The sequence below is a fragment of the Carassius gibelio genome, chromosome B9, assembly GCF_023724105.1.
Source record: "Carassius gibelio isolate Cgi1373 ecotype wild population from Czech Republic chromosome B9, carGib1.2-hapl.c, whole genome shotgun sequence".
Taxonomy (NCBI): domain Eukaryota; kingdom Metazoa; phylum Chordata; class Actinopteri; order Cypriniformes; family Cyprinidae; genus Carassius; species Carassius gibelio.
Window position 1 is genome coordinate 25,675,787 of NC_068404.1, and position 110,171 is coordinate 25,785,957.

Consider the following 110,171-nt stretch of genomic DNA (forward strand, 5'->3'; position numbering starts at 1 on the left):
AGAACCGGAGAAGTCCAAATATTACCTTCTATATGTTTACAGGATTTATAATATCACTTCATATGCAAATAAGATATGCACTGCTATTATCACTATACTACAAATGTTAACTGATCCAGTGGATTTGAAAATTGTGTATGTTTGGGTCTGGTGAATGAATTAAATACACTAATGTTGACTACTGTTCACGAGATGAAAGTTGAACTCATGGTGTGTATTCACAGCTATATAATGTATTTTATCTTACCAAATATGTAAATGTACAAATTACTTATTTCTCGAAAATGTTTGCATTATTATTATTATTATTTTAATATATTAAATATTTACCTCGTGAGACATGGCCTGCGATTTATCTTCAGAAGTATCCATTTCTCAATTGTACACATACATCAGTCTGTTTCATCGTTATTTTCACAACATATTTTATTATTTTACACAGTAAAAAATACATGACTAATTTTAATATCCGTTTAATCTGATAATTAATGCAAAACAATAACAATATACATAGCTGATCATAGACAGATAATGATTTGTCCTGCAGATCTTACACAACACAAATAAACAGATAAAAACACACATGAATGCAAACAGCGATCTTTTAATTATGGCAAACCTACCATAATTATATTACGTTTAATTGTACAGTTAGTTATAAATTATGTTATCAAATAAAGTTAATAAAACATGCTTTATCAGAAATCTCTGTGCGTCGTTTGACAGTCAGAAACATTTATCTTACATAACAGAACAAAACCAGCTCTTCGAAAATGAAAAGTATTGCATATTTGAGTGGTTTGTGTTTGAAAGAAGAAATCCCTGTGTACTGATTAACATGACCTGACGCTGATCCGCATAATCAACAGAAGAATAAAGCAATCTCCGCGTTGTATCTTGATGAATTTCCACACAGAGGTACGCAAAATATAGGGAGGATGTTTCCCAATGTTTTTGATATACCACTATCGGCTGTTAAATTTGAAAATCATTAATTATATACATCTAGCCGAGTTTCATATGTAAGTTTCCCTTACAGTCAATGCGAGCGTCGCAAGACCGGAAATAAGTACGCACACACTCGCGTCGCTGAAGCTCACCGGCGCCATCTTGTGCACCTAGCCCATTAAACCATGGATTTGCTGTCACCTACTGGCGGTTTTATTGTCATCGTCATTTATTAGGGTGCCATCACTAGCCTACTACCAGCACAAAATCATAGCAAAATATTTACCAAAATTAATCAGTTTCATTTAATAAGGCAAAATTTTCAATAAAACGTTTTTAAAAAATTATGATTTTGTAATTTGTCATCATTATGTAAAATTAACTACAGGACGAAGAAAAAGAAAAAGACTATCCCCCCTAAAACAATTTTAAAATTCGACCACTGTATAAATAAATTTGAATGTATAATATTAATATACATATAAATATAACTTAAGATTAAAAGCTTAATAATTTATTTTTTAAGTAACGTTTCCTGGGGTCCACAGTTTATAAAAACGTAGTACTGGGGTTTTAGCTGTTTGCTTTACACTTCGATCTAACCTGTGCCTTTTTATGTTTTTTATTGCTTAGCTCTCACTATATATTATAATAGTTTATATCATATATTTTTTAAACATTATATATTCATTAGCCTACTTATTTACGAAATTGTATGAAAATACAGATGTTTAGATTAGCTATAGTTCAGGTTTATTTTTAATTATTTTTTACAAAATATAGATTTTAAAAAATATCTCATTATAGCCTAGTGACAGCAGAAAAAAAAATGTTAACCATGCATTCACAAATTTGCAATAGGCAATTATTTCATTTTATTGAAATGTACACATTTTTGAATATTTTAATATTATATCTAAATATTCTTTGGGATGTAATATAGAAGTCACTTTAATTATAATATTCGGTCCCTACATGAAGAGAGAGTCATTTGTCTGCTGCGTGAGGAAAGTGAGTCTCCGGCTGCGGAAAGTGGGTCTCCGGCTGCGCAAATTTGTCTCCGGCTGCGGAAAGTGGGTCTCCGGCTGCGCAAAGCGAGTCGCCGGCTGCGTGGGGAAAGTGAGTCGTTCGCTGCGCGAGTCATTCGCTGAGGAAAGTGAGTCGGTTAGCTGCGTGAGTCGTTCACTGAGGAAAGTGAGTTCGCTGAGGAAAGTGAGTCGGTTTGCTGAGTGAGTCGTTCGCTGCGTGAGGAAAGTGATCCGTTCGCTGAGGAAAATTAGTCTTTCGCTGCGTTTGGAAAGTGAGTCGTTCGCTGATGAAAGTGAGGCGTTCGCGTGAGGAAAGTGAGTCGGTTCGCTGCGTGAGGTGAGTGTATATACTGATGCACCGCCGGCCTGTCAGTGGTAAACTCAGTGGCTACTGGCAACTGTACGATGAATTCCCGGGACAAATCAGTAGCCTTATTTTTGGACCGGACGGCACGCCGTTGGGGACGTCTCCCGGACGTTCCGAACGTCCGCTTAGGTCCACAGTACGTCCGCTTTATAACGTTCCCTGGCGGACGTTCAGCGGACGTCCGGATTTGGTCCGCTTTTTCGGACCAATTCCCATTCCCATTCTTCTGAGTTTGTGAACGTCCCTGTTTCGTCCCTCATCGGCCATTTCCATTCCAACACTTGAAAAATTCAGTCCTTTATCTTTTATCATCAGACCTGACCAATGTTGGGCAGTAACCAGTTACATATAACTAAATTACTTAATTGCAAAATAAATGAAGCTGTAATCTGTTAATGTAATGTAAACTGTAATTAAATTACAGTTAATCATGATATTGTTAATGATTACAAAGGGAGTTACATTTGAATATTTTCACACATAGCCTATACATATTTAAAATATGAGACACCAATGTTTCTGTTCAATGTTGAAGAAACAGAATATGACACATGCTTATTCCATAAGTGTTTTATTTCCTATTTTGGTTTATGTAAATGATTATTTATTTATTTTATTTTCAGATAAACTGCCTTTTTTCCAAGGCATTGTTAAATGCCAATGTTTCATGTCATAGCTATGCAAAGATTTGAGTGTAAAAACATTATCATAGCTATTATACTACCTTGTGATTTTATTTAACCTAAAAAATATTGCAAAGTAAAAAGAGCTGCTAAAGTCCTATTTTGAGGTGGTTGCACTTTACAATCTTAATTCAAGTGAAGAAGGATTCTGAAATCTGAGAGTGCCACTGTATCATTAACCCTGCCTGCTTTAGATGATTCAAAATAATCAAAATTTGAAAACAATAGAAATTATAAAGTGATCAAAAAGTAATCAAATGTAATCAGTTACATTACTTAAAGTCACTTGAAACAGTGACACTACATATTCCATTTTAAATAAGGTAATTTGTAATCTGTAACCTATAACATTTCCAAAGTAACCTTCCCAACACTGGACCTGACACCTTGCAACTCTGACAAAGATAGTTGACAAAATCAAACTTATATAAACTCATATGGGATCTTAAAGGGTATTTTTGCCTAAAACAAAATCCTAAAAAAAAAAAACAACAACTGTAATTCCAAAATAAATAAAAAATTGTTTTGATTTGCAGATTAATATTTTTTTTTTACCATATAGATTTGAATACATTGTAAAATAAAGTTAATGTTAAATTAATAATTTTCATTTCTGGAAAAAGAAAAAAGGAGTAACTTTTGTAATGAAAAATGTCATTAAATCAGGAGTCTGTTTTCAGCATGTAAACATCAAAATCATGATGCCTTTCAATAATATAATTGAACATAGCTACAATTAGGTTTATGCATTAATGAAGAAAATATGTTTGCATCCCAGGAGCTCTACTAGAATGTTAAAGAGTGAATGCCAAGGACAACATGAAGAAAAGAAAGTGAAAAATAACACAGGTAAGACAAATAAATTAATTATTTTAATTTACGTATTAAGCTGTTTATTTGTGCTATATAAATAAACTTGTATTGTATAAACTGTTGGTAAGTCGACAAGAAAACGTATTTAGGAAATAAATTATTTTAGTTATTGCATTTAAGACTGCTATACTACATGGAGCTCAACTAAAAAAGTAAAATAGCCACACTGGAGATAGGATCCAAGCAGCTGTCGATCAAATGAGCACATGACAGAATGACATCACTTTAGATCACGTGGCATGTATCCATGGCAACGCTCAGCCGCTAGTGAAAGTTAAAGAGCCACACAGATGGGAAATCAAAAATTACCTGTATTACAGTGTATGATGTAGCTGTCCATCAGTGTAAACAATGTGCACAGTAATTAAACCAAAAAGTACACGATTTATAAAGTTATTGGCTTCTAAAGTAAGGAGTCGACTCTGAATCGCTGAAAGGAGTCGTTATAGATTTCAAATCTTTTGCCCATCTCTATGTACGTCACTAGGAACACTTTGCATAATAATCTCCGCCTACCGTCTTGGGAGAAAGGGAACACTGAACTGCCCCACCCCCACACACAGATGCTCTGGTTGAAGTGAGAGCATCATGTCGAGGAGACGGTGTGTTTTTAATTGTAAAGGCAAGTTTGTTTTATTTTCACTGCCAAAGAATGAAAATCAGAAGAACCAATGGCTAAAATTCATTTTTACCACAATACCAGAGCAGTACAACAAATCCCTTTTGTTCGGTTCACAACATTTCACTGATGACTGCTTTTCTAATCTCTGTGAGTACAGCGGGATTTTCAAAGCGTTTGGCCATAAAAGATGGTTCATTACCAAATTTATTTAGAACAACGAGCATCTCCGAATCACAACGCGAAGTATGATTATGAAGTTATGTGTCTGTTTTCTCCCGAGCGCCTTATCGGTATGTGTGCTGTCTGCAGCCTGTCTGCACTGATCGTCATGTACAAACAAGTCATTAAAATGAAGTGTAACTCCGTGAATACTCAACTAAGAGACATGAGAGAGATATCTATAGAAAACTTGACATGTCTACTTTAAAACTAAACAAGTGCTGTCGAACAGATATTCTGTGATAAAGTAATCCATATGAAAACAACGCTATGTCTGTTTTTCATGTCTCCCTTCGTTATATGTGACCACGCCCCCGCACTGAATGCGCTATTCAGATTCAAACTGAAGCGCGCGTCTTGAATACACCCACACAGAAGAAAAAGCAGCAAGACTGTTCAAGTTTTTTTATTTTACTGTTTGCTTCGCGATGAGAGGAATAAGACATAATTCACCCCAAAAAGATGCTAATGCATTGTTTACCATGAAGTTGTGTGCGGAACAACCAATCAAAACTATGTTAACTATGACTATGTTAGTTGACCAATCAGAACACAGTATGCTACCGAAAGGTGGGGTTTAAGGAAACTGAATCTTTTGAACAGCTTTGCGCGAACCGTTTGGGGATCTCTGAGAATTGAGGTAATTTTAAAATGATATTTTGACAAAATGACAATGTTTTTTAACCTTGGATGGATTTAAACCTAATGTACAGGACTTATAAACAGTGATAGGAAGCTTAGAATTTTCATCTTACTGGCTCTTTAACTGTCTTCCAGTGATTTCCTCAGACACGCCTTGAGTTTTCGCTTTTGTTTGGTCGAAAAGGTATTTATTCTTTTATATTATTAGACATTATAGCTACCATAACTACTGTTTATCTGCTAATGCAGGCTGCTGACGTTAGGCTTTGTGAACACTTTCTAAGCTATAGTTAGCTTGTAAAGCTGAAATGATTAAACGTATATAATATTGGCAGATATTGAACTTAAATATTTAATTTCCATAAGGTAAAAATACATACTGAGATGCCTATATGCGGAAAAAAGGCATATATTATATTTCTGTCTTTACAAATCTTTTGTCAATGGATAAAGATAGTCCTAGACATATAAAGTCACAACACTAACAATACTGAATATGTTCATTTTGTTATTTTAGGTTAGAAGACAATGGGAAGAAATACCATCGACTAACCACAGCTGACAACCAGAGACACGCGGACACACCCTCCACCAAAACACACACACACACACACACAGACGAAAATAGCCCTGCAACTTTAGATCCTAAAGGGACCTTTTTTTTTGGAGCGGATTCGCAAATCATTTGAATCAATTCGAGAGTTCGGAGCAGGTTCGCGAATCATTTGAATCAATTCGAGAGTTCGGAGCGGGTTTGCGAATCATTTGAGTCAGTTCGGGAGTTCAAAGCGGGTTCGCGAATCATTTGAATCAATTTGGGGATCGCGAATCATTTGAATCAGTTCGGGAGTTCGTAGCGGGTTCGCGAATCATTTGACTCAGTTCGGGAGTTCACAGCGGGTTCGCGAATCATTTGAGTCAGTTTGGGAGTTCGGAGCGGGATCGCGAATCATTTGAATCAATTCTGGAGTTCGTAGCAGGTTCGCGAATCATTTGAGTCAGTTCGGGAGTTCAAAGCGGGTTCGCGAATCATTTGAGTCAGTTTGGGAGTTAGGAGTGTGAATCATTTGATTCAGTTCGGGAGTTTGGAGCTGGTTCACGAATCATTTGAGTCAGTTTGGAGAAGGTTCGCAAATCATTTTCAGTGCTTTATGTGGGCCGGTACGCACCGGTACTCAGTACCGCCACTTCCACATATCGCTCTTGAGTGTACTGCCACCTCTCCTTGTGCCCAGAACATGCTTTTAGCAACAGACACGCTGTATGAGGCAACAACTCAACGTGGCCGGAGAGGGTGTGTGAAACGCGTACACTCGGCTGGAGGTCAGATGCAAGCTAATGAAGTAATTCAGTAGCTCTTTCTAAGGGTATTTTTGCAAAATTATTTTGCACATTTTATTTATGTTCAGAAGTTCTTTCTAGCCCAAGCAAATCACAAACTAATAAAAGGATTTATTATTAAGGTCGCCTGTTGACTGCTTTATATTAAAGTCCTTCAATATAGTTGTTGTTACCTCAGGGGATGAGGGGAGTCATCAATTCAAAAAAAAAAAAAAAAGCCTATAATAGAGTACCGGCACATCTTTTGGGCCACTTAAAGCAATGTATGTATGTTTGTAAATATATATATTTGAGGGGCTGTGGTATCGAAAGCCCTGATGTACAGCAGCATCTAGTGGCTGACGCGAGCATCACTCGGATGAGAGAGAGAGACGGGAAGAGATAGAGCAGCTGGAACGCTTCACTATGGACCAGCACGGCCGCTGCGCGCTCTGACCGATCGTCTCCACTCTCGTTTTGCTTGGACAACTCTCCAAACACACAGGTAGGCGAGCGCGACACTGTCCGGACGCAGATCTCGAGCAGCATCACACACGTTCATGATGGCACAATGAGGAATAGCGCAGATCATCTTGGTTCGCATGGATACTGGTGCGTGGAGACGCTCCTTCTTTAAGAGCCTATGGCAGAAATGAGTCTCCCAGTGGATATGAAGAAGGCAGGGCAGGGGTGTTTGCAAATAAACAAAGCCGACAAAACACTCAATTAGAATGAGTCAAACGTGTGGCAGGTCGTTCAGGTGGATGGGATGATTCGAGTCGTTTAGGGAGGTGAAGCGTTTGCAGACACATCTTACGGATCGGATAGTATAGAGTACAATGCATCTGAGGGGATGTTTAGCCTCTGTGTGCAGAGATGTTCTTGCGATTGTCATTTATGCAAAACGTTATGGTGAAACGACATTCCGATTCAGAACAGATAAACCTGCAACAAAGCAGGGGCAGAGCGTTTTGTGCGCACCTTTTCTGAAAGGGTTAATGCTCGAAAGCTGCTGAAGTAGGTTATTTGAGCTAGTCATCCTGAACAAGCATGAAGTTATTAACGCAACCCTGTTATTGGTTTATTAATAGAAGGAAAGCCTTATGACACACTGTTGAAATGAAGAAATATGGGTCAATAGACACCATAAGATCTATCAAGGTGAAAATCGAATTAAAATTTCAAAACAAAGTATTGTTATTATTATTATTATTTACAAAAAACGACACACAATGAATAAAATAAAATGGCTTTAAAATAGAATTTTATTTGTAAAAAAAAGAAAAAAAAGTGGCTTATTAAGACAATTTGTGACCATTTTCACATATAATAATTATTTTAAAACAATTTTCTGAAGAATTATTTTTATTTTATCATACCTCTTTGCAGTTGACCCATATATCAACAAAGCATATATTATATATTTTTGTCTTGGATTTTGTGCACTTATAATTAAGAAATCGTTATTGTTGAAGTCTTGTAAGGTTTAAGATGTCTTTTACCTATTTAGTTGTTTATTTGTGTAGGTCATAAATTATCTTCTAATTAATATTTGCATTGACAGATAGAAAGATTCAGTTCATTCATTTCTTGACTGATAACAGTGCATGTTGTCACAAGCCATTTAAAAAACATATTATAGATTGGTCATAGACTGGCCTAACAGAATAGCCTTGTTGAAGAGAAACTATTCAAACCTTTGGTTAAAATTTACCGCAACCCCAAACCAATGCACTTTATTTTATAAACTAATATTTTATGTTTGCATTTCTCCTTATCTTGCTTTTTTATAAATGTGTCATTATATGCTAAAATTATACTGGCTCTGTGATGAATTGCTTTATGTCCCTATATTGTAAGTTACTTTGGATAAAAGTGTGTACTAATGTAAATGTGAATGTACCTTCAACTAGTTTTGTCAAAACCATTGTTAGACAAAACAAGCATTTGTGCAGATTGATTCAGGTTAGAGATATGAGGTAGCCCTGGTCTCTTCCCCTATATCTGGATGAGAATTTTTTTATGACATTGCAGAATTGGTTTGTTGCAGGGCAAGAACTGGTTTGAAAATGCATTTTTATGATTTTTAGGTCCTTGGATTCTTAATACCACAGCCCTATTTTTTTACAATTCAAATTTGAGTTAATCAAATTACACATGTCCTCATCTTCTGCATGCATTTGGACTATACTTCCCTCAAACAATACTAAGGTTGGCAGTGTAGCTGAAGCATGTTGGTGACTTCAAGTGGTTTTTTTTCCAGTCTTCATGTAAGTATTAGGATCTTTGTAGATGTGTCCTCTACATTGTTTCTTATGCCCACGCACATATCCAAATATAGATCCATACATCAACAGATAGGACTTTGTGGATCATGCTAAGTAGGCTGAAAATTATAGTTACTTCCAGAAGAGGTGGAGCCTGGCAGAGGCTTTGTAAATGTCTACATCTTTGCTGCTCTAGTATTATAGATTCATAAGCTGCAGTGTGTACACCAGAGATTCTCAAGTGGTGGGTTGCGACACAAAAATGGGTCACAGATCATTATTGATATGGTGGTTAAAGGAATAGTTCACCCAAAATTTGCTGATGAATTTTGGAGAAATTGAAAAAGCTGGGTCCTGAAGTAAAACTAGATGAGAACCACTGGTGTAGCCATTTGAACCTTATAATCGATAGGTTTAATAACCACTAATTGATAAATGTGACTTAGTTAGACAGTGATAATAAAGAAATAAACTGAGAATGCTTTGTTTTTCGACTAGTGTTGTCTTGAGTCATGGGTGCATCACAGAACTAACTGTCTACTTCTAACACAGCTGCAGACGACCACGCATATTTATACTGTCTGGATTGCACTGAAACATCTTCAGCATCTTCTGCTGGAGTCCTTTAAATTATCAAAGCTTTTTTTGTAATTAGGTCTCATCTGTTACAAAGATAAATGCTCCTCGGATTGAAGTAGGCCAGAAATACCTGCAGATGTATTTGCTTTCAAACAAGCACAATGCAGTAATAATGAAATACAAGAAACAGTAAAGGTTTAAAAAGCTTAAATACAATGCAGGAAACATACTAATTCTGTGACTATCAGTTGGGCTGACATATCCACTGAACTGTGTGACGTTAGAAATGTGTTAGCTGTGTGCTGATATTATACTGCAGTGAATATGTTTGTGAAGCATTTGGCAGGACTGATTTATATTAATGGTTAATTTTATTTACATGTGAAAGTAACAAAGAAATCTGAAGGCAAATTAAAATACAGAACTGGATGTGCCACAAAAGCTGTGTCCCAAAGAACACAGGTTGAAATTAAGAGTTTGTTTTAGTGCTGTCAAATGATTAATTGTGATTATTCGCATCCAAAACAAACGTTTTGTTTACATTATATATATATATATATATATATATATATATATATATATATATATATATATATATATATATATATATATATATATATATATATATATGTGTGTGTGTGTGTGTGTGTGAGTGTGTGCTGTGTGTGTTTATTATGTATATAAATACATGTATATACACAAATTAATATATTTATATATTGTATGTGCCTGCATTTATATATACATAATAAATATACACAGTACAAACATATATAAATATATATATATATATATATATATATATATATATATATATATATATATATATATATATTATGTAAACAAAAATGTTTGTTTTGGATGGGAATTATCACAATTAATCGTTTGACAGCACTATATTATTTGCAAAAAAAGATAACTCTGTTTTTTAAAATGTTCAAAAATATTTTATGTATAATTTTTTAATGTTTTTATTGTGTTAGCTAGCTATATATTTTGTTATTTTCTTTAACATAATCAAGATAACCCAACTGTAGTTTCACTGAGATAAATTGGAATGCACAATTAAAAAAAAAAAAGTTTGAAAATTGTTATCTGTTTTTGCAAGTGAGCTTTTCAAATAATTAAATTGCTAAAACTAAAAAAAAAAAAATTAAAATTAAAATAAAGCTATAGAAATATTAAACATAATAAAGTATATAAATATATTTACAAATAATACAAAAATAACACTGAATCTGAACTTTTCCTTCGCATACAGCATCCAAAATAAAAAAGTTAATATTTAAAAAAAGGTTAATATTTAACTGAGAGTAAGTACTTCATGTATATAAATATAACAATAGGCAGATAGACAGCCGAACTTGAGTATCTGTGTATATTGTGCTGTTAATGGTGGATCAGTTATACTGACAGTACTTACAGGAACATTTACAGTGCATTGTGTCTGTTTTAGCTGAAACACATTACACACAAAACTCTTATCTGCAGTAGTTTCCCGGCAGGCATTTGTTTGAGGTTGTTTGGTCTAATGTTTCTCTTTCTTCAGCTGTCAGCAGCCTGTTTACATCTGTAAAAACGGGCATGCAAACAGTGTTCCCTCGGCTTCTTATTTGTTTGTTCATCCTTTGTTCTTGTTGAATCTCGAATCTTGATGCTTAATAAGTTAATTGTTATATTGAGACAATAAACTGTTTCTGAATCAACATGCAATAGGTTTAAAATAAACCCTGTCAAAGCATTATCTTAACATTTAATTCCCCCCTAAATCATGTCAAACAAAAACAAGCAAACACAAACTAGAATAATTGTAGTAGAATAATTGTTTTTATTGTTATTGAGCAGAAGCCAAGACTGCAGGCATGAGACTTAAAGGAATAGTTCACCCAAAAATGAATATGTCATATCTTAAATAGCAATATTAATTACCACATTTGCCTTTTCACTCTCTCTGCACTGCGCATGTAAACTGTTCCTTTTGCATTTGAATTTCCGACATCTACACAGAAACCTGTCAATCAAGTGACAGGAGTGGGGCCATTTTATTGGGCGTGTTTGCATTGGGATGACGTGACATCCCATATTACCGTCAACTTTGAGTGACGTCACTCAAATTTGACGGTAATAAACAATTATTAATAGACAGTTTTGCGGAATGATTTGAAAAATGGAAGTGATTTGTGAAATTGTGGAGGACATTTTGACACTCGCGCAGCAAGTTGACGACAGATCATACGGTACAGATTTCCTTTTACTCAGAAGCCATTTGGTTTTGGACAGGTTAAATGTGTTTGTGGCCTTGACGAACAGCATCATCAGTAAAATCACCTTGTTTTAAAACCAAATTGAAAAACGAAAATACTGAATGCTGATTCTGAATGAATGTTGATTGTGGTGTTTGGACTGTAAAACTATGCAGTTATTGCCTTTAATTTCACATGGTTACAGTTAATCTTTTAATTTAAGGCTAGTTCTATGTAGTTTCAACCCAATTCAAAAACAAAAGCTAAATGCTGATGTTTTTACCATCTATGTTTGTATTGAATGTAGACTACTTACTGTGCAGATACTGCCGTTAATTTCAGATGGTTATGGTTATTGTTTTCAATAGCCAAAAGCCAGTTTTGCCTATTAAATACCAAATAAACACTTTGCTTGTAAAAAAAAAAATCAGTATAGGAATCGGGCATGAAAAATCATGATCGTGTATCCCTAAATAGTATCTCGATACTAAAATAACACTGTTCAAAAGTGCTGAAAGAATCATTATGGAAGCATAATCATGAAATGGAATCTAATTCAAAACAAGAATCGATAAAGATGCCTCCATCTCGGCTGGGTTCAGTGAAGACGTGTTGTTAATGTGACGGCTGTCAGGCGGAGACGGGCCGCAGGAGTCTGTGATGTGAGGGTGCTGTGCTGTGATCACACCTGTTAGCACAATAGCAGAGGCTCAGACAGGCTGAGAACAATACACTTTAATAAAACGGCCTCTTTAACTGATTGAGCCTCTCACAAGGGATGCGCATCGCCTATGTGTTGCTTCACACATATCGAGGTGCATGCTGTAATTTCCTTTCGTGAGAAGTTTAATTGAGTTTAATCAGAAGACCAGTGAGCAAGAAGATTTAGTGGATCGTTATCTGCTGGTTTTGAACTTCCAAAATAGTCAAGGTAGGGCTCCAAAGAGTCTATGAGCCATGTGCATTGGGGATTTCTTTATTTAGAGCACGTTGAGGCTGGGGGATCAGACATGCCTGCGATTAGCCTTTGGAGGAGCTCTATTTAGACAGCTAAAGCTCTCTGTGGAACCATGCTGTAGTGAAATCCAGGAGCCGGAGACAGCTGGAAGACAAGCTAACAAGCGGAATCGCCTTTGCATTGAGTGTGTCTGAACTCCCCACACTTTTCTACATTGAGCTGAATGCGTGCAGCTGTAACTAAGCCCCTGCTCTGCATGTAAGCCGACTGCTCATGTCCAAATTCAGACTGGAGCTTAAGGGCACCTAAAGGTGGAGGCATTTTTGGTTACAAAGCTGAGAGCTGTTGGTTTCTATAGAGCCCATGGGCCATTAGCTAAATCTTCTGTGCTTTGCATGCTTAATTGTTTGTGATAAGAGGCTATTAGTGTTAATAATTCACCTAGAGCTCCGACAGAAACAAACATCTGGCCCTGATGTACAATCATTTGCGCAGACCTTAATGTGACCCACACGTCCTCTGGTGTACAAGGAGCATGTGGATGTTTGTGAATCCATTAATGGGTGCGTGTGTCAACTTTGATGGGCCCTTAAAGACTAGAAACCAGATTTAAACACTAGTGCAAACTGACTTTAGTCCTGCTAGAGTCTTTACTCCGGCCGGATGCCACGAGATCACTAGTTACTAACTTTTGTCAACTGCTTTTTAAAAATTATTTTGACTGAACTGTACCATAAATTTATCCTCTGGTGTGAAATAGCAAAAGTTCTAAAAAGAAAATAAATAAATCATAATAATACATAAATATCATGAGAGATATTTAACATCATTGTTAGACATTTATTTTCCTATAGGGCTATTAATATGAAATTATATTTAACAAACTTTTGACATCAAGACAAACTTAGCTGGCATCCGTTCAAAACTTTTTATTTTATTTTATCCATACTATAAAAATCTGTAAAAGCAGGGCACAATGTAATTTGTTAATATGAATTAATTTTCAATTACATTTTTAATAGGTGTTTATTTTTGGATTTTGTACATCATTGCATTGTGTTTTAGTTTGTTGCAGTTATACAATATTGTTTGTCATTATCATTTTCTTCTAATTCTTATCCTTATGCACTCATATAACAGACAGTCCTAGCTGCATGGAACATCAAGTGACCATTTCTTTCGCTGATCTCCGTTTACAAAGGCGACTCTGTGTGCCAGTACAGCTCATAAATCATTTGTGGTCCTTTGATGGCTGAGGAAGTGCATGAAGAGGAAGTGCATGATGAGTGCTGGTCAGACACACAGACAGGGTCACTTATCAAAATGATGCATGCATCTGTTAGTTTCATCTTCACATGAGCTTGAGCGTTAATGTGATTGAGCTTGCTGGACTGGATTCTGGTTCAGAAATTCTAGAAGTGTTGACAAGCATGAGGGGAACCTGCTGCTCTCCCAGATGAGCTCGACTCACCTATTCTGGCTACGTGTGGGACTATTCATTTTTCCCATGATGCCCTGAGCATGCTTTTCTTTATTAATAGCAGTTTTCCACTTGGGTTATTTTGCGGATGGCAAGTGAACCATTTGATGAAATAATTTACTGCTGTTCTATAAATATTTCAGATAGGCCATGTCCCGCTGTGTGTATGTTGATGGCAGAGAGAGGGAGAGAGAGAGGGGTGAAGACCCCGAAACATTGTTATGCTCCTCATTTAAAGTTGTAGCCAAATACGGCATCCTATAAACAAGAAATAAGTTGTTTTGAAACATTAATTTGAATGATTCCCATAAATCATCTGGATCTTGATGTATTTAAACCAAAAAAAGAAAAAAAAAAAAGACTTCTGTTTTACTTTCCAGTGATAAACTTTCTTAAATGAAGATACATTTACTTAAGTAGAACAATTACAAAAGATAATAAATCTTGCTAACAGATGTTGCCTGTCCCTGTACTAGAGGGTCCAACAGGGTCACAGAATGACTTCGAAGTCTTTGAAATAAGCTATTAATTTTTATTTTATTTAAAATAATAAAACAATGAGAGATTTAGGCCAACAACATCATATTTGTGCAGCTCTGAGCTCTCACTCTGACACTTTTCTGGTGCAGTGCAGAGTTCTGCGTGAACTGATTTTCCCATCCCACTACTGCGAGTTTCATTCCACACCCACCCACTCCTGCCAAATTTTATTTTGAGTAGGTGAATTCGCTCCCTGTTTATAGCGAATGTGTTCTTCTCACACAGTCCATCATACAGCCCAACCCCTTAACTGTCACTCACATTTTTGAACATTGACTTTGTAGTGCACGATTCAAACTTACATTTTTTATATTCATGAATGAAAATATTTTGTAACATGATATTGATGTACCATTTACATGGTAATGCAATGTCTGATTTTAAAATGGGGTTTAAAGGATGAATTTTGAGATTAAGTTTTCAGTTGATATATAACTTCTGATGATTTCTAAAATGTGATAGAGAAAAAGGCAATGAAGAAGTCTTTTTTTTTAAACAAAGGTCAAAACTGCAGTTATAATTTAGAATTTTGAGGGTGCACTCTTGTCATAAATTAATCAATTACTTTTCCTACAAAATTTTTAACAGAAAACATTAATAAGATATATATTTGGGAGTCTTAGACCTTTCCAATGATATATATAGTTTGTCAAGATTAGATTAGATTTAATTGTAATATAGTGAAGTAAATGTAGGCGTCCTCTATACGGGACGGGGTGACAATTAAAGTAATGTGGTCCTGCATTTTTCTTTTTAACCAAAAATAACCCAAAAAATGTTGTAACGTAAAAGCCCAGGGGTTTTATTCTTTCAAATATAATGTTAAAAAAAGAGAAGCATGGTATAGTAATCCTTATTGTAGGCGACTTTTGTCTTTAATGCCCATTACACCTGTCAGGGAACCATATTTTATTTTTATTATTATTATTATTTCTTTTAATCTTGTCTTGTCTTAGGCTATTCTTTGCCTATGTACATTATACTCTAATGATGCAGACCTCTAACAGTGCAGAAGTTTTGATCATAAAATATTTTTAAATATCATCAGAATTATTGACACTCCTAGTTTCTTCGGTGTTGGAGAAGGGAGACTTTTTTTTCCAAATAGTGGTCCGATTTGCCAGATTATCACAGACTGCAATCCAAGATCAGAGATCTCATTATGAGGTCTCCCATTTCCCAAAATCCACATGACCTCAGGGCACACTGTCCACATTTATTAGTGCATGTCAACTATTGTCATTTGGTCCTGTTTTTTATTTTTCCCAGTTAGGAGACAAAGTATATTTGCTGTTATTTTCCAGGAAAACCCTTAAAAGAGAAATGAGAAATAAAATTAAAGGTTCCCAAAAGTGATGCCATAGAAGTTTTGATTTTGATTCCCCAAAGTACCTTTCAGGGTACAGCACTCTTAAAAATAAAGGTTCCAAAAGGTAGTTTTCACCACAATGACTTAGAAGAACCAAGTTTGGTTCCCCAAAGAACATTTCAGTAAACATTTTTTTTCTTAGTGTTTTTCAGAACATTTTAATAATCCAAATAACCCTTTTCCACTGTGAAGAATGTTTTAAGGAATGAAAAGTTTCCATGGATGGTAAAGTTTCTTTTTGGAGCCATTGATGCCAATAAAGAACATTTTAATAATCTAAAGAACATTTTTAAACTATAGAGAACTTTTGTGAAGTGGAAAGGGTCTATGGCTGTTAAACTTTCATGGAAACATAAATGCCACGTAGAATTTTGGCTTATATATTTTTCTGGTTTTAAGCGTAACACTAACAGAATTGTCATGGTCAAATCCAGTAAATGACTAAATATAAATGTAAATGTTTATGAAAGCACATGAATTGTGTTTATTTATTTACTGCAGCGTGACAACTCAAAGAGCAATGTCTGAGCAGTAAAATATTCCCATGGGAGATGGTACTGGCTCAGTGATGAAAAGATTTACCAGTTCTTTTCATTTCAGTCTGATTGGCATCACAGTTCTGTGTGGATTCACTTATAATGTTTCCAAGGCAGCAACAGTGTGACGTTTCAGGCCAGAGATGAGGTGTTTTGATGAGAGATCCTGGTACATGGCGATACCGCTGTCGTTTAGCAGTCCATCATGAAGCTGCATTCCAGCAGGATGATGCTGAAATGATATCCAGCTGGGTGCGGTTTGGCATAAATGAGACGTTTGCTGGAGCTGCCTGCAGTGACGCAAACTCAAGACATGAGTCATCAGCGCCGGCTTCCCATAAGAGCTGTTTATCATACAGCAGACACTGGACTTCCAGATGCAGAGTGCACATTGTCACGATTGCACAACCACACAACACACTCACAAATGTTGTATGGTTCGGTACTGATGCCATGAGCTTTTTGTAATAATTAAAAAAAAAATTCTTTAAAGATGGTAGGAGAACAGCATTTTACTTCACTGTTGTTTTAGAGTAGGCATCAGCTTTCATTTTAGGAATAGCTCAACTAGAAAAAGGAAAAACAGCTAAAAATGTACTCATTCGCAGGATATATACAACTTGTGAACAATATTTGAGACATATAGGCCTTTTGTGTACATAGAAAAACGTCTTAGATATTTGAGTTCAGCTCATGAAAAATGGGGGCAAAAACAAAAGTGTTTCGTTTATAATTTTGTTAAGTGTATACATCCTGGGTTTCCCATGAATTCATGGGTTAATATATAATAAATGTATGGGTTTTTTTTTTTATACATAACATTTAAAAATTGGGTTCAGCAAGATTGGTTTCCTATCAGTACTTTTATGTAGTGAGGATACATTAAATTTATCAAAAGTTGCAATAAAGACTTTAACATCATCACCTGAAAAGCTTAGAATCACAGGAATAAATTACATAATTACATAAATTACATATATATATATACATATATTACATATATATATGTTATTTTAAATTGTAAGAATATTTGTCAATATTACAAATTTTTTGCAGCCTTGTTTAACATAAGAGATATTCAAAAAGAAAAAAAGAATGATTTTTTAATGTTACAATGGATAGTAATAAATAGTAAAATAATCACATTCATATATTTATACTAAAACATATCAAATTGCAGCTCATGTAGAACATTTTGGTTGAAGGGATTCAATTAAAAAAAGACATTTTGAACTGATTAATGGAAATGATCTGAACCTGCCAACAAAGTGTAGTTTTCTCATTATCAAGATACTTGTTTTGTCGCTTAATAACTTAATGCGATCAATATTATGTCTCTCGATGAGAGCAGTGGTTATTGATGAGCCCCTGGGTTGTTACACAAGACCTAGACACAGGTTTTTATGTCTTCCTTATGTATCCTGAAAACCGACCATGTTCCCATGTTCCTTTGTTCCTTTGATTGTTTTGGGGTCTCAGTGATATGATACTTTATGGCCTAACATGGTCTCGCTCTTACAGGTTATGTCACCCCACAGACCGACTGGAAATCCAGCCGTGAAAGAGAAGGGCTGATTCCGGACCCCTCCGTGTTTCCGCAGCTGCGCCCCTCCCTGTCCCCATGGCGACAGGAGGTCATGCCCCCGAGACAGATGTGTTGATCAACCTGCATCAGGTGAGAGATATTGAGATCATGTCTGCTGTTTTCAGGCTCTGTGTCTTTTAGTCATACTGCTTCATGCCTGTTACACAAACCTCACATCTACAGCCGTGTTGGTTTTGTGGAGCTGTGTAGCAGAAGCACAGCTGCAGGAGGAGTTTCAGCACTGAGTCTATTTTTGCATTGCATGCTCAGCAAAAAAAAAAAAAAAAAAAAAAAAAAAAAAAGGGTGAAAATGCACTGTAAATTACTATTTATCAACAACATTTCACAATATTTGCTTTAACAAAACAATATAGAATAAATGTGTGAACTACTCACCGACTTTAAAAAGAAAAAAGAAGTTGCTAGACTTCATGTTACAGTGTTATATGTTACATCTTCACACACAGCGACAGTTCTACTCTTACAATTCAGTAAACATGAATTAATCCAGATGATTCAAGCAACATATAACTATAGTTTGGGTTATGTTTAGATTAATTACCATTTGGATGTAAATGTGACCCTCTTTAAACTGTATTTCATGATGCTGAAGTCTGTAATGGTTCTTAATTGCTAATTTCCTGATCACTTTTTTTTATATAGTGATTATTAAAGGAAATAATGTGAAGAAAAAAAAATTAAATTTACATTATTTTCTCAAAATTCTTTTTTCTCTAGCAGTTTTGAGTGTGTCTCAAAATTCTGATATTTTTTCTCAGCATTGCGAGTTTATGCAAGAGGGTCTTGGCTGCAGATTTCCATTTGCATTGTCAGATACTTGCGCTTCCGCTAGTGACAGAACTTGCAGTCTTTTTTTTTTTTTTTTGTTCTATGCATTGGTCACTTTTTGATTGAATCTCTCAACATTTTACAACAGTAGCCAGGAGGTGGAGACAAGAAAAAAGAAACTAAATTACAAAGACACTTGCAATCCCTACTTGCACTCTCCGCTACCTGCGATGTCACTTGCAATCGACACAAAAACCGTGCATGTTGCCAAGAAAAGACCCTGTCGTGCTTAAACAATTAAAAATAATTTAGTACTATAAACTACAGGGTCCTGCAAGTCATCTGTAGAAGAAAAAGATAAGATCCGCAAATCTGTGGCCACAGAACAGCAGAATATGAACGCAATGCACACAGATTGTGGAGTGGAATCTGGGTCGGGGCAGACTATAGATTCTTACAGTCAGTGTCACATGATCCTCAGAAATCATTCTAATATGCTGATTTGCTACTCTGGAAACTAGGGGTGCTCCGATCACGATCGGCCGATCGTTAATGTTCATCTCGTCAGTAAACCCGGTTCTCTAATCAGTGGTTAATTCCATCAGGTGTGATTTCACATAGAGCACCTGTTACTACACAGAGCCATTGTTAACTGAGAAGATGCTCCAAAAAACGCTGAAAATGAAGTGGATTTGCGTATCTTCTCTATTAACAACGGCTCTGTGTAGTAACAGCTGCTCTATGTGAAATCACGCACCTGATGGAATTAACCGCTGATTAGAGAACCGGCTTTACTGACGAGATGCGCATTAACGATCGGCCGATCGTGATCGGAGCACCCCTACTGGAAACAATTATTATTATCAATGTTAAAGACAGTTGTGTTGGTTAATATTTTGGTGGAAAATGTATGGTAGAAACACTTAGAAAGGTAGAAAGGTTGCTGAGTGATGGCAGGCTTGGGGTCTGGTGGTGCAATGCCAAGCAGGGAGGCGCAGGTGTTGGGTTACATGTGATGGCTGGGCACAGGGGCCGTACACAGGACAATAGCATCAGTCTGACCTCCGTTTCGTTTGACACTTGGGATGCACTGATCTCAGCCAGAACTTATTTTCCTTTTGTGTGACACCTGTTGCTTACAATTCTGCAACCCAAATAAAATCTAAAGGCCAACTGTAACTGAGGAAATCTGCTATGTTGACAGAAGGGTCAAAGAAATTCATATTTGTATCATAGTAAGGGCTCAATAATAAGGAGAATTTTTGCTGTTATTCAGTTTCTCCTTACCCTATCCTCATGTTATTTTACCAATATTGTGACAATATTGTGATATGGTTTTTAATTAAATATTTTATTTTTAAGTTATAAATATTTATATTTAATTTATTTGCACAGAAAAATCTGTTTTTACTTCCTTGTTTTCAGTAGGTTTCCCGACTGGTATTAATCAAAATAGAACCTTGTGGTTTACATAGCCACATTACATTACATTTATTTATTTTTTATTTTTTTCTCTTCCCTTTAATCCAACTGATGACATTCATATCCACATATAAACAGATGAGCAAATGAGAGCTTTAAGACCACCTGCAGTACAACTAGAGCCATTACTGATAGTTTACATGTTTTCAGATGTAAGCATAAACAATCAAGGCCGGTATTTTAAAAGATCTTCCTAGTTTTGAGGTGTGCTAATTGGTTGATTTTCAGCGTCGTCCTGTGGTGCCGGTGGATCCTCTCTTATTGATGTCAGGCTTTTAAAGGGCAGCTTGGCTTTCAAAGGGTGGAGGCACATGACAATGTTTGACACAAAGCTCTCCTATATAGAAGAACAACCTATAATTATTATTGATTAAATATGAATTAAACTAGTATTTTAAATAAATGAAATTAATTAATGTTATTTTAGTTTTTCATGACCACTTTCCACTAATTCCACTTTCCACATCCTTAAAATAAGATGGGTCATTATTTGATTCTGTTCTTTAAGGTATTTATGTAAATTGCTTTTTCACACATTAAATGGTTATTTATTATTTTCATAGAAATCTTATTTCTGCCATGGAATAAAATATATATATAACACAATTGGGAATTTTCATCTCACAATTCTGACTTTTTCATAACTTACTATTTATAAGTTTATATCTCACAGTTCAGGCATTTTTTTTTTCTCTTACAATTCTGAGCTTACATCAGAATTCTTGGTTTCATCTCATAATTCAGATTCTTGTCCCTAAGAAATACATTTGTGATTGAACAGGACCTTCTTCGTGATCGCTATTATTTGCGCGAACCATTTACTTAATTCATAAATGTTAAATGCCAACGCGTTCTGTGTCATAAAATAATTGCTTATCAAAACCAAGGTTGACGTCACTGTATTCTGTTTGCGCCTATATCTTTATTTGTGCTTCTTTGAGGTACATGATTGTTAGTTAATAAGCGGGGATGTTCTGTTTATCTACAGTAGGATGGGCTTCAATGATGTAGGCTATTTGTAATGTGCCTGTTTTCCTTATTATTAATCTTTATTGTTAAACATGTTGATAAGAAATGTGATTTATTTGTGAAGTGTATACACTGTAAAAAATTTCTTGTTGTTTTTACAAAAACTTTTTGGCAGCTGTGGTTGCCAGAATAATTTTGTAAAAATACAGAAAACTGTAAACACATTTACGTCAAAAACTGTTAATTTTACAATATAAAGCTGTAATTTACAAACAAGAAAATGTGAATATAAACCAGTAAATTCAACAACACACAAAATTAAATCTGTTTTGTACCTTGAAAATACTGACAACCACCATAATAATAAAGATGGTACTGTATAAGAGAAAGCCACATGAAGTATCAAAGCTCATCACAAGTAGCTTCACCACAAGCAGAAGTATATATTAACATATAGAAGGTGCACATTTATGGAAACACAAAACACCATCATGGTAACACACGTGATACTTAAATAATGCAAAAAACTTTCATTAAGCAACAGAAGATGTAACATAAAGCTCAAATGTACATAACTGATAACAAGAACTATTTAAAAACATGATTATTTAAACAAAATACTTTCAAACGTGGAGTGTCACGCAGGGAATTCTGGGAATATCAGTTTACAGTTTTAGACTGTAAATTATACATTGATTTGTTCTTTTTTTACTTCTAAAAGCTGTATAATTAACAGAATTTTACTGTAAATTTACATTAAATGCTTTGTTAGATCTTTTACAGTTTTTCCCTGTATATAGTACGGGAACTTACTGTTAACCTATTATCAGTTTTTTTCCGTAGCGTTTTTACAAAATTTTACAGTTAAAATTACACATATTTTTTACAGTGTAGGCTAATTTAATTCCCTCACAGCAAACTTTGTGCATTTTTACTTTCTCAAAAAAACTCATTCTTTATGATTTATTAGCGTTTTGAAAAATGGGGACATGGGTTATGTCCTCATAAGTCACCCTCTCCTTGTAATCCCGGTGTCATACCCATGTCATTATACAGAGTTGTGTCCTGATATGCCACAAAAACAAGAACACACAAACACTACACATTAATGCTCTTTTCAAACAGAAGCTTGTAACGCACATGATATCTGTCACAGTATATAATGACTACTAAAATGACGAATTATATATAATTTTATTTGATAAAGGGAAAATTAAAAGTGAGTTTAATCCAAGCAGCTCTAAAAGATCTTCGAATAGTTCTGCATACTTCTGAAGGCGCTCTGCCTGTGTTTGCGGTGTTGCTTTGATCATTTAAACATGTTAATTACAAAAACAAAAAGTTTAGTGTACTGTCTCTGGAAATATCAACAGTGATTGATCAGCCTTTATTAATGTAATGTAGATGTTATTACTAGGCGAAGCAAAATTTGCTGAAATATACAGTAAGTTCATACTATAGGAACAGTAGATCAAACAATCATTGTAAAAAACAAAACACTTTCACTATGTCGAGATAACAAGAAAATTAAGCCATTATAATGAGAAAACCACTTTTGTTATGTTGAGATAAGCTCAGATTTTTTCCCCTCAAAATTCTGTTTGCATCTCACAATTCAGATTTTTTCCCCTCAGAATTCCGTTTGCATCTCACATTTCAAACCCCCCCCCTCAAAATTCTGTTTGCATCTCACAATTCAGATCCCCCCCCCCTCAAAATTCTGTTTGTATCTCACAATTCAGACCCCCCCCCCCCCCTCAGAATTCCGTTTGTATCTAATTTTTCTCTCTCTCAAAATTCTGAATTTACATCTCACAATTCAGAATTCTGATTTTGATCTTGCAATGCTGTTTTTTTCCCCTCGAGTAATTCTCAGTTTACATCTAACAATTCAGATATTTTCCCCCAGAATTCTCCGTTTAAATCTCACATTTATTGTTTTATTTTTAGAATTCTGAGTTTAAATCTTACAGTTCAGATTTCAGCAATTTTCTGATTTTGCATCATACAAAGTCAGTTCTGAGGACAAAAGTATGAATTTAAGTTTTTAAGTTTTAGTTACCTTTTTTTTTACCTACATTGTGTAAACAAACTTATACTATACAGGCCAAGTTTCATAATTATCAATAAATGTTGCTGTATTTGAACGTATTCATCTTTATTTATTTTTATGGTTTTAGTTACGTTATGTATTGTTCGGGAAAATTTGATTCCTTATGATTTTTTTTTTTAATGCATCATAGTAAGTGGTATAAAGTAATTATTAGTACCCACACATGAAGCATTTAGGGCCTGTTTTCATGAACTCAGCTGACATATTGTGAGTAAGTGTGGCTGGATCGTTTCAGGCAGCAATCTGCTCACCATGGCATCAGATAGCAGATTAATTGCCTGGTGTTGACCTGCATGTGGATGGCCATTTGGGATGCTGTGTCTGTGCTGAAGAGATCCTCATATCATGTTTCAGCAGAGAGAATGTTTAGTGATAAAATAGTGTGCAGGAGTCGTAGTATTACAACCAAGACAAAATCAACATGTTAATGCTGTACATTTGTGACTTTATTGTTTTCTAAAGAAATAATTAGCATTCCGTATGTTGATGCAGACTCCCCACAAACAGTGCCTCCTCTTTCAATTGGCAAAAATCAACATGGAATGAAGAAATCAATAGCAGTAAGTGAGAGGATTTGGCCAGATGGAGTAAACAGAAAGTGTTCAATGATTGATGCACTGATGTTTCAGTCCAGCCCAGAACTGCGCACTGATTTCCCACACAGAAATATTTGACCAAATGGTATTTATACTTCCCATAAAATTCAGTGGCAGCAGGACATACAGCTCATGTTTCTGAACATGTTTTTTTCTGGAAATGATGTTCCACGGCAATTACATTTTCAGACTAAATTTTTTTCTGTATGACTTCAGTGTGAACAGTCAAAAGTAATGTGTTTTTCATTCAGTTTTCATTATACATCATTTCATATTTCATTATACATCATTTATATTATAAGGACATATTTATCCCCCAGTATTTTGGAATTAGTTTTCTTCTTTTTTTTCAATCTATTTTTTTCTTTGAGTTAATAAAACCTAGCACCAAAGCTTAAAAAACACAGACACAAATAAAGATAATAAATAAGCAATAAGTAAATAAATGTTTTATTTATTTATAAAGATAAAATGTATTTATATTAATATTAAATATATGAAATAGTATTCATCCAACATATATTCATCATATTCAATCATAAAAATATTGGCTTGGTTACCCAACATATGCACTACTAGTCTAAAGTTGCATAATTGTGATTTTTCTATTTCTACATTTTTGTTTTTTAATAAATCTCTTTAAGTTCACCAGACGGCATGCATTTGATCAATAATATAGCAAAACAGTAATAAAATGGCATATAAGTACAGTTTTACAAAATAAAATAAAGATATTTTGTTATATTAATATAAGAATCGTTTAATTTATATTATTTTGCATATATATATATATATATATATATATATATATATATATATATATATATATATATATATATATGTCTGTCAGACATACACACACACACACACACACACACACACATTTTTTGTAAGATTTTAATTAAATTTCATATTTTATATATCATATATTCTCAATCAATCACTTTTTTGTAGAATTTTGTATTCATAATTAAAATGTTAAAATTAATCTTATTTCCAGTGCTTATTACTTTTTTTTAATTTTTTTTACAATATTTCAATCTGAATATGGAAGTGAAATTTGTTGCGTTTCATGTTGACTTCGAAGTACTAAATGCTACATATGCATTACACAGAGGTAGATTTATACAACAATTCTCTTATCTCACATTCAACACAGACTTTATGCTTCCCAAATGCAAAAGAAATGCAGGACATGTAATGTGGTATAAAGCTGTTTAAAACCAGTCAGGCTGAATTTACACCTCTGCATTGCGGTCCAGAAGGGTGACTCAGAAACGCTCCTTCACCTTATACAGACGGATGTGTGAAGCTCTGCTGTGAATGGAGGACTGAGAGCCAGTGAGTCCCTATACCAAACTGTTGAACTCACTTGAAAAAGGACAGGACATTTTATAAATAGAGTATGATTGTTGCACAGTGTTTCCGCACGCATGTGAACTGGCCACAACATACACACAATGCTTGTTTTCTATCATATTTCAGCTACACGTTGTCAAAAAGTGAGTTGGGTTAATTTAGTCATTTTTTTGATTGTGTGTAATTTAATCAGATTAAATCTGACTCATCTAATCTGTGTGTAATCTGACTCAAAAGAGTCATTTGTTCATGGATCAGAATACACTCACTTAGTTATGTCGTTTTATTTGCTTAATTGTTCTAATCTAATCACATTCAATCCAGAAGGCAAATTCACAACAAAATATAATTTACTTTTAGTAGCAGTGCTGTGAACATTGTTGTATCATAATGAGTATTACAGCAGTGGGAGATGCTACAGTTAAAACTGCAAAGTAAATGTCTCTAACCAATAGGAAATCAAAGTCTTTTTCATATCAGATCAATCCTGAGGTTATTAGTTTATGCCTTCTGAACATAAATGAACATTTCCCCAAGCCTTAGCATGTTTATGAGAGAAATAAGAGATGAGATCTTAGTATAGGATGGACTGTCCCTGGAATAGATGTCAGGTCCTAATCGGTCCCCTGAGGTCTCCGCTAGACGCTGTGTTATCAGTGTTTACACTGCACGGGGTCGAGGATCTCTCTGTTCTCAGTGGTCTGAGCTCATGTTGTCATGGCGATGATGATCTCATACTGCTGTGTGCAGCTGGGGTAACTGCCCTCCTCAATCCTGATGCCACCTGTTCAGGTTGGGAGGGCCAACATTGATCTTCTACTTAAAAAAGTTACAGCATGTGTTTTACTGTACAGAAACAGACCATGTTATTATGATTCAAGTTAGATGACTTGTAAACAGACTTGCATGCTCGAATAGACTGATGCATACTGGGAAAGTACTGGGTTTGATTCTTATACATATCTTGATAACTAAAATATCTATTCTTGATAATCATCTCCTGGTCAGTTGAAGATGAGAATCCCTGAGAATATTTCAATGCTTTTAGCGAAACAACTTAACAATTCTGGTTCCTTAATAATTCTTGTAGTAATAATTTATATTATGGATATAGTTAAAAAAATAATAATAATGTTTTTTTTTTTTTAATTGTAACATTTATATATAAATGTATAGTACATATTTATGAATTTGAGTCTCATGAACCTTACATGCAAAATTATATGAGTTTGAGACTAATTTGCAGTGTTGTTTTTATATTATGTACTACTATAATATGTATTCATATTTTTAATTAGCTTTTATTTTTAAATTGTCTTTTTTTAATTTATTTAAGTGTTAGTCATTTGTCATGATTTTTATATTTTTTTACATATTTATATTTAGCTTTAAATTATTTTATTGTTTTTTTTCACTTTTCTTTTAGCACTATCTTGTTTTTAGTTGTCTAGTTATGCTATCAATTTTAAATGTTTCATTAAATGTATTAAATCCAACTTCATTATTTACTTAAAAATGTATTTTAGTGCATCAACATAAGCTTATCAGTCAGTTTTAGACAAAATTTTAAGTTTACAATTTTTATTTAAATTTATGTAAATTTTCATAATTTGTAGTTTTATAATTTTAGTAAATTTTTTTATTTTTATTATTGTTAACAATATTATTATGACTGCTAATTTGTGAGTCTTTCTGGCTGTTTTATTAAAACATACTTCACTGGTTGTGTTAAATGTTGCTGCATGCAACCAGTAAGGAAGGAAAATAAAAGTGTCACTAATGAAAGGTTCATATTTTGGTTTTGGGAGTCCCCAACAACAGGATGACATGCATTCAAGGTAAACAAAAACAAAACACTTTCATTGTTTTATAATATGCATTTATTTTTACTTTATTTGCTCAATGACGAACAAACAATTTGTTCAACGATTAATTTTTTACAAATCCCTCCTTTGCATGATGCTAGTCTGCAGTGATTGGTCCGATTGGTCTCATTTTCATTTCATCATTCATCTGTCATTAATTAAAAGAGAGTTTGTGAGCACAGTGCTGCTTTGTGTACAGCGTTACCAGGGAAACAGCTATTCTTACCACTCCAAAAGCGGCACCTAGTGGCAAAGAATATGTAACAATTTTTGTAAGTCGGGAAGAAGGAGGTGGAAACCGGCGGACATTAATAAATCTTTAGTAATAAAATAAGCATAAACAAAACTAAAACACAGAATAAAACCCAGGTCTGGTCCTCTCTTGTCTTGCATTGCTGTCACTCCTCCTTTTGTCCTTCCGGAGCTCCTCCGTGGGACTCGAGACTGGTGAGTGGTGCTGGTGTGGCTCATTATTACTCTCACTCCACCAGCCTCGCTCTGTTCCCACGGCTCCAGGCCCCGCCCCTCTCATCACAGAATGAATTTGCATTTTCATTCAGACCAAGGTGAAAAGACAAATAAGTGAGTGGCAATAAGCTAATGTTTCATGTTGACGTCAACATGAAACGGCTTGGGATTCATTATTCGATAAATAATGAAATAAATATAAATTAATTTAAAGTTAAATTAAGTCCAGCTCCATTGCTTCAGGAACGCACATTTGACCTGCTTTTGACATACGTGTGAAATCCTGGAGAAAAGGAAGCAGACCTTTTCTGCCTGAAATCTCTCTTTTCAAAACCGTGTGATGAAATATTTTTCAATAGTGACGGTGAGTCATGGCTGGTACTGTGTGAAAGGGCAGATGCTGTGAATCTAGCCGTAGTGTGCTAGTGAAATGCCAGCAGTGAGCAGGGTGATCTGGTGTTTTTAAGGAGAAGAAGGTGTCTCTGCTTGCAGGTCTTTAATGATGCTAATGAAGTTGTTTATAAGGCAATGACTCACGATTACAGGCAAAAGCAAAACATCTCTTTTACATCATTCTCATCTCCCATCACTTCTTGGCAGCATCTTTGAGCTGCAATGTTGTCAAGAGCCACATGTGTAGAGCAGCTTGTCTGTTCTCTCTGCCGAGGTCATTGAGCTGTAAGGCAAGTCTAGTTTATTGATATAGCATGCTTCTTACACAATAAATGAATGAATGATGTATTTATATAGCACTTTATTGTGTGTTGTTGTACACCCAAAGTGCTTTACAATCAAGGGGGGGTATAGATAAAATCATTTCTCCAGACATGGTTTTATGTTTACGCAGCATGGCACAATGCAACGCAACATGTAAAAAGACAGTATTATAATATTATAATTAAGTAATTATAATCAGTAATTATGTCCCCACTGGATGCAACAAATAACTTGTTTGTAATGTGTTTTAACGTTTTTTTCTTGTTGCATCAGTGTTCTGAACGGAACATGGCATCACAGTATGGTAAGGCGCGAAACATTTTCGTCACACACTTGAGGTATTCGGCCAATCACGATGCACTGGAAAAAAAACATGTTTCAGAAAGGCGGGGCATATAGGAGAACCAATAATGTACAGTATGTGGAAATAATGTTTTTTTTTTTTTTTTTTTTTTTTTTTTACTTTAAACCGCATAAACACATTGCATTACAGAAAATAATGTTTTTTTTTAAGCAACATCATATGACCCCTTTAACATATGTGTTGTGATATTTGTATTCAGTGATTTATACTACAGCCAATAAATTTCTTTTTACAAATAATTTATAATAATAATAATACAAAATTTTACATCTAAAATAATATTTTTTTTCTATTTAAATTTGCAGCCTTGGTCTAAGTGTCAGACAGGGATTGACTCTCTGTCCTTGGCTTCGTGGAAAGGTCAGTACTTAATAGTGACTGTGAGAATGAATGAGTATTCTGTACTTACACAAAGGGCTCTGGTGGGCCTCCACAGTCACTTGATATGCAGGCCAGTCTTAGCAGACATACCTGCACTTTCAGTGGAATGTCAGTAGTACGGGTACTTTGATTTCTAGTGGATTTTAACATAATAATTAAACAATTTAATAAAATAAGTTTTCTGCAGTATCAGAAGTACTAGATGCGATACCTTAGGGCTGTCAGACTGAAAAACAACTGCTTTCCAACACCCTCATGAATATTTGCATGCTTTCTCTGTGAAAAGTGATTGGGCCTTTAGTAAAAACAGAAATCTATGTGCTGTGATCTTTATTACTTAATCTTTACTTGATTAATTACTTGAATAGCTATGTTATTTGAGGCTGTGTGCCACTGTTTCACACAGTATTCTGTTTAGCTTCTGCTGAAAAACATTCACAAATCTTGACAAAGTCATGGATTTGACCAAAACTACTACATGTTATACAAATTATCTGATGCTGATAATTACGGACATTATTGCTAACACTTTGTAATACTGTCAAAGACGACACTTTTTGAAACATGATTTGTAATTCAACATATTTTGTGGCCTTGTTGCCACTGTTGTTGTGACTTCAACCAGCAGATGTCCTCAGCGTATGGAGTTTTGAAAAAAAAAAAAAAATTATAAAAACAAGTCTCTGCTTTTCAATCTTATTTTTAAAAAGTAATGAACCTTCTTAATTTTCTGTTTGTTTTCTGTTTAACTAGTGTTAAACTGATCAAATGAGATGTGTTCATGATCAAGACACATTATAGATAATGTTCATGTGCTGGAGAAACGTTTAATGAGGTTTTTATTATTAGAATTTCTTTATTTATTTTTGTTTTAACTCAAGTAGTAGGCCTTTAAATGGAGTTTTAAAGGCTGCACATCTATTTGACATGTTTAAGTTTTGACTTTTGCTATTTGCCTTTTAATATTTTAGAGCTGTTAACAACCGTAGACTATGTAACATTATGTTGTAGTCTTTAGGTCCTCTAAATGCGACTAGGACCAAGGGCTCTGTCAAGATGGTAAATCTCTACATAAATACATAAAATATAGTTTTGGTTGCTACCTTGTCAAACTGCATTAAATTGCTTTTTTCCACATCAATCTAGACTCCATGCACCATGCTGACAAAGCAAAAACAGAACTGTCACAACCGGGATTCTTTAAGGTTGGGAGTTGGGACCGCTCCATCTTTCAGTATCAAGTGATGAGAAAATCCAGCGTCAAACTAGGCCTTGTTTATAAAATATTAATCACCGAAATGACAGAAACAAAAAAAAGTTTTATTAGGTGGTCAGCAGTATAGGTGTAGGGAGGGTTTTTGTCCCTATAAAGTTGCATTCATTTAATAATATTTTTAAGAATGATAATTTAAGCACACTGTTATTGCATACTGTTTTATAATGTACTACAGCACTGAAATATAAATATCTACCACCTAACTGCTATTTACACAATTATTATTAGTTCTGTTCAGTGTAAAGTTCATTCATTATGAAATGAGTTCGATAGGACAATAAAGCATCGTTCACTAGTATGAATCCTTAATTACCAAGCCTTTGTAAAAATAATTTTTAGTACATTTATTTGTGAGGTAACAACCTCAGCAGCTGTGCTGAATTAATGTTTTGTCATGTAATAACACTTTAGCATACTACTAAATACTGTCATATACTGTTTCCCAAACTATTCTTTAAAAAAAATAGTAGGCAGTATTCACTGTGTACTGGGCAGTAAGGAGTATGCAGTAAGCAAGTAAGCCATTTCGAACATAGCCATAGTTTTCCTGAGTTGCCCTAAATCATTAATTTGGTTTACCTGTGTCTTGTTTATTAAGTGAATAGGCTCTCCTTTGCTTTTGTATAAGTTCTACCCATTTCTGATCTTTCCTTGCCGATTATTGTTGAATTGTATTATGTTGTGTTACCTCAGCTCCTGGCTCTATTGTGCTCTTTGTGGCTGTAGTATTGAAAGGCTATTCTTGGGACTTACTTCTTTGTCGTGCACTCAATATCAGCAACAGCACAATATGGTTGTAAATGATGGTACTGCTGTAACCATGCCTGAATCTATTATGAATACTATGTGGAAAATGAAGAGTCATGTCACATCAAGAGTCAAAAACAAACAAACAAAAAAACATACCAGTTTGTAGCTGTTTGCACACCTTTCTAGGAAAAATTCTGCAACAAAGTTGACATTAGGTAGAGGAATGTAATGAGTCTAAATGAAAGCAAAGATGGCTTTGTCAGAAGATACAGAAGTAAGCAGTTTGGGTGTGTAGCAGCAGTATTATCATCTAATACACAATCACTGGCAACAACGTTTCATTGTTAAACATTCATAATTGTAGTTTTGTGTTGATTAGCAAATGCTCAAATTTGTAATTTTAAGATCAGGCCCTACAGAAATACTAACTAAATAATATTTTTTTACTTTCATAGTTGATTAATCAGTACAAGACAATTGTTTTGTATTACAAGAATGTTATGTTTGTATATGCAGGTGAGAAATTACAGTATCTAATTAAATGTATACTAACTGAATACATTTTCATTGTTCAAAGCCATATTCAAAATGATAATTTGTTGACATTTGTCAAGAGATTTTACAGATTTTCATCAGAAAATACTGCTTTCTTTTCTCTAGCCTTAAGGTTTTTAATTACTCCTGCTTGCATCAGAAAGACTTGATGAGACTGTGCATGTGGGTACAAGGTTAAGATGATGATGAAATAATTTTTTGCGTATCCATTTCAGAACACAAAATGCAGCAGGCAAGCACAGAGGTGACAGGAGACCTTCCTAAGATTGCTGGTAAATGACTTAATGATTTGCTTCAGGTTTTTTTTGTCTGGAGACAACTATTTCTAATTAGACTAGGGGAAATAAAGGATTTCCTGATTTGTTACATCACATTACATGTAGTTTTCTTCCTCTTGAAGGAAATAAATACTTTGTCCCTGAACATAAATTCAAGTCTGAGGAGAAATGATCAATTTCCTTCAGCAAATTCCAGGCCTACAGGAGGCATCCACCATGGAGGAGTGTAGTGTCATTTAAGTTTTCTGCACTATTGTTTCAAGAGTAGGAACTAATATTGATACTGTATTGAATGAACTTAATATCCTCTCAGGTTTATATACAACCACAAAATAAAAAAAAAAATTAAGCTAGTTCACGGAGTATGATTTTCTTTCTTTGCTATTAGTCATTTGTTAAAATTGCATTCATAAATCCAGAATAGTGAGTAAAATGGCTGAAATACTAAATCCAAATTTGCTTGCAATATTTGTAATTGCAGTACAGCATTGGCTTCAATTGCATAGGCTTGCAAAAACATTAAAATGCAAAGACCCTTACATTGTCATCGCATCCTGTACGCAACTGATAAAGTTGCCTGAATTAAAGGGATAATTCACCCAAAAATGAAAATTAGATGTTTATCTGCTTACCCCCAGGGCATCCTAAATGTAGGCAACTTTGTTTCTTCAGTAGAACCCAAATTATGAACTGTTAGAACTCTTGTGAACGCGCTTCACAGCAGCAAGCACGTGAGGGTTTCTTCTTGCATTATGGAGGATTGCAGACTTGTAAGTGCATTACTGTCACCTATCTCTCAAGTGAAAAAATTGACATTCCTAATTGAGATTGTAGATAGTGTGTCAATGGTCCATTTGAGAGACAGGTGCCTGTATACTTGGCATACATACTTGGCTGTATATAGAATATAGCATATAGAAATAAATGTAATTATATAGATTTGTCAAGTTCACAATTATGTTGCTTTAGAGGTATTTCTGCAATATTTTGTTACCGCTATGTATATATTTTCTGATCCAACAGGATATACAATCACAAAAAGAGAACAAAGCTAATTTACAGTGAGGGAAAATCATTCATGGATGCATTTGTGAATTAAAATGAAACCTGATTATGGATGTGTTGGTCTGTTATTGTCTTCAGTCTTAAACTATGAAGAGTTGGTGCCTGGGTAGCATGCAGCGCTATGGGCATCTCAAGTTCGAATCCTGACTTGAGGATGTTTCCCGATTCTGCCCCTATCTTCTATCACTGAAATGTTGGCACTGTGATGCCTTCTCACCAGAGCAGGCAGCCGCCTGTGACGTATGTAACTCTATCTACCGTTTACCCAGAGTGCTTTGCTTGCAGCAGGCAAACACATTTGTCAGCCTTCACTGAATCCCATTGTCATTCTGTTCACCTCACGGTTGAAATAAAGAGAGCTGCAATCCGTAACCTTTATTAGGAGCACTTGCACTCAGTCTCGCTCATTTGCACAATTAGAGAACTGCAAGAGCAAATGCTGTTTGGGCCCCTAGATTTCAATGAGTACAGAAATGGTGGGAAATGCTGTTGAAAAAGTAATATTCTAAAAAGCCCCTCATTGTTTGTTTGTTTTGTTCTTTTGTTACATTATGGTAATTAAGAAGGGGCAATTATTTGAGAGAAACAAAGAATGAATGACCAAACAGAGAGGTAGAGAAAAGGAACAATGTTACACAGCTGCTCATAAAAACATTTTACACTTATATTGTACATATATAATACAATTTATTTTTCAATATAGTAGTTGTCTGTGAATGTGTAAGACTTCCGGTTCATTAGCGGCTACCGGAAAACACTGAGAAGAATAACAGTGCAGCAAATGTTAAGGCTACAAACCACTGTGTTCATAATTAAGATAATTAATATAATATGGTAAGACACACTAGTTTGCAGAATCAAGCAGCAAAACCATCTGTTTTGTACAGCTAAAATTACCTGGAAGCAGATGAGACCAGAAGCCTTGCACATAAAATTTACGAATGGCCACGTAGCACGCTCTTACAGGAAAAATAAGGTGGATATATCTTAATCCACAGTGTTAAGATCATTCAGATTTTTGCATTGGGAGCTTCATTTTCTGCCACAATTAACCACCAATTGATCGTTACTGTAATTCATCCAGATGTCTTTGAGTTAAGTGGGCCAATCAGAAGACACCGGAGGCGTGGCAAGTGTTGCAAGCTTTTGTTCATAGTAATGGCGATTAGGCGAAGTTGGCATTCTGTGTTTTTTAAAACCATTCCTGAATAAAATGTATTTTGTGTGCATGACACCCAGTATAGTTTTTTTACAGCATGACAGTAAAAATACTATAATTGCTTTATTTTTTTAACAGCACATAGCAAAGGCAACAAAAGTAGTGATGATGTATAAATACATTTTACATTTGAAATAATGTTTTATTTTTGCATTTGCTTTCTAAAAAATGTAATGGTCCCACTATTACATCAAAACATAATTTTAAATTTCTTCCTATTGAATTTGGTGCAAAACATTAGGCCTTCCATAAATATATTTGTAGATGTTTTGACCGGTTTTGTGACACACATAGACAAGAAAGAGATTCTCAACCAAGCTCTGCTCGAAAGACATTTGAGAGGTTGGAAAAGTGGACATGAAAGAGCAGAAATGGTGTGATACAGCAGAGTGGCCTTTCCCAGCATCCTCTCTGTCTGTTTCCCACATTGGCTCATTTCCAAGTCTCCTGTTATTGCGAGAGCAAGCCATTTATCATTTGACTTCACAGGTCAGTGTCTTCATCAAAGTCAGCACTTCTGCGGTGATAAAAGAACAGCACACAGCATGCAGACACCGAGAGTTTAATGAAATGTTGTCCTCATTAATTTACGCAAAGCCGAGGGACACAATCAACAAAAAAGACTTTGTTTTCTTTAATTAGTACCTCGTTCATCCATCTCTTTACAGTTTTGCTGAATTTTCCCCATCTGCTTTGGTTAATTATGCAGATGGCTGACAATTGCCAATACGCCATTAGAATATGTTGCTGAAGAATCAAAGCAAATGTGGCTATTAAAAAAAAATAAAAAAAATAAAAATCATGTTTGTTTTAATGCCTCAGGGTAAATGATTTGTAGGCTTTTATGCTTGCTGTGTTCAGTTGGCTGTTTTGCATCTTGTTGCTCGTTTGACATGACAGAAATGGTGTTGAATGCAGTTGTGGTTGTTGATGGGGGTGCTGCAGGGCTGCTGTCGGCTTCCTGCTGACATACTGACATTTACTCTAACTGATCTGCGAGCCTTGTATCCCATCAGCATGCTTTATCCCACCCTCGCTCTTTAAAGCCTGCTGCTCACCAGCCAAATGTTAGGTGACTTCCATTAGTATTAGCAGTAGCAGCAGCAGCAGTAAAAGTTTAGTATTAATGTTTTATTAAAAAGAATATAATAGTATATAATAGTATTCATTTATTAGTAGTAATGCCTAATTTAAAACAATTTAGATTATGATTATAATCCTATTTAATAAATATGCATTTGTCAACAAATCTGATATTTAAATTGTTTAGAAATTCATGGTTAATGTATCATGGTTGCAAAAATAAATTAGAAACAACAAGTTATAAAGGTTAGGCACTTCATGTCACTGACCTTTGCTAAAAGACAAAATGAATGAATGAATAATTGTATTCTTTTTATTTTTATGAACTTAATAACAATATTCTTATTAATGTACATTAATAATGAAGATTATTACTAATATGCATATTTGAATGAATGAATATGTATTATTAATATTAGCATTATTATTAGTAGTTATATAATAATAATATTATTATATAACAATATTTTCAAGTGAGTGTCTGTATAATGCCCCTAAATTAACCGTAGTGATGTCTAAACTTCTTTTTTCTATATTTTAGAAAGCAATTTGGTCTGGTGCCTGTTACCCCTCACTTTTTAACACAAAATGTATTTTATTTTTTATCAAAATTCTCTCTGGTGATGTCTGAACTTCTTCAGTCTATATTCTAGAAAGCATATTTCTCTGATGGCAAACAACAGGGTCACCAAATCTGACCAGGCTCAAGGGGCCAAGGGGTTGTATGAAGGGGCCAAGTTAGCATGACGTAATGAAAAAAACCCCCACCTAGAATCTGCATGGTGCTTCTTAGTCACATTAATGCCCTGTTCTTCAGTGGGCTCCAAATAATGACACATGGTTGATAACCCATCCACAACTGCGGTGCACTGGGTAAGCGCTAATGGACGTGTGGTTGTGGTTCAAGCTGAGAGAACATGAAACATCTGGCTGTTACAGAGCATGCCAAAAGAAATCATTTGGCCTCACGTTTATTTCCCTTACTTCCTCCAATGTGTTATAGCACGTGGAACATCTGTCTGGCACTTACTGTGTGGTTTCAAATGATCTCGTCTGCAGGTTTTGTCGGAAGAAGAGAAGGGCTCCACAGCAGGACAAGAAGATGAGGAATGGGAGAAGGCCTTGTCTGTGGAGAGGTTTGGGGACATCATCACTGAGTCTGCCATCAACGGAGCAGACAAAATGGGCCGCAGCTACAATGAGAAAGACTTTGAGTGTAAGTACTGTCTGATGTGTAACTCATCACAATTCTATGTGACCCTGGACCACAAAAACAGTCATAAGGGTACATTTTATTTTTTATTTTTTTACTGAGATTTATGCATCATCCAAAAGCAGAATAAATATGCTTTCATTGATGTATGGTTTGTTAGGAAAGGACAATATTTGTCTGAGATACAACTATTTGAAAATCTGGAATCTGAGGGTGCAAAACATGTTAAATACGCACTAAAAAAATCGCCTTTAAAGTTGTCTAAATCAGCGGTTCTCAATTTTCAGTCCTCGTGGCCCAACGGAGTTGTGCAAGTGTTTGTGTTTGTTCCCTGCATTTCGAAGATGCTTGTTTTACAAACATGGCCCAGTTTGACGCCGGATTTGGGTATCGTTTATGTCTTAAGGATAATGCAGTCCCAACGAAAAAGGGTCACGATCGTGTGTTGGAACCGCAGGCGGTGAGTAAAACTGCTTCAAATATCTCTGCCTTCTTGTTAGTGCGTCCCCTCCCATGCGGAGACCCGGGTTCGAGTCCCGCTCGGAGCGAGTCGTTGCTGATGCTGCTCTCGTTCAGTTTCAGCCTCGGAATCTGATTCTGGATCATAAATAAACGGCTGAATCTGACTGTTAGCCATGGTTTGTTTTGGTTGTTTTTTTCCTCACGGTGTCACAGCTTCCAAACGCTCTCAACGCAAAAGCCTACTCGCGCTCGTGATTCTTTAGCTCCGCCCACACGTCACGCCTCCAGTCGGTCATGTTTTTTCGGGAAAAATCGGTACAGACTATCTTTCTCTTATGAATATAATAAAACTAAAGACTTTTTGGAGTTATGAAGGATGCAGTACTACTCTATAGGTACTCAATATTAACAGGATATTGAGTGAAAACGAGCATTTGACCCCCCCTTTAACACACCTGATTCAGATAATCAGCTTGTTAGAAGTGAGCTCCATGCATTAACTGTTCTCATTGTTCATTGCTCCCTACTCCCTGAGCAGGTGAAATCTGTTGAAGTTTACCTCACTTCGGAACATTCATTCACTGATTTGTGCTGCACAGCGTCTTTACACACTGACAACTGTGACATCATTTACCTCTGTAAATAAATACAATTTAAATTAAACGTCTTGCACACTTCAATGCCACTTCGCAGGGCACTTTACGTTCGAATAGAACAAACGTCTGAAGTGCTAAGAGAAACGTACAAAATGTGCAGAGCAGTGGGGCACGAGGACTGGAATTGAGAACCGCTGGTCTAAATGAAGTTCTTAGCATATTATGAACCAAAAAATACTTGAACCACTAAAGAGACATCATAGCCAGCAGCAAATGTCAGAAGGTATAGTCGAGGTAAGGCTGCTCTCGGCGGATACATGAACTCTGAGCTCCCGCTGATCGCATGGAGCTCATCTCCAAAATTGCCGAAACACATTTGTTTTTTAATAAATAAACCGCATATTTGAGTTTAAAACAACTACATTCTCGCCTGAAATACTTTTAAAACTACATTTCATGACACGATAACAGTAATATTTTGAAAATTATCCGAATAAAATGGCGGCTGAACTCAGCTGGAAGAAGCCCCCCCATGACGCGAATTTGCGTCTGTTGTGAAGTTAATTTCACGTGCGAATGAAGCAAATTTCACGCGCGACTGATCTCAAAATGTTCAAGTGGCAAACTAGACACGGTAGATGCAAATTTGGCGCTCTATTCGCGTTTGGTGTTGAACACAGCATAAAGTGACGTCATATTAGTACCAGTGATGAAAATAGATAGCTGGGAGACACTGCTTATGATTTATGGGAATTAAAAAAAGGAGTGGGTGGATTTTTATCATTATAGGGTGGTTGTGAACACACACTGCCAACACCCATTTATGTCCAAACATAATAGGTTCCCTCTAACATCCCAATGATATTTGGCAAAATAGAAAAATCATTTATTTTGACCCATAAAGTGTATTTTTGGCTATTGCTACAAATATACCTGTATTACTTATGGTTTTGTGGTTCAGGATCAAATATGTGCACTCAATTTTCAATCATCATTCATTATAATTTTAATGGTCAGAAAAGGCAACTAACTGAAATAGATAAGTTTAGGTTAACGTGTTAAAATTACTGAAATGAAAACTGGTGTAAAGGTTAAAGGTAAATAATTTTTTTATTTTTGTTATTTATTTAAGTGTTATTTTAGTATTATAATATATAATACTAAAAAAACACTTTACCACCAACATTTCAAGTATTTTGCTGGTCCTTTTTCCTATAAGATGGTTGTTTTTCACTCATGAATATGGCAAAGTTTAAAACTTGTTTTAAAATAACTGATTGTTGACCTGTACAGTGGGTGGTATAGGATATATTAGCATTCATAATTTAAATGTAATCAGTGCATTTCTGACTTCCTTCAAATCTGGATTGATTGATCAAATCTGTTCTACCATGAAAACACGCAGTAGCTGTGCCGATGCTGTAACCGATGTAAAATGGCCTCAGAGTATTTTGATTGAATTTGTATTGATCTCATATCAATTTTCACGCTCCATTTTCTTTGAATCTGAGCATAGTTGAGCCAAAACTGTTTGTCACATGGCAGTTAGCACTCTTAGAGTCCTGTTCAGTTTCGACAAAATGCATGGAAATATTTTTGCACATAAGTATTTGTGCTGACTGCTTGTGACTGGATTCCTGGAGATGAATGTTAATAAATGTGTAAATTAGGTCAAAGATGCAGTCATTTCAAAGCATACCTTGTTAAAAGCTATTGAGCTTTAAATGTTTTCAAAGCATCAGGTTGCTAGAAAAATCCATGTTTAGATTTGAATTCTTCAGAAGGTGCCTCAGAAGTACAGACAACACTTTAAATGGCTCTCTCACATTCCCTGGCCTCCTGTGGGGCTGCGTCAGTGCCAGTCACTTTTCGGACACTGATAAATCAAGGCCCACATTTCCATCTACATGTGGCGACAGGAGTGGGAGGTGTAAACTAGCCTGTGATTCATTCACAGCGGAGCCGAGAGGCAGCTGCAGGACAAATCACACATTAACGTCTCTGTTGCTAGAACTACTCATACAGTCAGCATGAAATTCACAGTCTTAGACAAACTCTGTTATATTATATTTCCTTTACTTCACATTCCCCATCTTTTTGTGCATAGTTCATCAGTGTTACTTCAAAGAAAAAAAAGGTTGTCTTTGTGATTTTTTAGCAAATCAGTCATACTTTTCAACCCTACACCCTCGGTTTTCCTGTGTAAATTCCCCATTTTTAAATTCCAATCAGTTCTCATATTAATTTTGTATTGTTAGCATTATTTTTGTGGTCAGAATTGCACACAATGGAATTTTGTTTTGGTCAACAAACAGATATACTTTTACACCACCATTAAACTTTTTTTTTTTTTTTTTTGATGGTTTTTAAATAAGTCATTTATGTTCATCCAGGCTGCATTTATCTGATCCAAAATGCAGAAAAAAATTTGAAATATTGTTACAATTTAAAATAACTATTTTCTGTTTTAATATGTTTTAAAATTGTATTAATTTCTGTGATACAAACCTGAATTTTCAGCATCATTACTCCAGTGTCACATGATGCTTTAGAAATCTGCTGATTTAGTACTCATGGAACGCTTCTTATTATTTTAAATGTTGAAAACGTTTTTTCCGGATTATTTGATGAATAGAAAGTTAGAAAAGGATTGCATTTATTTGAAAAAATCTTTAATTTCACTTTACTGTCAAAATACTGTTACTTCTGATCATTTGCATCCTTACTGAATAAAAGTATTCATTTATTTTTTTCATTGCAAACTCAAACTGTTAAACGGTAGTGTATAAAATATATGAATATTGAAAAGTAATCATATTTATTGATCAGTGTAGTGCTTGTTTATTTTATGCACATTTTGAAAACAACATGCAAGACTTAAGCCTGTGAAATAGGAGATATCTGACAACAGAGATGTTTGAGTGAGAGGAATTCACTAATGCTAGCACTAGAGGGGATGTTTCTATGGCAGCCTTGTTATCTGTGACCTTTTAAAAGACTTTATCATTGCTTATTATTACACAGCTCTCTGGAATACCTGATTCTTATTGATGGTCTGATCAATGGTGCCCATTCTGCATCAGATATGTTTGCATAATGGTGCTAAATTGTATAATTGACCATTGTCCCAGGCAGCTATATGATTTCATACATAGCTATTATTCTCAAATTAGTCCGCAGTCATCCTTTATGAGGATTCCGATTGGCTGTCAATGTTTTTATCATTCATCAGCCAGAAAAAAACGTGTCATAATCTGTATAGTTGTAAAAAGAGGACTTCCCTATTCTAATGACTGGTTATTAAAACTTTATAGGTTGTATTGCTATAGATGTAGTTGGTTAAGTGAACAGGATTTTAATCTCTATGTCTCTGTGTTTACTCATAGATCACCGGCATACATTTCACCACACCCACCACCCCCTGTCCACCCATCTCCCCCCGCAGCGTTTCCGCAAGAGGGTGCTCAGTATGGACCGCCGGCGAAAGAAAAAGAGGAAAAAAAAGAAGACTTCTATGCCCCCGTCAGATGTCACGCCCACTATTCATGAAGTGGATGAGGAGGGGGCGGAGTCTGAGATTGAGGGACAGTTCCAAGCAGCCACGCCCACTGAACCATCTGAAGAGCCACCACAGGTAACTTGAAGTGTTTACCATATTACTCATTTTGCAGAATGCATTATGTATATGTGACTTTTTAGTACTGATTTCCCTGAATGACTTACTGCTGCATGGTATATTGTATCCCATGATGTCTCGCTTCCATTTCAAGTGTGAAAAAAGAAATATGGGATGGTGTAATGGAGAGGTGCTGACAGGTGTTGTGATCTCACAGCTCAGTTTGGGGAGTGAGGAGGATCTGGCGGCCGATCTCCCTCTCACCAGCTTCAATATGGAGAGCGAAAGACCCCCGAGCAGTGAGGAGACCCCATCCAGCACCGCCGGAATGGAGGAGCAGGAGGAAACACCAGAACGACTGGATGGAGGAGAGGAGGAGGAGGTTTCCAACAGGTAAAGGTTTCAACTAATAATTGAGTATGGATCTAAACCATAAAGAGCTAAAAATACTTATACATGTTAAATTGGTTGATTGAAGAATACATTATAATTCCATCATTACTTACTCACCATCATATCATTATTTTGTGGAGATATTGAAAAGATATTTTACTTGCAATCATATTTATTCTATCTGGATCAGATATAATAATTATAAACAAGCTAATACCTATGTTTTTAGATCATGCTTGAAAAAATATATATATATATATATATATATATATATATCAAACATAAAATCAAAAAAATGCTTTTTTCTATTTTTGAACAGTGACCATAGGCATTTAATGCAACAAAGATAGCTAAAGTCAATTACTTTTACTAATAGACCTATCAGTCCTATTAATTTCCCCTCTTGTAATTTGGCTCCAAACTGAAAACTGTAAAGGTGACCTCCCTCTACAAAATAATGCATTCCTCAGTAAATATTCATCCATGACACTGAAAAAAAGAAAAGAAAAGAAAAGCGTGAACCTGAAAAGTTGTATTTGATTGCCCTCTGCTGGCTAACTGGCTTCTTGCAACATATATAAAAATAGGCACATTTGGTAAATGTATATGTACTGTACAAATAAACCATCATTATGCATGTATTTATAGCATTTAACTTTTGATTATTTTTTGCAGGACTGTTGCTTTGAATTATGGGTCCCCTGACTGTATATTTGTCTGGGTCTCTGATATTAACTGAATACAAATGCACCAACGTGATGTGCAGTGGTTTAGAGTTTAATCTAACTTAATAAAAAAATTAATAAATAATAATAATAATAATTTCTTACATTAATATATTCATAATTTCTACTCTATATGAACTGAATAACAATTATCTGCAGATGAAATTTAGCTATGTAGCTAATTAATTGTAATTACACTATTAAATGAAATAAATATTAATTGGGTAATTGGGTACTATGGCGAGCATTAAGCTGAATTTCAAATGCATTTTAAGCTCAGTTTGAAAATTGTATAGTTGAGAAGATGTAGCTAGTTTAATAAATGATTATAAGTTCTTTTTTAAAAGTTGTAAATAAAGTCCACTGGAGTTTCAAAATTAATTAAATGTGTTACTTGCTGTATATTTGGATTATTTGTTGAATTTAATACCAACTTCTATGTGAAAAATGTTATTATTTTTTTTACAGGTTTAGCCCACTTCCAGAACCTGCCAGTATTGCAACGCGAAGCTGGTTTCGCAGGAAGCCTGTTCACCGGCTGGCTGGAGCCCAGCGGACCAGCTATGACCTACGAGAACGCATCTGTATAGGCAGCATGACAGCCATAGAGACTGCGGTGTACCAGAAAGTACCTACAGACGAGGCGGAGGCTCAGATGCTAGCCAGCGCTGATCTGGATGACATGAAAAGTAAGCAAAGTAAATTCTGGAAGGGATGTAAAAATAACAGGACACTAATATTGACTGATATTTGAGATTTGAGACAAAACATCTCCTCAGTTTTACCTGCTTTTCCTTTTGACGTTTTACATTAGATACGATCACTGGAATATTCCTATGCACAATTTCATATATATATTCCTCAAATCCGATACATTTACTTGAGTAGCTACACTGCATGCAATTTAAGATTTGTTATTAAAGAGTATCATTTTAATACATCTGTCATTTTTCTCACTGCACTGGGAGTTTTTTTTTTTTTTAAGTGCAAAGTAATATATAATATACACATACATATATAATGTACACACACACACACACACACACACACACACACACACACACATATATATATATATATATATATATATATATATATATATATATATATATATATATACATATGTGTATATATAAATAGTGCAGTGAAAAGGTTTTTGCCCCTTTCCTGTTTTGTTTTTTGGCATATTTGTCACACTAAAAAGATTCAGATCATCAAACAAATGTTAACATTACACAAGGATAATGCAAGTAAATACAAGATTTGGTGTTTTAATTATGATTTCATTTATTAAGGGTAAAAAGCTGTCCAAACTTACCTGGCCCTACATGAAAAATTAATTGTCCCCTCCTGTTAATTCATGCAAGAACTGTGATTAACCAGATTATTTTAGAAAGTGGAGTTAAATTTCACTAGCCACACACAGGCCTGATTACTGTCAGACCTGTTGAATCAAGAAATCACTTAAATAGAATCTGTCTGACGAAGTGAAGCCATTTCTAAGGCTATGGGACGCCAGCGGACCACGGTCAGAGCCATTATCCACAAATGAAGAAAACTTGGAACAATGGTGAACCTTCCCAGGAGTGGACGGCCTACCAAAATGACTCCAAGAGTGCAACGACGACTCATCCAGGAGGTCATAGAAGAACCCAGAACAACTTCCAAAGAACTGCAGACCTCACTTGCCTCAATTAATGTCAGTGTTCATGATTCAACATTAAGAAAGAGACTGGGCAAAAACAGCATCCATGGGAGAGATCCAAGGCAAAAGCCACTGCTGAACAAAGAGAGCACAAATGATCGTCTTTTATTTGCCAAAAAAATATCTTGATCATCCCAAAGACTTTTGGGCAAATATTCTGTGGACTGATGAGACAAAAGTTGAACTTTTTGGATGGTGTGTGTCCCGTTACATCTGGCATAAAAACCAACACAGCATTTCATAATAAGAACATCATAGCAACAGTCAAGTATGGTGGTGGTAGGGTGATGGTGTGCGGCTGCTTTGAAGCTTCAGGACCTAGACGACTTATTATAATTGATGGGTCCATGAATTCTGCACTCTATCTGAAGATCCTGAAGGAGAATGTCCGGCCTTGAGTTTGTGAGCTCAAGCGCACTTGGGTTATGCAGCAGGACAATGATCCCAAACACACCAGTAGGTCCGAACGGCTCAAGAAAAACTAAATTAAGATTTTGGAGTGGCCAAGTCAAAGTCCGGATTTAAATCAGATTGAGATGCTGTGGCATGACCTTAAACAGTCCATTCATGCTCGAAAACCCTCTAATGTGGCTGAATTAAAACAATTCTGCAAAGTTGGCCAAAATTCCTCACAGCGAAGTGAAAGATTCATTTCCAGTTATCGCAAACACTTGATTGCAGTTGTTGCTGCAAAGGGTGGCACGACCAGTTATTAGATTTGGACAATTTTTTTCTCTTTAATAAATGAAATAATTATTTCCAAACTGCATTTTGTATTTATTCGGGTTATCTTTTTGTAGTACTATTTTTTTTAAATCTGAATAATGCAAACATTTTTTACAGTACAGTATATATATATATATATATATATATAAACAATGGAAAGCACCGTGCTAGATATTTTATGGATCTTTATCTAATGGACTTTAAATATAAAGTTAAAAACAAATGGGGAAAAAAAAGCATTGCAATATGAAAAATAGCATATACTGTAATAGATCGAACTTCTTTGGAAATAGGTCTTAATATCTTGTACAGTTAAAAAAGTAAACAAAGTAAAATTTAGTTTTAGACATTTTACTGGAAAACAATAAATACACAATATATATATAATTGTAATATAATTATAATATATATATATATATATATATATATATATATATATATGTCTGTGTGTGTGTGTGTGTGTGTGTTTATAAATAAAATACAAAATCTTATTTTGTGTGTGTTTTTTCTTTCAGTGCGGTTAGCGTAAAACTTTCACAGATGGCTGATTAAATGAAGAAAGCTTTATTTCAGGGTCCTGATCTGTTTTTTGTTCTTTAATGATAATCATGCATCTTCTTTAAGACAGTACTTGATTAAGAAAGTACATTTCTATTTATCTAACATTTCCCCCTGGATTCTGGAAATTTTCCTCTTGTTTTTTTAAGCCCTGTGGCCTTTTGTCCTGTCTCAAAAATCAGTGCACTTACTGATTTGAGTTTTCAGTGTGTGTAGCCATTGATGAGTAAAATAATGATTAAAGCAGACAACTTGCATGTTGTTGCGGCTATTCGATCTTAATTGAAATCAGTGCTGTAACTCAAACAAAATTAGATAGGCATGTTTGATTTTGTGTCATTGGAGCCACACCAAGAAACAAGTCTCAGGCCGACGGTTTAACTTGGTCTTGACAAGCCAAAGCTCATGCCCCCTCCAAATGCTCATTAAACACTCACTCCAGAGGAGGGGAGTGATGACAGGGAGTGTTTGTTTAGTGGACTTAGAGGTCTGCATTGGCAAGCTCTCCAGTAAGTTTGGAGGCGCTGGGGTATTCGTGTCCATACTCATAAATGTGTTTTGGTGGAGAGCAGAGCATCAGAATCATTGGCTGGCCGTGGTCAGCACTCGGCCTGCCCTCTCCTCCCTTTCCCGCGGTTGTAAACAAGCCTTCAAGATGTTCAGATGTGGTCAGGATCACTGGATCTGCGCCATGAACCAAAATGCTTCCCAATGTTTTTTTTATGCATTTATTTTATTTATTTATTTTTAACATGAATTATTATCCTTAATAAAGTAAGCTCAACTGATTACAGGGTATGACAGCCCAAGAACACTGTTACTCCATTAAAAACCCTTGCAGGAGTGTAATTGGCACTTTCCATGAATAGACTACACTCTGGTGTGCCATTACTTTGTTTTTAAGTATTATAAACACAAATCTCAGGAGAAATGTAAGTAAAACTGTTAAAAACAACATAACATCAAAAATAGGTACAGTAGGTAAAATCACATGTCTGTCCATATCAGCAGTGGCCGCTATTGTTAAGCTAAACTTTTCCATCCATTTACCAAAGTTGTGAGGGAAAAATATACTGTGCATTCATTCATGACTTTAGGACAAAGAAGGGTGGTCTAAACCTGTTCCTGGAGGGTCACTGACCTGCAGGGTTTAGCTCCAGCCCTAATTAAACACATCTGAACCAGCTAATCAAGGTTTTTAAGACTCAGTAGAAACTTCCAAGCAACTTGTGGGAGCTAAACTCTGCAGTATGTTGCCCCTCCAGGAACAGGATTAAACACCCCTGTTACAGATAACTAAGGTTGCATTTACATTGCATGGTTCAAGTGACCCATTTCCATTTTTTCCTCCCATGTGGCACAGGTAGGAGATGCCCCAAAAACATGTGTAAGCAGGAAGAACGCGCATGGATTCTGATATTGTCAGATCAGTTTCAGCCTCATTCATGTGTAAAAATTTCATCTGGTGTGAATCAGATAAGTGCATTTGCGTCTGCCGTGTAAGTGGACAGATTGGGTATTCCCCTGTCAATGTGACTCGTACATCAGTGAAAAAGCGACGGTGGTGATTGCCAAGTCTGTGGTTTTCTAGTGGAATTGGTTTGCTTATATGATAAAAAGCATACTATTCTCTGTGCATAAATAATTTTAAGTTATCATAATTAGTTAAATTATTCTGTATTTTTTTATAATAATATTTTCATCTTAATAATAACATCTGGTTGGATTTTGAAGGCAGCATAGATATTTCCATCTGGCGCATCGATGCAGGCTCATTTCATGAATGATCCTGCTGTTTACTCTACGTGAAGTACAGTGCATATAATATGGCTAAATAGTCCATACTCGAACCATGAATGAAGTCTAGCAGAGTCCAGCAGAGTGTTTTTAGGTGAGGGCTGCAGCGGCCCTGTGGATGCGATCCCTCTGGCTATAATTAACTTCACTGTTGCAATTGATTATCCTTCCCAAAGACCCGCCCGCAGCTCTTCCTGCTTTTAGAAAAGAGGAAGCATTGACTGTTGTACCGCAGCAAATTACAAATGAGGCCGCCACAGTGGAACAGGCCATTGAATTTAAGCCCTGGATCACACTAGCTTGCTATAAACCTCTCATATCTGAGTCTGTCCCACTCCATGCCAGTGATTTCATACGGGTGACACCTTTGTAGGGCATTTAGACAGGGCAGACAAAATGCATTAATAATAATAATTATTATTATTATAATATATATATATATATATATATATATATATATATATATATATATATATATATAAAATACATTTTAGTGTATTAATTGTTGAATAACCACAAATGAGGTCTCTTTTAGTGTCAGTCCCCTCGTCTTTTTATTTATTTTTCTTTTGTTTTAATGAAAAGTGATTGATTTCAAAATGAGCTCAACATTTGCGACCCTAGACCACAAAACCAGTCATAAGTAGCATATGTACACTTGTAGCAAGAGCCAAAAATACATTGTATGGGCCAAAATTATTGATTTTTAATATATCAAGACTTAATTTTTGATGAGTAATACACTGATAAGAACTTCATTTAGACAACTTTAAGGGTGATTTTCCTAAATATTTTAATTTATTTTAATTTATTTTTTATTACACAGTTCTTATTACCCCCCCCCCCCCCCAAATCAAATTATCTGAGCTCTTTATCATATCTACATAATAGGTTCATTTGAGTCCATATTTGTTTTTCCTAATGAATTTTATTGTAAACATTGAAAATAAAGTTCTTATCTAAATTAAACATAAATGAGTTATCTTTATGTCTCTATATGATATGCATAATATCTGATATGCATAATATGTAAATAAACCTTGCAAATGTCTTACTACGTAGGCTTTTGGACGCATCTGGACGGTGATTGGCTCATCACCAGGCAGGTAACAGCTTGAAAACAAGACAGGGTCGAGTTCTAGAAGCAGCCGTGGTTTCCATGGAGATCAGTCATGTGGAGTGCTGTGTGATGTGTGACACTGTGTTGTGCACTTGATCGGCACCGACTGTTGTTTCGGATGGAGGATTTCACCTGTGCTGTTCCGATAGGGTGGTGTAACCAGCTTTGGACCCGATGAGGGAAAACCGGAGAGAGGATGGCATCTCTGTCCCTCATACAGCCACGAAATCAATCGACAACGTCATGGAAATCACAGAGGCAGCCAATGGATTAGTGCGAGACCTCAAAAGTAGTCCAGTTGTATCAACATTTCCTCTGGATTGTCAGCCAGTTTCAGCGTTCCCTGTTGTTTGCTTGCGTACAAGCGGACACGTCTCACAGAAGCACTGCTCATCTGTTTGGAAACCCTGAGGCCAGAAACTATTTTCTCATCAGGCTTCCAGGTGGATATTACAAGCTGTCTATGGATTTGGGGCCTAGCTGCGAGATCATCTTTTTTCCTTCTTTCTTCTTGGAAAAAATTTATTGCAAACAAGATTAATTGCACGATTCATGGTCATTCCATAGTTCTTGCTTCAAGAACCTGTTTCTAAAACCCTGAAGATTGGACTGTGTTGCATAAAAGCTAATTTTGCATCAGTTTTTTGAGTTCTACATTATTGACGGGAGAAGGTACAAAATAGCGGCACGAAAGAAGGTTGCATCCTGGATGATCCGGAGGTACAAGGTGTGGAGATGACAGACGTGGGGAAGGAGAAGGACACGAGCGGTGGCTCCGATGCGGATGCTGGAAAAGGGCGTTATGGGGATCAGGAATACCCTCTGGGGAGCTTCGCAATGGATAGCTTTGAGGACTTTGAGGAGTTTGTTCTGGATTTTGATGATTATGACCTTCTGGAGTCCATCCACTCGCACCTTGGCTCCCCAGTCGAACCGATCCGTAAGTGTGCTTACTGTTAAAAAGTTGGCAGCTTGGTGAAGGGTAATATTTTCCAGCCACTTTCGTTTTTTGCAAATGTCACAGCGACCTCCACTTTGCTTCACACTTACATCATTTTTCGACTGAATTTTGCCATTGTCTGTCTTTGACAATAGTTTAGGTTCATAAATGGCAAAAAGCCTCAAAGAATGTCTAACAGGCGACTTTTGATGAAACCCAATAGGATTTTCCATTCACATGACTGTGGTTGTGACATTGTAAAAATGCACTCCACCCTCTATAGATCTTGCTCGCATTGGAAATTGATTGCTGGGAATTTGTTTTATTGATCCTGTTGGGAAATACAAGCTAATTAATGTCAAGCCGAGTCCTTGCAAACAGATTGCTGATATGAAACATATCATGGCCTCCAGTGATGTGGCATGTTTGAGAGAATGGATTATGAAGTTCCACATCCCCTCCTGTTGACACATACATGTGCTGCCAAACCTCCACACGCATACACACATCTCAGGCCAGAGTCATAATACACAATAACTTGATTCAGACAGTGATTTTTATTGATATTTCTCATGTATTATGGTTAGAGGTTTGCTCTTCTGCAATTAATTGGGCCTAAAGCACTTGTGGCAAAGCAATTTTTGTGTTAGAATTTTTTTTTTTATGTTTGAAAACTTTCTTTGATTTACACTGTGGACTAAAAGCAGATTTAAAAAGTAAGATCAAAAGAACTTTTATTCAGCAAGGATGCATTAAAAGATCAAAAGTGTCAGAAAGGACTCTTACGTTGTTAAAAAATCTATTGTTTTCATCACTGATGATAAAAGTTTATTGAACACCAAATTAGCATATTAGAATAGTTTATGAAAGATCATGTAACTCTAAAGACTGGAGTAATGATGCTGAACATTCAACTTTGTCACCATCACAGGATTAAACTGCATTTTAAAATGTATTGAAATTCAACCTTGGTGATCAGAACAGACTTCTTTCAATAATCTTAACTAATCTCACTGGCTGCATACTTTTGAATGTGCATTTGAGTTTATGTTGATAGTCAACTGTGGCTTCATTGCAATATTTAAATATTTGGAATGGCTTCCTTTCTTATATATATTTGGATACTGAATGGTCTTATCATTACACTGCACCGTATCTGTCGACAAGAAGATAATGTCATTGTAATATTTGCATATTAATTAGTCATCTTTTTTACATCAGCCACAGACTGAAGTTAAAATTGACTAACTCCATATTTTAGACGCAATATAACTAGTTCCAAAGGTATCCAAATTAATATCTTTTTTTTTTTTCAAGCATTCATTGTAATTCCCTGAAAAAAAAAAGCAGCCAGTACATTATCCATTCTCTTTTTGTGTTCTGCAGAAGAAACAAAGTCATACCAGTTTTCAACCTTAGTAAATAACCAACAGATTTGGAGAAACTTTTCCTTATATAAAACATGATGGGCCCGAACTATTCCAGTTTAAACACTGCTTTTCACTAAGAAGCATACTTATATTTTGATGAACCCTCTGCCCCTTTTGCTTTTGCCTTTGTGCTGTCTGTTTACTAGTGAGTTTCCCTCGAGGTCTTTGTCTGTCTGTGATTCTCTCTGCAGTACCTCTGGTAAAGATCTGTGTGAAGAGCAGACAGTCAGTCTAGCAGAGATCCATTTCCATCTTATCTCTCAGTCTTGCTGCATTTGTTTCAGCTACACACACACACACACACACACACACACACAGACACACACACACACACATACTGTCATAAAACTTTAATTTGAACTTGAATTTGTTAGTATTTGGGTCAATAGCAAAGGGGGACTCTTAAATAAAGGTTTAAAATGAATGAGGCAAGTTTTTAGTATATTAAAGTATATCGGTATATTAATATTTAAAATGTATAAAACGTAATATATTTTAATTTATATTTTTATTTTAAATAAAGTAATATATAATTTTTTTATTATATCTAATATTTTTTAATATAATTAATTTTTATTCTGTAGACAGAATTTTTTTAATATCGATATTTTAACACTTTTTTTAATGTAAACAGTGAATTCTTCTGTCATTTAACCATTTTGTCAGTATGTTTGGAGGTATCCCAATGTTCTATAGCTAACACTAACAAAATAAGGGAGGACAGATTGAATGCTTGAATTGAGATTTAAAATCAGCACTTTTGTGCGTCAAACACACGTTTGCAGCCTGAGTTGGTTTTGTCCTGTGATGTTTTGATGAAAACTTGGCTGTTTTGGTCTCCTCTAGGATTTTTGCTCTCTTGCCATGAAAAGCACAACCAGAGTACAGCCAAAAGGCACAGCTGCCATATTGTTAGAGGCATGAGCAACTCTAGGAGAGAAAGAATAAAAATGTAAGTTTGTTTACCGAACATCCCCGGGCTACTGGGACAACACAAACCAGCTGAGGCCTTGGGCGTCCTGGCAGGCCTCAACCCTTGGAGAGCCCCGGCCTTTTACTTGGCACTCTGAACAGCTGGAGAGAGAGGGTTTCTCATAATACACCCCTTCAATTATCCCAAACTCAATAAAAACCTTGGTTTGTGGGCTAAAATGATACAATATTAAATCACAGCAATTTTTTTGTATAGGACTAGCATCCAAAATACGCCTCTTAGTTGTGCTCAGCTGAGAAGGCCTCTGATTCTCTTGTTTTTCTAGGCCCACTTTTATTCTCAATCATACAAATGTATGCAATTTCATTGCTACAGTTGAGTAAAAGCTATGTGAACCCTTGGATGTACCATGTACTTCTGTATAAATTGGTCATATGGCTATTTATTTTGTTGTCGACTGATGAATATCGAGGCTTGTGCCGGTGCGTTTTGTAAATTTTTATTAAAAAGCCCCTAAACAACTTAAATTACTTAGTCAGTTTTGATCGTGCAGATAAGTGCAATACATCAATCAAATCTGAAAAGGGTCTACTTGTATTATTATACATACTTAAAAACAAAATTTTGTGCTTTTGTAAAATAAAGAAAACAAACATGGTGCGCTGTCTGCTGCCTTGGTCTCTTCGTCTTTATGCAAGTTCAGTAATGTTTAACAATTCTTAATGTTATGTCTTCTAAAATCTCTTTTTCCAGACATGGATCAGGCAAAGCTTTTTGCGAATAGAATTTTATCCAAATCTGTGAGTTTTTTTTTGTATTGCAGTACAGCTCTGACCAACACCTCCAATCTGGTCATTTTGTCCCTGTCAACTCTCACACTTCTTGGTTTTGCTCCTGAAAACAGGTCTACATGCATGTTGCATTTCCTCCAAGTGTTCAAGTGTGTAGAACTTTATGTTACCTGATGGGAGACAACATAGCATTGATTGTAATGCAAGTCAATTATAAATATTATTTTTATATTTTCAGTTTTTATTTTAGTTTAATTTATAGTCATTTTGTTATGCAATTTTGCCTTTTTCATTACTATTGTATATATGATTCATTTTGTTTTAGTTGGGTTAAAGTTTTTATTATCATCTAATTAGCATTTTGTTTCAAGGCAACATTACTAATTTTTATTTAGTTTACGTTTTATTTTATTTCAGCTAAACAAAAATGTTTTAATAGAAGTTTTAAAGTTTTTAATAGTTGTAGTTCATGATAATAGTCTTGCTATGTATGTTTAAACAGTGTGTTCAGTAAAGACTCACAAATGTATGTTTGTGTATTATTTGTTAAAGTAAACTGTGTTTTTTGACCAGTTTATGCACAAAAGCCATGATAAATTCAAAGGTTCACTTATTTTGTTCCCCACATCTGTAGCTGCCTTTACAAACCTCACAGTTCTATTTATTGTATTTACCTAACCCTTTCTCTTTACTTTTGCTTTAAGGTCACCGTTTTGAGGACAATCCTGGGGTTAGACGTCACCTCGTCAAGAAATCATCACGTTGTCAAGTCGCACGAACCAGCAATAGCTCACCTCCTCTGTCCAGTCTGAAGAGGAGGAAGAGGATGGACAAGAAAACTCACGAGGTGAGTGCTGAGCTTCCTAACCGCACAGAGAAAAGACAAATGAGACCTAGTTTCACACAGCCAGACGCACAGTTTGCTCCACATTATAACTTATTTTTGTTCACTTATACTAAACTAAATTGACCAAACACAATTTGTTTTGTTTTAATATGGCAGTTATGAGATGATTTATCAACAATAGAACAGTGTGAAAAAATAAATAAATCAAAAAATAGCATGGCAGACTGTCACAATTATATGGTAAACACTGAAAACTAGCCAAAAACGTGTATGATTTTGAGATACTGTTTGGCTCCTCAAGAGAAAGCTGATAGAAAAGCCTTTGTTTTCTCCAGACTGACATCGATACTGATAATGAGGTGGTGTTAATAGAGATAATCAATGTGGAGGAGCAGAAGAGGCCACAAATTCAGTGATTTTCTTTGCTGATATCTATTGATCCATTTCATCCAGTGGGCTTCAGTAAACTGGTGAAAACAGTGTCTCTAAATCAGCTGGATTAATTACACAAGGCTCTTAGTCATTCAGCACATGTGTCTGCCTCTGCTGATCTAAGCTCTGAATAACCAGCGGAGGAGAATCAGTTGACTCGCTGGAGTTTAGGATTCATGCAGATGTATAAGACAGGGTCTGAAAAGTCCTCCATAGAGCAAACTCTTTAAGCACTTTGGTGAATTAAATTTTGAATTTGTAATTTTTTTATTTTAACAGTTCCTTCAGTAAATTTTTCTTCAGTGGTCAGCAGAGATGAATCAACATGCAACTTTGGATTCAAAGCAAAAAATAATAAATAAATAAATAAATTAAAAAAACTTAACCTACTCCTCCATTGCAAATGACATTAGAATTTTCAGTAAGATAAAAAATTATTTACACCAGTAGTCATTTAATTCAGTGTTATTTAAATGGTTTAATATTATCTTTTAATATTTGGAATTAGCTTTTATTTTTGTATTGTCCACTGTAAGTTTAATTTTCCTTGTTACTTGTTTTAGTAATCTTATGTGATTTTGTGTTTTTAAATATGAACAAATTTAACCTTAATTTGCTTTAATCTGTTTTATAAAAAAAAATTGTTTCATTTATTTCATTTTTATTTAATTCAATTTTATTTATTTATAAATTTTTCTTATTAGTTGCTAAGGTAACATTTATAATTATTTCTTAAGATAGTACTGTCAAATGATTAATCGTGATTAATCACATCCAAAATAAAAGTTTTTTTTTAAATAATATATGAGAGTGTACTGTGTATATTAATTATGAATATATAAATACAAACATACATGTATATATATATATATATATATATATATATATATATATATATATATATATATATATATATATATATATATAAATATATAAAATGCAGTTTATTTATGAAATATGTTTATATATAATATGAAATATGATGATATAAATATATGAATGTATATACATTTAAATATTTAAAATATATATATATATATATATATATATATATATATACATAATAAATAAATAAAATATATATAAATACATAATAAACAGTACACATGTAAACAAAAACCTTTAATTTTGATGTGATTATTCACAATTAATCGTTTGACAGCACTAGTTAAGCATAACCTGCAGTTTTTAATAACATTTATATTTTGGTTTCAGCTGTATTTAAATAAATGAAAATGATTTTAAAAATTTAGCTTGCGGTAACAAAATTGATTTACTTAGTCATGACTGGAAAATACCCACATTTCTGAATGTATTTCTAGTTTTTATTACTAAATGTTTAACCATGTCTGTAGATATAAGTAGTTTGAGTGTAAAGGTAGACTTATTTGGGTTTGTCATTTGCAGTGCTTCATGGGAGTGAAAGATTAATTCTGGCTTCCATTGTAACAACTTCTCTGATTGGTTGTCATCTTTTTGTTGGTAGCAAAGCTCTCAGCACTGAGAATTCGGCAATGAAACCCTCATAAAACTTTTGGTTTATGACACTGAAATTGACTGAAATTGTGACTTCAGCAGTAGCATAAATCATCACATAACAACCTCGGAGCTCACGGTAGGTCTGTCTTGAAAGGTTTTTAGTCATTTTGATAGAACCATCACCTGTGTTTTTACTTTCAAATGAAAAATACTAGAACGAAAGAAGATTTATGATATCACTGTCATATTTTGATGGCAAAATATTTCAGTCTTGCTCCCCTTCCAACCAGAGATCTACTTGTTTGACTATTTCCTAGAAATTAGCTCCCGGGGAGCATTTCCAAGATGGCTGCCAAGTGAACTGAACTGCCTTGAAGTAACTTTGGTTAGGATTCATTAAAAGTGCTTTATGATGTGCGTTTGACACCGTGTTCTCTGTAGGTGTTTGTGGAGCTCAATGAGCTGATAGTGGATAAGAACCAGGAGATGCGCTGGAAAGAGACGGCACGTTGGATCAAGTTTGAGGAAGACGTGGAGGAGGAGACGGATCGCTGGGGTAAACCGCATGTGGCCTCGCTGTCCTTCCGTAGCCTGCTGGAGCTCCGCAGGACCATCACACATGGTAAGAGTCAGCTGCTCTGCCAGCCCACTCAGAGCCTGTGATCCTGCTCCAATCCTAACATCCACGCGCTTGACAAACCAGTGCCGTATAACTGACAGAATTCAACTGGACACTTAAATTAGATAAATGGATTAAACCCTCTTGGGCATATCCACTTTTTGACCATGGAAAACGGATGGTTTTCAGTGTGGGTGTAGCATTAGTTTAAAAAAAGCATGACAAAAAAATTCAGTCAAAACATGTCAGTGAGAAGGTTTTGGTAAGTTTCAGTTCCTGTGGTTGTGGAAACAAAATGACAACCCTGACAAAAGGCATCTTTCACGGACGACAGTGATAGACTGACATGAGGTTTTTCAAAAACAAGAAAAAAAGTACAGCGGTCATGTACTGTACTAGGTGGTATGATCAGAATATGAGTAATTTGAAATCATGGCAACAGTATGTCATGATATAGTGGTTTTTGTTGAGCATTTGTTTGAAAATGATGCAATGCTTATCTAATAATCCGCTGAATTAAATACTTAAAAAAATGCATGCTACTTTGATTATTTTCTTTTATTTGCAACTTGAAAAACCAAACCTTTATTTATATAAGCAGAAGATTATTCATTAAAAAAATGGCATTAGTGTAAAAACAGCTTCAAATCTTTAGCACTTGAGTTAAAAATAAGAAAACACACACACACACGCACACACACACACACGCACACACACACACACTCACACACACACACACACACACACACACACATATATATTACTTTTCCCTCCTATTTATTGATTGAAAGCTCTCCAGTCCACATGTTGAGAGAAATTGGGAGTAAGATGTTACTTTACTTCTATAATAAATGTGAGCATACCTAAATATATCTTACAAATCAAAAAACAAAACAAAACAAAAAAACAAACAGATGAAGTATTCCTCAAAATGAGTAAAAACAGTGAAACGAAACTCAGATTATGACGCAAACCTGCAATAATTAACACAAATAACCTTCATGTATTTAATCCCATTTTATTAACCAGTGTCTTTGCTGCTGACCTTCGATGATCCAGTTCAAAGCAAAAATTACTCAAGATAAACTAAGATTTGTTCTTCTTTTCTTTTTTATATCGCTGAAGAGTGTTGAACTTTCTTCTTCTGTGTTCCACTGTACAGATGTGAATTTACTTTTCCTTCAGCCTGACTCTTTTGATGTAAAAAGGCTTTTACATTTGCCAAAAATACAACTTTTCATATTAAAAACAAAGAAGCAAGTCCTGCCCAGATTTATATATAAAAAGTAATGTAACCCTGTAAAAAGTAACGTAATTAGTATTAGTACTTTTCAAATTACTTATATAAACATTGCTTTATAATTGAATGCCTAAAAAGCTAATTTATACTCTGTCAGAAGATTATTTGAATTGTGGCATTTGAAGTGAGAATATTTAGAGATATGTAAGAATATATGATCCCACAATTTGGCTTCTTTTGCATTGTTCTTTTATATAAGCTTTAATGCATATATGCCAATATCATAAACATGGGGTTCTGTTACCCAGGTGCCATAATGCTCGATCTGGATCAAACCACACTCCCTGGCATCGCCCACTTGCTGGTGGAAACCATGATAATCTCAGACCAGATCAGAGCAGAAGACCGAGCCAATGTGCTGCGGGCCCTGCTGCTCAAACACAGGTTAGTGGAGGTCAGAAATCAATACTCCAAACAAAGCCCATATTGATCTTCTTTGATGTGGGCCTTGATGTCAATGTCATTTGTCACAGCTGCCTGTATTGGTTTCCTGCTAAATGAAGTGGTGTGATTACATAACAAATAGACTTCATATGACAGCGCACCAGGAACATGCCACTGGAGGTTTTAATGACATGTTGCTATTGCAGCTGCAGAGACATCAGATGCTGCTTACATCAAAGAGTGTTTAAAGGAATACTTCACAAGAGCATTGTTTACTCATTCCTATTAAACTCTATTAAGCACAAAAGGAGAATATGTGAGCAGAATAGTTAAGCAGAATAGGTGAGCTGCTCTTTTATTTAAAAAGATATTAAAAAAAGAAACGGTCTTATTATGGTCCGTATAGAGCTTATGATTTCAGAAGACTTGGAGGAGAGTTCATAAGTTACATGGCCTATTTTTGTGGTGCTTTTAAGGTGCTTTTTTTTTTTTTTGGAAGAAATGCAGAAACGTACTCCAACTGAGTACTAACAAAATTAATATTGCATGGCATCTGCTACAGAAATCTGGGCTGCATTAATAATTTGAAGCAATGTACCTTTTCTAACCCCATTTATTATTAATATTACAAAAGATATTCATACAGTAGCTCCAAAAAAGTTTTGGGCACTCAAGCCACACTTTAAAATGTGTGAATGTCTTTGCATTATATACATACTGTACTATTAAAGTAAGTGGAATCAAAAAACAAATTAAGCTTTTCTCTGAACTATCTAGTTTCCTAATCTATTTTTACAGTGATTTTAATTAACTGATTATACTGTGATTTGTAGTGGTTGAAACTTATTTTGTGAATATTGATATATACATTTTAGAGATGTACAGAATTTTCTTAATTATTCGGCCAAAAATTGAATATTATAGGCCTGCGTGTCCCATATTTCTGTTAACTGAACCAGCCATGCCATTAATTATGAATTTATCAGTCTTTTGCATGAAAAAGTCAGTTTTTTGCATATAAATATTATGCCAAAAAGAAACAGAAAATCGAGCTATATGCCTTTCATGAGATTTGGTTAGCCTACAACAATTAATTTGTAGGCTATTTTACAGGTGGGAATACAACAAATGCATGATAATGTTTTATGTTCAAGCTACCCATCAAAATTATGGTGAAAAGTTCTTTAAATCTGTTTTAAAGCATTTGCTCCATGTATAAAAAAAAGGCTAATAAATAATAGACATAAAATTGCGTTGCAGCAAATCCTTTAAATTTTAATGTATTCAGAACAAAACAACATAAAAATCTGAAAATATAAGCAGCTATACAAATATAGGACAAAGTTTTATATGTTTGCCATTATAATTAGTGTTTTAATTGTATAGAATTATAAAATAAAACACAAATTATAATCAGACCTGTTTAAGTCTTTTCCATATCTTTATATTTTAGACATCTATCAATTATGGTAATGAAAAATTCACAATTAGCTGAGTTTCGGTTCAACGTTGTGAATCGCTCCTGTTCAAGACCGAGATGGTAGAAAGGTGTAGTTTTCTTTATTTTATAAAAACACAACGTTTTGTTGATATTGTGAGTGCACACAAATAAAAATAGACCCTTTACAGTTTAGAATGATGTATTACTCTTACCTTTATGAGCAAAAATGATGGCATATTTAAAGTTATTTCCACTGTTAGAAAAAAATGCAAGTGATTGTACTGGCTCCTCCATGTCCTGCAGAGCACACTTTAGCTTCTCCTCTCCACACAAATGATTATATATGCATCTAACAGTGCACATTTATATAGAATTAACATTTAAACTAACATTGTGATATGCTTTAACTGTTTTATATTTATAGATTTTATTTTAGGCAAGTTGTGATGATTTGATAAGGCTAAATTGATCAAACATAGGCTATGACCAACTCTGCCGCTGGCTGCTTGGACGTTACAGTGAAAAAAACAACAACTCAGGTCTCAAAATAAAATAAATAAATTCCTCTAAACGTTTTTCTAAATTAACTTTATACAAAAATGTTTTGTTGAGTTTATAACATGTGACACGTTCGTTCTGCTCTCACTGATCATTCGGTCAAATTTAGGCATCTCTTTTCTTCAGTGAGTGCAACAAAAGTTTAAAAACCAGTTGTGCTTTTGTATCATTTAAGGGATGTTGGAACTGATCAGAGATGCGTATTTGTGGTCAGCTAGAGGGATTCACTTTGCCATGCTATAAAACATACGCACAGTTAAACGTGATGAAAAAAAAAAAAAAAAGATTAAACCTCTCTACAGCGTTTCCCATCATCTCATATGCAGTTTTTCATGGGAAAACCTGTCAAATTAGTCACAAATATGTCTTTGTAATGTGAAAAAAAAAACATCAAGGTGCTTTAAGTTAGGTCATTAGTTACTAAAGTTTTTGGAAATGTTTTCAAACACAATTCAATGTCACACCTTGTCTCTTTGTTTTCTTTGTGTGTTTGGTTTGGCTGGAGCATAACCTGATCTCAAATAAGGCTTAATGATTGTGCCGATGTTGAGCGCTGGACACGCTTGCGGTGACGTGTCTAACAAAGCTGGGCAGCCACTCTTTATTCTTCACTTTTTTCAGAACGCATAGAAGCACCCAGAGCAAACCAAAATTAGTATTTTGTGAAAAACAATAAAAGCATTTATTAAGGCATTGGACTGCCTCTGCGGTCAATTTTTAGAGTTCGTATTCTGTTTAAATGTTCCCTGATGTTATCTAGCCGCATGTTGCTTTTTTTTTGTTGTCTTTAGCATTTTTTTACTGATTGCTTTGGTACGTGTTTCTTCGAGCAAACAGGGAATGTGGTTTGGTTTTGCAGTTTGGATTCTGATATCCTGACATGTTGGGTTTTGTGTTTGCTTTGCAAATTTTGCAAGCGAAGATGGAAAATTGCCTTTTTGGACATTGATAAGCAAGGAAATTGCTGTACCCGTGGAGCTAAATAAACACAAGAGCAGGGATATTTGTCTCACAGAGGAGAACAAATGGACTCAAAGTCATAACATTTTCACTATTAAAGGCATAGTTCTCCCAAAAAGAAAATGAAAATACTGTCATTTATTCACCCTGTTGTCATATGACCAATATAAACTTACATCCTTCTGTTTAAAACAAAAAGTAAATGTTTTTAAAGAATGTCCTGGCTGCTATTTTTTTGTTTAATGAAGGTGATTGACAACATTGTGGAAAAAAAACAAAACACTATAAAAGTATGATAATACATAAATGATGAGAATTTTAATGTCGGCTAAACTATCCCTTTAATGCCTCGTATTTATAGAATAGAGAGTTTGTGTTGTGCAAAAAAAAAAGAAAAAAAAAAAGAATTTACTTAATCAAGATTTACATATTTCATCCAAAAAGATGTTAACATTCAATAAACAAGCTAAATTTACTTAAGAAGTAAAATATGGTAATAAGATTTGTTTTCAGAGAATATATATTGGATTTTCTGAACCCATTACCCATTAGCAAACTTTTTTTCATATTTCATGCATAAACCACTCTATTTATATAATTTTTGTTGTATGTTTTTCTTATACAGTTAATAAATATAAAAACCACTTATTCAATCTTCTTCATTATTGTGTGTGTGTGTGTGTGTGTGTGTGTGTGTGTGTGTGTGTGTGTGTATATATATATATATATATATATATATATATATATATATATATATATATATATATATATATATATATATATATGGAGAGAGAGAGAGAGATAGAGAGAGAGAGAGAGAGAGAGAGAGAATATGCTTTTACATTTATCTTATTTGCATGACTTTCTGTGCATTTAACTTTCTGACATGAACAAAGTCTCACTAGATTTATCAACACTTTCTCTCGTCCAGTCACCCCAATGATGAGAAAGAAGGCCTTTTCCATCGGAACCACTCTGTCACCAGTCTGGGGGGATTCCGTCACAACCACAATCACGTGCACGACACCAGCCTGCCCCTGGTGTCCCAGGACCACGAGGAGATGCATGACAGCAAAGCGGCAGAACATGACAAAGAGGTGTTTGTGACATTATTTGTGAGTTGCTTGCTTCTTGAGTGCATGTTGTAGATAATTGCCATCAATCAAACTGGGCCAGAGGTTGTCACCTGGAGGACACCAACTTTGACTTTTGTTGTAGCCCTGGGTCCCTTCAGGGTGCATAGCTCTGTAGGCCAGTACCCGAGAGATGTGATGCAAATGTTTGTGGGTTACATCCAGCCCTACTGAGGAATAAAATAGCTAAGACTAGCCTACAGTGGTTTGCTGGACTTGGTCGAGCAAAAGTCTGATCAGACTGGTTTGTTTTAACAATTTGAGAGGGTTTTGGATACTTGTGAGCTGGATTGACCAACAAAACTGAACATCAGCTTGGAAAACTAGCTTAACCAGTTTTAACCAACCTAAGATATGCACTTTCGGGCCCACACCGACCATCAGAACTCTGTCGAAAGAAATGGAAAATTTATAATTTCCAAAATTCTGTTGCATTGTTTTTTGTTTTTAAATTGAACATTTTGGCTAATTCGATTATGTTCTTAGCTACCAATAAGAGTGTAGCTCTGTACTGAACACATTTTACCTTATTTAAATACATTCTACAGAATCCCACAGGTTTTCAGGTAAAATCAACAATTGTCCAGTTGAGTAAGAAAAATTAACACATTTTTCCATTTGAATTAAGTTTTCTTACCCCATTGGCAGATATTTTTTACCTGCTTTAAACAAAAACTCACTTGATTTCTTTTAGAAAACAAGACTTAAGATTTACTTTTTAAAATCATCAATTACTTGCTTAGATGTACAGTATCTTGATTTAGATATTTGCTCCGGATAACAAGACAAAATACTAAGCAAGAAAATATACTTTTTTGCAGTGAAAATGCATCTTCTCGTTGGGTCTGGGCCTGGTTATCAGCATCGCTAATGCTTGGATCATGTAAGCTGCTTTGCCACATGTGCAGGATTAAGAGTAATAGTGAGTTTACAGGTGCTTCCAGTTAAACTTTTGATACATTAGCTGTGAAACTCTGAATGTTCCCAATGGCTAAAAATGTTGGCACATTTGAAACAGCCCATATAAAAAGTGAAGACGTATTGTGTTAAATTGATTTAAAGTGATTTACCATTCGCTTTTCCACTTTGTCACCTGGATCTGTAAGTTTAGATTTGCGCACGGTGATACAAAACAGGCTCAATGGTTCATTAAAATTCACGAAATGTACTCGCACCTCGTCACGCGAACACATGAGCGAAACAGTCGTGTGGAACAATAAACAATCGGAGCAGGGCAGCTATGCATGCACTATCTGCCAAAGCTTTTCTGCCTCAGCTTGAGGCTGATGTGTGACGTTCAAATGGCACTAACTATGTTCTTCTGTCAACAAAAGAAAAACCCCCACCCTGTCCCAGCTGAGGGACACGCTGCCGCCAGATCAATGAAACTCCTGGCAAAGATTCCCAAGGATGCCGAGGCCACTGTGGTCTTAGTGGGTAAGCAAAGCAGCGTTTCGTTCCAGCGTTTGTTGTTTTCAGGTCCAGAGATGATGTTGAGTCATAGCACCAGAGTTTTCCAATAATGTCTCAGTCAGCTAAGTGAAGATTAATGCTTTTGGTTGTGTTTGATTTCTGTCACTGGATCCCTGTTTGTGTGGTTTAATTTTTTACCGCAATAAATGTGTTTATAGGGTGTGTGGAGTTCTTAGAGAAGCCTGCGATGGCCTTTGTCCGGCTCAACGAGGCTGTGCTGCTGGAGTCCGTTCTGGAAGTCCCTGTCCCTGTTCGGTTCCTCTTTGTGCTGCTGGGCCCCATGCAGACCAACATGGACTATCATGAGATTGGACGCTCCTTCTCCACCCTCATGTCCGATAAGGTTCATCTTGCATGCAAAATATATCACGGTTTGCAGATTATTAGGCCCAAGTAACAAATTTGTGAAGAGACCATTTCTATCTCATTGTTTTATGCTGTTTAGTATTTTTCTGAAAAGTTTGGTGTCAGTATATCTGAAATCTTAGAACACAGTGCTTCTCAACCTTTTTGAGCCCAAGGCTGGCCATTGTCCAAAACAATATTTCGAGGCCCCATGACTTTTCCATTTGTTTGTTAGGTCACACTTTATCTTAAGGTCCAATTCTTCAATTACCAAACCATTAACTACAACTTTTGACTCAGTAAACTCCTAACTTGCTGCTAATTAATAGTTAGTAAAATAGTTGTTAAGTTTAGGTATTGATTATAATTCGGGATGTAGAATATGGTTAAAATAATAGTATATTTTTCTGTGATAATTTTTGTTTTTTTTGTTTTCTATATTTAGTTTTTTGGATTATGTGTTTAATATAATTTAAGAGAATAGGATGGTGATGTTTAGAAGATATAATGTAGTATTTAAGCCTATAGGGGGCATAACTTTTGTGACAGATTTTCACCAAACAATGTAATTTTTACAGCCAATATGTTATTAACAGACATGCTAATAAACAACATAACAAAAGAAAAACATCACTGCAGGCTTCAACCCGGCTGCATTTATGATTTAGGCAATTCAAAAATCTCAGAGATAATTTTAAATAATGATTCAATCCATTTCAAACAACTGTTAAAATAATGAAACTTTAAATGGACTTGAGAAACAGGCCATGAGTGTGTTTTTTAATCGAACGTAACGACACTTAGGTTAGCGGCACTAGGAATGCGCAAAAAGGATAGGGCCATTACAAATTTATTGGACAGAAAAACAAGTCGATCAACATTTTCGGGGTCCAGAGCAGAGCATTTTTTATCCAGCTGTTGAGAAGACGCGCTCCGATCACACTGATGTCCCAGGGACACTCAGGTACCGCTGTGCAAGGTGGAGGTATTACTGCCAATTGTACACCACAAAAGGTGGTCGTTGTCAGCTTGCAGTGGTCCTTTTCATAACTCAGAATCTCCTGTAACTAGATGCGCGAATGAGGCGAATTTGTGTCTACCGCGCCGCAAGACCTCCAGACACGCGTAAACACTTCTTTACATTGAATTAACATAGAAATCATTCGCGCCAGATGTTCTATTCGCGTTTGGTGTGAACGCAGCATAAGAGGTCACTTTCGACGTCACTGGGTCTTATAGGTGCGTAAAATTGCTGGTACTTTCTGTCTAGCTTTTGTAAGGCTTACTGCACTTTCTGAATTCTTTATGTTCTTTTTCTGCTTATTTGTGAGTTTTGTTACACCTGTATTTTTTAATTGTTTAATTATTTTCAAATTAATAGTGTACATATTTGGTTAAAATCGATTCCCTATTTTAATTTTAAAAACTTTTTTTGGTTGGTCCGATCGATTGTGCAATCGATTTTCGAACTAAAAGTGACAGCCCTATTATTTACTTGATTATTCATTATTTACTAGAGTTTTAAAAAGTATTTTTCACTCTCAGTTTCTACCTGATAGATTGCTTCATATTAAAGTAACTTGGGAAATGTATATAAAAAAGTATATTCATAAAATATTTTAAAATGCCCAAGTGGTGGCGCATCTAAATAAGTAATATCTAGATTTTTAGTTGTTGCTTTGTCCTGTGAAAAAAATATCTTTGCTCATTGGTTGCGAGCCACTATTAAAGTGCCAAAAATGGCTCAAAGTTGTCTTTTTTATTTTTCTTACGATTCACTGGGTCATGGTGTTCAGTTCAGACTAGACATTTTGACATTTTGGATTTTAACAAATCATTTTTTACTAGCACCATTGTATCCAGTCTTCTCCAGAATAGTGACATATGATCTTAAGACCACACAATCTCAAAATAGATTTTTTCTCATTGTTCTGTAAACTTGTAATGAATTGTGGTGGGACTGGCCAACAGGGATGAATGATGGTCGCTCTCAAGTGCTTAGGCTAGAGCTTTTCCTGTAGATCTTCCTTCCTGCAAAGTTCATCAGTAAATTTGGTTTCCAGGAACAGAAATGAACAACCTGATGCTTAAGCAAATTGGGGGGGAAACTATAGTATCAGTGCCATCATGTCCTAAGAGTGCGTATTTCTTGTTTCATTACATAAAAATTAAATCCAAATGCCTTGGCCTGAAATTACACTTTGCTCAGATTCCTTGAGTCAGTCTTTGAGTCACATTTTGCCTTATTACCTGTCCGCCATTTTGAATTTTTTGATAGAATTTTTTCATTGGTACTTCTGCACTCTTTTCCCCATTATTCAAAGTTGGCTAAGATGATCTCCAGACCAAACCACACAAATGTCACTGAATAGATTTTTGATCTTCTTCCCATTCTCCAATTAATCTGTAATGAATTTCATGGCAAAGCCGCAGAGTAAAATCTACATTTATTTCTCGAATTCTTTGGCAAACCGAAACAAAACTTTGTGGGTATCAGTGGCATTATATCCTAAAATTGCTTTTAATCAGTTTTATGAGAAAAATAAAAATAAATAAATTGTAACTTCAAAATCACTTGGCCCAAAATTATAATTCTGGTTTGCTTATATTCTTCCATTCTAAGTTGTTTCCTCATTTAAATTAAATTAAATTTAATTTCTGTACATTATTGAGAAGATTGGACATAATGAGTCATTAGACCAAGTTTTATTTTCAACCCCATTCTACTCATTTGTTGACCATGGTAAAAAGTAGGAAGTAAGACTTTGTCTTGGCTTAGCTGATGAATATTGATTTGATGAGAAGTTTCAGGACTGTTTCAAAAGTTGTTAAAATTATAAATTGACTAGTGACTTAAACCACTAAGGTTCACTGTTTTTCCTGATCTTCCACAGAACTTCCATGAGGTAGCGTACTTTGCTGATGATCGACAGGACCTGCTTAATGGCATCAACGAGTTCTTAGACTGCAGTATTGTAATTCCACCATCAGACGTTGAGGGGAAAGACCTGCTGAAGACTGTGGCCTCCTTCCAGAAACAGATGCTACGTAAGCGTAAGGAGAGGGAGCTCAAGAAATGCGGCAGTATTGTGACAGGAGCTGAGCAGGAGACCAAAGGTGGAATGCCTACTGCATTTCTGATCACAAATTCAAGTTTGTCTGTTCATTTAATGTTGACCTGTTCTGTTTATGTTGTAGATGTAATTATGGATGAACAGGAGGAGGAGGATCAGTTTGATGTTGATCCTCTCAAGCGCTCTGGTATTCCCTTTGGAGGTCTGATTCACGATATTCGCCGCCGTTATCCACGCTACATAAGCGACCTGAAGGATGCTGTGGACACACAATGTATTGCTGCTGTCATTTTCATTTATTTTGCTGCTCTTTCGCCCACTATCACCTTCGGAGGTTTATTAGGCAAGTGAGACAATGAAACAATTATCTTTGATAGTGGAGTCTGTTAAATATACAAGCCCTTTCCACCACAATAGAAAAAAATAACGCTTTGGTAAATCATAATAATAAAAGGCATGAAATTATGACATTTATAAAAAGTTTATATTGACAAAGTCATTATGAGATAAAGATTCAGAATGATAACATGGTGTCATAATTTTGACTTTTTATAATGTAAATATGAATTGGCTTGTCAGTTTTTACTTTTTATATCATACTTAGGATTATTTTTCATATAGAATTTTCAAACACTAATGGACTTGGGGTTTTTATGTCATGATTGGACATTTTTATGTCATAATTATGAGATAAAATGTCATGACGAGCTTTACCTTTTTCCTACTTTTGATGTCTTAGAATATTTTTTATTGATTTTGTTATGATTGACTAATCTCATAATTATATAATCTCATATATAATTATATCTTGCTATAATTGACTATTTTGATCTCATAATTTAGTTTTTTAATCATTTATCTTATTTTCATGACATAAAAAGTCAATTTAATGATTTTAGCTCTTAGAAGTATGACTATTTCCACTATTCGTGTCATAATTATGATTTACTAAAGCATGATTTCTTTTTTGTAGGTGATGCAAAAAGGCTTCCATAGTATATTTTCATACTTTATGTTCCCATTTTTTTAGGTGAGAAGACACAAGGCATGATGGGAGTCTCTGAGCTCATCATTTCCACGGCGACAGTGGGAGTGCTGTTCTCCCTGCTAGCAGGACAGCCTTTGCTCATAATCGGCTTCTCTGGACCACTTCTGGTCTTTGAGGAGGCTTTTTATAAGGTAATTTTTGTGTTTTTGTTTCAGCTGTAATGAAGAAAAGGTTGTAATTTCATTACATTAACATTTGTCTGCTTTGCTATCTTGCTGTTCCTCTCTTTTCCATCTGCTATCTTCCCTGTCGCCCCTTCTTTGTTCTTCTTCATTATCAGTTCTGCCAGGCGCAGGGCTTCGAGTATCTCACCGGCCGAGTGTGGATCGGGTTCTGGCTTATCTTCATTGTCCTAGTGATCGTGGCAGCTGAGGGAAGCTTCCTCGTGCGATACATCTCTCCATTCACCCAGGAGATCTTTGCATTTCTCATCTCTCTCATCTTCATCTATGAAACCTTCTCTAAGCTCATCAAGGTACGTCTCCAATACCAGCAGGTGCAAGTTCTGCTCTGAAATCTAGTGATTTTTTTATTTTAATTATGTTTTAAGAGAAAGGTATTTTCTTTTTGCCAAATTTAAAGGCAGCATTGCATGTGCTGAGACTATTTTATAATTGTCTTTTTATGTCATGAAAACAAGAGAAGTATGAAACTAAAGTGAATTGTGTAGTGATTATCTAAAAGTGTCAATTAAAATATGTAAGTATTTTAAAAATAGTTAAACTGCTTAAAATAATAGTTGAAATAAAATCATTTGAATACACAGCACACAAATATAGTTTAGTTTTATGCTTATTTGATATTTTTCTTCAGGTGTTTCAAGAGCACCCTCTGATGATGAGCTACCCTACAACCCCTGCCTTCAAACCCATAGACCCTTACGGGCATAGTGTGATTGGGGAACCCATCCTCAACCAGCCCAACACAGCCCTGCTGTCCTTAGTGCTCATGATGGGAACCTTCTTTGTGGCCTTCTTTCTGCGAAAGTTTCGTAACAGCAGATTCCTTGGTGGAAAGGTTTGTACTGAGGTGTTATTTCATCAGAACAGTGAAATATCCTTTGCTTAATTAGCATTTTTGTCTTGTTTTCCAGTAAAATATAGAGCCCTATTTTAACGATCTAAATGCAAAGTTTAAAGCGCATGGCTCCGGTTCACTCAGGGTGTGTCCAAATCCACTTTTGCTATTATAACAATGGAAAAACTGTTGGCGATGGAAAATCGATTGGTCTAAACGGGTTGTCCCTATTCTCTTAATGAGTAATGGGTGTTTTTTGGGCGTAACATGCAATAAACCAATCAGAGTCTCATCTTCCATTCCCTTTAAGAGCCAGTTGTGCTCGTGCCATGACAGATTTGCTATTTACACGGCGGAATTTGGCAAGTGCAAAGATAGAACGCCTCTCCGAGATGAAACCGAGCTGATAGTGTGCGAGCAAATAGATAGCCTAATTCTGATACATGCAATGACTATCTATTACTCCGCGTAGGCATATATATATATATATATATATATATATATAATATATATATATATATATATATATATACACACATATATATATAAATATATATAATTATATATAATTAGCCTAAAAAAATTCTTATGCATTGCAATCCTTTAATTTTTCATATTTGGCATGTTTGTATGCTGCTGTGCGTCCCTGTGTTTAATAAGCAGCGTGTACACTCACACACCTCTTTTTAAGACCAACACGCCCATGGGCGCAAAAATGAGCACAAATGCATTCGCTAATTAAACGATGTGGTGCTGGACGCAAAAATGCGAATGCCACCGGACTGAAACTAGCAAACACACTTGCGCTGTGCCTTGCATCGCATTGTGCCGGATGTATTATAGGGTCCATAGTCATTAAAATAAATAAATGTATTTAAAGCAAAATAATCAAGAGAAGCAAACCACTTTGTTCTTTTTTTCCCTTGCCAACTCCATGTCAAGATTGCCTGTGATTTACATCTTACATTTCGGTCTGTTTCTCTCACAAAGCTATTACACTAGTAAAACCTAAAACCAAAATTCGTTCTTGTCTTAGGACAACTTTGATGAACTTTTTGGATCTACTTCAAATATTGACTATTGTATATTGCTTTATTTAAGTGTACTTTAATGCTCTGTAACAGGTTAAGCATATTAAATGTTAAAAAAAATGGCACAAATTTTATATTACAAATACAATTTTTTTTATAAATATTATTTAAATGGCTATATTTAGTTACATATTTTATATTTATACATTTATGTATTTTATCCACATAAAAATGATTGAAATCCATTTCATAGAGGTATCAGTATTGGTAATGCTTAAATACATAGTGTTCTGCATAATACTTAACTTTTTAAAACTTACTTAACATAATAAATGTTAACCCCTTTAACGTACTAAAAAAATTACCATTAAATAAAATAAAACAATATATAACAACTTTATGTTGTTTGTACCACAGTTTGGAGATTTAATGAGAAAATATATTTGTGATTACAAAATCTAATGTTAGGTGCAATTAATTGGAATTAATTTGTTAAAATAATATTTTTAATATATTGACCATATTAATAATGATTAATAATCTCGCGCTCTCTCTTGCGCGCTCTCTCTCTTCTCTCTTGCGCGCTCTCTCTCTTCTCTCTTGCGCTCTCTCTCTCGCTTGCGCTCTCTCTCTCTCTCTCTCTCTCTCTCGCGCGCACGCTTGCACACTCTCTCTCGCACTCTCTCACATTCGTCAAGGGCCGGGGAGCAGATGGCCCGTACGGTTAATGAAAAACGGAACTACGACAGCCTACATCGCACATCTTGCGATGTGACTATCGTGGAATCGAAATCGCGATATCAATGCTTAAACGACACATCGTGCAGCCCTAATACAAATCGCCATATAATTGTCTGTAATAATTGTATTTTTATTTAATTAAAATCTTATTTAATCAACATTTCTCTACCTATCTTTTAGAATTTTTTTTTTTTTTTTTTTTTGGAGAGTCAGTTTTGTTTCTCAAACAAATTAATTTCAATTTAATGATGATTTTACTGGAAATCAACAAAATTACTGATTTGCAAACATGATTTGTTTTTTGTTGTAGTTTTTGCTGTTATGTTAGGATTCCTTGTGAGCAAACATTTTGAGCTGACTAAAAAGTTTGGCATCCTCTGTTTGTGTGTGTATCATCTGTTATCATCAAAGGCCAGACGAATCATTGGTGATTTCGGGATACCTATCTCTATACTCATCTCCGTGCTGGTGGACTGCACCATCCCTGAGACATACACACAGGTAACCGCACTGTTAAAATGTCATGTGCAGTATGTACACTACCACAGAGAAACTCCTCTCCCAGCGTACTCTTCTTATTAAGCACTGGCCTGTAATTGGAGCCAGGAGTCTGTATTACAGTGTGGTTGGTTTGGCAGAGCACTGTAACCAATGAATCCTTGTGTTACGAGCGCTTGTGTTTTTTGTGGTTGCAGAAGCTGAACGTCCCCTCTGGTTTCTCGGTCACATCTCCGGACAAACGGAGCTGGTTTATCAGCCCCTTTGGAGATAAACAGCCTTTCCCTATTTGGATGATGGGGGCCTCAGTGATCCCGGCCCTGCTGGTTTTTATCCTCATATTCATGGAGACTCAAATAACCACGTGAGTAAATCGTTCGAGAGACGTTCTGTCTAAGCTCAGATGGAAATGCAGTACAATTACAATGCTTTTGTGGCTTCATCCTGTCTGCAGCTTGATAGTGAGCAAGAAGGAGCGGCGTTTGGTCAAGGGTTCTGGCTTTCATCTGGACCTGCTTCTGATAGTGATTTTAGGAGCTATCTGCCCACTCTTCGGTCTGCCCTGGCTGACTGCCGCCACTGTGCGCTCGGTGACTCACGTGAATGCACTGACAGTCATGAGCAAAGCCACCGCCCCCGGAGAGAAGCCCATGATCCAAGAAGTTAAAGAGCAGAGGGTGACAGGGATGTGTGTGGCTATCCTAGTGGGTAAGAAACACTAAAACACAATTGCGTAAAAAAGATATTGGCAGAAAATGAACTGGGTGAACTGTGTTAATTCACCTGTGACTACACATTCTATATAAAGTCATCTGTAAGATTTTTTTCATGGTTTTGAAAGAAGCCTCTTATGTAAAACGACAGTAAAAATCTTGTGAAATGTTATTATAGTTTAAAAAAGTGTTTCCCATTTTAATACTACATTTTAATACTAACATTTTTTTATTTTATTTATTCCTGTGATGCAAAGTTGAATTTTCACCATCATTACTCCAGTCTTCAGTGTGATATGATCCTTTAAAAATCATTGTAAAATGCTGATTTGTGGCTCTTTTTTAATTCAGCATTGTTTGATAAATAAGAAGTTCAAAAGAACAGCATTTGTTTGAAATGTTTTATATATATATATATATATATATATATATATATATATATATATATATATATATATATTCTTTTTTACTATTTACTGTCATTTTTAATCAATTTAATCATTGCCAAAGTATACATTTCTTAAAATAATAATAATAATAATAATAATAATCTTACTGACCTAAAACCAGTGTGTGCTCATTAACATTTAGTCGGTATCACTATAATCACAAGATTGGTATGATACCAATGTTTGTAACAGCAAAGTGGTTTCATGTTTGAGTTTGATTACAATATAATATTTAATCACATTAATTGCATCAGCTGTGATGAAATGACATCAAATGGCAATGAGTTTAGAAGGTGTTTTTCTTTTCTTTTTTTTTTGCATTTAGCAAATGCTTTTATCCAAAGTGACTTACTTATTCAGGCTATACATTTTTTTTTTTTTTACCAGTATGTTTTGTTCCCTGGGAATTGAACCCATGACCTTTTGTGCCAGTAACGCAATGCTCGACCACTGAGCTACAGAAACAGAAGTGATTAATAATCTTTAGCTGTTAAGGTTGCTGCCATTTGATTTGTTTTTACATGATGTCAAAGCAGCCAAAAGGGAAAAGTCAGAGCTTGCAGTTGCCATTATGAATTTGACAGAAGTTTTTACTACTCTAAAACCTGCAAGTACACTCAATGCCTGAGAAATGTGTTGCATTGCTTGCTAATCGTGAACTTAATCTGTTTATCAGTATATCAATTTGAAATATTTATTGATTAATGATCTTTATCATATTACTGTTGGCATACCATGATTTCACTATGGTTAAAGGGATAGTTCACCTAAAAAATAATATTCTGTTATCATTAACTCAATAATCCTCACGTTGTTCAAAACCTGTTTGAGTTCCTTTCTGCTGCATAACACATAATATGTTATTTTTACCAATGTGGATAACCAAACAGTTTCTGGTCCCCATTGACTTCCATAGTATTATTTTTATTTTTTTCATACTTTGGAAGTCAATGTAATATAATTCTTCTGTTTAACGGTTTCGGAACAACTTGAGGGTGAGTAAAAGACAAAAATAACATTTGTGGGTGAACTATCCCATTAAGATGGGGTTTTCATACTCAACCCCATGGTAAACTTACTTTAATGCATGATTTGAGTGGCGTATTGCTGTATAAACAACATCTGTTTTATATTTCAGACCACTCTAGTTTACTAGTTGATATTAAATATTTTTTCAGAGAATACTATTCAATTAAATTAGGTAGAAAAAAAACGTTCCTGATTCTGTCAATCCCATCACCTCTGTGCAGGGTTGTCTATAGTGATGACAGATGTGCTGCGTCATATTCCTCTGGCTGTGCTGTTTGGGATATTTCTGTACATGGGCATCACGTCTCTTACTGGTATCCAGCTTTATGAGCGAATCACACTCATGGTCACCCCTGCTAAACACCATCCTGACCACATCTTTGTTACCAAGGTAAGCACTTTCTCCTGAGACTTTGAGGGTAGTAGTGATGTTGTGTATAAACGCAGAGCTGAAGGCTTATTATATGTGTTTGTGTTTGATTTCTACACGGTAGATGCTACAAGTTTGTACTAAATTGACATCTGGATTCTGTTTGAAAGCTTTCGAAGCACCCACAAGGTGGCGCACAAATCACCATTTCATTTCGCACTTTTTAACACAACCCTAAAACTGAAAACAATTAACCAAATTTTACAAATTTGAACACTGTGTATTGTTCAAAAGTCTGAGACTACATTGGAAATATAGGATTGAAATCAATGAAGTATTGAAACAAAGAAATCAAACAAATAAGAACTATTTGCACCATTTGTAAGAGACTTTTGAAATAAGCAAAGTTTTGCCTGACAGTATACAAAAATAATACATATTACATTTAAAAAAAGGGCAAAACGGAAACTTTTCACGATAGACCTTGTCATAATCCTAGGCATGACTTGTTTCACATACAGGTGAAGACATGGCGTATGAACATGTTCACCATCATTCAGTTGCTGTGTATCACCCTGCTGTGGGTGGTGAAGTCGACTGTAGCCTCTCTGGCCTTTCCCTTCATCCTAATCATGACCGTACCTTTGCGTAGACTTATCCTGACCAGGATCTTCGAGGAGAGAGAGCTTGCAGCAGTGAGTTCATGTTGTATTCATGTTTGTCCGAACACAAGTAGTCAGCTGAGAAAATTCACCTAGTGTTGATTTCATTTTAAATGTTGTTTTTGTTCTCGCAGTTGGATGCTGATGAGGATTCGCCCAATTTTGATGAAGATGGACGGGATGAGTACAATGAGATCCACATGCTTGTCTAGTCACATGGCTCACCTCTTCTTCACTGACCAATCGAATGCACGATGGGAAAGATGTACAGAATGGGAAGAGCTCTGATGCACTGCCCTCTTTCAGAATTATTTCACATGTACTTTGAAATTTTCTAAACCTCCGTTCTAAAAAGAATCACTGATCATGTTTTGGATACTATTTTCCTTTTACTCCAAAATGTGGCCTAAATGTTTGTCTGCTGCTGCCCAGTGACCTTTGAATATAAGATTAGATACAACCCATGCACCTTAGACCTCCCAAAGTGCAATGATTTTGAGACTAATCCATTAGGTTGGTTCTTACACCTCCTATTCACCCCATCCCAATGCACTGCACCCATGCGGTCCAGACCTACTGCCTGTAGATCTTAGTTGCCTTGTACTTTACTGTAGGCATTGACCACAGAGTTTGAATATTACAGTAGCACGACCTCTCAGTGTCCTTAGAGTGGTCGGTCCCTTTGCTGTGCTTGAAAACTGTAGTGCAGTCCCTTTAGATGTACTTTATGCAGTAGTGATACCACTTTGATTGATGTATGCAGTAGTTACAATGCATTTAGAGGTGCTATAAGTGATTTTTAAAAATATTTTTATTTTATGAAATAGCATGCAGAAAACGTCCCTGCTTCCGGACAGATGTCACTCTCAGACTGTCAGTCATTTTGAATTATTTGGCTTCTGGGGGTTAGCGAAATGGCTAACATTGCTTACAGCCCATTTAATAGAAAAAACAAAAACAAAAACATTATTTATCTTTAGCCTTCCAAACAGATTCACAATAAAAGTGTATTTGATTTGATTTGATTTAAGTTTTTGGTTTATCTCTCAGTACATGGTTTCATACCAAACTAATTTGCATTCAAAGTTTATTTTACTTAAATTATTATAATATTTTTAATCAATTAATTTATGTTTATTTTTAACATCTCGCTTTGTTTCGGTATATTTGTCTTGAAGATTCCCAAAAATATTTAATGTTTTTTTTTTTTTTTTTTTTTATTAATGTAAATTTAGCATTTATAATTTAAATAGGGTTTAATGGCTAAATATGTTGCTGTTATAAATATTAGTGCATTTGTGTGCACGTTTTCAACATGACCCTTTTCAAAGAACTAATTCCATTCCTTATGCTGTTATACTGCAGTGTATTCGGGAACAGTTCAACTGAAAAAGGTTAAAGCCATAGAATATTGAAAATAGAAAAAAAACAATGCTATTTCCAAAGGCTGTCAAACTGCCAGTGAGCGAGAGACTTTGGCTTTGATAAAACATGCTGCCAAATTGTTAGTCAGGTTCATGGACAGTAGCGACAAACTTTGGCTATTTTAAAAGTTAGCACATGACCTTTTTTAAATCTTCGCTAAGCCAACAAATCCAATTTTCCCTTGCATTTCAAAACCTTTAATGGTGATGTGTGTATTTTCTATATAAAAAAAAAAAAAAAAACCTTTATTCCAAACCTTCATAGGCAGCAACATTAAAAACATTGCTCTGTTTGTTTGAGCATCCTAATCAACCTGACACGATCAGCCAATGAGTTGAGTTTGGGGCGGGACTAGCAGTTTGACCGAGCAATAGGAGACGTGAAGGGACTTTCAGGTAACCTGTTTGCAATTCCATTTGGAGAAAAAAAGAATTTAAATACTTCACATTTAACATCTTCATCTCTATCCTTTGGCGAACAAAACAGCCTCATATGGACATGAAAACAAGACAAACTGTTCCATTACACTCATGCTTAAGAGTTCGGGCAATTGCCTTTAGAGAAAGCTGCCCTTTGGACTGTAAATATTGTGCCATCCATGAGTGTATTGGATTTTTTTATGCGTAATACAGACTCCTTGGCCTAGTCATGCTAGACTAGATCATTCCATCACAAACATATATTCCGCACGTGTTTCTTTTTGCTCCTTGTTTCCCCACTTTTTAGTGTGAAAACAAGAGGAAATTGTGCAATAAAGAAATATCTGTCATGCAGTGCTGTGCTACTCTGAATAATTGTTTAGTTTCTTGGAAAGCACAAGCCTAAGTGCTGCTCTCGAGCCTAAGAGCGGTAAGTGGAGATCTGTGGTTGTGAATGGCGGGTCTTTGAAGCACTTCATGTGAAGCCACACATCAGATGTGTTTTACCATGTAACCTTAGTTGAGTCATCAGATAGCTCTGTACGCACACCAAAAGGGTAGAACATTGGTTTTTAATTTTTTCCCCTCAGCATTTATCAATTGGGATGTAGCTGAGAGAAGAAAATTGGATAAGAACAAGCTGGCTGTAATGCTTTAGAATCAGATTCCCAGTCTTTGAAGCCTTTGGCAGCAACAGATCTTAGCTTCAGCAACAAATGTTAACTTCCCAAAGGCAAACGTTATTGCTTAGAAGTGGCTTTATTTGTATAGCTCAGGAGATTCGTTGGAGTTCTCAGTGAGGTTTCATTGAAAAATGGCATTTGGGTTTGGCTTATATCTGATGAAACAGATTTTTTAATTAGACAAAATGAAGGGTCATACTTAAATTTATTTACTGTTTAATTGGATTGTGAAAAGTGAGTTTTATATGGCAAAATGTTGACAGGTGATGAAGGGACAGGGCTATAAACGCGCTTCATGATGTCAGGAGAAAAAATAAATAAAAATCAGAGGCATAGTGAGTTCTTACCAATTTTATGTGTGAAAAAATTGCTTTGAATAATGAGCACCAAAGCCAGAATTTCTCATTGATGAAATAAGTAGGATTCATTTTAAATTTGGACTTGAAACGAACTGATGGAAAATGTGGAGCAATTTTGAAGCATTTCCTCTTCCATTTATTCTCATTTTGAATCATGCTTGAGAAAAGATAATATAGAGATCTTCAAGGGAGATTCTGTGTGATTTTATCTTCCCTGTTGGGTTGAAATGGAGCTCCTCTGGTACTTTTAGAGCTGTTATCTGCTTTGGGGTTATTTGTTTCTTATACTGTATATCTTGAAGATATTTGTTGCTTTATGGATGGTCTGAAGTTTATTGCACTACCATTGCTGTTCAAACTGCCATCACTCGATCTCTACAGGCTTGCTTTGAGTAAATACAATCCGAGCAACAGAAAGATACAGAGACTTCTTTTCAGGTTTTTGGATTTTGAGTTTGTCAATCTTCATCTTCCACTGTGAATTAGCACTAAATTCTAAGTTGCACAGATCTGTCTATTGCACTTTTTACATAACTGGTTTGATTCATGGATTGTAAACATACAAGCCCAACTTTGTAGCGGTGTTACATTTGAGAGCCCAAGCAGTGAAGTTCTGGATGCACCTTATTGTATTTGTTGGATTTTATACTATTGATTTTTTTTTCTGTCTTTGGAAGCCTTAAAACAATTTTGAGCTTGTCAGACTCTTTTGTACCTAGTTGATTGATTGCCATCTTGGATTTTTATTAAATTGTGCTGCTCCTCTTACAAAGTTCATCCAGTCATTTCTTAGATGATATTCAGATCAAGTTACAGTAGATAGTTTGGTGACAGTACAACCTACTGGTCAAAAGTATTTGCCTATAACATTTTAACAATTTGGCTTGAAGTTGAACCAATTGGCCTTGCGATTCCTTAAGTCAGCCTTTCTAACATTCTTAATTTTCTTGTAAAATTTTCAACACTTAGGAGTACCAAAACAAAACTTGTTACTATAAGCTCAAAAAATGAAAGAACAGAAACACTAAACTATGGTAAAAATCTTATGGCACTTATGGCATGTCTTGAAGCTACCAGGACAGTTTTGGGCTAAAACCTAGTGATCACCAAGTTCGTACAAGTTTATTCCAGTTTTCCCCATATTTGGCTCTGATAATTTTTAGAGCATGCTGGATAAAAGCCATTCAATGTAATGTTTGTGTGTGACTATCAGTTCTATTGTTAAGAAGCTGAAAATCTAGTCTAGTGATCAGAAGGTGGTTGTAGCCCAGTTCCTCAAATGTCAATCAAATTTCTCAGCGCTCCACCTCATAATTGATTCTTTTAGCGGTATTCTATATTTTTATTTTAACCAATTTTGTCTGCTTTTATTTATTAGCAACTAGGGGTGTAACGATACGTGTATTCGTACCGGACCGTTTCGTTACAGGGCTTTCGTTACGGTGCACGTGTGTACCGAATGACCGAATGCAATATTTTCTGAGCGGAACAAAGGTACATTTTCTTGTTTCCAAACGAACATACTAAGTGGCGGAAGTATCCGCGTTCAGCTCATATCCCCTCCCTGCAGCTGATTCTAAGGCCGGCGACACACTGGATGTGTGGCGCAAGCGTCTCAGCTGCGTGCCGTGTCCGTTTTTAATTCGGCTCCCATGTTAACAGTTTAGAGCTTGCAGACTGCCTACGTGAGACGCGCGTAAAATGCGTGCATGCTATTTTCAAATATTACACCTGTCAAACATAGTCTATTTTGCCATCAAAACTGTTGACGGTGTCGTTTATCAGTATGCTTTATATTTATGCTCAACATGAAGTATAGATATTGTTGTCGTGGAGATAAGAGCCTGGTCTGTCGGCGGTCTCCCTCTATGTCACCTACAGTAGCAGCAGCGCGCCAGCGACGCGTCAGGCATGGTTCTGGTGTGTAAAGACACAGAAAACGCGAAGCAACCGCCACGCAGCTCACACGCAGCAGAAACGCCACGCTCACGCCGACGACACAGCTGTGATTGGTAATGCTGCACTGTAATCATAGTTATTTATGTATATTTTTCATTATATTTTATTATATGATATTGGTTTGAGAGTATTTTATTTAGTGAAGAACTTTGCAGCAGTATTTTATTTCTTATTCTTTTTTTATTTTATATATATTTGTAAACTAATTGTTAAAAAAAGTTTCTAGTAATAAACAACCTGCAGTTTAATGTTTGCATTTCTTTCCCTTACTGTACCGAAAAAGAAACCGAACCGTGACTTTAAAACCGAGGTACGTACCGAACCGTGATTTTTGCGTACTGTTACACCCCTATTAGCAACCAATATGTCTGGAATAGAATTTCTCTGCAGGTTAGGAGAGGTTGTCTTTTTTTTTTTAAGTTGCTGCAGTTAAAAGCTTGTAGTGGTCTTGGAGTGGGCTGTCAGTCTGCCGCAACCTCAGATGCACTTAGCTGGGTGTTCGGTCATCTTGGGGCCCGAGCGTTTACTTTGGGGAAAGAAAAAGTGTTCAAAGCAGGCCATCTGTCGCAGCTGAATACCACAGCTAGGAATAATGGAATAGGTTCTATTTTGTGGGTTTCTGGAACCCGGGGCCATAATTAGGAGGGACGGCCGGGGGGCATTCGTAATGCGCCGCTAAAGGTGGAATTCTTGAACGAAACACCGAAAGATGGACGAAAGTGAAAGCATTTTCCAAGAATGTTTTCATTAATCGAGAACAAAAGTCAGAGGTTCGAAGATGATCAGATACCGTCATAGTTCCGTCCATAAACAATGCCGACCTGTGATCTGGCGGCATTATTCCCATGACCCACCGGCAGCGTGCTGGAAACCACGAGTGTTTGGGTTTCAGGAGGAGTTTGGTTGCAAAGCTAAAACTTAAGCACAATTTTTTTTAACACTGAATTCATTCATGAGCCACAGACTGACACAGTGAATGTACATGGAGTGACGTAGATTTCTTGTCCATTATTGTCTCTGCAACTATAGTGACAGTTTACATGTTTATAGACTGGTTATGCGCTTGAATAACCAACTGTCTGGTAGACTTTCACCTGGTGTGGAAGTCCCAAAGTTCTCCATAGTTGATGGACACAGTTGTGAGGAGCTCATAGTCATTTACCTCTCTTATTTTAGGGTTGTATGAGATGTTGAAAAAGAAAACACTTTGTGGGAACTTGCTTATGTGAGAGAATAAACAGTACTTCTAGACTGCTGTTTCCTGTGTGTGGTTTCTAGGATGAAGAAGAAGTAGTATGAATGGTGCAACAGCAAAATGAGCGTCTGAATGAGTCGGGTTTTGGTGGATGGTGCCACCCTGATCGTCCAGACCACCCACCCGATGCTGTGAAGGATGTGTTAGTGTTTAACTTCATGTCTGAACTTTCACTTGCTTTCATGTTGTGAATGAAACACCATTCTTCTTCCCATTGTGATGAAATGGATGACAATCAGAAATATTTGCAGTCAGATTATATTAATCTCATTCGCACCCAACATATTTTGCATTCAGCAGGGCACACAGATACACACAACACTAAAGACAGTGTTTTGGTTCTAACAAAGCATTTTACTCAGTTATAAACAGTGCATCAGTTCAGACTACTGAGACTCATTGTACAAAGGAAAATGCTTACCTCTGTCACATGCTATTACAAACAATACTAATTTACTTTGTATTTTAGATCCACGTAAATGACCCCTAGATAACAAAAAAAAAAAAAAAAAAAACACACTGGAAAAGATCCTTTATGTCATTTAGTCTTTTTGAGTTTGCATCATTTTAGACTGTGTCAGAAAGGCCTCTATAGATCTGAAAGTGTTGCCTGGTCATAAAGACATGTAGTTTGTCTGTCAGAAAATAAGACAAACATTTTGAGTTCATATGGTAAAAATGATGTGTTACTTTAGCATTAGCAATACTGAAAATACTATGATGTTATGTGGATATTTAATAGCAGTACCGATTGCTATTCTGTAAAAAGAAAAAACTGTTTTCAGAGCACTGTACAAATTTCTTTTTTGTTTTTTTTTTTGTCAAAATAAATATTTATTACGTGTTTAAAATGCCTTTGCATCGACTGTGTAAATTATTGTTTAGCGACTGCTATGAATAGGGCTGAGCAGTAGCAAAAAAAAAAAAAAAAAAAAAAAAAAAAGGTTCAAATATGTTATATAAATACTATATATTACACACTATTGCTCTTTTCTTTTATTTTCTTTGCCTACCATCCAGCTCATAATATATGCAAAGTTGCTTTAAAGTTTGGTTTCAGTAAGTTGTTTAGATTTTTGGGAGGATCCTAAAAATCTTTTTTTTTTTTTTTTTTTCACAAAAATATTAAGCAGCACAACAGTTTTAAACATTGGTCATAAGAAATGTTTCTTGAGCACAAAATAAACATCATATTAGGATGGATGTACACAAATTAATATATACAAAAAAAAAAAAATGCTGAATATGTGAACAATTACACATATTTTGTACCCTAAATGCAATATAAGTTGCTTGGAATAATTGTCTCCCAAATGCATAAATGTAATCTAACAATATGGACTTTAGGAAACTTATATATTGTGAGGCCTACAAATTTTTTTTATAAAATATGTACTTTTTATTCATGCACATTGTGCATTCTGAAATGCAAAACACTGTCCAATCATTAGTTGTTTGGCAGTCTATACTCCTGCAGTTTGAAGTACTGGCAGATGAATGGTATAAAGAATGGGATGATGACACAGGGCAAGATGAGCATCAGAAGGATGGGAATTCCTGGGTCTTGCATATATGAGCACATGGAGAAATAAACCTTATGGATGTCCAGCATTAGGTAGTGTCTGTAGGAAACGTCTTTACAGCATGTGGAGTTAGCCAGATCCTCCAGGCACAGAATCAGTTTGACGTAGTCTCTGAGAGACCAGAGAAAATAGCAGGTAAATTTCTTATTTTCAGGAAACAGAAAAGGAAAATTTGCTGGGAATTTTACTCACACTCACACTCAGGAAATTCAAGATGTAAATGAGTTTGTTTTTTCATCAGAAGATTTAAAGAAATTTAGCATCACATCACTTGCTCAACCTCATCCTCTGAATGTGTGCCATCAGAATGTGTCCAAACAGCTGATACAAATATCACAATACACTCAAATCTAGTCCATCGATTAACATGTGAAGTGAAAAGCTGCATGTTTGTAGTAAACAATTTCAGCTTCAAACCGTTTCTTCCAACTAAAATGCAACTCCTCTATAATATTGCTTTCTCCAGTGTAAACTTTGTTCAATCTGAATCGGGAGAGAAATATGGACATAGTATACAAGCAATGTTTACATGCACAGTTTAAAAGCAAATACAGTAAGCCATTTTAAACAAATATGTTGCTGGATTTTGATGACAACAGGGGATGGACTTTTCACTGGTGGAAGCATTATTATGCATTAGTATTTATTTATTAGTATAGTATTTTGGCTAGAAACAATGGTTTAAAGACACTGTATGAAGCATAAAAATACCATAATATGTTTGCGGATCAACTGAACAAAATTATAAATGCAGCACTTTTGTTTTTGCCCCCATTTTTCATGAGCTGAACTCAAAGATCTAAGACTTTTATCTTTGTACACAAAAGGCCTTTTTCTCTCAAATATTGTTCACAAATCTGTCTAAATCTGTGTTAGTATGCACTTCTCCTTTGCCAAGATGATCCATCCACCTCACAGGTGTGGCATATCAAGATGCTGATTAGACAGCATGATTATTGCAAAGATGTGCCTTAGGCTGGGCATACACTGTGCGATTTTCATCCGATTTTGAGCCGAATTCTGACTCCTGCGACTCTTTTTTGGGTCGGGCCGATTTTCAGCATTTTCTTGCGTCATTTGTCGTGCAGTGTTCGTGCAGTGTACAAGGGGAAACGAGAGGTGATTAACCTCTCCCGACCGACAATCGGTTGGTCGGATGGATTTCTGACATGTCAGAAATTTTGGTCGCCTCTCGTGAGGTATCGCACTATTGAAGCAGGGCAACGAACCGATTTTCCACGTTTCCCTTACTGCGTGTGTGCGAAACCATAAACTAAACCATGGTGACACGGTGTGTAGCATGGACTGAAGTGATGGAGGGAAAACTTGTGGAGTAATGGCAAAGAAAAATTTTAAAAAGAGGGAAGAAAATGCCTGCTTACCTCCAGTTCATGTTGCAAAATGGATAAACCATATTGGCCACGGCCTAGATATGCCTACGCATTTATTTATTTTTTGACGTTTCAGCACACAGAATTGCGCATATCACCAAAGCAGTGCGTTTATCCCGGGAAAGCATGTTTATTCAGAAACCGGCACAAACATCCGGGTTCTGAGGGATCCTACGTGTTGATTCGGTTGATTCCTCACGTATAGTGTGAGCAGTCAAATCGCAACTCGACGATCGGACCATACAGTGAGCGCATAAAAATCGTGTGTGGCCAGTGTGGAATGTTGGTCCACTCCTCTTCAATGACTGTGCAAAGTTGCTGGGTTTTGGCAGCAATTGGAACACGTATACGCCAATCCAGAGCCTCCCAAACATGTTCAATGGGTGACATATCTGTTGAGTATGCTGGCCATGCAAGAACTGGGATGTTTTCAGCTTCCAGGAATTATGAACAGATCCTTGCAACATGGGGCTGTGCATTATCATGCTGCAACATGAGGAGATGGTCATGGATGAATGGCACAACAATGGGCCTCAGGATCTTGTCACGGTATCTCTGTGCATTCAAAATGCCATCAATAAAATGCATCTGTGTTCGTTGTCCATAACATAAGCCTGCCCATACCATAACCCCAGCATTGACATCAGCAGACCGCTCCCCCACACGACGCCATACACACTCTCTGCCATCTGCCCTGTACAGTGAAAACCAGGATTGAAGTGAAGAAAACACCTCTCCAAAGCTCCAGATGCCATTGAATGAGAGCATTTGCCCACTCAAATCAGTTATGACGAACTGCAGTCAGATCGAGACCCTGATGAGGATGACGAGCATGAGGATGAGACAGTTTCTGACAGTTTGTGCAGAAATTCTTTTGTTTTGCAAACTGATTCCCCACCTGTGAGGTGGATGGTTTATCTCGTTAAAGGAGAAGTGCTCACTAACACAGATTTAGACAGACTTGTGAACAATATTTGAGAGAAATAGGCCTTTTATGTACATAGGAAAAGTCTTAGATCTTTGAGTTCAGCTCATGAAAAATGAGGGCCAAAACCAAAGTTTTGCTTTATAAGTTTGTTCAGTGTATTTAAAAAACATGCTAAGTTAACATACTTGTTTATCTGAAAAACAATGCTACAGTGAGTTTTTCTCCTTTGAAAATGTGCGTTCTAGACCGGAATGTTGGTCTTTGTTTTGGTTCGTGAAACCCGCTCACTGCCAGTTTACCGGTGTCAATCCTACATACAGCACCTTTAAATTTAAAACACAATGATGGATTTGTTTCCTACAAACACACAACTTTTCACTTCTCAAGATGTTCATGATGGACTGGAGTGGTGTGGATCACTTGTGGATTATTGTGATAACAGCTTTGTTTTATCAGCTGTTTGGACTCTTATTTTGATGGCACCCATTCACTGCAGAGGATCCAATGGTGAGCATGTGATGTAATGCTGAATTTTCCTAATTTGTTTCCATGAAGAAAAACTCACCTTGAAAAAAAAAAAAGAAAAAGAAAAAGCAAATGTTTATTTTTGGGTGTACAATTCCTTTAAAAAATGTTTTATTGTTTTTACTTTATTTGTTTCCATAAGAAATGGCCCAAGAACATTTATGTTTATTTGACATTTATTAATAGTTCCATGAAATGCATGGACTCTATGTTAAATTAACTTCAACAGTAACTGATATGGGAAATGTCACACACCTGGACTCATTTAATGTGTTTTTGCCCGTGACCCAGTTTCTGTCTTTCCGTGTTTGATTAGTTCCCAGGTGTGTCCATTATCTTCCTCATGTGTTCCATGTCCCTGTTAATTTCATGATTCCATCCACCTGTGTTTCCCCAATTATCTGTTGTTCATAAGCCGTGTCCCTTCAGTTCTGTTTTGTCGGGTCTTCTCACTTGTGCTCACTTGTGATCATTTGCTACTTACGTGTGTCTACCTCTGTGCTCCATGTTGGATATCCCCTGTGTTGGATATATTAAAAGCCTAATTCCGTTTATCCTCGACTCCGTATTCCTTCAGGCAGCGAAAACCGTGACAGAAGACCCGACCTCAAAAGAGAAAATAGAAAACTGCGTGTTCTTCCCTCCGTTTTGCTTTTGTTTTTTCACAGTCTTTTCTTTTCTTAGTGTCTATGGATCCCCTCTATCGTCCCGAATTCCTCATCCTCCTGCTGAAGCAGGAAGGACGTTCTCTCGAGGACCATACCAGACAGTTTTCCCTATTAGCTAATGCCACCAGCTACCCGGACGGTGCGCTCTGCACCTTCTACAACACCAGCCTGAACTCCAAATGCAGAGCGTTGTCGTCCGAAGATGGTCCTCGAGAGGATTTCGCCGCATACGTGGAGTGGACTCTGGCGAGAAATGGGTCACCTCTCACCGTCTGCCCCATAGAGGACCTCGCCAGCCCCACTCCCGACCCAGAGACCAGCCAGCCACCATCACGCCGCACGGAGCCAGAGCCCGCCGCAGCCGCAGAGCCCGAGCCATCCACTGACAGGGAGCCGGAACTCGAGAGCGCGACTGACCAGGTGTGTGAGCCGGCAACACCGTGCATCGTGGGAGTCCTCGTGGAGATCGAGGGCGTGGAGGAAAGCCCTGCCCACACTCCTGCGACTGAGGGTGAGCTGTATACAGTCTCTGAAGGTCATAAGGAGCAAGCTCTGGATCTGATGGACTGGTCTATGGAGGTAATCCCTAATTTTCCTGTTTCCCCGCTGGTTCCGTCCAGCCCTGATTCCCCTGTATACCCTCTCAGTCTCCCACTCCTACCTCCTCCAGTCATTTCCTCTGCTCCATTTCCGCTGGTTCCGCCCAGCCCTGAGTTTTCTGTTTCTCCGCTGGTTACGCCCAGCCCTGAGTTTTCTGTTTCTCCGCTGGTTACGCCCAGCCCTGAGTTTTCTGTTTCTCCGCTGGTTACGCCCAGCCCTGAGTTTTCTGTTTCTCCGCTGGTTACGCCCAGCCTTGAGTTTTCTGTTTCTCCGCTGGTTCCGCCCAGCCCTGAGTTTCCTGTATCTCCGCTGGCTCCGCCCAGCTCTGAATCTTCTGTTTCTCCGCTGGTTCCGCCCAGCCCTGAGTTTTCTGTTTCTCCGCTGGTTCCGCTCAGCTCTGAATCTTCTGTGTCTCCGCTGGTTCCGCCCAGCTCTGAATTTTCTGTGTCTCCGCTGGTTCCGCCCAGCTCTGAATCTTCTGTGTCTCCGCTGGTTCCGCCCAGCTCTGAATCTTCTGTGTCTCCGCTGGTTCCGCCCAGCTCTGAATTTTCTGTGTCTCCGCTGGTTCCGCCCAGCCATGATTTTTCTGTTTCACCGCTGGTTCCGCCCAGCCCTGAATCTTCTGTGTTTCCTGTATTCCCTCCCAGCCTCCCTCTCCCGCCTCCTCCCAAACCTGCTGGTCCCTCTACTCCTCTTTCGCTGGTTCCGTCCAGTCCTGATCCTCCTGTCCTTCCTCCCATCCTTCTCCTCTCTCCTCCTCCTAGACCAGCCAGTTCCTCGTCATCCCTGCTGGTGCCAGCCAGTCCCGCAGCTCACCCTCAGTCCGCGCCATCGGGGCGCGGTGGTTCGCCGCTGGACTGCCAGTCTCCAGCTCCGCCTTGGCGTGTTAAGGCCCTGTCTCCGCCTCCAGCCTCCGAGCCCTGGACTCCTCCTCGGTCCTTCGACCCAGCGGCTCCGCCTTGGCTCTTAGCTCCCTCGTCTCCACCGTGGCCTGTCATCCCACCTGCTCCACCGGGCTCCCTCGTCCCTCCGGCTCCACCTTGGTCAGTCGTCGACCATCCGCCGCCTCGGGACTCCACTGCTCTGGTTCCACCTCGTCACTCCATCCCTCCGGCTCTGTCAGGCTCCTCCTTCCCTCCAGTTCCACCTCCATCCTCGGTCACTCCGGCTCCACAGCGGTCTGCCAGGACCCCGCCTCTGCCTTGGTCGCCTGAGCCTTCAGCTCCACCTAGGCCCTCCGGATCCTCGACGTCACCCTGGCTCTGCGGCTGTGCTGCTCCATCTTGGGCTCCTCACCCACCGGTGCAGTCTCCGCCTGTCGGCCCCCTGGTGTCGTCGACCCTTCCTTCACCATGGCTCCTCCCGCCGTCGACCCCACCTTGGATCTCCGTCCTGGCTGGTCTCTGGTGGACCATCTGGCTCCTCCTGCTCCTGTCTCCTCCCTGGCTCCTTCCTCCGTCGTCTCCTCCCTGGCTCCTCCTTCTGTGGTCCCTGTCTGCTGGCCCCCTCCTAGAAAGTCCGTCCTCCACCGGAACCTCCTCCCAAGTTCCCACCTACGCCTCCCCCTGTTGTTTCTACGGTGCGAGGACGCACCTACCGGGAGGGGGGAGTACTGTCACACACCTGGACTCATTTAATGTGTTTTTGCCCGTGACCCAGTTTCTGTCTTTCCGTGTTTGATTAGTTCCCAGGTGTGTCCATTATCTTCCTCATGTGTTCCATGTCCCTGTTAATTTCATGATTCCATCCACCTGTGTTTCCCCAATTATCTGTTGTTCATAAGCCGTGTCCCTTCAGTTCTGTTTTGTCGGGTCTTCTCACTTGTGCTCACTTGTCATCATTTGCTACTTACGTGTGTCTACCTCTGTGCTCCATGTTGGATATCCCCTGTGTTGGATATATTAAAAGCCTAATTCCGTTTATCCTCGACTCTGTATTCCTTCAGGCAGCGAAAACCGTGACAGGAAATGTTTTCTCCTCCCTTTTTCAAACTGATAAGCCTCTTTATTATTAAAATGCATCTAGCCATATGACAGTGTATTGATAGGGCAATCTATACATCATTTAATACTTAGTTGCATTATCACTTACTTTTAGCATTGTTTCGTCTAGTTTTTTTCAATATACAATAGTGATCCATTTTTGGGCCATGATCCACCAGTTGAGAACCACTCATATAACCTACTCATTAGTAGAAAGTAGGGGCCAAACTATAAAAATGTTGTCCTGGGCCCCCTGAATTGATGGTCCTTGCACTACAGAAAAGTGAAGTTAAAGGTAGGATGTAATTTGTTGTCTCATTGGAATATGCAATTACTTGGACAAAATATTTTGGTTTAAGACGACCCACACGGATGAGTTGTCTTGACTGTAGAGTGTAGTCATGCTCTGGGTTTGTCGTGACTGTTCATGAAAATCTAAACATTGAAAAACAATGTTACGATTCAGATCTGAACTGGGGGAATAGTGTTCTTTTTGTCCTGTCTCCTGCTGTGACTCAATAAACCTGAACAAGAAATTATAGATAGATAGATAGATTGATAGATAGATAGATAGACTTTGAGTGTAAACTGAACAATTCAATGCACATTGGCTTGTATACATTATTGCATCCAGCTGCCGCTGATCACAGCATGAGTATGTAAGTAGTTAGCAGGTGCAGTGCATATTCAGCTTTTCATTTCGGAGCTGAGTGATCACATCGTTCTGCTCCTGACTACTCTACTGAGAGAAGAAGACTGAACGAGTTCAGCGCACTCTTTGAGAGCTCTTTGTGTTGGCAGTGCAGCGCTTTAGCAGTGGTGGTTTCCCCATGTCAAAAGGGTTCAACACATCTGGACTTCTGCACTACCCCCTGTTTGTGTTGCAGGCAGCCATCTCCCCTGTGCTCTTCAGCATGCTGAAATAGTTTTTTGCCTAAAAGAACATTCATGTTTAAAAGATGATGTCGTGTGGCAAACTCAACGTTATATCTTTGTAAAGACGATGTGGGTCTTGCTAAATATAACATATAACCTGAGCATTTTTGGATGTGGTCTTTACCTGGTGTTGGGTAATGGTTACAATCGCTGCCTCACATGCCTGGGAATTTAGCATGCTGAGGTGGTGTTTGTGGATTAGTCTCATTGTGGGAAGATGATCATCTCGGAGTTGCAGGCCAAGCTCCATTTCCTCAAAGGGGCAGAGCTCCATTGCCTCTGCCTCGATCTAGTTCTCATCATGGTGGCAGTCAGATGAGGGCTACTTCAGGCAGTAGCACGGGTGGTCTGAGGGCAAAAGTGATGTCAAACCCTCCAGTGAACTAACCTTCGGGGCACCATCGCTCCTTTTGCACTACGTGCTTGGCCATCTACAAGGAACTTATCAGCAGTATCCATTGGCGCTCCTCCCGACAACCGGATGTCGATCGCTGCATTGGAGGGTGAGCTGAAGCTTTCTGGAGAGAAGGACATGGCTGCGCTGCTGTCCTCCATGATTGTAGCAATGCCTGAATTGGATCTGGAAATAATGCCTATGCTTTCCCGGGCTGCCATGAAGGTACATCTTGAGTGGAGACCTCCACCGTGTCCTGAGCTCTCAAGGTTGGACAATTGGTTCTTCAGGGTGGTCAGCATTTATTGCCCATTCACTGCAGAAGATCCAATGGTGAGCAAGTGATGTAATGCTGAATTTTTCCAATTTGTTTCATGAAGAAAAACTCACCTTGAATGGCCTGAGGGTGAGTACATTAATCAAATGTTAATTTTTGGGTGAACAATTCCTTTAAAAATGTTGTTGTTGTTTTTTTTTTACTCTTTTTTTTGTTTGTATTTTCATGATCTTATTAATTGATACATTAAGTATCATATGCACCTTTTACAAAGGTGTGTTTGAACTAAGAAACTGATGTTTCCTTCAGGCTGAAGATCTCCTAAATATCAAATTGTACCATAGCTTCATGTCTTTATTTCTCTTCTCTTTACTGCTTAAGCTTTAACCCTTTTTCCTATGCTGACTATTTTCAGTGTTTATGTAGTTAATAAAGTCTTATTTATACCACACTTGTTCATTGTTTTTTCATAACTGGAGTCAATAACCATGCAGATTTTTGCTACATTCTCTGAGTAGTTCTGTACAGTAAGAAAGTTGTTTTCCTTAAACAGGAAAGTAACGTTCTTAGAATTGACAGACAGCTGACAATGAGATGTCAAGTAAATACTTACAGTGGATCTAAATATTTATAATTAATCATAACTAGTTATGATTGATTATTCATATTTCCCATTTGAGATGATTCGCTACAGGCAGACAGAAAGAGGATGCCATCTCCAAGCATAGGATAGCACACTGGATAGTGGATGCCATCACTCTGGCTTATCAGGCACAGGGTGTGCCCTACCCATTCAGGTTGAGAGCCCACACTACTAGAAGTATTTCATATGCCTGGGCACTGGTTCATGGTGCCTCGCTGGCAGATATTTGTACAGCTGCGGGCTGGGCGACCCCCAAACATGTTCGTTAGATTCTATAGCATTTGTTTGGAGCAAGTATTCTCCTGTGTTCTCACCTCAAACAGGTAGGAGCACTGAGAGCCCCCGGCTTTGGGTCAGCCTGCTATAATTGCTCCCCAGAGTCCATACAGTAGACCCTGTTGAGCTCCTCCATTCCCTCGGCAGCCAGACATAGCGGAACATCTGGCACCAGGCCTTCACATAATGGAACCATGAGAGGGCAGGGTTCCATATGTAGAGACCTAAGTGGATCTCATATGTGTAAAGTCCACGGTATAGCCTCAGAGCCCATGTTTCCCCAGCAAACAGTCTACAATTTTTAAGAGGATTACAATCACCTCTATCTTCCATATGTATGTAAACGGTTGATCATTTGAGTGTTCTGAAACCTTCTTCGGGAAGGGTAGGACTTCCGCAACATTCCTGCTCCAAACAGAATGGGTGAGTTTTCCCAGTGTTATCCAGTCTCACTGAGTGGGTAGTGCTATGATGATGGTAGCTTGCCTTCTTGTGGTGAGTCCTGGGCTATGCTAGAAAAAGAGGGGGCACGGGAGACTCCCATAGAACACTGGACGGGGCGACTGAAAGGGAACGTCTTGGTTATGTAGGTAACGTCCCATCACCACAGCTCCTGTACCAGCGCTGAGCAGCTGGGTCGCAGACTCGTCTCGTCAGTGAAAACTTGACACCTACTTTCTACTTATACTCACACTATGATCAGCAGCAGCTGGATGCAAAAATCGCATGCCAATTTGGATTGGCTCATTTAGTTTACACTCTAAGTAGATTGGTCTTTCTAAGCTAGAACCCAATTTGTTGGTCACCATCTGACATGACGTCTCTGTTCCCTCCTTCAGGATATATTTCTTGAATCTAAATCTAATCTAAATCTAAATATAAAAATAAATAAATAAATAATAATAAAAATTAAAAATTAGGACTAAAGAATTTAAATATGATATTACAATTACTATAAAATACAAAGATACATTACAATAAATTTACAATAAAATTATTTTTCTTTTATTTACTATTATAGTTTTATTAACATTTTGAATATGCTTTATATTTTTGGTTTTCATTTTAATTTGAAATGATCTTTTTATACATATTTGAATGTGCCTTTGTCATTTTTTTTATATTGCTATTATTTTATTTTATTATTTTTTTTATTGTTTTTACAGTTAGTAAGTGCTTCAACTTTTTTTCTGTTAGTTTTGTCTTTTTTTATCCAATTTATATGTTATTTTATTTCATCACTATATTACAATTAACACTAGGTTTCGATTTTTAGTTAATAGTCCCATTTGAAAGCTCTACGAGAAGTCAGAAAGGATGAACAACTCCGTTTCACACAGTATTTTAGTTTTGTGAAGCCAGTATAATGACCCAGTGTCTCACCTTCTAGTGCTTGGCCAGGGACATCTGAGTTGGTATTCAGTGTTTGCCATGGTTTGATTGAATGGCTCAACACAAAATTTATAAGCATTGGCATCAAAAGTGACTTTGTCACATAGCAGTGTCCTACACACTTCTGGCGGCAACCAGGGCTTCCCTGCTCCCACCAAGCCTGGGATGAAGTAACAGAAGATGCATTACAAATTGGGCATTAGCCATAAGCCATTAGCCATTGTGTATAATTTACACAACGGATGATTTCACATCTGAAAATGGCCATTTCCTCTGAATTAATGACATTAGTTTGCTACACACAGAAGACAGAGGTTGCATCTGTTGCATCTCTCATACAGTGAGGCTGTGATTACCTGCGAAAGCTAAACATGTGATGAAATGGGCAGAAATCACAGAGGCCCTGCTTCTCTCCATCCCTGCAGAGAAAAGCAGAGAATGTGTGTGTTTTGGTTAAATAGTCCAAACAATGCCTGCATTAATGCCTTTCAAACAGATTTGTGAAATGCGGCCTGAAGAATATTCTTTATCTTGATGAGAAATATAAGCCACGGTGGGCTGTGGAGGTGGAGGAGGTGGTCTCATAAAGCACAATATTTAAGTGGTCTCTTTGTTCAGCTGACATGGTTATGGCTGTGATCCATTTGCTCACTTTATCATGTTTCCAGAGCTCTTGTTTAGAGTTCCCCTCTGATGAGTCTCCCACATTTGGTGATTTATATCTTCTAAGTATGCTTGACTTTTACTGACATGGGCAAGATGCACATTTTCTCTTGGCTCTGATTTAATGGAACAATCTTTCCACCAGCATGTGTCTAAGCTGGGCTCAAACAGTGTCAAAATATTCCAAAAAGGCTCATTATTCCCACAAGCACTTGTAAGCTTTTGTACATTTTTTTTTTCTTATACACCCACCATCCTTCATTATGAAACATGTGTGAAAGACCTTTTATTTGCAAAAACAAGGGTTCAGATTACACTCTTTACATTACACTATTTATCAAATGGCTTTTGGAAAGTCAGTCTCGACCCAAAGAAAAATTCTCAGAGATATCTCCTTCATAACTCATGAGACACATAACAGGAGGAAATTGAGAACATGGAAAGTTAACAGAGCTCTCAGTTAAAATTTAATTAAAGTATCAATTTTGTCTCAAATGGTTCTCCTACACAAAAGTATTTATTTTTTGAGAGACTAATAATAAAAAACTCTAAAATTAGGCAAGTGCAATTCAAATCATTTGGTATCTGAATGAGAATTTGGCAACATTTGGCAAATGTGAGACATTTGACTTTTCTTAATAGAAACAGTAGAACATATGCTTTCTATGAAATCTCATTGCTAATGGTTGAGATGTTTTATACAGTACACCCATCTGTACATCATGGATAATAGTCAATTTTGAGTCCAGCGGTTTGTCATTCCCTCTTCACTAACAGCTAGACATTTATTATGACCTTTAGCACCACCCGATAGTGTTAATAATTATTTTTTTATTTTTTTTCAATAGAACCCCACTCTATGATCTAAATTATAATTGCGCTTACCTTGCCTTTGGAGCAGCCCCTTCAGATTACATTACCTGCTTGTGCTGGAAGACCAGTTGAAGTGTCTTGAGAGCCTGTGCTGTGAGAGAGACGCACACAGTCACAGAAACTCTTGATGGTAATTAGAGTGGGAATTTGCTTTCGCAATGACAGCCACTGAGCCGCTGGACGTCTGTTTCCTTTCCCAGGCTGCTGTGTGTCCTTCCCTTTCGTTCTCAAGCATGTGATCCATGTTCTAATGTGTCCCATGAGACGATGACAAACTCACTGCCTGATCAAAATAAACATTCAAAATAAGTGATTTTTATTTAAAGTCAATACGAAACAGCATGTTATAATACATATTGCAAAACTATTGCATTGAGATATATCATACATTATACATGTGTGTGTTTTGTGTGTGTGTATATATATATATATATATATATATATATATATATATATATATATATATATATATATATATATATATATAAAACATACAAAAAATAATAAACTCTGTAAATTCACCTTTTTAAAGTCAATATAAAATTTAATTTTTGGCATGACAAACTTTAATGAAGTATTGCATGTGTAAATAAAAATACAAAAAATACAACTATATATATAAATATATATATATATATATATATATATATATATATATATATATATATATATATATATATATATATATATATATATATATATATATATGTATATATATATATATATATATACATATATATATATATATATTGCATTTAAAAAACAGCATTTTTGGCATGACATGCTTAAGTAAAATTGTTTAAGCACTGTTTGGGGGTAATTGAATAAAATGCAATACAATAAAATAATAAAAAAAAATTATAAAATAAAAAAAAATTTATAAAATATTTTTGTATATTAAATAAATAAATAAATAAACTATATGTATGAACCACTTTAAAGTCAATGTCAAACAGAATTTTTGGCATGACATAAATTATGTGCCCCTCTAGTCACAATAGTCAAATAATAAATCATATGAATGACTAATGATCATGTAAAAAAATTATTACAAATGAAAAAATGTAAAATAAAAACACACATACAAAAAAAACAAAAACAAAAAAACAACACACGTCAATTTGCATGTGATCTAAGGGTCCTTCATAAGTATAATTATTGAAACACTGAATTTTCCATTTTTTTTATTAAACAACTTTTTTAAATAACTACTTATTTTATTAAATAAAAAACTATTTTTATTTATTTTATAAAATAAAATAATAACAAATTTAATAAATAAAATCAACATAATTTTTGTATTTGAAAAAAATGCAACTGTAAACTATAGATACACCACTTAAGTATGAAAGCATGACCATACATACAGGTTAAGCTATGCATATAATAATAATAATTATAATCATAATTATCATTATCCATCATCATCTAAAATAGTAATAAATAAATAAGAAAGCAAAGAAAATAATACCCTAAAGTACAGTTTATGATTCTGAATGATTTTTAATGGATACACCACTTTAAACTGTATTTAAAACCCATTTTACTTCCACTATGTGATGTTATCCCAAGTGAAACAGGATATTTACAGTATGGGACTTGATTTTATCTACTCAAATTAAGGTCCTGGGACAAAATTATTATAAAGCCTTTTTAATAACATGAGCCTGTTGTTCAAACTAAGACCAGGAAAGTAATTTGTAAAATATAGAAGGTGCTGTGTGTCATGCACAAGTACTCATATTTCAACCGGGAACATGCAAACGTCATGATGTAAGATCTTTGTGAATAATCGTGCAGATGTTTAACTCGGATTTATGAGTGCTGTCTGGTGCATGTTAGTCTTCATAATCCTAGAGATGAAGATAAAATGGTGCCAGGCACACACACACAAAAAAAGAAAGAGATCATAACAGCACATTTCCCATCCATTTCATAGCATATTAGCATTTCATAAATCAGTTCCTGTAGGGAGGACCTTTCCATGACCTCTAAAAGTAAAGTGGGGATCTGTTTGTGTGTACGCTTGTGGAGGAGAAACATATGAAAACATGAATTAGGTATGCAAGTGAAACTGCAGAGGAAAAAGGAAAGCTGAATCAGCCAGGCTAGTGCCTTGAACCTTTTCCATTAAATCATTTCCCCGAATTCTAACCATAAAACATGATGGCTGTCTGAAACCCAGCCAAAAATCATTAATAACTCCTGTGTTTTGTTTGAGTTTTAATGCCTCTCCAGAGATGAGGTTTAAGTTTGCACAACAGAACTATAGTGGAGTCTAGCACTCTGTCGCATTTAATAAACAAAATAAATTGCAAGTTTTCAAAGAGCCCCGAATTTAATCATTTGAAGAGCTGATTTTACATGCTAGGTTACAAAAACGTATCTTTCATTGTTCCATTAAGAACTACAGTGTTTGTTGGCTAAAAAAGACATTTCATATTCAATAGAATATTTTAATGAATACATTTGTCTTGCCCAACAACAAGAGTTTCACATCATTGTGCGTACCAAAAAATACAGGGGGTCCAAAGACAAGTTGGAAGTTTTTGGATTTGAATAATATTAAACAAAGAAGGTATGAAGTTATAAAAATTGTGTTTGTTATTGTTGTTAGATTTCCCATATGCTGCTATGCCAACATTGGAAACTATACAAGGCCTCCCATTGTGCAGAATAAATGTAAGTGCCATATATATGTCATGATACGACTTTACTTCATATTTGAAATGACATCATTTAGGCCACATCACTGTCAGATTTTTGACTTGTGGCAAGTCTGGTCAACTTCGCAGATTATTCTGATCACGAAATGCGACCAACTGTGGTTTGATTTGTTTTTACATGTCATTTAAGGATGGGCAGATCTGTAATGGATGATACTGTTATCACAGGCTAAGCAATCTCTGTATTTATTAACAAAGGAAACAAAATAAATGACAGCAAATGTGTACAGAATGAAGTGCTGCAGGGCTGATGCATTTTTGTAGGCCAGATAAGGTCTGTGGTTAACACAAGCACACAATATTTTCATGTTTTATACTACAACATCAATTATACCTCATCATGACTTTTTTAAAGGTGCCATATGCAAAAATTGAGGTAAAAATATCCATAACATGACCTACACGCATCAAAAGAATGAGAAGAAATAAGGGCGATGATGTCATAAAAAAATGGCAAGTTATAGTGCTGCAGAGATATCAACCTTAATTAGCATTAGCATTACTAGCCCCGGCCCGACAGGTGTCGTAATACCAGTTTCGGCCATGGGAGGCGGTATGCGGGCAACATAACCACCAGCCAACCTGCAATACACGAATAACACGCATGGCTTGTGGGCGTGTACTTGAACCTGATGTCAGTCGTGTGGAAAGTACAGCACACTACTTCATTTCAGTTCAGGGAAGAGAGCGTCACCAGCTACAGGGAAACAACCGCGCTTGGAAACACAAATCAAATCCGATAAGAAAAGGAGCCGAACCAGAGTAAACATCAGCACTGCTTTCAATCGCTGGAGAAAACTGATGGACCTGAAAGAAATGAGGTTCCACTCCGAACTTGCAACATTTCTTTTGGATTGGTAAGCTAACTTTAGATGCTGTTAGTATTTCGCTAGAAGTTTGTTTTATATGTTTGTGTATTTGTTTTCGGGAAGTTATAACATAGAAATGTATCGAAGGCTGTTCGATAAATGTGCTAATGTTAGCGATGGCTAATCGTAGCTGCGTTTGATAATTAGCTATCTATAACTTACCCGTTATTTTATTTCATAACTAACCTGCTCTGTCTAGTCTGTTGGTCTCCGTGTCCTCTTTGCTTCGTGGTTTTTCTGTGCATGAGAAAATTGATGTGTGGCGTGCGTGTGAAAAGAGTCAATTGTGTGTGTCTCACGGTGAATGCTTGAGAGTTGGCAGCTCTGGTTACGTTAGTTGGCGCTAGCTTTGATCAGCTGTCTGATGTTTACCAATGATGTTGACAGAATGCTGTCTGTCAAATTAATTTAATTAAAATAATGTGTATATACAACTCAAAATGTAATATGATCAAAACCAATAGGAACATATTGACTGGTAAAGGTGAAGGGGAGTAGCTTGAAGATGTCATGTTTCAATATCACTTGACATCACCCAACGTTCCTCTGGAGGCAAAATGTCCTCTTAGGCTTCGGCTATGGCTGTAGGGTTGTTGTGAAGGTAGGGGCGGAGCATAGAGACTATGCCGTTTCTCGTTTGTTACTCCAGAGTAGACCAATTCACTTTATTGAGCCATACTGCCACCATCTGGTATGGAATGTGGAGTATGACATGATTTTTTTGCCAAACATTACAGATGGCACCTTTAAAGCTTTCACTTGTCTTGAAGAATGGTTGCTAACAAATAGCTAAATGAGACTACAGGGGTTGTTGGGGGCACTAAGCGGCAAACAGGAAAACTAATTTACTCGCTAGGTGACTTTTTCAACCTTGTGTTGTTTATACTTGAGGTTTTTGCAACTTCTCTAATTCAAACTTTCAGGGAAATTATTTTAAAATAAAGACTGCAGAGTTGCCAGAAGCTTAATGGTTTTGGTAATAAAGTCATTTGACCATGGTATAATTCATTTATAGCCTATGTTTAGCTTTTTGCGATTGTATTAATGCTTCATAATTCATAAAAGCTGTTATCATAATGAAAAAAAAATGTCTAAGAATCATAAACCTTTATTAGTCACATGGTTTCTCTTCTGCAATAATCCAAATCTGATGGAAAAAATCTTTTTTGTTATGGCCTACAAAAACATGTTATCATTGCAACACTCAATATGTGATCGGAATATCTGTGCACCCCAAATTTTTTATGCAAAACTTTAAATCTAGTGATTATTTCACTTCACAAGCATCAGCCTGAAGCCTTTTTGTGTCCCTGTGGAAACAAACTTCCAAGAGTTGTGTTGCTGTCGAGGAATAATCTAACTGGAGCTCATAACTTTCTTCCAGTTTTCATTTGCGGAGCACATCAGGCGGTCAGAAATGTGAGCATGTCGTCTGAGACCGAGACATAACAGATTTCAGAGACAAACTGAGACCTCAACATGAAAGGCTCATAATGATTTAGGACATTTTTAGGGAGTGATGCATAACACTTTAAGCCATTTCCTTATTAGTTTGTTTAATTATCCCTCCTTGAAGTTAAATGTTTTCGAAGAAGTAATGATCTCACTGAAAGACTATATTCTGGTAGCTTAACAACTCAGTAAAAACATCGTAAACAATCGTCTTTGCTTAATCCAGAATTGACTCACTTGAGTTGTTGAGGCACTGGAACATATTCTGGATTCTCCAGGGTTGAAGAGTGACACCAGCTTTGTCATTCTGCCAAACTGCTGTTGTGATGTCCAACCAACTCCACTGTGGTGAAACCAGGTCCATTTCTGGTCCAGGTTGACCATGTTTACCCAACGTCCGGTGCTTTCCTTGGAGCACAGAACATAGTGGGGCCTTATTGTTTCTTTTCATTTTAAACAGCAAATAAAGCGGAACTAGAAAACATTGCTCACCGCTTTCTCATCAATCCAAGTTCTCGTCTTGGGTGTTAGCAAGTCCAGATGATCATTTTCTCTGTTCCTTTCAATTACAGTCCAACGTGAGCAATGGAAACATTCTCCAGCTCCACTGTTAAATTCGCTTCGATGAGACAACTGCTTGAAAGATGGGCACCTATAAATGCTGTGAAAATACCTTTCAGCTCCATTCTGGATTTTCACATGGTGTAAAATGATTTACCTAATGCACATCCATCTGGAGTTGCTAAGCAACATACACATGTTACAATCACAAGCCATTTGCAATGGGAAAAATTTCCAGGAGTGGTTATGTGAAAACATTTCCATTTTAGAGAGATGCAAGGTTAATCCCGTTAGCCTCTGAACAAACACACAGACTAGGTCTGTATTAGAACTGTATTGCAGGTTTCAACAATAAGGATTTTTAATTTTATCATTATTATTATTTATTTTTTGCTGGCTTAGTTGGTCCAGTATCCATGCCAACATTAACACTGGCCCTAAGGCAAAAATTTAAAATTCTGCTACCAAGAGTCAATTATTAGAGCAATTATTTTAACCAGGGATTATTTTAACCAGGGAGGTCCCGCTGAGATACAATATTCTACCACAGAGTCCTGGTCAAGATGGGCATTAGAAACAAATGGATAAATGAGGAGAAAGCATTAAAAATTTAAGGTTCAAGAACCCTTTAAGACAGTATTTATTATGACAAGTTCTTAAGAAGGCATATTAGCATTAAAATCAGAATATAACCATGGTTCCCTGAGTAGGGAACTAGACACTGCATCCTCTGTCCAGGGGTCGCTATGGTGAAAACCTTATCGTGACCCGTGTCTGAAGCACACATTGAAAAAACACCAACGAGTTGGCCGGCGACAGCCTCTGAGTGACGTCAGAGGCTGTGGCTGGCCAACTCGTTGGTGTTTTAACCGGTCTTTAACCGGCGCGACTATAAATAGGCACTGGGAGAACAAGTCATTCACTTCTTCGTCTGAAGCTTGCGTCCGAAGCATGGCAGGGAGCTAGAGGACACAGTGTCTTGTTCCCTACTCAGGGAACCATGGTTACATTCATAACCTGATACGTTCCCTTTCAAGGGAACTTCAAACTGCATACTCTAGAGGTCACTATGGGGAACAGTATACCCACACCGCCATGCTGAGGGGAGTGCAGGGCAGAATCATGGTGAACACTAAGTACCATCTCTATCATTTCCATGGGAGTTGCCCCTGGGACTTTTAGATGGCTGTCTGTGACAATACCCCTTAACGGCCAAAGGCATAATCTACTTACCCAACTTAATCGTTAGGGCCTCTGCCCGGGGGAGAACTGAAGGCTTGGAATCAGGAAAGATTTTATGCTTTATAGGGATATGGCTAAGAACCTGGCATTTTATAACAAGTCTTGATCAATTTTGCGATTGTGACACACTAATATGCTTTTACAGTCATAAATGCATTCAGGATTAATTTGAAACATATTTCCAAAAGAAAACCAATTAGAGCTTTATCAAAAAGTTGTAACGTCTCTAGAACAGAAATAAGTCAAAATTATCACTATAGTAAAGATGTAACAAAATGTATAGACTAATGGCAAAAAGGGACTTTTTTTCTTTTTTGCCATGCATTGTTCATAGAGCTCATTAATTGTAGCGGTGCCTCAGGTGTTTGCAGTGTGTATACAGTATGTGTATGCGGTCAGCAGCGAGAGCGCATAAATATAACGCGAAAGAACATTAAAATAATGCACGAGCGTGAATCTCTGTTCGCACGCAACTTTCCTTTGCGCTGTCACAAAACCAGACGTACTTGCTCAGATACACACTGCTCTGCGCGGAGAGAGTGTGCACACTTAAAACGTGTCTCCTCTCACTTAATCTGTGTCCTGTGCACTCACAATTCTATGCTCATGTGTTAGATATTAATTATCTTTGCACATTTTTATTTCTAGCCTTTTACCGCGTGCAGTGTGAACGCTCTGATCCGTTAACATGGGCTTGGAAAAAAGGGCACATCGCAGACAGTGTGTGAACCTGGAGTTAGGCATATGGCCAGTCTGCAGTGGCGGCCCCAGACAATTTTGATTGGGGGGAAATGGGGCAACAAAAAAATACAGTGGACACGGCTAATAACTGCATATTACTGCTACTAAACAACAAAAACAACACAGCATATCAACTACTTTGTTTTTAATTAATCAATTGCAGTTTGCAAACAATATGCTCAAACTTTAAAGGGTTGGCGCTTTAAATGGTTCGTGTCACCAATACGCATTAATCCACAAATTACTTAAGCGGTTAACTTTTTTAACGTGGCTGACAGTCCCTCTGAACAGGGCCGTGCAGAGACCTTTGGAGGGGCAGGTCCTCAAAGTATAAAAGGGGCACATGGAACAAGGCTTTAAATGCCACTGCTCAAAATATCAATACAGCAATATATTTTACAAATGCTTTGATGCAGTTTTGAAAAAGAAACAATAGAGAAGACAATTTTAAGTTTAAAATAATAATAGATCTTGGATTAGAAACTGAAATGTCTTAAATTGTCCCTACCTGATGGCTTTTTCTTCTCTGTTCTACAGAATAATTAAGAACAGGTGTTATAGTAAGAACTATAGAAAACACTTGTGCCTCTACATTTTCCTCTTTTTCTTCCTCTATCTCCATCTCCTCATTTGATCTATTACTTTCCACTCTCTGTCCATCTAGGAACAAGGCTCAATTTACTATTTCAGCATTAATCTATTATTTTAACCATCACTACTACTCTTGCACCTAATTAATAAGTCCACCTTAAATATTGATTCAAAACATAAAAAAACTGATACACTGGAATATAGTGATTAATTAGTGGTGCTTGCCGGAGGCAAAGCACTACTACTATTATCTCACATACTTATTATTATTATTCTTCTAGATCCGTACAAATTTCGGCGCGTAACTAGTCCCGCAGTTTTCGTCACAGACCAACGAAACAGGCGTCAAATCGTGCGCCCTAATCGGGAATGGTGTGCTATGACTTTTATAAGTGATCGGGCGTACGATGTTCGTACACCGGGCGACAAAACGGGCAAAAAATCGCATAGACAATGCATTGCGGCCAACTTTGACGGATCGTAGCTCCGAGAGAGAATTTCGCAGAAACACGTGAATCTCCACATTTGGAGAGGCTATCAGGCTGTGCGAGAACATACCCCGCAGTGGGGTATAAGTTGTACCCCTGGGGCGTGAGAGCCCCCCAAAAATGGCCCTAATACAAAGTATAGGGAGGACTTTTCCTGCTATGGGACATTACATAGGGATATTGTATTGAACATAACTCTGGATCACAGTGTCATAGAGACAAGGGGGTGGGCTCATTTGAATCAGGCAACCAATCAGTCTCTCAGGATCACTGTGAATCTATCAAGCCACGCCCTAGCAACCATATAGACCGCCATAGCAACAAGCCCCATAGACTTCCATTGAAAAAGATCAAATAAATAACTTTGGATAGAAGCGTCATAGAAACATGAGGGTTGGCTCGTTTGACTCGGGGCAGCAAACGGCCAATCACGAATCACCTCAAGACTTCCTAACTACGCCCTAGCAACCATTTAGAGCAACCTAGCAACCCAAAGTATAGAGAGATATCTTAACATCTGAAAGACATAGAAGCATGGGGGTTGGTTTATATTAGCAAGCAACCATTGGAGTATCATCATTGGCAGCTGCCAGGCCACTCCCTAGCAACCAAACACAGTACCCTAGCAACCGTTTTGCAAGATCTATATCTCTGCATCAGAACATCGTAGAGACATGGGGGTTGGTTTATATTGGCGAGCAGCCTTTGGAGTATCATCATTGGCAGCTGCTAAGCCACTCCATAGCAACCAAATGGAGTACCCTAGCAACCGTTTTGCATGATCTATATCTCTGCATCAGAACATCGTACAGACATGGCGGTTGGATTTTTTGACTCATGCTAGCACACTGGACTTCCAACATGCTAGTCATGCTAGCAGTGATCAGCTACATGCTAATAGTGATTAGCTAAGTGCTCAAATGGGCTAAGAACTCTATAATAACTACATAGTGACCATCTGTGACAACAGCCAACCACCTAGTAACATCATAGCAACCACCCAGGAGACCATAGCAACTGCCTAGCAACCAGCCAAAACACCCTAGCAACCGCCTAGCAACACCTTAGCAACCACCCCAAGTACCGTAGCAACTGCCTAGCAACCACCCAGGTTACCATAGCAACCGCCCTAGCAACCATCCCAGGTACCCTAGCAACCACATAGCAACACCCTAGCAACCGCCCCAATTACCCTAGCAACCACCCTGGGTACCTTAGCAACGGCCCTAGCAACCATCATGGGGACCCTAGCAACCGCCCTAGCAACCACCCCGGGTACCCTAGCAACCACATAGCAACACCCTAGCAACCACCCCGATTACCCTAGCAACCACCCTGAGTACCCTACCAACGGCCCTAGCAACCATCATGGGGACCCTAGCAACCGCCCTAGCAACCACCGTGGGTACCCTAGCAACCACATAGCAACACCCTAGCAACCTACCCGATTACCCTAGCAACCACCCTTGGTACCTTAGCAACCATCAAGGGGACCCTAGCAACCGCCCTAGCAACCACCCAGGGTACCTTAGCAACCACTGTAGCAACCTCATTGCAACAACCTAGCAACAGGGCGCCGAGTTTTGCCACTGCAAGCACCACTCACATTTTCTTCAGGAAATGTACCTTCTAGTATTATTATTACTGTTGTAGTTGTTGTCTAAAATCAAACACCTTTGCAATGTAAACAAATGACAGGCTACATTTGTTATTCATATCCTACACAGTGCACTTTGATGTCAGGTATATTATGCTTTTTTTTTTTTTTTTTTTTACATTGATATTTTTACATTTATTTCCAGTGAGATATTATTGAGTTTACAGGCTAAAGTGGTCTTTCTGTGGTTAACACTGTTGCTATTGTAGAAAAAATATATATTTTTGTCACATTTAAAATATAATTATATTTTAATTCATTTCTGAATTGTTTTTATTTTTGGTCATTTTATTTACGGCTAAATTATTATTAATAAATTGTACTAATATTATGATTGGGGTGGGCAGGCATTCATAAAAGGGAATGTTATCACAAAAAAAATTCGAGGAAATTTTGTTTTGACAAAAGGGCACTTAAGGGGCAAAGGAGCAGGTGCTCAGATAGAATTGTCCGGTTCTTTCGGACAATTCTATCAAAGAACCGGTTCACCGGTTCTTTTGCGCTCGATGTAATGTCATTCGCGATGACTGCCCTTCATTCAAGTCTTCGGTTTACCAGCGCTCATAACACTAGCACAGAATCAGTGCAGAATAAATCATCAAAAGAATCAGTTCGGTTCAGACGAGCTGTGAGTCAGTCTGCTTCACGCTGAATCACACATGCGCAGTTCCAGTATCATCTGCTCCTCGGTTCTCGAATCGGATGCGTCCGACAGAAACGGTAACCGTCTAACGCTCCAAGGGGGCCGGCCGACTGGAACCAAGTGTGACATGCATTTGTTCCGCCTGTCACATCAGGTCGAATTATTGTGATACATCGTGCTGCATTGTAGCCTATCGAAGGCGCCATGACTGATCAAATGCGCAGTTGTTTGGTGTGATTTTACGATTCCAAATTTTGGAATCTAGAACCGCCAGTGCCAGTCTGGCGCAATGCATTCTGATTGGATCGGACAGCATACTACGGGAGGTACGGTACAGGATTTCAGAAAGTGCGCAGAGTCTTGCGTTCACACTTACCACTTACATGGATTTTAGAAAGTACACAGAGCTTAGCGTGTGTACCTAAAGGTTCCTAAGGAGAGGCAAGCTCAAATTTGACAAACCTCTGGCGAGGGGAGCATCACCTGAGGCAAGAAGACTTCAAGACTACAAGAAGACTTCTGTAACTGCCACCTGGATGTGACCATCAGTAAGGTGGTTGCTAAGAACATAGAACCAGCCAAAAATATTGTAGGTCCAACATAGAAGACTGTTATGTGAGATGTTTACACCTAACCTCGATCAGGTGGAGAGCTGGTGGTTACAGGGGAATTAGGAAGAGTAGGATAAAAACAGAAGTAAAAAATCCCCAAAGGGAACGAGGAGATACCTAGGTATCGCTCTGATTCAAATGAGAACGCCGCCTCATCTGGATCACATCCCTTAGGTTCTGCTTACCTCCTCGTGACCCACGATTCTTCACCATCCTCAAATATCTCCTGCTTCTCCAGGGTAAAAACCCAGCAGAGCACTAACCTCAGTATCAGAAAGTGTTAAAGATATAACATCTTCCTCCCGAGGCTCTCTCTCATCCGCCACCATTACGAGCGCGAAAGGAAAAGCCCCTCTCTAAACCATACAGATCCACCTGAAATTCTCACAAGCTCAATCTCCTCCATGCCTCAGCAGCGGCGAGTCCTGAACCGCGGGAAGCAGATGGCTGCCTCATTTTCTTTTTTTTTTTTCACGGAAAGAGAGACGAACGAGAGCGGAGCTTTTTCAGTGGAAAAATGCTCACAATGCACGCAGATTGCATCCTCATAGGCATCGGCGTGCGTGCTCTGCCCCCAAACAAATGACGCAACGTTTGTGTGTGTCATCGGGGTCAAATAAAGCAGACACGGATACACACATTGTCTAAACACTTGCTAGTAGTCGCAATGATAAACCGAGAAAGATCGCTCTTACCAGTTCTTTCAGATGCACGCTTCAAACAGAACAGTCAGTGAAGACGAAGAAGAGAATGACGTGTTCTCCCAGTGCCAGTTTATAGTCGCGCCGGTAGTGACGTCAGAGGCTGTCACCGGCTAACTCGTTGGTGTTTTTATCAATGTATGCTTTTGAAATGGCTCACAACGAGGTGTTCCCCATAGCGACCCCTAGAAGACGCAGTTCGAAGTTCTCTTGAAAGGGAACTTTTAATACTTTTATTCAGCCATTTCAAGTTTTTTTTTTATCTCTATTTCAAATTAATGTGCTTATGAACTTTTCTATTTACCAAAGCAAATATCATATCTATATAAGTAAATATAAGTATCATGTGACTCAGAAAAATGTAGCTTTGACACCACAGTAATAAATTACATTTAAAAACATATATTAAAATAGAAAACCATTATTTTAAATCATAATATTTCACAATAATACTTTTTTATTTTGTGAGCATAAGAGACTTCTTTCTAAGAGACTTCTTTCAAAAACATTTAAAAATAATTTCAGTCCCAAACTTCTTCATGGTAGTGTATCATCTACAATTCATTTTCATAATGGTTTATCATTTGCAATAACTTGAAGTATACATACAAAATTAAGTATTTATTATTGACAAAAGCAGGGCAGACCTCGCATCTGAATCTTGGTAGACCAAGGTACTCTACTCAAATCAACAAAGAACTAAACCAATAAAGCAAAAGTTTATCAGCACAGAAATAAGGATGGCATAAAACAACAGATAGTGCTTGAATATTAAGTTTGGCAGAAACAAGATGCCGACTGGCTTTTTGACAACTAAACAGACAGCCTTTTCCCTTACTCAAATGTACAGTGTTGATAAGGAACTGAAAAAAGCTGCTTAGTTCAAGAGTCCTTCCTCCCTTCCAAATTTTGATCCCATCCCAGATCATTAACTGCCATATGTCTCCTATTGAAAACACATCTACTGTACAGGAAACCTTAAGAGAGGAAATACTTAGACCATAGACCAGCTGACTCAAGCAAAAATAAGAACCAGTTGCCAGAGTTTAATGATGGTTTGACATGGACAGTCTCCAGAGACAATGAATATGGGAATGCATCCTATTGACTTCTATTCAAAATGAACCAACCGCCACTCAACTAAACCGAATTTACTGTATAGTCATGTGTGCAAAGGACAAAGATAAGAAAACAGCAGTTGACCAGTTGACATTTTCATGGTTTAATGTGAATAGGCCCAAATCTGATTAGTGCATCTAATGAGTGGAAAAACATTTCCTAAGTCAAAAGAGAAAGGAACAAGAGGAAGCTACAGCTATTCCAGACTGGAATGAATACTAAACCAGAAATTTTGGTAGATTTATTACACATTATAGATGTCAGAAGCAAAAGGACATTTAGAGCTTCTGAACACAGCACTGCTGTTCAAAATGTTGGGGTCAGGAAGATTTTTAAAGAAATTAATAATTTTATTCAGCAAGGACACACTGAATTAATTAAAAGTGACAGTAAAGACATTTATATGGAGGATTTCTATATAACATAAATCTTGGTTGATATAATAAGTCCCTTTGAGGAGCACTGTAAAAAAAAAAAAAAAACAAAAAAAAAAAATCAGACCTCTCCAACTCAGATTTTTCTATTGACCGATCTCATCTAATTTTTTCAGTTTGTATAACTGAATTTGTGTGAATTAGTGATCACATCTAAATGTTTAAATTGGACAAATTGAATTAGAGTGATTTTAATTTGATAAATTAAATTTGGTTGGCAAATTTTGTCGGGTAAGTGACTCCACGTCACTCCACAAATGTTGTGAAATAAACTACTTTGAATGGGCAAAATGCACAAATATAGAGTCCACACTTTTGTACATACAGTATCTGTCTAAATGGGCGTTCCTTGGACAGAATAAGCTGCAGTCTGGATCAGAAAAGTCAGGCTGCATGAAATGACCTTAAACCCAAAACCTTCTAGAGCCAGGGCAGACCTTTCTTAATCCTCCAGGTGGCACTCAAGACTCCAGTCCTTTAGTGAGCCTGATAAATATCTTTGGTTTTTGCTGCCACTCTTCCTAGAAACCAAAAGGGAAGATGTACAGGCAGTTCTCCACACTCAATGCAATTATTTATATCTGGACACAAAGAGGAAACAGTGTATCTTGGCAAAGCCAAGGGTTCAACCCTTTCAGTTGACTGACCGCTGTTCAGCAGTGCCAAACTAATTATTGTGTGGTGGGGGCCGGATAATTCATGAAACATGGAGAATGCAGAGAGAGACTGATGTCCGCATATCATGATCTGGGAGGAAAGTTTCAGAGGACAAATGAAGCGTAAAATTAAATCTGCAAGTTGGTTGTAGAGATCTCCAAAAATAGAATAAAAATGAGGACACAGACACTATTATTTATTGTTTCACTCATGGAATATGCTGTATATAGCTGGATGACTACTGAATCTACAGTAAGCCCAAAGAAATTCAATAAGTGAGTGCAACTTTAGGATCTGTTTAACACATTACACATTGTTAAAACTGTTAATGGCAATTACATTGACATTTTCTCAAAATCATTAACATTAGATTTTTTTTTTTTTTCATTTAGCAGACTCTTTTATCCAAAGCGACTTACAGTTGGGGAATACATCAAGCAATTCATCCCAAAGAGGCAAATAGACACAGGAAGTTCTCATCATACCAAGTTTCAGGCTTTGTTCAAATAAGTACAAGCTAGACAGAGAAAGAGTTTTTTTTATTTGTTTTTTACAATGAAGTCAGATGGTGACAAAAGAGTTTTCTGCTGTTGCTTGAAAAATGCCAGGGAAATCACCATTCCAGATAGGGGTTGGAAGATCATTCCACCAGTCAGGAACGGTAAATGAAAATGTTCTGGAAAGGAATTTTGTGACTCTTTGTGATTGTACCATGAGATGTCGCTCACTAGTGGATCTCATAGTTCTGGAGGGGATGTAGATTAGTAAGAATGAGTGGAAGTAGGTGGGTGCTGAGCCTGTGGCTGTTCTGTATGCAAGCATCAGTGTCTTGAACTTGATGTGAGCTGTAATCAGCAGCCACTGCAGGGAGAGAAAGAGAGGTGTGACATGGGCTCTTTTGGCCTCATTAAAGACCAGCCGTGCCACTGCATTCTGAATCATTTGTAAAGTTTGAGTGTATGGATGGACGTCCAGCCAGAAGAGCATTGCAGTAGTCCAGCCTAGAAATGACAAGGGCCTGGACACGAAGTTGTGCAGCATGCTCCCTGGGAAGGGCCTGATCTTTCTGATGTTCTGCAATGCAAACCTGCAGAAGTGTGTTTTTTGAAAGCCATCAAAGATTACACCAAGGTTTCTGACTGAACTTGATGAGGTAATTGTTGATGAACCTAACTGGACTGTGAACTCATGCTGTAGATTTGGAGTGGCAGTCTTTGTTAGATTGAGCTGTAGGTGAAGTTTTTTTTTTTCCCAGCCTGAGATCTGTGCATCTAATGTTGGCTCATCTAGTTGAAATGAGAGATAGAGCTGTGTGTCATCAGCAGAGCAATGGTAGGAGAAACTATGTGCCTGTATGATGGTCCCAGTGATGCAGTGTATATGGAGAAGAAAAGGGGTTCCAAGAACTGATCCCTGAGGAACCTCAGTGACTAGTTGATGTGCTTTGGATACCTACCCTCCCCAGGCCATTATAAAAGACCTACCAGTGGGATAGGATTCAAACCCGCGGAGTGGGATCCCTGGATGCCCACTTCCCAGTGATGAGAGTGGGGACAGGAGGTTCTGATGATTCCCAGTATCAAAAGCAGCAGATAGATCCAACAAAATAATAGCACTGAAGAAAATCAACACTGAAAATCCAAATAAAAGTTGTCCGGCCCTAATAATAACTAACCCAAGCTGCAGTAAAACATGACAATGAAGAGCTGGTACTAATGGTGGTGAGAAATAAAAACTGTAATGCTTATTCACCATGGAGTCCGTATATACACTTCCTTGTGGAAAAAGGCCTGGCAGATTCTGGTGCGTTAAGAGAAAGCAAGTTCAGAGATGGTGTTGAGGGACCAACTTGTCAGACATTACCTCACAGACCAATCCAAGGTGGCTCAAACTTCATCCTTTGCTAAGTTGTACAACCTTTGCCTGGAAATCCCAGAATTTACCCATGGGTCAAATGCAGGAAGCTTGTTAACAGTGGAAAAGTGTAAAGGCATTTTTTCCTGATGCTCTCTCTTGCCTGATGTATTGGTAGCATGAAAAAGGTGTACCTTTACCTGAATGCCAGCTTTCTCAGCCCTTATCTGTCTTCCAGAATCTCTTTGCCTAATGTTTGGATGAGGAAATTTCTAATTACGGAAAACTTCACTTAAGATGAAAAAGAGACTGTTTCCCACACAGACAAATCTATTTTTAGTGAGAACATTTAATGTTGTATTTGGTGTGGCACAAGAAAACCAATTTTGAGGATGTT

The 110,171-nt window shown here is 36.8% G+C and overlaps 2 protein-coding genes across 2 annotated transcripts; one reads left to right on the plus strand and one right to left on the minus strand.

The window, feature by feature from the left end:
• Positions 1 to 18,084: 18,084 nt before the first annotated feature.
• Positions 18,085 to 81,150, plus strand: LOC127964610 (anion exchange protein 3-like). The gene is made up of 22 exons (XM_052564871.1): positions 18,085 to 18,349; positions 36,648 to 36,804; positions 41,246 to 41,493; positions 41,693 to 41,868; positions 43,062 to 43,282; positions 53,299 to 53,441; positions 55,794 to 55,974; positions 57,520 to 57,655; positions 61,546 to 61,711; positions 63,082 to 63,184; positions 63,379 to 63,563; positions 66,460 to 66,682; positions 66,764 to 66,982; positions 67,670 to 67,818; positions 67,968 to 68,162; positions 68,501 to 68,704; positions 70,888 to 70,977; positions 71,172 to 71,338; positions 71,429 to 71,682; positions 73,387 to 73,556; positions 74,057 to 74,230; positions 74,332 to 81,150. Exons 1-22 carry the CDS (start codon positions 18,296 to 18,298, stop codon positions 74,407 to 74,409), a joined length of 3,693 nt encoding a protein of 1,230 aa, XP_052420831.1. The 5' UTR covers positions 18,085 to 18,295; the 3' UTR covers positions 74,410 to 81,150.
• LOC127964608 (uncharacterized) lies at positions 80,631 to 99,805 on the minus strand. The gene is made up of 6 exons (XM_052564869.1): positions 98,968 to 99,805; positions 98,713 to 98,883; positions 93,476 to 93,711; positions 92,249 to 92,311; positions 91,884 to 92,052; positions 80,631 to 81,991 (listed from the first exon to the last, which is right to left on the minus strand). Exons 3-6 carry the CDS (start codon positions 93,687 to 93,689, stop codon positions 81,745 to 81,747), a joined length of 693 nt encoding a protein of 230 aa, XP_052420829.1. The 5' UTR covers positions 93,690 to 93,711; positions 98,713 to 98,883; positions 98,968 to 99,805; the 3' UTR covers positions 80,631 to 81,744.
• Positions 99,806 to 110,171: the final 10,366 nt, after the last annotated feature.

Bases quoted from the DNA above. Each gene is read 5' to 3' on its own strand.
- LOC127964610 (XM_052564871.1), top strand. From the start codon at position 18,296: ATGGCGACAGGAGGTCATGCCCCCGAGACAGATGTGTTGATCAACCTG. The intron at 53,442-55,793 runs GTGAGTGCTGAG...TGTTCTCTGTAG, and splicing joins TGGACAAGAAAACTCACGAG to GTGTTTGTGGAGCTCAATGA. The intron at 63,185-63,378 runs GTAAGCAAAGCA...ATGTGTTTATAG, and splicing joins GGCCACTGTGGTCTTAGTGG to GGTGTGTGGAGTTCTTAGAG.
- LOC127964608 (XM_052564869.1), bottom strand. From the start codon at position 93,689: ATGGGACACATTAGAACATGGATCACATGCTTGAGAACGAAAGGGAAG. The intron at 92,053-92,248 runs GTAATCACAGCC...ACTTCATCCCAG, and splicing joins CACATGTTTAGCTTTCGCAG to GCTTGGTGGGAGCAGGGAAG. The intron at 81,992-91,883 runs GTGAGACACTGG...CTGGTCTCTCAG, and splicing joins CCCTGGCCAAGCACTAGAAG to AGACTACGTCAAACTGATTC.